Genomic DNA, 118,064 nt, shown 5'->3' with positions numbered 1-118,064 from the left:
TTTCACATTCCAATTCTTAAGTTCAATTGGATTTGGAATTGCTCAAATTTCATTCAAGTCTATCTCTCTGTCTGCTTGTAATGTAGACCATTACTGTAGCATTGTATTTAAAAGTGAGTAACATAATCGCACCTTATGGGTGTGGCAATTAGGTGTTAAAGAGAGCATTGCCCAACTCACCCCCCACCACACTTCCCTTTTATGTTATGTTGACTGGCCACACTTCCAGCTCATGTAAAAGACAAAAAGCCAGTTTCATCATTACATAAGCAACATCAACATCCCAAGACGAGCAGGGTACTGTCTTTTCTCTTCCCCTGAAAACAATTAATCTACAGAGAAGAGAAAAGAGGAAAAGAGAAATGGTTGATAGTATTACTACATATAATAACTATATTTTGGTAGCTTTTGAGTCCAGATGAGGCATAGTTTGTGTCCATGAACAACATTGTAACATGAAGCTTCAAGTGCCTTCACATCTTGCCCTTCTCACGTTCTCTTGAACCCAATCAACCCTGTCTAGGGCAGTGGGGTGGTAAAATGCAGCAGTTAGACATCTCTGACACACTGATGTTTTTGATAGGCTGACAGGAGCCAGCAGCCACTGATTCCACTTGTTGATGTCACTTCTCACTGTAAGACGACGTCAACCCCTCATTCCAGCTCCTCTTGTATCACAGCAATCAATATTATTGTTGTCAGAAACCTAAACAGATATTTAGTGATGTGACTGATGTGTACTTAGATGGCCAGTTCATGATGTGACAGCATGATGCATGGTCCAGGTGTGTGGGGTTTTATTTGCATGAGGGAAATGTCCATACAGCTGGACCACAAAAGCCCTGTGTCAGTATTTGACATTGCAGTGACAGACTCCCTATCATTTGGAAAACCTACAGTATTTTATGTCGACAGAAAGTGTGATGAGTATGTTCTAATGTGACTAATTTTAACCTGTCTGTACATTTAAAAATAAATTAACAAAACAATGAAACAGTAAACTTGCCAATTTAAATGTTTACTGGTTGATTGATCTTCAATTCAGCCTTTTTATGAATGTATATGGATACATTTCAGTTCTCAGTTTTGATTATTAGTTATCTTAATTTAGTAACTTACTAACTTGGGAAACTAACAGGAAATAATGAAAGGTGTGCACTAATGTATATCATAGATTAGTGCAATCTCAAGTTGCCACCTCAAAGCATTACCACCAATAGGTCTTTTTTCACAGTAGCCATTTTAACATGTCATAGCAGGGAAAGCAAGGTGTAATTAATACCATTAACAAAGGCACAGTTCCACTGAAGTTTCCCAGTAAGTCATTACAGTGACATCTTACTGCTGTAGCTTGTATAGCCTACTAGCTTGAACTTAAAAATAACCCAGACAATTTAGAACACTGTGCTCAGTTTTTCACTTAGCAGCAAAAGTCCTGGACTTCATGCCATCACTCACATTGGCTGTTGCATGAAGCCTTTTCACTGGGTTTTAGTCCAGCATTGTGCTGCAGCCCATACATGTTGGAAAGATATGAAGCTGTTTGGTATTCCCTCCGGAAGCAAAGTATTTTAACTTGTTTTGGATTTCAACAAGTGGATGCTTTGCCATGCTTTCTCAGCAGTGTTTTGATGTCTTCATAGCATGGTGACAATGTTATTACTTTTAGCTCCTGACATTAGCTGATGCACAGTGAACAGTGATTTATGGTGAGCAAAGACAATTTGATTGCTGCCATCCCTACTAAGTACTATAAAATCCATGTAGTTTTCAAAATTTAGAGTAACCAATTAACGTGCATTTATTTGTACTGTGGCAGCACCTGGAGAAAACCCAGGCAGGCAAAGGGAGAACATGCAAACTCCACACAGAGGGGCCACACAGAGAGGCCCCAGACGGTCTTACTAACTAACACTATCATCCGATGGAGAGAGGCCCCAGGTGAACTGGGGTTTGAGGCCAGAACCTTCTCGCTGCAAGGCGACAGTGCTAACCACTGCACCACCGTGCTACCTGGTAATAAGTCAAATTCCTCTAAATGTAGAAACTTGGCCATGCAGGATTATCTCTTCAGCCTTTGGTCACATGAGCTAACAAGGAAAACTTTTCACTTGATGGTAGGATGCAGAACACTTTTGCAACAGCTGCTGCATCACTGTGGAATTTACAGATCTCTGGCTATGCTGTGTTGTCAGCAAGCTGTTTAGGCAAAAGGGATATACAAAGAAGAAAAAGAGGACATAGGGTCTCATGAAATATCGCTTATCTAACTCTCCTAGCGCCAACTTCAAGCACATGAATACATCATGAGAACCTATTAATTGATTAATTGATTAATTGATTAATTGATTGTTCAAATTTAACTACATGAAAGACCCAAAATGCAAACAAGACACATCTGACAGAACTCCTTGTCTGTAATCTATCTTCAGTATTAGGATACAGCTGTTGTACTGTACAGGCATCTAGACAAGTGCAGTTTGGAGATGCTAACCAACAGCGCAGGCCAGATCAACCCAGCCCAGCTGCAGAATTGGTTCAGGAGAACAGGCTTCCACCAAAGACCAGCAGGCCTGGCTTTCAGCCAAAGCCAACAGCAGAGAAATGAAGAGGTTACATGGGGGTTTTTTTGCTGTAGGTTTTCTCTCTATCTCCCTGTTTTCCCCCACACTCCAAAGGGTCAGGTGAATTGGAAACTCTAAATTAGCCCTCTTTTGTTTTGCATCCTTCCATATATTTTCCACTGCCTATCCACAGGTCACAACAGGCCTATTTAGGTTGTCCTTCTGCCACTCCAGGGGGATCCTGGGAAGTTACAAGGCCATGAGAAATATATAATCCATTATGTTATTTCCCTGGGTATCCTCCTATTTGAATGTCCCTGAAATAACTCCACATTAACACATCCAGAGGAATCCTTATCAGATGCTTCCTCAGTGCCAGATATGAAGAACCCATGTCTACCACTTATTTCCACAACTGTGATTTACGTGTTGTCATTTGTGCTCCTCAGAGATCATGAACATAGATCCAGTGCCTTCAGGGTCATCTCTCTTCACCATGATAATCACATATCATGTCCATATTACCGCACACCACAGTGATCTGCCTGTCAGTCTCAGGTTCCATTTTACTCTCACTTATGAAAAAGACCAACAGATAACTCCTTCATTTGGGGCAGCAACTCACTCCCAAGAGGTTATTTGTTGATTTGTTCTAGTTGTTGAAATGTCTTTGCTCAAAATCCTCTTTGTTCTGTTAGCAGCAGCTCCTAAGGATGATAGTGGTGGTTAGTTAGACCATCTGGCCATCCAACACTTTGGTCCAGGTCAACATATATATAACAGATCCTGAAACTACTTTCCAGAATGTCCTGATATTTAGTATACATATTTGTGGTCCCCAGAGAGAGATTCCTCCTCATTTTTGTGTTCTTCTTTTGTGACATTTCTTTGCTGCCAACTTCAGGTCACATTTATTTCTGGGATCAGCTCTGTTCCAAGACAAGATACCTTGAAATATTCAGATTTCCATAGATTTTGCTGTGGATATTCATGATTCACAGAGGATAAATCCTAACACTTATAAATATAGGCTACATCATTTCTGTCTGTGCTCCCACAAAGCATGTGATATAGAAATGGGACATGGCTTAAGTTAAAATATCTCGCACAACACAACACAGAATCAGCACTTCATTTTGTAAAGTGACGCAGAGATCTGAGGCATTGTAACCCGATCTTATTTATATGTGTCTCTGTGGCAGGCTGAGCAGGCAGTCAGGCTGTAATAGGAAGACCTAGATGATGACAGAAATGCCGGCAGAACAGGTGAGGTTTTTAGCCATGCTAGCAACATGGCTCAAGGGATGGTAATGTCTCTCACCCAGTCCACCATTTTCAAAAATAAATAAAATATCTGGACATCTATTGGATGGATTGGCATGAGATTTGGTGCAGATATCCATGGTGTACACATGATGAATCCTAATGACTTTGGTGATACCCTTACTTTATATGTAGTGTCACAGTGAGGTTGATATTTTTAGGTTTCAGTGAAATGTCTGGACAATTATTGTATCGATTGCCATGAAATTTGGTTCAGATATTTGTGTTCTCCTGGAGATGAATTTTTAAAACTTTTGTGACTTTTCATCTGGCACCATCATTAGGTCAAATTTCTAATTTGTCCAATACTTTGGTTTATGACCACATACCTATAAAACTAATGAGATTTTAATTAGCCTCAGCTGTACTTTATGTTTAGTGCTAATCAGCAAATATTAGCATGCTAAAATGCTAACATAAGAGGGTGAACAAGGTAAACATTGTATCTGCTAAACATCGGCATGTTAGCATAGTCATTGTGAGCATGTTAGCATGCTGATGTTAAAAATGAGCTCAAAACACCACTGCACTGAAGTACAGCCTTACAGAACTGCTAGCATGGCTGTAGACATCTTTTTTGTTTTTTTGTATTAAAAAAACAGAAATGTCTTGGATGTAAACAAATTATTGGACTGGTGCTTAATCAGATGTTATGTAATAAGATTTGGACAAGGTGAAGATAGTCTGTGACACTTAGACACATTGGGTACCCTTTTAGTGTCATTTTTCAATGTGCAGGGTAGTCCATTAGACTTACAATGTTGTCCGCTGCGTTGAAAGTTGACATGAGTCAAGTTGACCACAGCCCGTAGCCTATTGACATATATTAGGCATGACCACATTATGGTTTTGAAGTTACAGTGAACTTTTTCTGTATTTAACCACACCACAATCTTGACCTACGCTTAACCAAGTGCTGTGAAAGTCTAAACAGAACCATAAAAAAGTTTAATAATGCTGTAGTCTACCCTGGACATTGAAAAATGACGCTGAAGAGGTACCCGGTGTGCTAAAAAGTGATGGCAAGGGGTTCTGACCAAGCGTCTATCTGTAATGAGTAGGGACTGAGAATGTGTAGCAAAGACAGGAATGGATTACCAGGTGGTAAAACCTGGGGAACTGCTGCTTAAGGTCCAAGTTTTTCTATGGCTGTAACTTTATGGTAATTTGATTTATTGTAAATTACAGCTCATTTTTTCCCCAGGGCCTACTTGTGGATTAATCCAGTTGTTGACAGTACCATATATTTCTGAAACAACTTTCAGCTCTTTTCTTAAATCATCACTTTAAAGTCAGTTTTTTTGGATGAATTTCAGTTGATGTTCATTTGCAGGATGGGGTTTGGGGCAAATGCACCTAACATTTCTTTAACAACCCTTGTGAGAGGGATATAACGCTTGATTAAGTCATTTCTATGTTGACATTTATTCTAAGTAGAGACAATTTATGTTAAGATGTGAAACTCATTGATCTACATATTGGTGGTCATATTTGGTGATATCTAAAGTTATGATGGAAACAAATTGTATAGTATGTGGGCAATATTACCCCGTAATTTTAAATGATCATAATAAATATGCCTGTTTATTAAATTATTTTTTTGTGAATGATACAAACAAAATGTGTAGTCTTCTTAATACAGGGAGGAAAATATGCATTTGAGCAGTTGCCAAATTTTCCATGACTTCAAAACAGTGAAACCCATGTTCCATGCAGCTCGGGCCTTCCTCGGGGCTACTGTAGCTCCAGTGACAAGTGAAAGGAGAACTGGTGGTCTTCAAACGGCTCTGACCACATCGTAAAAATCTCCACCATAAAGAGCAACTGGCCACTCTTTCTGACCCTGCAAAAATAGAGGCAAGAGTTCAGAAAGTGGGTGGTCCCTTTTATGAATGATCAAAAGAAAAGAAAAGTAGAAAAGAAAAAAGACTGCAGGATTCATTTGAACAAGCAGTCTGCTGGTCATCAGCAGCAGTGGGGTTCTTCTTGTCTTTCACATCTACAATCAGGTCAGTCTTCACTGCTCTCAGTTGACTGATTCAGCAGCCTGGGAATGTTACACTCAAAATGTGAACGTAACAGTAATCTGTGAATGTACTTTTGGCACTTTTTTATGTAGTTGAACATTCAAGTTATACACTGAAAGGTGAAAATGTACAACTCTGTGCTTATTACAAAGGCTGTTGACCCTAAGGTATCGCCCTGCCATTTGCAAGCTGACCATTTGAGCTTGCCAAATTTGACACAGCTGACGCAGGCAATAAATTTGAACTAGTTTCCCCTCCCCCTTTATCCATAATGAGTGCTGCCCTGCAAAGCCTTTAAACACACACACACACACACACACACACAAACACACACACACAAACACACTCATGCACACACGCTAGCAATCCTAATGTGATAAGCATGGGATAAAGTTGTATTATATGATGAAAGGCACAAGCAATCTGCAATACTGTAAATTTGCAGTAGTGTGAAAATGTTTAATGATGACTAAAAATGTAACCTAGTAGGTCAAAGTGATGTATGTGAATAGCTAATGATGATATTTAAGAGCTAATAGGTGACAGACAACATTGTCAGTGTGACCAGACTGCAAATCCCTCTGAGTCCCTAGCGCTGGGATGTCCGACAGGTGAAACCCAAGTTGCTGATTCATGATTAACGCTTGCCAGTTGCAGACAGGCTCTGACTGCTTCATCTACAGGCCAAGAAGCTGGGAACATGTCAGACTTCCAAACTAATAAAGTAACTCACACAACTGCCCTTCTCCGGGCCGTAGACACAGAGAGAGTGGGAGGGTTGGATGGGGGGGGCACTGTCCAGCTACGCTGAGACTACAGAGTCAGACAGGGCCCAGCATCTGTGTTATTTTTAAGGAGCAAAATGTCACTGAGCAATGAACATGCTCAAGGCGCATATCTAATAGGGTTAGATGCAAGGTCATACCAAAGCCAGATCACTTTCTGAGTGACACAAATGCTACTGCTTTGAAGTCGTAAATGAAGCTCCTGAGAAATTCATTATTAGCTTTTAATTGATTGTACTGGTATGTGCATACATACACTCTCTCAGTTGTTTGCAGAAAACTGACAATTTCTCTCTTTCATATTTTCATGGATATTCAACAGACATTTATAGGCATTATAAGCCATTAGGAAATGCCTTCTTTTAGTTCACTTTATTTACTGCTTATAAGCTTAGTAAGTTTGGGAAATGTGGGATTTGGCAAGACAACCCTGTCTACTACAAATGACATTTCTATACAGCTAAACTGCATCAGCAAATACGTTTTGTAGGGAACGTAATTATGTCCAGATTATGTTTTCTATTAACATAATGAGGATGTTGTTAATATACTTATTTGGCAAGTCACAAATATGTTCATACTGAAGATATCAGTAACATGTTCACAGACAACGTATTTGATTTCTACCAAAATATCTGGTCTTGGAGTACAATATCCACTTGCAGTGACTCCAGCATTACTGAACTTTTTAATGGTTCTGTTTAGACTCTCACAGCACGTGGTCAAGGTTAGGGAGAGCTCTTGGTCTGTTTTAATACTAAAAAAGTTCACAATAACTTCAGGTGAGTAAAATATTGTTGAGGACTATTGTCATATTGGACAAAAGTATGATAATGAGTGCCAGGTTGATAAAGGTTGATAAATACTGCAATCTCCCTTTGAGGGCGTCTTACTGTTAAAGGACTATTCGGACATTCTGGAAAATTGCTGCCTAGTTTAATTTCTAGGTGGCAGTTAAAATTGACATTGGGCCTCATGCAAAAACATTTTTGCATTCTTATCCTAAACCTCTTGCTTTTTTCTGTGAGGTTTGTTCGCAAAAGTGTTCCAAGTTGGCCACCAAACTCTCCTAACTGCACAGAATATGTAAATCCCTCATTTCAGTCTGATGAATGTCTCCTCTTTATGAGAGATTTGTGAGATTTGATCATTAGCTTAATCAACCCCCATAAAATTGTAATATGAGGCTACCTGTTCCGCTCTGTGTGTGGGAAAATTTCCTTCACAAAAATGTTGCCAAAGAGTTAAAAAAAGGAACTTCACACTGCAGAGTTGCAAGTCATGCTGTTGGAAATAAAAAAGTTTAGCAGTGTTAGTAGAGGTATTAAAAGACCCAAAACGATTAAAAAATATTAATAGTATAGCTGTCAATGACTAATAAAAACATCTTTCTAAAGCCAAGTAGTCCATGACTAATATGAGAGGTGTTCAAGGGGATTAAACAGTCACAGAAATATTACAGGAGAGAATGTTATAGCCTACAGTAGGTGATGTTTCACTGTTAGGTGTTATAACAGAGTACGATACTGGACAGAAACCTACAGTACATAAAGACACTGAGGCAGCTGTCGAAGTGACAGAGTTTTCCTACAACTACTGAACTGTGGAAGCTGCTATGCCAAAATATGATAAAAATCTAAAAAAAAAAAAAATCCTCAGGAAATTGACAAGCCATAATGATTAATTCTGCATTTGTTTTAGTTCCATATTTTATTTCAGTTCATTTTGGTTTCATATTTGAACTCCTAATTCATTCAAAATAAGGCATTGTGATTTCAGGTAAAATTAGTGTTTTTTGCCATATGAAGAAAAACGGACTATCCGCACATGACTCATACAGCAGGTCTGGACCACTTGTGAATTTTACAAGAAAATTGGCCGATGCAACAAATACTCATAAATCATTCATTACACCATTTTTTGGGAAATCACCTTTCCTACAATTAAATCAACAGTTTTAAAGGTGTATGTACCTTTTGATGCCTTTCCATGTCATTAAATGTGTCTGAATATGTCCTTATTTATTATGGCACTGAGCACTGCACAAGACAGTATAAAGGTCAAATATTTAAACATGTTTTTATCGTGTTGATTATGACATATTAGTTGCAACCTACAACATCCTCACAAAAGCCAAAAAGTACTCTTGAGAATCTATGGACAGAGAAAAAAGCATGCAAACAATTTGACCTCTGAAAAACTAGCATTGGGCCATTTATTAGAAATTAGTTATGGATGGAAAAACATGTGACCTCCTGCTCCCAGAGGACACATCAGGCCATTATATTTGACTGGTTTGGGATTTCAATGACTCATTGATAGCCATTTTCAAGATTTATTCTGTCATCAGTTGACGGCAAGACTAGAGACATATGTCACTGATGTCAATGGGCCTTGCAGTCAAAACAAGTCTAAGACCCCCAAGGAATTCCTCAAAAGGAATCTTTTCAAAATAATAAAAAAAAGTAAGTGTCCAGCTACAGCCAGCAAGAAAGTTTTCCTTAACCCATAGGAGTAGTCAACAGCACAACAGTAATTGATAAAAATTTATGAAAGCCTACAAATGTGCAAATAACAAAACAGAAAATGTAGTACTGCTCAACTCTAATGGGAATGGTAATTCATTTCCAATATAAATTCTTTGCAATAATTGTCAGCAGATAGAGAAATAGAGGCATCAACATGAAGCCGACACCTAAAATTGTTGTTGGTTCCAATGATGTGAAGATAATGTGATATTATTCCATAATTTTGCCAATTTATGGTTATAGCTAAATGAGCAAGATCTTTGGTCCATGACTGTACAATGGCCAAAGATATGTGCAAACAGTTTTAGAATTCATTATAAATGCGGGCTACATGTCTCTTTGGTATTGCTTGTAATTATAATTGTAATTGTAAACACGTGGTTTATTTAATTTAAAAAGGTGTCCACCACACCAAAGAGAAGGAATACGGAAAAGGGGGTACTGGCATGCCACTTACAACCCAATTTGTATAATTTTTCAGTCTCAACCCAATATCTACAGAGGGTGCCAATTGGAGCAGTTTGCATTGTCTAATAGATAAATCTGTAAGTTATATCTGTGTCAAAGGGATTGGATGTACAATTCCCTTGTCTATTACAAGTCTTACAATATATGTTTAATCACTGAACCAGCTTAGTAAAGGATGCAAATGCAAAGCCATATAATTTTTAATCTGGAACAGCCAAAGACCCGGACATTTCCCTCTCTGCAAACGTTTTATTTATATTTTAGGACATCTCCCTTCCCATATGAACTGAGAAATCATTTAATGTAATTTTCTACAGTAATCGGGTTGAGGGGATACATGGTACGGTAAAAATGTATTTTATGTTGAACATTCATTTTAATAATTGAAATTCTGGATAATAAGAAAAGTGGTAGGCAGTACCACCTTTCCATATTTTTTAAAGAGATTTTGATATTTGAATTTAATTCTTCCCCACTGTTTTTTCCAACGTAGAATATACATTCAGCAAGCATTTGATTAGGAACACTTGCACACCTGCTTATTCATGCAATTATCCAATCAGCGAATCATGTCGCATCAGTGCAATAAAATCATGCAGATACAGGTAAGGAGCTTCAGTTAATGTTCACATCTAATATCAGAATTGGAAAAAATTTTATCTCTGACTTTGTGACTTTGACCATGGCATGATTGTTTGTGCCAGACAGGCTGGTTTAAGTATTTCTGAAACTGCTGTTCTCCTGGGATTTTCACACACAACAGTCTCTAGAGTTTACTCAGAATCTTGTGAAAAAAAAAAAATCCAGTGAGCTACAGTTGTGCAGTCAGAAATGCCTCGTTGATGAGAGAGGTCAGAGCAGAATGGCCAGACTGGTTGGAGCTGACAGAAAGGCTATAGTAACTCAGATAACCACTCTTTACACCTGTGCTGAGCAGATAAGCATCTCAGAATGCACAACAATGCTGATGGACTGTATCAGCAGAAGACCACATTGGGTTCCATTCCTGTCAGCCAAGAACAGAAATTTAAGTCTTAATGGCCCCACATGTGCATCCCTTTATGTCCACAATTGACCATCTTCTAATGGCCACTTCGAGCATTATAATGCTCCATGTCACAAACAAAAGTCGTCTCAAAAAGGTCTCATAAACATGACAATGAGTCCAGTTTACTTCCGTGGCCTCGCCAGTCACCTAATCTGAAGTCAGTAGAGAGATGTGGTAGAACGGGAGATTCGCAGCATGAATGTGCAGCAGACCAATCTGCAGAAATGATGTGATCCAATCATGTCAACATGGACCAGAATCTCAAAGGAATGTTTCCAACATCTTGTGGAATAAGTGCCACAAAGAACTGAGGCTGTTTTGAGAGCAAAAGGAGGCTCTACCCAGTTTTAGTGTTGTGTTCCTAATAAAGTTCTTGATGAGTGTGGTGCAAGATACATCTCCTTGATGCACTGGGATGCATCTTCAGTGATATTCCCGGGATCATTGCAGGTTTCGGGTCTTTCAACATTAGACTACCTTGCCCAGGTGACCCAGCTGGGGGTAATCAGACCCTGGCTTCTATCACATCAGAAACCACCCAAGGATCAGCTGATCTCTTGATAGGCACCTAGTGGCTCTCTCTATGGTTTCGGTTATGGATTTTAGGGTCTTTCTTTTTGCAGCCCCCGCGATGCCCAGAATGTTAGATTATTTGAGGACTGAGTATCCTACAAAGCCCTGAAAGCCCACTACAACCGGCTCACAGCAAGTCCTCCACCACCATCTCCGTTATTGCTCCACCAGTTCTTCGTACCTGCTGCACTTCCTTTCATTAGCTTCCTCCATGTGCTCCTCCCAGGGCACTGTGAGCACTACCATGATCACCTACATGGTGGAATCTGAAAAGATGATCATGTGTGGCCGGAGAGATGATGGTGCTATGTGCTCAGGAAATCTCAGGTGTCTAGCCAGGTCTCCTTTTAATTGCCAGTCAGAAGCTATGGGGAGAATGCCAGATGTTGCATTTGGCTGTTGGCTTGGTTAGGACTTTTCTCCAGCTTTGATTAACGACATGGACTTCTTCAGACGATGTTGGAATCTGTTTGCAATGATGGCTTTGGCAACACTCTGAGGAAGTGCCTTTAGAAGCTGGTCATGGTGCCACAGGAAAACAACCTTCACCCAGGGCCTTTGGGCAGCTGCTGACAATGTTCCAACGATCCTCTCCCACAGCAAAGCAGACAGGAAGGGGTGTTGCTCTTCCCCAAGTGGAGGTTTGTGGGGCTTGGTAGAATGTCATAGATGGCCTGAGCGAGGAACCAAATTTAGTGAAAATCTGCCTGTCTGATGTTAGACCAGGAGATTTTGTGCTGCAGAGTGTTCTCCCAACTGGTCCATCTTCCTCGGTGTCTAAGCCAAACCATCCTGCTCGTTCTTTCTTCTTCCACACCTGCTCGCACCTCCTCCTGTATCAGACGACTTCTCTCTTTGCCCTGGGCCTTGTCAACTTGGACTGGAAATACCCCAAGTCAGCTCATCCAGTTCCCACCATTCCCACTTAGGCCATCCGTCTAAGCCTAGCCTCTGTTGAAGCTGCTAGTCATCCTCTAAAGGGACTTGACCATTGTTAATGGGACCGCATACACCAGCAGTTGTCATAATACTCTTGGCAGGATGACATGTTGGTAGGTCCAGGCCTTGAACCTACCAGGGAGTCTGACTTGTCCACCTTGGTGAGCCATGCTTCCAAATCCTTGTTAGTCTTTTCAACAGTAGCAGAATCTTTATGGTGTGACTCGAACACCTTCACTAAACTCTTTACTGACTGTTCAGTGATTGAAAGGGATGTTAGTTCCAGCTAGTGAAGAGCAGAACCTCTCCTTAACTCTCTCTTTCTTTAGCACCAGGGACCTCGACCTCTCAGGTTTAAAATTCATCCTTTCCCAGGTGATGAGCTGTTGAAAGTGTTTGAGTATCCACTTGTATCCACTTTCATGACCAGAGTGAACAAGATAACAGAGATTGTACATCCTGTTATAATAACCTTCTCCAGACGATGCTAGTCAGATTGTTTTGACATAGAAGTGACCCTTAGACAGAACTTATTGTAGTAATTCAGAATTAGATCCTTGAAGTTACTGGGAACACGGTGGCAGAGTAAAGTGAGTTCAACCACTTTGTGTGGTATGGACCCATAAGCATTAGCCAGATCCAACCACAGAACGGCCAGATCTCCTTTGCCGTCACGGGCTTCTCTAATGAGTTGTGTAACTACACCGGTATTTTCTAGGACTCTGGATATACCTCCCTTCTGCACTGAGGTAGTCCACAAACAAGCAGGAGGTCAAAAACTAGCAGGCAAAATCTGGTAGGCAAAACACCAGGTACAAAAAGGCTGGAAAACAACAGCTGGGATGGCACAATAGAAAAAACCTGGCAGGATACAAGTGACAGTAGACCAGTATATATATTAGGGAGCTAATCAGGTAATGTTGAACAGGTGAGCAGATGAGCGTGGGGGAATCAAGTGACTGGAAAGGTGGGAAAGGCTGGGGTTGCTGCACGGCAGGTGGGAGTGGTAGGGTCTGAAATGACAAGACACTTAGAGAAAATGGTAAAGGCAGGCAGAGAATGAATAAATAACTGAATGAATTGTCGCAATTAATTCATGCAGTTCAAATTTAAATTGTTCACAAAAATCATTAACCTATAATAAATATAAATCAAATTACTTGAAGATATCCCTGTAAGATATATTGGCATACATAGCTGTGGTGGTCAGATATATACCTTAGATGTTGGGTTATACACTCTCCAGACATCCTTAACATTAAAGTCAGCAAGCAAGTGTCTTAGGGCCTTGGTTGCTTTCCCATTATAATTTATTTTATGTGATTTATCTAACCTGTTATTAATAATGCTAAATATATCTGTTCCAATAATTAGTTCAAAACCAGACAATTGTGCTATAGCTTATTAATATAATTGAAAAAAGTTAAATCAAAGGTGTTAGGTGCGTATATGCTAACGCATTTTACTCACTGAAACAGAAAAAGCTACGACTTTATGCAGTAGGTTCTCAATTCTTTAAACATCTTTCTCTAGTAAATGTGTTTCTTGGAGCATAGATACATCTACATAGTAGACTCTTAGAGTCTTGCAGGGATGCAGCATTGCAGTACAGCCATATGTCACTGACCCCCACGCCATCCATCCATCCATCCAAAATTTGTGTTTGCTTGCAAGACATTCTAGTTGTTCTGCTGTCATTGGCAAACAAGACATTTTGAATTTGTTATTCACAAGAAGCATCTGCTAATGTGAACCATGCCTTGCGGAAAAAAAAAAGATCTCAGCAGACTTATGATCAAGAACTGTTGATTTACATAAAGCTGGAACGGTTTACAAGTAATCTCAGTCTATAGTTACACAAATTACCTATAAATGGAGACAATTTAGTACTGTGACTACTCTCCTGAGAAGTGGGCACCCAGAGGATTCCAAAGGCACAATGCCAAATGCTCAAAAGGTAAAAAAGAAGCCCAGAGTAACAGCTAAAGACTTAAAGGAATCATTGGAGCAGGTTAACATCTGTGTTCAAGAGTCTGCTATATTCAAATCATGGTGCATAGAGCAGGACACCTAGGAGGAAGCCGGTGCTCTTAAAAAAACATCACTGTGCATCTGAAGTTTGCCTAAGAGCAGCTTGACACTCCACAACACTACTGGAAAGTATTGTGTAGACTGATGAAACTAAGGTTAAATTGTTGGGGAAAAACATGCAGCACTTCATATGGAGTAAAAAGGGCTCTGCGTACCAACATGAAAACCCAACAAACCCCAGCAGTGGAGTACAGTGGAGGGAGCATTCTGATTTGATCCTGCTTTGCTGCCGCTGTGCCTGGACAGCTCAGCAGGTCTGATCCTCAGCTACTGGAAGCGCTTTATTGAGGTTATTGCCACTAAAGGATGTTTGACCTGTTATTAAATCCAAGCTTTGACTTACTTTTTCCACCAGCACTGTAAATGTTTTTAATGGGTGTGCTCAATAGAGGCACGAAAGATTATTTAATTGTTTGTGTCTTATTAGCTTTAGTAAATTATGTTTGCCTATAACGTGACTTAGCTGAAGATCAGATCATATTTTATGAACAATTAATGCAGAAAACCTAAACCTATGGCTGCAGTTGGAGCTTGGCTCTACTGATTGCAGCAGCAAATACAACATAGCAAAGAAAAATAGAATTTATGAGTAATTAAATGTAGGTATTTAAGAATAAGAAATTACTGTATGCATGTAAATACACTAACAAGGTGAAAATTTGTGATTTAACAGCATATATTACCTGTATGCATACATTGTGTATACTGTGTGTGCATTAGCCATATACTATATGTGTACACTGTAAAGAAAGATGTATTCACTGTACTTAATAAAACAAACTGGATCACTGTTCCCAAAATGCAAAATGTATGAAATATGTCAAAGTGGGTGCTAATTGCTATAGTTCCCGGATTTGCATGTCTTCCCCTAAACAGCCTTCTCTCCACCACGGCATGGCTGTTCTGGTGAGAGTCAGGGCCCTTGGTAGCAAGCGCTGGGCCCCAGTCCCAGCTAGTGTGCTGTAGTTGAAGGGCTTGATCGGGGCTGCAGCAGCTGTCTGCTCCCTCCTCCCATTACTGCTCTGATCTCTGCTCTGCAGTTCACACCTGATCAACAATGACCGCACTTCACACAGGAATTTTCCATTTTCTATTTTCTGTCACCCGCCACAGCCCAGCCCCGCAACACCATGGGCCCCAGACCAATGGCAAGACAAGTGGTGCCCTACAACTGCAGCACGCCTGGTATGTCAGTCCTGCTTTCATGACTCTTGCTGTGGAGAAAATGGAGAGTTACTGGCCCTCCACTGTTAACAAAAGCCACCAATTTTAAGTGATGAAAGACAGTGAAAATGCTAACTACCACATCGGAACAAGGAGACAGGGTGCTGAAGAATACCATTAAAGGTGCTATGATTAGCATACTTCACTATACTATTGTATATTGAGCATTTCAAAAAGTTAGCTTCTGGGGCAGTTTTGACATAATCTTTTCACGTTGGCTTAAATGGTCAGAATGATTATTACCTGTTAACTGTTATCATCCATTATACTGCTTAACACCAAACACTACAAATAACATCTTTTAAAATGTGATTTTAAAATAGACCTTAAACATTATAACTTTTACATTCAAGGAAATTTTTTTTGTCCCAAGGCTACAATTTCGAGGAAAAGATTTTTTTATGCTTTTTGCATCCATATTCCACTGTTCTCACTAGAGATCAGCAGCATTGGTAATCTTTTTGAATGCTTGAAATGACCTGTTAGGATGTTAGGCTCAGATGTTTTTGTCAATGCACTCTGCATTAGCATCTCCACTGTGCCAGTGCAGTGGTCTTATTGAAATGAATGAACCTCAATAGTGTTATTTCATGCAGTACAAATGTCTATCTGACCACCACCTTACCACAATGACAGACTGTCACATTCAAAGTTGTGATGTTGCTGGCTTGAAAGGGGATTGTTCAATAATTTGTGATTTTCATACATCTCAAGCAAAGCATCAAAATAACTTTCAAAAATATTTTGTAAAAGTGGTAAAAGTAATTAGATCTTAATCAACAACTAAAAAAACTAATAAAAAAGCATACACATTTTGTTTGGCTTTTAAATAATATTGTTTACAACATGATATGAAGAACTGTATTGCAAAGTAATACAGTTGTTTCTCAGTGACTGTGTCAAGTGTTGTGGATATGCATTTGTCCCCAGTACCACGTTAGCAGTCCTGCTGAACCTAGGCCTTCATTGGCTGTGAGGGAGCCTTTGAGAGGAACAATGGACCGGTATAGGTGAGATTCAAGAGACTGACAACTGACAGGGGTCAATGGTAGCCCTTGTGGAGGTCACAGCTAGGTAAGAGGACAGCGCTGTGTTCAGAGTCATTCAGAAAGCCATCAGTCACATGTTCCACAGACATAATGACATAAAAAAAACGATGCCTGGTGTAACCTCAACTAAGATGAGGGAAAACTGCCATCAATTGTTGTTGGTGGTAATGAGCAAATGTCTATTATTATAGAGGATATTATATATTATTATTATATAGGATAAAAGCAGAATCCAGAGCAACAAATAAATGAATACATGAAACAATTAGGCTAAGTTACATTAGACATTTTCGGTTTTTATAAAGTAAAACCATCTAAAAATCTTCTCTATTAAATTATTTCTGAAATACTGAAAAGCCAACCGTATAGTTCTGCCTAGACCAAAGGGAATAATTGTCTTACCTGTGTGTGTGTGTGTGTGTGTGTGTGGGGTGGGGGTGGGGGTGGGATTTGGGGGGGGGGGGGGGGGGGCCAGGTGGCCATGAAGGGAGCAGTGTAACAGGACACTTTCAAAGACAGCACTTAAACACTTAAAAAACCCACAAGTGCGTCTCTTGTTTCTGCTTACCTGTGAAGCCCCAGCATCAAGCCCCAAGCAAGTTGGTACAGGACCCATTACTCTGACTGCAAGCAAAGAAGTGGGTCCATTAAGCTAGATTTATATTTCTTCTTTAAGGGTTACGCCGTAGCCAACATGCATAGGCACAGACGTTTTGGGGAAGGCTGCAGTGTGGCTGACGTGTGTATGGTCCAAAATGTAACTACACATTGGGGTAAAGTGTCAACAGACATACTACATAGGGACTGCAAGAACTGTGATTAGCTGCTTGTGTTTTTCCCTCCACTTTTCTGACGGTGGTAGAGCTTGTTGAGAGTAAAGACAACATTTAGAAAGACTTATTAAGAAAGACATAAAGAGACTCGATCTTTTCCTTTTCAGTAACATACATCTAACAAAGCGATTACACTCTGCGATCACCGCTCTGTATGAATAAATTAACATAAACACAGCAATTGCATGGTAGTAGTCTCAAATTCAGCATAGTGAAGTTATTTTTTACAATACCTGGATGTAACTCCTGTTCTGTAAGTCTATGTGTGTAGCTCACCATCGCTCTGTATCACATAGTCAGTTATAGAATGTAAATGTAGTTACTACGGGGAATATACACTCAAACATGATATGGCTGGATAATAGGCCACAGATGATATCAACAATTTAAAATGCAACACTCAACTACAAATCAAAATCTACGCTGTAGGCACCTATAAGGTATACCGTATGGGGGGGACTGGCGTTATCCAGCTTTAGGCCCTAACAGGACGGCATTAGTGCTGTCAGAAGGTTGGCTCTCACTTCTTGAGTAGCTGGTGGTCAAGTGGCCTCTATCTGAGGGTGCTCTGATAACAGTGTTTGATCTTGTTTGTTTGAGTGGAAAGCAAACACTGGTGGGAGTCAAAGACGTTTACAGTAATGCCATTAGCCGACTCATTTGGGTCACAAGTGCATGAACTAATTGGGTGATGGAAGTGCAGCTTCAAACAGGCGTTAGCACTATTATGCAGCGAATAATTGCTTTTTAATTACACTATAATTGAGTAAAGCTGTTTTTCATGGTAAACATGTCACCTACTGGTGTACTATATATCTGGCAAGAAAAAGGAGGTACTTCAAATGCTGATTTATGGTCTGTCAGAACTAGTTTGTAAGACATGCTATACAACCATGCCGGAAATAAAAAAATGTTTATACCTGATTGAACAGCCACACTCGAAGGTGGAGTGATGATGAGGGGAGAGATGTAATATTATTTAAAAACAGGGATAACTGCATACTTTTTCAGTCTCTCCCGGAAGTCATGCATAGAGTTGCACTTGGTTGGACACATGAAAAATGCCATAAATAGTTGTGTCACAAAAAAAAAGAGAGCTAGAGAGAGAGGTTCAGTCCTCAGCTCCTTTATCACCTCTGCGCAGCTGACCAATTATAGCGTGAAGTGGGTGTGAATATTGGAATGTCAGTTTTGGAAAGTTACAGAAATGGTCAGGCACAGAAGAGGCGATGTGCGTTGTCAGAAAAGAACATGTAATAAAAATGTCTGATTTGCATGAGTAAAAGCTGAGCAGCTATGAGTTTTGTCCTCTGATTGTATGATAGAAAAATGTCTGAACCAAAGTGTTTGGCAATCCATCCAGTGGTTGTCGAGACATCTCACAAAAAAACCATAGAAGTCAAAAGTCATTAGGATTCATCCTCTGGGAACCAGAAATGTCTATACAGAATTTCATGGCAATACATTCAATAATAGATCGAGATATCTCAGTCTGTACTAAAGCGGTGGATCAACTGATCGACATTGCCATCACCGCTGGCATGGCCAAAAAGGCCAAATGTTCTCTGATTCCAGCTTCTTAAATGTGGGGATTTTCTGCTTGAATCTATTTATATCATTGTAAATTGAATATCAAGCAAGCAATTTGAAGACATTATTTTGTGCTCTGGCAAATTGCGATGAGCATTTGTTTTTTTAAAATCATTTTCTGGCATGAGCAAGAGCAAGAGCCATTTTTACTATTTCTGAGATTTTCGAGACAATTAATTGGTTAATAGTTTAGAAACACAGTATTTAGATTCTTAGTGGGACCCCCTGAGAACACCTCAGTGTACCCCTGAATATAACCAGACCCTTAAGAGCCGCTGGTGTACACAATTGTAATGAAACCACAGGGGTTCTTACAAATGTTTATTCACCCAAATATCCTGATCGAAATGTTCCTGCAGGGATGCAGGTGGGAGGAGCAGCTCCCAGCAAGGCTCTCAGGTTCAGACAGGAGGTATCAGCAGACTGAAGAAACAGTCAACAGCAGAGCAGAGATAAAGCGTGAGATCTGACAGCGGATACGGTTACATGTCACTTCTGATAGCTCCCAGCATTCCTGAGAAAATGTCTGCCTATACCTCACTTCAGCACTCCAGCCCCCTCTCCCTCCTTCTCTCTCTCAATTTGACAGGCTAAGCAGCAGACACAGAGGTCCACAGCAGGGTGTGTATGTGTGGGGGCAGTGATAGACAAGCTTTACCCCGCTCCCCATAGCTCCCAGTATAGCTCCAGTCACACTCCAATTAAAACAGAAGCAACTCCCTGCTCTCAGGGCTGGCTGGGTGCAGACAGCAGGTCAGTAACAGAAAGAAAGAATCAGATGGCCCCTCCTGACAGCATCTGTCTTGAACACCAAAGAAGAAGAAGCTGTACAAGTAGAACCTCTATCATGGCTGTTTGGACTTGTTGGGAGAGAGTTGTTTCAAAATAGAGTAATGGCTTTTATTCTGGCAGTAATCATAGAATTTAAAAAAAAAATGTAACAGTGCTCTTTTAATTATCCCATACCATACACCGATATGAATAGAGATACACAAAGCATAAACGGGGGAGATTTCAAATTCCACTGTGATATAAAGCAACAAGCATTCCTCCCACTCTGACAAAGGAGTGGTGAGCATGTTACCTCCAGACAGCTCAACAAGTGAGTGTATTTATCCTGTAGAGCAGCATAGAAACATAGGTTATAGCTGAATGGCATTTCTGGGAACAAAACAGGGTTTTTGATCTTTTTAATGCTCAAACGGTGACTACGTTTATTTGTTTGAATTCATAATCATAATTAACTAAGTACACTTTTCCTGATAATTTCATACAGGTCAGGATGAATGGGCAATAGCACCACCACAATCCACTAAAACACTCAAATGAAATCCTGAGTAAACACTTTCAGGATTAGAAGCTCTTCAAGGAGCACAATCTTCACCCTTCACTATTATGTGATTGCAACAGGGGGTTCTGTTGCAGAGGGGAGCAGCAAAAAAAACAGTCGTTCTGACACTGTACAATAAATAGCCTGGAAACTCACTGCACTGGCCAATCAAATACTTGCATTCGAATTGGAACACCTGATATCAGATATTGTACAAAATATACTGAAGCATTGTGGAGCTTCATATCAAGTCTCATTGCATGTACCTTGTAGTAACTATCCCACACCAACATTTGTTGAGATCTGCAGCACTGGTAGTTAGTATCAGTGTTCGCATATACAAAACTATATGTATATTTCCATCAGTACATGTACAAAAAAAATTGTGAAGGCATGTGGGAATTTACATTAAAGTAAACAAATCCCTGACCATAACTTTAATCTACCCCAAAACAACAATTTTAAAGTTGCACTAACTAATACTTTCATATAAACAAACAATTTCAATCACTATGTGTAGTGTGAAGGAGTCGCTTGTATTGACATACCCACAGAGAATTATCACTAACTCTGCCATTTCTCTCAGCTCTCTGGCACATTTTAGGGTACTCTGGTTCACTGATTTGGTTTTATGGCACACAGCGTTTCTGTTTTGATTCAGCCCTCTCATCAAACCAGTAGCAGCAGGTATATTTTATTCATATTAACATAGACTTGCTAACTGTTATCCAGCATTCAATAAATGGTTAACACTAGACCATACTACTTGAGACAGCAAAAACAATGTGAATGTTGCCACTCCATCTTTACATACATCTGATCTCTTGACAGTTGTTTACGAACCCCACAGAAAAGTGCAGAAAAATGCAGGACAGTGATGAAATCACCACTCATACACACACACCATTTTTAACACATTCTGGAAGCCGCCGATGAATAACATCCTGTGCGGTACTATCCATCAGGCCAACCCACCCACTTCAAAGTCTGACTGTCTCAATACACAAGTGCACCTGAACTGTGAAAGGAAGGTGAAAATTAAGTGGGGGCATTAAAAACAGCCTGTGGCTTATCTCCCAGCTGGAACGATTCCCTTCCCTATCTGACACACAAAGAAGCAGGGAAGCTGCCTTGAATAGGGAACAACATGGCCCTTTACAAAGATCTGTTATAAACAATTAGTCTTGAGTGCCAGGGTTTTGATTTGACCATCTAATTGCCAGTTCAGGGTTGAGCGAGTGCGTGAGGTGGCTGTGAAGGCCGGGTTGCTGTGAGGGCCCTTGGGGAGAGCCACTGTCACACAATAGCATTCTTTATTTCACATTCAGCTTATACCAAGTAGGTGTGCTCAAAAGATTTAATCCCACATTCAGACCTGACAAGAAAAGTCATTTATATTGAAAAGGTAGGTACAACACTGTTTCAGGTGCTTCCCGTCTACCTCCTGGAAGGGGGGGGCACTATTATGGTGTATTATGGTTTTTTCTTCTACAGATGGACAAGGTAGCGAGGGAACCTGATGCTTATCAGGATCACCTCTGAATCTTTCACTGGCGCTCCTCTAAATGGGCTGGCTTTTTCACAGAGGCCTAATCGACGAGGATACCATTCCTGACTGCAGTATGTGTGAGTGATGAGTGGCTGACACAAATAAGAGTAGGCCATGCATGTAAAAGGATGGCACAGTGGTACAGGATTACAGGAGCCTCATCTGCAGTGGTTTGAGCCTCATAACTTCACCTCCTAACATGAATGTGATTTCTAAACCCCCCTCTATTTTCAAGAAGTCTGTTCTCACATACTTAATTTCTACCTACTCTTAAATATCTTCTGCTCTCTGCTCCTTTAATCACCTCAGTAGGCATTCCTTCATGCAGTTTATAGCACTTTGTTGTGCACAGGTAAACGGAAAAAAAAATCTTTCAAAAGAAAGGTAAAGCAATCTAGGCAAGCTGTAAAATATCTTTGATGTAGCAAGAAACATGAGCAGTCAGACGATCCTGCCAATTTCAAACAAACTTCTAGGTTAGATATATTTATTTGGAAGAGAAAACAAAGGCAAAAAGTAAAATGTCTATTCTTTCAGTTTTACCACCATATAAAGTACTAATAAACCATGGACTCATTACTTAATGGGCCTACAGGTAAAGGCCCAGGGGCCCTAGAGGTCAGTGGGCCCATGAGCCAGAGCCTCTGTATGGAGTGAGTTTTAATATTTCTTGCTTGAAAGTCATAGAGCTCAGCTAAAAGACACAAAATTATAAAAAAGGTGCAAAACAACCCAAAATAAACACAAAATGACCAAAAACAAACACAAACTAACCCAAAACAGATGCAAATATAGGAGGAGTGGGAGACCTTTTACTTGTCTGTTCCCAGGGGCCCATTTTCTCAAAACCTGCTCATGGGTAAAACCGAAAGTGTTCCAGGTATGTAGCAGCCAGAAATAGTGACCGTCAGAGCAAGAAAAGAAAAGATTTGTCGCTGTAAATAAGACTCAGAGAAATGCTGTTGCATCTCCTTTCTGCAAATTAACACAGAGAAAGGTGTTATGGACAACCCTATATTGTATAGGCTCACAGAGGAGCCAACGTACACACCTCCCAAATCTGAACTGCACATTGTGCGGACCTACATGTCATGCAAGCTGATGGGTTGATTTTACTCCTGTTGAGTAGCTGATTCAGAAACAGATAACAGAAAAAATATACCCAATTTGTAATAAAGTGGAGTGATCCTTAAATGTATCGTCCCAAGACAAGCTCCATACTAATCACTTGCCCTGTTAGTTGACTGGAATTACATTAATGTCACATTAACCCATAATTGTCTCTAAAGATAATCTCGTCCAGGTTTACACTCTGAGTTTCCAGCAGGCCATATGCACCTCAATGTGTGCTGTATTCACATTCATCAGAGAAAACCCTAAATTTCTCTATCACCTCAGTAGGCATTCCTTCATGCAGTTTATAGCACTTTGTTGTGCACAGGTAAACGGAAAAAAAAATCTTTCAAAAGAAAGGTAAAGCAATCTAGGCAAGCTGTAAAATATCTTTGATGTAGCAAGAAACATGAGCAGTCAGACGATCCTGCCAATTTCAAACAAACTTCTAGGTTAGATATATTTATTTGGAAGAAAACAAAGGCAAAAAATGAAAATATCTATTTTCAAGAAGTCTGTTCTCACATACTTAATTTCTACCTACTCTTAAATATCTTCTGCTCTCTGCTCCTTTAATCACCTCAGTAGGCATTCCTTCATGCAGTTTATAGCACTTTGTTGTGCACAGGTAAACGGAAAAAAAAATCTTTCAAAAGAAAGGTAAAGCAATCTAGGCAAGCTGTAAAATATCTTTGATGTAGCAAGAAACATGAGCAGTCAGACGATCCTGCCAATTTCAAACAAACTTCTAGGTTAGATATATTTATTTGGAAGAGAAAACAAAGGCAAAAAGTAAAATGTCTATTCTTTCAGTTTTACCACCATATAAAGTACTAATAAACCATGGACTCATTACTTAATGGGCCTACAGGTAAAGGCCCAGGGGCCCTAGAGGTCAGTGGGCCCATGAGCCAGAGCCTCTGTATGGAGTGAGTTTTAATATTTCTTGCTTGAAAGTCATAGAGCTCAGCTAAAAGACACAAAATTATAAAAAAAAGGTGCAAAACAACCCAAAATAAACACAAAATGACCAAAAACAAACACAAACTAACCCAAAACAGATGCAAATATAGGAGGAGTGGGAGACCTTTTACTTGTCTGTTCCCAGGGGCCCATTTTCTCAAAACCTGCTCATGGGTAAAACCGAAAGTGTTCCAGGTATGTAGCAGCCAGAAATAGTGACCGTCAGAGCAAGAAAAGAAAAGATTTGTCGCTGTAAATAAGACTCAGAGAAATGCTGTTGCATCTCCTTTCTGCAAATTAACACAGAGAAAGGTGTTATGGACAACCCTATATTGTATAGGCTCACAGAGGAGCCAACGTACACACCTCCCAAATCTGAACTGCACATTGTGCGGACCTACATGTCATGCAAGCTGATGGGTTGATTTTACTCCTGTTGAGTAGCTGATTCAGAAACAGATAACAGAAAAAATATAATTCAAGTTCTACGTACAAGTATAAAAAATCAGCCGCCCAAACAACCCCCGTGCCTGTTTGCCTAAATGCAGCATGTCTCATCCTTTAGTTTAGAGTTTTATAGACATGATTTCAGCTGCATGTGGGGACAGGGATAGCCATCATTGTCTGAGCTCGTATTCAATGTCCCATGACCACTCCCAGTATCATTTAGTGTGAGTTGGCTGTATCATCTTTGGAACACATGAAAAGCAAGACAAGGAATCGCTTGATAATAAAATCAAATCTTCAGAATATGCTCTCTTTGATCTCATCCCACATCAAGAGAGTGAACAGGCTTGAATATCCCATTAAAATTTTTCTACTTGTACGCATAATATGTAAGCTAATTTTTCTTTAAAAAGGAAATGAAGTAAACATGTTCAAACCAATTATGATACTTTGTTTTATCCACTGTTTATTCTAAGTCTAACATTGATCTGCAAATCTGTGTAGCATGAAAAAAGTAAATCAACAAAAATTACCGTGCCGTGAAAAAAAATACTCAGGATCCCTCTGAATTGGTGTCATGGTTTCAAGGATGTTGGGTCCACTGGTTTAGTTACAGTAATATCACTTAATCTGTTTATATCCCACCTAACTGTCTGACTGCTAACGTTTCTTGTGCCATCTAACTTTGTTGTAGTGATGTCACCGTATTCCCAGATCGTAGCAATTACTGTGGTGAGTACAGTGTTATTGTTACTGGTAGTAAAGAAGGCTACAGAAAGCTACAAAAATATGACCCAATTTGTAATAAAGTGGAGTGATCCTTAAATGTATCGTCCCAAGACAAGCTCCATACTAATCACTTGCCCTGTTAGTTGACTGGAATTACATTAATGTCACATTAACCCATAATTGTCTCTAAAGATAATCTCGTCCAGGTTTACACTCTGAGTTTCCAGCAGGCCATATGCACCTCAATGTGTGCTGTATTCACATTCATCAGAGAAAACCCTAAATTTCTCTATCACCTCAGTCGACGGAGATGGTCACTTCAAAGCAGGGACTGAGTCACAGGGGCAATAGAAGCCTGGGACCGACAAATGCACAAGTTGTAAAACTTAACAAGGTGTGAATGCCCTCTGTGTGCCCTGGCTCTCCAGTATGCAGGGGCAGCCTGTGGAAGTTCTTAGGGCCTGTGGTACACTGCAAAAAATGTTGATTCGGACAAGATGTTTAGTTTTCTTTTCAGTCTGAATATACTTCCTCTGACAATACAAGTAAATGATGCAGAAAGGGTGTGTTTACCCAACTGAGACAAGGAAGCCCAAGAGACAATCCAATTCACATTTGGATTCACACAATTTAAATCCATTAAGCCAAGCTTTTGATCTATCTGATGTATGCTCTGATGAAGGTCTGGTATATTGAAAGCTTGGTTAAATAGATGTTAACTGATCAGATAGAATGCTAAACTTAATAACACAATTAACACAGGACCTGAAGTCCATTGTTATCTTTACGTATATGATCAACTGGGGAAACTGACTATACTCATCTTCAAGAGAAAGCTTTCCACGGCTTCTTTTTCATGGTCATCAGCTGTCAAGAGTCAATCGCATTTCTGCGTATAGTTCAGCCTAACAACTGCAGAATGAATGACATGTTGAGCCACTACAGAAGCTCTCACAGTTAGATAACAGTAATAGATAATATTTATATTAAATTAGATAAGTCCAGTCTATAAATAGTCTAGTAAAACCACAGTTTTTTGTATAGCTGGCAAAAAGTGAAGGCCCTATAATTTGCAACAATACTATTTTTGTTGTATACCTTTTTTGTTAAGATTAGGAGTAGAGGGTTTTGTCTGGTTTCTTAGTGTGGAACAAGATTAAGAGTTTAAAGCCATGCTTACTACTCTGTGATGCTGCATTGGTAATTATAAAGATAAAACAAATAGCTAAATAGATTAAACAAAGTATTGGACACAGAAATTTCACCCTGATGATGGCGCTAGATGAAAAGTCAGGGGATAACCAAAGGACACAATTACCATGAATATCTGAATCAAACCTGGATGGTAATCCATCCAACAGCTGTCGAGATATTTCACACTGAACTACAAAGTCAAAGTCAAATCAAAATTTCCTAGCAATCCACCCCATAGTTTTTGAGATATTTCAATCTAGACAAAAGTGGTGGGCTGACAAAACTGACAGAATGGCATTGCCATCCCTATAGCTATACTGCTACGGTGGCTAAAACATCCTTGTTGAAACTAGGTCCACAAGTTGTTGCAAATGTAGAAATGAAAAGATTGGATTTATTTTTGTATAAACTTGGTGAGATCTTCAACCAATGTTGAAAACGGCATCACATGAAACAAGTGCTGTGATCTTTTTTCTTTAATATATCAAAGTTTGTAGCTCATGATTTAAAGCAAGACATAGCAAGATAGAAGCTATTGTGGCCACAAATAAAAATTGCAGAATAATAGTTAATGATAAAGCATAATATAACTGTCAAGTGAGTAAACTGACTCACTAATATCAGTTATACAGAAATACTCATCAAAAGTTGGGGGCCATTCAAACAGCTCATCGTTCTTTTTTCTTTTTGGCTAAGCGGAAACAGCCCTGTAAATGCAAAAGTCTGTCACTGACTGACTGACTGAGTGATGAAGTTATACCATTGGTCAACCGAGCTTTAGTTTCCCCAGTGGCTGTTGCTCTTTCAAAATGAATCATAGCAAGCAGAGTAGCTAATTCCAAATTTATCACATGCTGGACGGAATAATATGTAACACACTAAGCAAAATTTTGCACAACCATACATTGTTCAGCCATATACTAATTTTGCACCTAGTTCAAGGGGGCGGGGGTTACTAGGTTTATCTACAAAATAATCACCAGGGGGAGTGAAATTTGGGCACAACAATAAAAAGATTGGCTCTCACCAAGCACAACTCAGTTCCCTTCATTCACACCAAAGAGCCACTGAAAAGAATCAGATTGTTCACAGACATAACATCACTATTTCATTGCTGATGAATACAATATTTGGAAGAGGAAGAATGTGTTATTTCCCTTTCCAAAAGTTGCATACAGTAGTCTTCCTTCAACAAAATAGATAGATACGGGCTTAAATGACATGTTGAGGTGGACTTTTTTTTTACAGTGTAGCAGCTCTTGGGGGTAGGAGCGCGTGTTTAGAGAGGAAACATCAGGTGGCTGGTTGGACCACTGGGCATGGACACTTCTGATTTATCTGTGCATTTCAGAATTATGTTGCCGACCTCTTCACCTCACTGCCATTTGTGTCACCCCCAAAGTTCTGTTCAGGCAATCACCCCCACCCCCCAAAGCCTACCAACCACAGAGAATACCCCCCACTTCAAGCTGGAGTGTCATCTGTAGTTTGGTAGACATACATACACACTTGGTCAAAAATAAATACTAGTCAAACAGACAGTCAAGTTTTGATTCACTTCCATTATTGATCATAGCGTGCTGAGGAATGGGTCCGCTAGGTGGTCATTAAATGCAAAAAGGGCTTTCTCTACAGGCTCATTTTGTATTGTATTGTTTTGTGTTTTATTATTTATTAAAATAGTTTTTACTTAAATGATCTACATGATAATTGAGTTGAGGTCAGGGTTTATTAAGTTTTTATGCTCTAAAATTACAACTGCAGACATCTGCATATTTATCAAGTGTTTATTGTATGATGGGTAATAATGAATGTCTACAGTGTATAGAATGCCTATTTGCATACATTGTGTAATATATATGAAAATTGTTCATTTTGTGGAAGTGAATTCTGTCACTTTGTCTCAGCAAAAGTCCATAAGGTCATAAAAACAGCTTCCAGCATATTTACTGTAAATGACAATGAAATGTTTTTACATTGTAGTTTGAGTATAATTTCTCTGTTTCAGTCTTTTTTTTTTAAGTGGTGCAAGTGTATATTCTTCAGGCATGTGAATTCAAGGAAAAAAGGTGACTGTAGTATGTAGCTAAGGAAAATATGCTTATCATTGAAATCGTTTTAAACTCTATAGGGGGAACTAGAAAACAGTCAATTTTTTGTCATGTTGAAATTGCCATTCAGAAATTGGAGTATAGTACCCTCTAGTGGATGTAAAGCATTAAGACTACAAGGTCCACAAGACCACAAGGTCTATAAAATTATAATCGTTTACCAATGCTTATAGTTTTTGCAATTTTTTTCACATACACACATATATCATTCAACTAATTTGCATATTAGTTGCTTTGCAATGTTGTAAGGCCCCAAAGCATGGTGTGAGAAGATCGTAAGGGAGAAGAGTAAGAAAATCAAAAACAGCTGATTAAAATAACAAAGAATAGATAAATACAAAAAACATAACCGATTAAATTAGAAAAAAGGAATATGAAGAGTGAAAGTTGTAGTGTGCTTCAGAGACTTTATATATACACTAAATTCAATCCATTTCAATTTTGTTTATATAGTGCCAAATCATAACAGAACTTATCTCGGGGCACTTTTCATGTAGAGCAAGTCTAGACCAGACTCTTTATAGTTCTAGCAAAGTACACGTATAACATAAAGATGTGTAACAATAATGAGACTAATAACTGAAAACTAATGATTATAATAATAAGGTGAATAATAATACTAATAAAACTACATATAATAATAGTAATGATAATCATAATATTTGAAGCAGTGGGTGTTGAGCAGGATCATGGGGGCTTTAGGTGGTTTGCGGTCACAGATCCAGACTCTGCAGCACCAGGGACAGAAATACCTGCAGAAAGTGACAGGAGGAGAGAGGAGAGAGATGAGAAAGAACAAAAGTACGGGAGAGAGAAGAAGTCAAGTTAGTAATGAGCATTGATGCCATATGAATGTGTGCAGATGGAGAGGAAGAGGAGGACAAAGGAGCTCGGTGCATCATAGGAAGTCACCCGGCAGTCTAGGCCTATAGCAGCATAACTAGGGATGGTTCATGACAAGCCTGAGCCAGCCCTAACTGTAAGATTTATCAAAAAGGAAGGATTTAAATCTACTCTTAAACATGGAGAGGGTGTCTGCCTCCTTTACACAAACTGGAAGATGGTTCCACAGTAGAAGAGCCTGGTAACTGAAGGCTTTGCCTAATTTTTGCAATGTTACCTAGTTGAAAAAAGGCAGAGCTTGAAGTTTGTTTTATGTGGGAGTTAAAGGACATTTCCTGATCAACGAGAACTCCGAGATTCCTAACAGTGGAGCTGGTGGCCAGGGCAATGCCATCTAGAGAAACTATATCATCAGTAAATGTGTTTCTGAGGTGTTGGGGGCCAAGCACAATAACTTCAGTTTTGTCTGAGTTTAACAGCAGAAAGTTGCTGGTCATCCTTATGTCCTTAAGGCAAGCTTGAAGTGTAGCTAACTGATTCGTTTCACCAGGCTTTATTGACAAATACATTTGGGTATCATCAGAGTAGCAATGGAAGTTTATGGAGTGTTTCATAATAATATTGCCAAAAGGAAGCATATATAAGGTGAATAGAACTGGTCCAAGCACAGAACCTTGTGGAACTCTGTGACTAACTTTTGAGTATGTGGAGGATCGTTAACATGCACAAACTGAAAATGATCTGATAAATAGGACCTAAACCAGCTTATAACTGTTCCTTTAATGCTAATCAATAAAGTCATCACCAAGCACTTTATTAGGAACACTTGCATACTTGCTCATTCATGCAATTATACAATCAGCCATCTTGTCGCAGCAGTGCAATGCATAAAATTATGCAGATACAGGTCAGGAGCTCCAGTTAATGTTCACATCAAACACCAGTAACTTTGACCATGGCATGACTGTTGGTGCCAGACAGGCTGGTTTGAGTGTTTCTGAAACTGCTGATGTCCTGGGATTTTCACACATAACAGTCTCTGTTATGTGTGCTGTTCAATCCATTGAGCAGCAGTTCTGTGGACAGAAATACCTTGTTGATGAGGGAGGTCAGAGGAGAATGGCCAGACTGTTTGGAGCTGAAAGAAAGGCTACAGTAACTCAGATAAACGACTCTTTACAACTGTGGTGAGCAGAGAAGCATCTCAGAATGAAGAACACGTGCAACCTTGAGGCAGATGGACTACAACAGCAGAAAACCACGTCGGGTAGGGTCACAATTTAGCATCAGCAGCATGGATCCATGGACCCAGCCTGCCTTGTGCCAACAGTCCAGGCTGCTGCTGCTGGCGTAATTGGTGTGGTACGTGTTTTCTTGGCACACTTTGGGCCCCTTAATACCAATCAAGCATGGTTTGAAGGCCACAGCCTATCTGAGTATGGTTGCTGACCATGTGCAACCCTTTATAGCCACAATTTACCATCTTCTAATGGCTACTTCCAGCAAGATAATGCTCCATGTCACAAAGCGAAAGTTGTCTCAGACTGATTTCATGAACATGACAGTGAGTTCAGTGTACTTTGGATTTCATGAACATTTTCTTTCATGAACATAACAATGAGTTCAGTGTACTTCAGTGGCCTCCCCAGGGACCAGATCTGAACCCAACAGAACACCTGAGCAGATTCTCAAAGGAAACTTTCCAACATCTTGTGGAAGAACTGTGCCATGAAGAACTGAAGCTGCTTTGAGAGCAAAGGGAGGCCCTGCACTGTATTAGTATGGTGCTCGCTGAGTGAGTGTGAGTGAGTGTGAGTGTGTGTGTGCATGTGTGTATGTGTGTGCATATATATATATATATATATATGTTTACATACACACACAAAAACGTATAGCAATTTGGCTGCACTGCAAAACAAGACCATGACTAATCTGCACATTATTTCAATAAGACAGTCGATCATATCATGTCAAAAAGCAGCAAAAAACTGCTTTTCAGAACTCCTCAAACTCAAAGCTTAAACCGGCCGTCTTGTTCAACTAAAAGTCCACATTTTCTTGAGACTAGACAAATAAAAGCTGCAAATGTTCACTTCTGAGAAGCTGGAACCAGGAAGTGCCTGACAACCTTGCTAGAGAAAAATCACAAATAAATAATTGTCAATCAGAGAAGCTGTGGATTAATTATCTGCTGATTGATCAACTCATCAGCTGACTATGCTCAACACTACACAGCATAGACATGCATGTATGTACATACATTCATATAAACACATACATAAACATACATATACATACCCATAAAATGACATACACTTACTCATATCCATATACACACATATATGCCCATATATGCTTGGATACATACACCTGTACTGTACATACAGAAATGCACAAAAGTTGTGGTTATTTTTGCATATCTAATGTCTCATAATGTTGACTCAGCTACTGTTACTATTATCAATTCGCCTTCATCAACAGAAACCTTTTTGTCATTCAACTTCACTTACTATTTATGGATGTTAAGTTTGTGATAAGACACTGAGTTTGAGATGACTGGAAACTGAGAACTTTTTTTAAAAGAATATGCATTATTATTCTGTTTGCATTGTTTTGGGGGTTTTAAATCTATCTTCATTGTTTTACAGATAACATTAATTGTGGATTTATTGTCTCTGAAGTGTTATTAACAAATAAAGCTAGGTTTCAATCTATATCACCACTTAAAAGTACAAGAGAATCATTTACTTTGATTAAAATTACCTCCAGTCAAACAAGACCACTGTAACCTGCTACTCTACACTGCACTTAACAGTATGTGAAACTGAGCTGGATAAGGAGGGATTGCTTTTACTGCATTTGGAAAGTAGATTGTGGAAATGATGCCAGTGATTCTGGAAAGAGTACATAGAGGATGGAGAAACAGATCAACAGAAATTTCTCTTCAAGCTTTTTTTTCCTGCTCAGTAAAAAAAGGTGAAATAGATAGAGGACAGGATGTCACAAGCTTTATGGGAAACATAGTCTTAATTTGAGGAAATTCTATTTTTAATGGAGTCAAAGTAAAACTTTAAAGGGGATCAGTAGAAACCAGAAATAGTGCATTTCTCAGTCTATACACAAGGTAAACGGACCATCACTGTACTATAAGTCTAATGGCTTTTGAAATAAAACCAAACCTCCTTCTTTGCTGAGATTATCATTTTTTAAATTTTTGGATAAATTAAATCTAGAAAAAAGCCATCACACCAGTCCACAAATTCTTGCCTTATGAGTCCATGGAATTTATCTGACCAACTAGGAATGGACTTACCAGCACTGTTGTCAACTAATTTTATATTATGTTTATATTTACTACAATGGGTTTCTGTATATGAGATAAAAATTCACTAGAAAAGACACAACCCTGCAATGAGCCAGTGTAAGTGCAAATTTATTCAGATGCTCTACCTTTTTACAACCACTTTCCCACTGATAATCCATCTGATGAGCTGATGATCTAAGAGGAAGTAGGATATGAGATTTTTTTACTGGTATGTGAGGTTGCATTGTATTATAGGGTGACAACAACTCAGCAAAAAGTAATCGTGCATAATTGCTTGTTTGTTCAAAGTGTTAATGCACAGAGCTCAAAACAAATAATTTTGCACCATCAACACCTCTCCCAGGGTTATATGCAAACAACAGGGGGTCAAGGAATGATCCAATTACATCCACAATTTCTGATTTTACATTTCATCCAAAGTTTTCATTACTAGTGATGTTGAAGAGAACAACGAAACCTATGTACACCTGTGTCTTTAACATTGTGCAAGCAGCCAGAGGAGGATGAGCTGTCGTACCATCTTCAGCCACAGCAAAAAGTCAATGAGCTGTTGGTGCATTTCCTAGCAAGGGCAACTGTACAGTACAACTTTACTGTGTGGAAATAGTGTCCTGTGTGTTGTATATCAAGTTAAGTGGGACTGATATCAGGAGGGTTGGTGGCCCTGACAAACTTTCATTTCGTCTTTCAGTTCTTTGAATTCCCGCTGGCTTATTCTTGCTGTTCCACTATGATTTCAGGGCCCTGACATCAAGTGGTTGATGTTTTTTATTATTACAGCTGAGATGTCAATCATGTGAAAGTCCCTGTGTAGGATGGATGTGTTTGGGCTTAATCCTATTTCTCTCAGGTGCACTTTTAATGTATACTGACACATTAACTGTGAGAATAATTGGAAAATAACTTTTTCTGCTTTAAAATCCCGTGTGATTTTTTTTTTAAATCTCCTAATGAACATCAGTGGTTGTTGAGTTTGTAATCACTGTGGTGTATCAGATAGAATACACTAAAAAACCTTTCAAACGTTTCTAGTCCTTTACTTCATCATCATATCTAGAATAACAGAAAATTCACAGTAAGGGTACTTCTTTACTTTAACTTCTCCTATTTAGCACTTATAAGCAGTATATACAGTAGACATTGAATAATTGGTTTTGGTTGGGCACACTATAATTATTTTAGTATTTGTAAGCAGACATGTTATATTAATACATTTGTCAACAACTATAACTCCTCCTGAGGACACAAAAATGGAGGTTGCTGTACAAACAGATAACATACAGTATCTCAAACATATCCCTCAAACTCTGTGGCATGAACTAGTGTAAAAAAATTAAATGGAGCAATATACCAATTAACCACTCCAAGGAGCTGACTGGTTCCTGACATGCTTGTATGCAGGCTCCCCAATGAACTACTTGATTGCTGCTGTGTCTGAAATGTATGAACTGGAAGCCTTTTTCACATGCCTTAATAATGCATACAGAGCTCTGTGTTTGCACAGTAGTTCATCACACTAGGTACAGTGACTTCAGAAAGTATTCAGACCACTTCTTGCACACTTTACTGTGTTTTACATTTAATTTTAACTTGATCAAATTGCATTTTGGCCAGTCAACCGACAATCAGTAACCTATAATGACAAAGTGGAAACATTTTTTGAGAATTTTTTTTGCAAATGTATAAAGAAATCAAAAGCTGAAATCTGTTTGAGCCAGCTTTGAATCGTCTTGGGTTAAGTCTCTCCCAGCTTTAAACACCGGGATTTGGGCAGTTTATCCAATTCTTTCTGGCAGATCCTCTCAAGCTCTGTCAGACTGGATGGGAAGCATCTATTAACTGCCATCATCAGGTCTCTCCACAGATGTTCTAGGGGGTTTAAGTCTGGGCTTTCGCTAAGCCACTTAAGAACAGTCAGAGACTTGTCCCCAAGCCAATCCAGCATGTTCTTGGCTGTATGCTTCAGGTCAGGTCGTGTTGCCCCAGTCTTAGGTTGCATGCACTATGGAGCAAGTTTATTTTAAGAACCTGTCTGTATTTGGCTGCATTCATCCTTCCCTCAATTCTGACCAGTCTCCCTGCCCCTCCTGCTGACAAGCCCCCCCCATGGTATGATGCTGCTACTACCATGCAGTACCATAGGGATGGTAACAGCTGTTTGGCAAAACCAAAGTGGGCTGTCATTTGCCTTTTAGCATCTTCTAGCCTCTCTACCATAGAGACCTGATTGATGGAGCGCTACTGTGATGGTCATCCCTCCGGCAGGTTCTCCCATATCTGCAAAGTGACCATTGGGTTCTTGGTCACCTCCCTGACCAAGATCTTTCTTGCCCAGTTACTCAGTTTGGTTGGTCAGTCAACTGTAGGAAAAGTCCTGGTGGTTCCACACTTCTTCCATTTCACAGTTATTAAGGCCACTGTGCTCCTGGGAACAGCAGCTTTAAAAATGGTTTTAAACCCTTGCTCTCAGCCTTGCCATAATTTTAATTTTGGCGAGTTCTTTGGACTTCGTGGCTTGGTTTTTGTCCTGACATGCTGTGCGAATTGTGGGACCTTATATACACAGGTGTGTGCCTTTCTAAACTACCTTTCAGTGTTTGATTTTTAATAAAACTGTTAAACTTCCTAAGAACATTTTTTCATTTTGTCGTTAAGGTATGCTATATAGTGTAGATTGATGGACAAATAAAAATGGCAATTTTTTCCATTTACAATTACATCTAGTAGTAAAAGCGTTAAAAAGTGAAGGCGTTAAAAAGTGAAGGGGTCTGAATACATTCTGAAGCCACTGCCAATCTGGACTAGATGTACTGTAAAACTCCTGATGGTTCATTTCCTATAAGAAACTACCTTGTCTGCTGCATGACGTGAACTTGGGCGTCCCATGAATGAGGTCTGCGCGTGTGCGGGTGCGATGAGTGGAAACCTAACACCATACCATGAAAATAATACGTCAAAAACGTAGACCAAAGCCCCAGCCGTCAGCTAGTTCACGCAGGCCCTTAATTTCTCTGGGTATTCCATAGCGGACATTAAATGCTCAGGCGCATTTATGCAGAGCATCCACGCGCACTGAACCAGCATCCGGTATGGGTCTCCGATGCTCCCAGACCATCCCTGCGGTTGTGCTGCTGATAGTGTCAATAGTCGGAGTTCTGCTGGTGGTCCTCCCGGCTAAAGAGGTGGAGACGCCTCCTGAAAACATGGTAATTAAAATAATTCTTATAGAGCACTGCACATTGTTCACTTTTGTATAACTAGATATGCGATGATGATGATGATTATTATTGTTATTATTAGCAGTAATAGTAATATGGACACACCTGTTGACTCCAAACAATACACTCATAATATTTTCACATGTGCCGAGGTATTTTTCCTTTTTGACAGTCTGCACAAGGTTTTTAGCTGATTGGCTTTTGAGTTTGTCCTACTTTATTCGTAACAGTGCGAAAATTATTAGGGCGGGAGAGGGGGTCAAAAAGGGGTGATACACGTTTTCCTTTGGCTGGAGGTGGGACAATCTGACTTTCTTTGGCGAGAAGGAGAAGCTCTTTGAATGAATTCCTTAACTGAGGGTAACACATTGAATATTTCTACTCACAAACAGTCTATATTAAAATATAATGTAAATATATTAAAAAATATTTACAAGAAGTTTGTCAGCTCAGAACAGGTATTCATGCATACATTGGCATGACAAAGTTTGGCCACCTCTGGTCAAAATTTCTGTTACTGTGAATAGCTAAGCGAGTAAAAGTTGACCTGATTTCCAAAAGGCATCAAGTTAAAGAGGAAGCATTTGTTTAATATTCTAAGCAAGATTATTTTTTTTATTTCCATCTATTACAGTTTCAAAATAACAAAAAAGGAAAAGGGCCCAGAGCAAAATTTGGGCATACTGCATGGTCAGTACTTTGTAACAATCCCTTTGGCAAGTATCAGAGCTTGTAAACACTTTTTGTAGTGGCTAAGAGTCTTTCAGTTCTTGTTTAGAGGATTTTCGCCCATTCTTCCTGCAAAAGGCTTCTAGTTCTGTAAGATTCTTGGGCTGTCTTGCAGACACAGCTCCTTTGCGGTCTACCCACAGATTTTACATGATGTTTATCATTCATTATCGCTCATCAGTCGACAGGACTTGTTTCCAAAATGCATCAGTCTTGTTTAAATGTTCCTTTGCAACCTCCTGACGCTGAATTTTGTGGTGAGGATGCGTGAAGAGTTTTCTTTTGATGACTCTTCCATGAAGGTCATATTTGTGCAGGTGTCGCTGCACTGTAGAACGGTGCACCACCACTCCAGAGTCTGCTAAATCTTCCTGAAGGCCTTTTGCAGTCAAACAGGGGTTTTGATTTGACTTTCTCACAATCATACGAGCAGTTCACTTAAAAAGTTTTCTTGGTCTCCCAGACCTCAACTTCACCTCCTCTGTTCCTGTTAACTGGCATTTCTTAATTACATTACGAACTGAGGAAATGCTTACCTGAAAACGCTCTGCTATCTTCTTATAAGCTTGTCCTGCTTCATGGGCATCAGTTATTTTCATTTTCAGGGTGCTAGGCAACTGAGTATTTATAAAGCTTTGAAATTTGTATCACTTGTCCTTTCCTAACAGTGACTGTGAACAAGCCGCAGCCCTAACAAGCTAATTAAGGTCTGAGACCTTGGTAAAGTTATCTGAGAGCTCAAATATCTTTGGGCGCCCAAACCTTTGCATGGTGTTCCTTTCCTGTTTTTTCACTCTTAACTTGTACAAACAAAAATAATACAGCCATCTTGCTTAAAATGTTGAAAGGAATGTTTAACCTTTAACTTTATGCCTTTTGGAGATCAGTTCCTCTTCTAGTCCCTTAACTATTCACAGTATCAGAAATTTTGACCAGGGGTGCCCAGACTTTTTCATGCCACTGTAAGTATCTTAGTTGTTACTGTTGCTGAAAAATCTCTCTGTTGTTGGGTCATCATAGAAGGATGGATTGCCCTGTACAGAATAAAATGGTCAAAATGTTCAGCCTCATATGTCATGATCTGAACTTGCTCAGTCATAAGCCCTCAGGCTTATGTCAGCTAAATGCTCAAAATGAAACACACAGCTCTTTCCAGGTTGTGTGTTTTATTCATTATTCATGTGCTCTTCCGTTTATTGTTAATCTCAAAGACACTTTGAAAATGTTTTAAAATGTACATAAATAGATCTTATTCTGCCATATACTGCCTTTATCCTTTGCCTTCATAATAATGCTTGAATAGAACTTAGTGCTTTGAAGTTATCATTGCAAAAGACCACACAAAGGGAAACAAAGTCAACATTGCTGAATGAGTTAAAAAGAAACCATAATGCATAACAACAAAGCCCTTTCTGTTAAATCAGTACATCTGTGCTTATTAGTCTCATGATGGGAAATTTGTTTGCAGTAAAAATTGGTTTAATCATAAAAGGCAATAATCAAGATGTACGACAGTTGCAATACTTTTCACAAAAAATGAATGTGAAAATTTACAGGGGTTATATGCTGTAGCCACATCCTGTCAATACCACATTGAAGTGCAAACTCAGTGGAACAAGCCTTCGCAAGTTGGAAAACATAGAGAAGAAGCACACAGAAAAAAACGTTTCGCACAAGTCTTCTTTTACAGGTGTAGTAAGTGAACCTGTGTTAACAGACGTGCACGAGACAGAGATATTCCATATGTAATATTAGGCCTGTATGATACACCAGGAAAAAAATACTGGGGTAGCCTTTTATTTCATGTTTTGAGCAGCAATATCAATAGCTAAAATGAGGTACTGGAGGCATTCTGTATGGTCTGGTACCATATTGTATGTTTCTAACATTTAATGCTGTCTGTTTCAGTATGGAATCATTATGGATGCAGGCTCATCCCACACCTCCATGTACATCTACAAATGGCCAGCTGACAAGCAAAATGGCACTGGTATTGTTACCCAGCATAGCAAGTGTCATGCAAAAGGTGAGCTTCTTGCTGATGGTGGTGGAGAGCGCTGTCTAACACATCACTCCAAAATCTCCAATATGTGTTCAATTGGGTTGAGATCTGGTGACTGTTAAGGCCATAGCATATGATTCACATCATTGTCATCCTGTTTTTCTACTGAGTTTTCAGGTTTTCCTTTTAATTTGTCACCCATCTGTAGTTTTAGATTAATTGCCCAAGTTTTTAGATTTCCAACTCTGTAACTTTACAATCACAATATCGTGCAGTTGAATTTATGATGCTCACAGCATTGAAATATTACATTTATACATTTTTTAAAAATTCACCTTCATTACAAATCTCAATGATAGATTATCAAAATATAGTTAATTAAACCAAAACAATTTACAGGGGCAAGAAAAGCTTGTGAACCCTTTGAAATGATCTGGTTTTCTGTGTTATTTGGTCATAAAATGTGATCTGATCTTCATCTAAATCACAAATACAGACAGACATAATCTATTTTAATTAACAACACAATCTTCCATGTCTTTATTGAACACACCCATTGCACATTCACAGTGCTTATGGAAAAAGAACCCTTGGATTTAATAACCAGTCAAACCTCCTTTGGCAATAATAACTGCAAATTAGTACTTCTGTAGCTGAGGATCAGACCTTCACAACGTTCAGGAGGAATTCTGGACCATTCTTCCTGACAGCGCTGCTTCAGCACAGACATATTCTTAGGATGTCTGGTGTGAATGGCTTGCTGAGCTCACTCCACAGCATCACTCTTGGGTTAAGGTCAGGGCTCTGACTGGGCCACTCCAGAAGGTGGATTTTCTTTTTTTGAAATCATTCTGTAGTAGATTTACTTTGATGTTTAGGGTCATTGTCCTGCTGCATCACCCAACTTCTACTAAGCTTCAGCTGGCAGACAGCCCCCCTGACATTGCCCTGTAAGATGCCTTGATAAACCTGGGAATTCAATTTCCTTTCAACGATGTACTGTGTGTTCTTCATAAAGAACTCCACTTTACTTTCATCAGTCCACAAGACATTTTCCCAACTGTGGAGTGTGTAGTGATGTTTTGCCTTTTTTTCAATGGACACCATGCTCGATGCAACCGTGCACCATTACTTGTGTATGGTAGGCTCTTCAACAGAGATGTTTCTTTATTACCTCACTGATCATTCTGCGTTGTGCCTTTGGAGTCATTTTATTTATTAAGTTTAGACCCCTATTAGCCACTGTGTTGTAAGTGGCTACTCTTCCTGGGGTCCCCACAAGTTTTTTAAACAATACTTCAATAACAGAAGATACATCAATATACATCCATATCTTACAGACTCATAATAAGACTCACAATACACAACACAACCCCTAGGACACATAACAACCAACCCCACCTCTAAACCTAATCTAATACATAAGATAGGTCTGTATCATAATTTCATTTCTTAAATAACTAAGAAAAGAAATATCTTCACAAGTCAATCCGCTAAGTCACAAATAAAAGTGGGATGGATAGCTCCCTACATCCATATCACATCATCAAGAACAGAACAGTAAACAATTAAATCATATAAACAAGAAAATCATATAGTGTTCCACACTATTCCTTTGTGAACAAATACAATCTCAACTTTTTTTAAAAACATGTTCTATTACTTTCTTATGTCAAGAAACTTGGTCATAACGTCCATGCCACTATTGCTCAATAATGAACTGTTCTCTGTGTAAAACTAGTTCTACATGGAGGCAACAGAAATGAGCCTCTGAGGCCTGCCAGGTAGAATAATGATGTCGGTCTGAAAAAAAAAAGATAGGTTACTATAAAGTGTTTGTCGAGGTTTAGTTATGATAATATTTCTAATAAACCACATTAGAGAATGCTTTTCAGCTAACCAAAACAAAAGATCATTCATTGTACTTACTCTTGTTTGAAATGGGCAGTGAAGAGCAAAAGACGTAGTACTAACTCATCCCCATTTATAGACAGTTTGTCTCACTGTGGACTAATGAATATCTAAACTCTTTCAGATTATTCTGTAACCCTTTCCAGCTTTATGCAAATCAACAATTCATGATCATAAGTTTTCTGAGGCCTCTTATTCTTGAGACAAAGTTCACTTCAGCAGACGCTTTTTGAGATAACAAACTCAAAATGTTTGAAAGTTTTTTTTAAAAGTAGTTCTAACCCACACCTCCAATGTAGTTTCATTGACTGGACTGAAGGTTTGCTAACTCGGAACTCCACTCAGTTTTTGTGTTTTTTCAAAACTGTAACTTAGATGAAGATCTGAAGATATTTTAGGACAAACTTGCACATAAAGGCAGGTAATTCCAAAGGGTTCACTTACTTTCTTGCCACCGTATATAAATACCACTAGAGATAAGTTTTTTTGTAATTTGCCTGAACCAACCTTTTAACCCCAGAGTGTCATAATGGAAAAGATACTCGCTTTCACTTCCACAATGTCATCCTATAAAAGCTTATCCAATGACCTTATCAGAATATTACATGCCATATCTTGTGAAATACTTTTGTACCTAAATGGCACACTTCCTCACCAGAACTTAGTCAGTGTCAGTTGTTCTTCTTCTTGCTTTGGTTTGTTTTCAGAGTTTCCTTGGAAACACCAACGAGTGCCTTTATTTCAGTGGGTCACTCATCCTTTAAGACAAGGAAGTCCAGTTTTTGAGAAGGTCAGGTTGAGTTTTTTGTATGCATAACTACTTTCTCTGTCTGTCAAGGTCGAGGGATATCCAGCTATATAGGTGTCCATGGTGGTGCAGCAGAAAGTCTGAAGGCATGTCTGGAGCAAGCTGTGAAGGATATCCCCAAATCCAGACACTACCAAACTCCACTATATCTGGGAGCTACTGCAGGCATGAGGCTCTTGAAGTCAGTAGACTTTCCCATTAGCACAGGATATTACAACAATATTACTACCACACACCTCATTAATCATGAATTTAAGCATTAAAATGGATCTTGGAGGAATTTAATATTGTTCCATTCCCCATTTAACTCTCACCATTCTTGAACAGAATAGTCAATGCCACAGAGTCAGATCGGATACTGAAGGAAGTGGAAAACAAACTGAGGTCCTACCCTTTCAAATTCAAAGAGGCAGCCATCCTGAGTGGACAGCAGGAGGGGGCATATGGCTGGGTCACAGTCAATTACTTACATGAAAACTTTGCCAAGGTAAACTCTCAATTTTCTGGTTTCAAACACTGTCCCTTCTGTTCAACACAGGAAGTCACAGAGGAAAAAAATTCACGAACTTTAAAACTTACAATACACTCCATGTATTGTAAACACTGTTGGACTAGTACTAGTACTAGGTTACACGTAGTGGTACTATCAAAACAGACCGAAAGATGCTATAGTGATTTACCAAGACTAAAATGCAACACGTGTCATAACGACAGAAAAAGTAGTCCAGGTGCAGTAGTTAGTGTGTGTTGATCCAGGGAGGTTTAAAATAAAATTTCTGCACTGACACATCAGTGCTGGGAAATACTGTAGGACAGTAGTGTATCCTAACACATCAACGAGCGTCATCCCATGACGCACATGGGCTCTCAAAGAAAACAATAGGTGTGAATGTGTTGATGCGAGTCATATGCGGCTGGTGTGATTTGCCCTTAATGATGGGGTATGCCTAAAAATGAATAGTTTGTATGATGTGTCATCCAATCACGTTTAAAGGCAAACGTGTTTATAGTTGTTCAAAACTTATATCTTTAGGGCCTGTCCCAATACCCACACTTGCATTTTTGCAAGTCGTCAGGTGTCATGTGTGGCATATTTCATATCACTACCACATGCCCGAGTGTCTGTTAGGACCGCAAGCATGTGGAAATTTATTAAGCAGCACACGGGGACATTTTTGTTTAATGAGACCACTCTACTACTCATGAAAGTGTGCTAAGTCAATCTCAGTTGATTTGATTTTTTAAAATTCTCAATTTATGAAAAAAACAATCATTACTGTTACAATCAGATGACAGTAAAAAGCACACATTCAGGAGGAGAGTACTACAGGAAATTACATTTAATAAGGCAATTACATTTTATCAAAAGTATTGCAACAACTATAATGTTGTCAATGTCATATAAGCAATATTATTCTTATCAGTCTCATTGAGAATAACTAATTGATAGTATCAAGTTAGTGGAGATTCTGTCTTAATTGTGTATTGTTGGGACCTGAGTACACAGTGAATCCAGCATGTCACAAACTTTTTAATGCCTGTTAGTTATTGTTCATCCTGAAACCAATTAATAGGTACAGTACAATACCACCATCAAGAGAACCCTTGTTTCACAGTAAACTGTGATGAATTGTGGGATAAACTTACCCCTGAATACCCCTTTGAAAAGGTATTAGGGAAGTCTGCATCAAGTTGGCTGTTGGTGTTTTTCTGACATTGGACATACTTGCCTACTACATGGCAGTGTGTGAACGGGCACCTAAGTGCTCAAGACCACAGCTGTGGGTATTGGGATGGGCCATTCATACATACAGATTCAAAAAGCTTGGACAGCGACAGCTGCTGTTCATTGTGATTGAGACCTGGCTTTGCAGCCCTGCAGCCCTTACTGAGCTTGACAGACTGAAAAAGGTACACTAAAACTACACTACTGGGGAAAGTTGAGAAAGGCTGAACTTCATGCAAATATTTGGTGATGCAGTACAAGTGACAGCCAGGCAAGAGCCAATCACGATCATCTTGATTCCAGTGGAAACGGAAGCCGTAGTTATTTCTACTCCACTCCACTATGCAAAGGAACTTCAAACTTTTTTAACTTTAAATAGCAAACCTTCATTTAGTGTGTTAGGATGCTGACATGCAAATTAGCTCTAAACACAAAGTACAACTGAGGCTGATGGGAATGGGATTTTTTTTACAATAGGAGCCACCAAAATTATTAGGATTCATGGTCTGGGAACCATGAATTTCTATACCAAACTTTTTGCCATTCCATCCAGTAGCTGTCAAGATACTTCACTGGAAGAGTGAATACTTTGAACTGCTCGTGGTGCTAAATGAAAAGTTCAAGGATGAACGACGCCATTAGGATTCATTTTGTGGGAACATGGGCATCAATATAAAATTTCACTGCAATCCATTTAATAGTTCACTCTGAACCTACGTGATGGACCAACTGACAGACTATGACCGACTAACACTGCCGTAATTGGTTGCGTGGCAAAAACAATTCCACAGATAGGTCTTTGAAAGTGTAAGTACTGATTGCTGGATGTTTTTCTCTGAGTAACCTCTGTTTAGTGTTTGAATATTTCTATTGTCCTACATCAATTGAAATTCTTGACATGCCCTTTCTTGCCAATCAGTATGGTTTCATCGGGCGTTGGCTGAATCCAGGCAGAGAGACTACTGGAGCTTTGGATTTAGGTGGAGCTTCCACTCAGATTACCTTTGAGACCTCGGAGAAGGTGGAGGACAGTGTTAATCTGATGGAGATGAAGCTTTATGGCCAAATTTACAGACTATACACCCATAGCTTCCTGTGCTATGGCCAAGACCAGTTCCTCAGGAAACTGATGGCTCATCTTATCACGGTATTGTTAAAGAAAATATAAAGGCTTTTGCTGTTGAGAAACATCAAAATTCATTTCATGATTTCTGTTTTACGATAGGTTCATAGTTTTTGAAGTCTGTCTTAAAAAAATAGTCAGGTGCCCATATGAACACTGCAACAGGATATGTTTGTGGTTATCATTCCTCCTGTTCATACTGGCCATTAAAAGACTCCTTCCCAATGCACTTTCAGTGTAATTGATGGGGCACAAAATCTACAGTCCTCATTCTGTTCAGAAATACATTTCAGTTTATCTGAAGTAATTATGAGGCTTATGAGGCTAACAGTCTGACTTAAACAAATCAAGTTACAGTTTACACTGGAATTGATTTAGGGACAGATCTCTTTAGGGCCAGTATATCAGGAGGAATTATTACAGCAAGCAAAACCTGTTGCAACGTTCATATGAGCACCTGACCTTTGGTTCAAGAGATAGTTTAAAAATGATGTAGCTGTCCTTTAAGAATTGTCATTCTTCCTCTATTCTTGACCACCTGACAGGTCAAAGGTCAGGATCAGCTAAATAACAGCACTCAGCACCTCATTGAAATTCACTGTCTTGCTGCAGCACACTTGTACTTCTTAAGTGCTTCAAGCTGTAGTTTATTATTTGAAACTGAATAACTATCAATCCAAAGGTAATCCTATTTTTTTAGTAACTCTCAAAAAGTTGAAGATAAAGCTGGCAACAAAAAAGTGTACATACTGTATAATTGTAGACAGGGAGTATAAATATTATCAGCTGCTGTAAAGTGTTGGTAAATTGTGAGTCATTACTAGTTTCAGACGGTGCCCAGAGGCCTTTTTTACAGCAGACATTTTGACCGATAGTAGGAAAAGCACAGGTGTTACTAATAGCATTAACTATGGCTCTGTTCTGTTCTAGTGTCCCAGTAAGCCATGATAGTGTGGTAGTGAGCCAGCATGAATAATACCAGCCCGCTGAAACTGAAGCAGTTACATAGAATCCAGCCATTGTTCATTTTATTATTTACAACTGTGTGTCACATGTTAAAATGTCCTCTGTGAAAAAAAACTATTGTCTGAGACATGTTATAATATACATTTTGTCACTCTTTTTGCCTCTTTCAGACTCAAGGTGTGAAGCCCCAAGTCTCCCACCCCTGCTATCCACAACAGTTCAAAATATCTATCAAGCTGGGGGAGGATGTGTTTGATTCTCCATGTACTAAGAACTACAGACCAACCCAGTTTGACCCCCACATGCCTGTAACAGTAGTGGGCACAGGAGATTACCAGAACTGCCTGGGCAATGTAAAAAAGATGTTCTCCTTCGACAACTGCTCTTACTCCAAGTGCTCCTTTGATGGAGTCTTCCAGCCCAGCGTGAGAGGAAACTTCATGGTAAGGGAGCCTTTTAGACACAGACAGACAGACACAGACTCCGTTCACTACACTGGCTCCCTGATGCAGCTCACATACACTTTAAGATTCTGATGCCAGATTACATGAGAGTGAAAGAAAATGCTCCTTCCTACATCCAAGCTATGGGTCATACCCTACACCTGGGCTCTCAAACACAGATCTCTAACACATGTCCAATTTTTGATGACATCTAGCTATTGTTCCTTTTGAGTTTGAATGCACTTATTGTAAGTCACTTTGAACAAAAGCATCAACAAAATGGAATGGGAACGAGCATGTGACTCTGGACTAACTCTGTGTCCCCTCATATCCACAGGCATTTTCAGCCTTCTCCTTCACTCACAGATACATCAACAGCCTCACCAACATCACCATGACATCCCCCAGTAAAATGGAGGCGGCGATCCGACTTGTCTGCAATATGACCATCTCTGAGGTACTCTCAAGCATACAGCTCTCTGAGCCTAGCCCCTAATAAACACGAATTCTCAAATTCTTCATGTTTAAAACTACCAAATAGGCCATTAGACCCTAATTTTGGCCCAAAAAACCCATGTTATTTGCTATTGTTTATTGTAGAAATTTCTATTTTTACAGATTGTAAACAAGATCAAAAGGCTTAAGATTTCAATTAAAAAAAATAAAAATATTAACCCACTGCATTATCTCTCACAGATCACTGAAAAAACCAAGCAGTCAGAGAAATACATGAAGAATGTCTGCGCTGTCTCCAACTTCATTCAGGTCCTCTTAACACAGGGCTACAGTTTCAATGAGCTCTCCTTTCCTTCCATCTCTTTTCAGGAGAAGGTGAGGAGTGAAGGAAATAAACTGAACTTTTTTGTTCATCATATGTTGGGATTTCAGTTTATGTGTTGAAACTATTGGCCCCTATCAGCAACAGTGTCTGCTGCAGTGAAATCAGGTTGGTGTGCTGTGGTTTCAGTGAGCCTACTCTTGTGTTTTTGCAGTTAGGAGGCGCATCCGTAGGCTGGGCTTTGGGATACATGCTCAATCTGAGCAACATGGTACCAGCAGATAGCTTTGGACCGATGAAGGCTCTTCCCCTAGTGCCCTGGGCTGGCATCCTCTTCCTCTTCATTCTCATCCTCCTCACTGCAGTGGGATACCTTCTGTTAATCTACAGAAGAACAGTAACTAAAGAAGGCATGGTTTAAGAGCAAAGGTGATACACCTCTCAGTCCAATTCATGTTCCTCTTAAAGTATGCACATGTCCATCCAAAACTGTCGGTCACATTTGAAAGAAAATTTGCCACAACATTTTAGATTTTTTCTTGCAGTTTGTTGTCTGCCTGTGTATGTAAGGGAAATTGCCAGTAGTAAAGTACTGATAAATATGTCCTACACAATTTTCTTTGCAAATCCACAAACTTTCTGCTTGCTTGCAGAGACTCAGTGTGTGTAAAATGAACCTAAAGAATAAACCATATTTTCTGTAAATGTTCCAGTTTCATTATGTAATACTACATCCACCTACAAAAACCACATTAGGGCATTTCTTTCTCTGTTTTCTCCTTGTGACAAACAGCCCACATGTGCTTCAGAAGATAAAGTAGGCACAACAGACAGAATTTCATACAACTTATGAAAGATAAATTAAATAAATTACATTGTAACAAAACCCAAATCATTTACATTCCACTAACTGGACTAGTTAGGTGCAGATTAGTTTTGGGCTTTCACTTTCTGACATCTCATAAGTATTCATTGGAGCTGGCTAAGACAACAGATTCTATAGATTCTGTGTCTTTATTTTTGTTCCTTTGTGGCGAATTGACTCATTAGTCACCAGTAAAATCAATGACTACCTGGTCTCCAAATTCTTGAAGTCATTTGAGCCACCAAACAACGATTCAACTTGTCTGTGGAATCCTGTTGTGATCATTATCATTTATAAACACATTTATAGTTGTCATTCATAATCACAAATTTTCAGAGTGACACATTTACAATTCAGAATTTATCCAATACAACAACAATAATAAAAAAAAATGTCACCACTAAAAAAAAAATCGAGTAAGTAGTGCCTTATAATATGTACTCCGTTACGGGACTTTTTCGTAGTTGGTGTTTCTGACGGACTGTTTACAAAGTTGCAATACAGGAAGTTTGCCTTGACAGCGAAAACCATAATGTGTTGGAGTGTTATGTAGGAAACGGTTATCTGTACGTCTGCAAATTCACGAGTAGAATTCTTAATTCATACATAATTCCTTACATTGATGATTAAACCGAAACGAAAATGTTCGCGGGGCTTCCTGAGCTCGGAATATCCAACGGCGAGGATCTCAAAGAAACTCTCACCAACTGCACGGAGCCTCTGAAAGCCATCGATCAGTTTCAGGTAACGGTTCGTTAGAATAGGTTTGCGAAACTGCACAATGTTATAGCCGTTAATTATAAAGGCCTGTTTTCTAAACCATGGTGTGTATACATTTTGAAGTTACCTACATGTATACTATGTGCCGTTTTAGTAAGCTAACTGCCTCTGTTGTTTGTTATCTAATGTTGGCTCATTTAAGCACTGTTGGAATGAAATACTAATTTAAATGTGGATGTAGCCCTAATGTGCAACAAGTTTTCCACAGTCTGTAAAACACATTTTGTTACTGAGATTGGTAATATATTCCAAACTCGGTATCATTCAAAGTAGTAATGCAGCGTTAATACCAAACCGGCAACGTTAGCCAGCCACCTATTAAGTTTCCGGCAAATTTGATGCTAAACCTATGCAGATGTGCGAGACCGTGAGTGATGCTGTATTCATAGTGCCTCATGCGGACGAGGGCATGAAGAGGAAAAAATTCAAGCGGTATTACATCTGAGAGTTATGCGACCTGTGGATGGTATTGATTTGCTTGGTAAATAAAGTATTAACTTTAAAAATACCCAACCCCAACCAGCCGCACGAAAAAACGAAAATACTTAATTGCCGCTTGAATTATTCCTTTTCTTAAATCTTAAGAATGAAACTGGCTTCTGATTCGGTAAGGGGAAACTTCAGGGAAACTTAACTTAAAAAAAACTGGGCGACCGATTCTCCCTTTTTCACTTCCGCCAGGTAGGTTATGTTTTTGCCCTCGTCTGTTTATTTGTCAGCAGGATTATGCAAAAAGTACTGAACCGATTCGCACCGATCATGGTGGAGGGAGGGAGCATGGGCCTGGGAAGAACCCATTCGTTTTTGGAGCAGATTCGGAGCTTTTACTATGAATTTGATTTTATTTTCTGTGAAGTCTGGTGTATGTTATCGACATTGGCCTCGGCGGAGGTGTGAGCTCAACGGAGTGCATTCTAGTTGCACCGTGTATTGTTACGAAAACGTCTAAGACATCACGATTAAGACCTTAACGCTGTCTGAAACCCACTTTCCAATCTGAGAAAGCTCTATCTGATTTATGAAAAACCCCTTTATGACTACACAGCAAGTCAAGACGCTCTCTCGGATATAGGTGTACATGTTTCCATAACCGACCATAACCGCAGAGGATTGCTGATATTTAGTGGAATCCATTCTTCCCACAGTGCCACTGGTTGCCACACAACCGCTAAGTAGAATATTTCTATTTCCATGCTTACTGGGAACGTGTTCGCCGAACGACTCTTGATTATCCAGATGTTACTGTGCAGATTTCAGCGGTTGACTTTTGTCATGAGGTCGCAGGCAAGAATTCCTTCTGATGACTCCAACACATATCCGTTTTCATTATAAAAGTATACATTTAAAAAATGAACAAAAACAATACATGAAATAAAGCTTAGTTTCTGGTTTCTTTTGTGGGTTCTGCAGCTTCTTCAGATGCTGTTTGCCTCCTCCGAGTGATTAGGAGGCATTTGGTAATCTAGGATCATTTCTGTTGTGATGCTTTTGGGAAACACCTCTTAAGCTTAAGAATGTTCATAAAATGGATTTTACAGTCATCTTGCTCTTAAGATGCTTTTGGGAAACTATGCCCAGGTCTAGATAAAAAAGCACTAAATTTAGATTTGTCAAGTTTGACACCATTAACTCAGAGAAGCCAAAGACTGTTTCAAACTTAGTTTCAGATATGTGAAAGCTATATTCAATTTGTAAAAACACAGAAAGGGCAAATTTGATGTTTTTTTCCCATCCAGACCAAATCAGACTAAGTCTAAATCAAAACCACTAAACTTAGACTAATCAAACCTGGACTTCATTAACAAGTGGACCCAAGTAACTGCTGAAAACACAGTTTCAGATTCGTGAAACATTAATTTCAGACTAGACCACACTGGACCAGGTCTAGATCAAAAACCTATACCTAAACTATACATAGACCTGTCAAATGTGGACCACATGAAACAGACTTTACAAAGAAGGCTACTTCGCAAAATACGTTAAATATAAAAAAAGCATCAAAAGATCATTGACAGGGAAATAATGGCTTGAATGTGATTTAAAAAATTAATTCAAAAACTCAAACATTTATTTAAAATTAAGCTTATAAATGACACCTGGCCCCTTATTTATTTCTGTTTGGATGGAGAATACGCAGTAAAATGGTCATTTTTTGCTTTCATAAATAAGGTAGAGGTTTCACAAATTTGAAAGTAGGTTACAGACAGTGTTTGGGCTTTATTTAGGATGTCTTTAACACCTCATCACAAACAATACGTGGTGCAAAAAAATTGAGAATCTGCCGCTCCGTATTATAGTTGAAGTTTCCTTAAGTTGCTCCTTAAGTGTCAAACTGGAAGCTGTGAATCAGAACCAAACTTAAGCATGTTAAATCTTCTGATAAGTTAATGACAGAATATTACAGGTAGTTTAATTTCATTCATTTCACTTTGGGCTTTTTTGTCAGTAAACCATGAGGCATATTGATTTAAGAAATGGCAAGGGTATATAAGCCCATGGAGAGAGATGCAACCCCAGACATAGCTTTAACTATTGGTCTTGGAGTCTTGTATACAGTTAAAACTTTTTCAGTTTTGGATTGTACTGTTAAGAGGCTATATAAGCTTTTCTTATACACAGCTGCTCTTTGTTCGGGTTTTGTCTTCTGTCATCAGTTTTTGCGTTGTTTTTTTTTCTCTGCTGATGAGTAATATCCTTATTAATAGATCAACTAATAAAACACAAACTAGCCATGCAAAGATAAAACCTTAAGACAAAGTACCACCCCTCTATTCCCCTATGCACAGTGTACTGTTTTCTCTGGACAAGCTTCAAATAGTAAATAATAAATGTGTAATAATGTACTATTTCCTAGAGAAGTAAGTGTTGTCGGTATTATCCAAATTGTTTTTTGTCTCTAGGTAGCATTATTGTTGTTTTGATCTCTAAGGTGACTTGAAAAAATTAATAAAAGCTACAAACAAAAACTAATAAAATATGACATGACAGTTCACCAGATAGTCAAAAGAGAAGAATAGAGAAGAACACTGTTATTATATATATTAGGCCTCTCTATAGGCTTTATTAACACATTTCTTTATTTTTTCCTTATTTTTACTTTTTGTGTTGTCCAACAATTAATATCTGAAATATTATGTTTATTGGAATACAAGTGTTTTAACTGTAGTTACTTTTTCACAAGGGTGTATTGTTTTTAAGATGGTCTTGATTGTCTAATTTTCTGTATAAAGCCCAAATATTCAGTATAAACACATCTTATGGTATATTAATGGTTCAGCTGGTGCTTACCCTGATTGGCTCCATCCTTTCTCCTGTGGTGAGATTGTTTTAACAATTACAATTAAACATCTAATATTAAAATGTTTTTGTGTTTAGGCAGATATCCATCTCTGCATGTGAGCTATTAACCTACAAGCACTTTAAGTTTATTCGACTCTTAATTTTTATGTTTTGAAATAGGTTAACTTGTTATTTCTAGGAAAGAGTTCAGTCAAATAAGCCAAAGAAGCAGTTCTTGAATAAAGTGATGCTTGGTGGACTATGTATATGCCAAATGTCATAAAAGATTTCACTGGTCTTTAGTCATGTTTTATCAGATATCAGGGAAGGGATATCTGAGGGGGGCATTTCTTTAGCTGACTCTGAAAAGACCAGCCACCACTAGAACTAATCTCTGATGAGTTTTTGATGCATTACAAAACTGCAGATGGAAAATGGCATCCTGCTGCCGACTCTCCAGTCTGCTCTTCCCTTCCTCGACCTCCATGGAACACCTCGGCTGGAGTTCCACCAGTCTGTCTTTGACGAGCTTCGAGAAAAGCTGATGGAGCGAGTCGCCATCATTGCTGAGGGCAAGGATGAGGACAGGTGTGTTATCAGTTGTTTTTGACTTTGAGTAATATTTTCTGAAGGACCCAGCTTGGATGTTATTGTGCTTTTTTTTTTTTTTTTTTTTTTAATCTACTTACAGATACGGGAAACTTGAAGAGCTGCTGGAGAAGAGTTTTCCACTTGTCAAAATGCCATCCATTCAACCAGTGGTAATGCAGGTCCTGAAACATCTACCCAAGGCAAGTGTTTTTAGGGCTCTTTATTTCCTGTTGAAGACTGAAAAGCGACATATTTAACAAAAAAAACAATATTGAAATTTAATCAGTAGTGCTGGAGTCAGAGTCTTGTTTATTATAGCATGTTAATGTGTGCAGTCGCAGAGTCCCCCCACCACCACCACCAGGGTTAAACGAGGGCCACACATTCCTCTGCTTCTGTGAGCAGTTACCATATTCACAAAGGGTTTTATCTTACCACTATCAGTCCATTTGATTGAACAAATCTTTATCCACTGAGGGGGTCATTCTTTATACTGTGACAGTTTTACCTGATTATTCAGTGATGGCCATAAAATCACCTTTATTTACAGTTGCTTATTTACAGTTGGGTAGACATTGCTTACACATTGGTTTCTCTATGCTGAGTTCTCTTTTTCAAAACTCTTAGTACCAACCTGTACTTTGTGTATGGTTTGTGGTTGGGAAAAAAACCCACAAGGATGCAAGCCATTAACACTAAGGTATATAGGATACCAAAACGAAGAGCAGTATTAGTCCAGCAAGATTTTCAGAGCTATGTCTTCTTTCCCTAAGTTAGATTTTTACAAAGACATCACAGTGGCAGACTGACAAGTGGCTTACAGAAGACATGGCAGATGCATCAATACAGACTATGGAACAACTGAGAGGTTGCTTCCAGCCCACAGACAGACTGACAGTGACCTCAACCATGCTGCTTACAGTGACAGCATACGGTAATATGGTATCCTGGTTAATTTGCAAATAGCAATGGTGGCTTTTTCATTAACATAATGAAAGAAATTCTGCTGCGCAGTCTGCGCATATATATAATAAAGGCCTTAAGGGTGTTTTTCCAGCACCCATGTCTGTGTGGTTAAAGATGCTATGAAAAGTTTTGTAAACAATGTGATTTGTCAAATAAATAACCTGTCAAAAAAGATGACCTTTTTAGAAACAGCATACTCTCAGCATGACAGCTTTCCCTCAGAAGGAAGAATTGGAAAAAACAGATGGCAAGCGCAAGCGAGTTGGTACCCCAAAAAAATGCAACATTTGAGAAAACAACTAAGTACAAGAGACAGTGTGCAGTGGAAAACCTGTACTGATACTGATCTGATCTTTCCACACAGTGGAGAAAAAAGTTGTTTAAGGCCGTGATCAAAGCTCTAGACGCCCAGTTTGAGCTGCCTGGATGTAAATATTTTTCTAAAACAGCCATTCCAGACTTATGAAATAAAGTTAGACAAGGGGGCAGAAAGCTATACACTGACTACTGATTATGTCAGTTAACGTGACACCATACACATCTAAGTTCAGAGAATAAAACTGGAACATGTATCACATTTTTGTTGTGTGAAATTAATAATGATAATAATAACCTTTATTTACAGCTCAAAATACTTTACAACAAAGAAGTTACATGCACTAAGTGCTACACATAAAAATAGAACATAAAATGAACAACACAAAAACGTTAATGTAACATAAGATGGAAAATCACAGTTGAAGTGCACTGCAGTCACCTTATGGTGGGAAATAGTATAGCAGCAAGTGGCGGCCCCCTTAAAAACCTACAATGTGATTTTTTTTGTCAGCTGGTGAAACCTTATACCACGGGAAAATTTGGGGAAGGTTTAATAGTATCAAAAGGTTGATACTGCCCAACCTTAGCATTATCTTCACTATATTTACAAGTATTTAAAAATGGGCAATATATCATACATTTATCAAGCACTTTATTAGGAGCACCATACTAAAAGGAAGGGCATCACTTTGCTTTCAAAACAGCGTCAGTTCTTCCTGACCTGGATTCCACAAGATGTTGGGAACACTCCTTTGAGATTCTGCTCCATGTTGACATGATTGGATCACATTTTGGCAGATTTGTCAGCTGCACATTAATGCTGCCAATCTTCCATTCTACCACACCCCAAAGGTGTTCTACTGGATTCAGATCTGGTGACTAGGGAGGCCACTGAAGTACATTAAACTCATTGTCGTATTCATTAAACTAGTTAGTTTGCTTTTTGACATGGAGCATTATTGTGCTGGAAGTAGCCATTAGAAGATGGTAAATTGTGGCCATGAAGGGATGCATATGGTAAGCAACCATACTCAGATAGGCTGTGGCCTTCAAACCACAATTGATTGGTATTAAGGGGCCCAAAGTGTGCCAAGAAAACATGTCCCACACCGTTACGCCAGCAGAAGCCGCCTGGACTGTTGGCGAAAGGCAGGTTGGGTCCATGGAATTATGCTGCTGACGCCAAATTCTGACCCTACCCAATGTGTTCTTCTGCTGTTGTAGCCCATCCACCTCAAGGTTGGATGTGTTCTTCATTCTGAGATGATTGATTGGTATTAAGGGGCCCAAAGTGTGCCCAGAAAACTTTCCCCACACAATTACACTAAATTATCTGTTAAATTAATAACAGAAACAAAATAATCAACCAAAATAATCAATCATCAATCCAATCAACCCACAACCAAAAAGAAATGACAAAATTCTGGCATTTAATAGTTTTTGACCTAGTATGTAAATGTGCAAAATGGACTGTAAATACAGAGTTTGGGTGGTGGTTGAGTTTGACTGAGAAAACAATTCATGATTTTAAATGATGTGGTCTTGAATGCATTTAGTGTAAAAGGAATGAAAAGTGATTTACAGTTTAGTCCACATTGATTACTGTTGTGCTGACAGTGTGAAGAGTTTTTTTAAAACGTGAACTCAGTATTGCGAACTGAGAAAATGAACATAACACATTTTGTGCCTCTTTCATTTCTGCAGTAAAGACGTCGAGAGCAGCTAAGAACATGTTTTCAGTCGTCATGAATCTAGTTCCTCTGTGGCAGAAAAATGTTACACCAGCCTTGAGAAACTCCCGCAGGTTAAACTGGACTAACCAAAAACTTTTAAGGCTGATTAACTCTGAAAGTAAAACTATAGATGGAGTTGAAAACACTCACTAGCCTAGCAACATTAAAGCTACAAACAACCCAAAATGCAACACTAAACACACTGGTACTCCATTCGAAAGGAATATCTAATGTAATGAATGAACATGTTATTGTCCAGTCCTGAAAGATAATGTTGCATTCACGTGCTCCCATTTCCGGAGTTGGGAAGTCGTTCCTCTGACTTCAGTGTGTTCATGTCTTTTAAGTCGGAATGTGGAAATAACATGAACGCCACAAAGAAAATGTGTTGTATTTTATTGCTCAGAGCATCCCAGAGTTGTTTCTGCACCAGTACATTCCCTGAGACCTCTAAAATATTACTTTACAGGGGTAACTGCTAATAAATAACTTATTTAACTAATCTAGGTCACTCTATGTGGACAGCAACTAACGGTTACAATGTAATACAATATTGAAAATTAAATGTTAGCAAAACAAAAAGATTTTCATGTTTCTGTATATATGACGTCAAAAACTCAGCAAGTCAAGTACAAAATTTTTGCCAACTTTCCCAAGTTTATGTGCCAACCTTAGGGGACGTTCACGTGAATTTTGCCAGTCTGGAAAAAAAATTTCTGATTATTCCGACACCACATGAACGCACTATTAGACAACCCCCAATTTTTTAAACATAAGTTGCAGAAAAAAATATTGTCTTATATTAGAGCCAATAGGGTATCCTTTCTCTCCAGTAGAGGACTCTCAGCATAGTTTTTTCTGTTCATTCGGTTTAGGTGCTGTGCAAAAATGCTTAGGCACTGCACCAAAGTCTCATAATGTAAAACCCTGTGTCATCTGATAAGTATTCAGCAAGTACAGTAAAGAAATGTCATACTAGGTTTGAGGTTATTGAGAAACATTGCCCCCATTACATAGTTTGTTCACCACAGATGACTGACAAGTTGATTTTCATGCAAAAAAGAAAAAGGGAAGTGAGACAGGGAGAGAAATAGAAAGTGTGCACATCTGGGCAAGCAAGAGGTGAATCTGAAATTTAACTTTTCCTTCACTTTTGTAATTCTGAGGTTCTGTGGTGAAGTGTATGACCTACACTGAAGAATTGAGTCTCTGCTAAAAATGACAACCCAAATTTTGACCTGTGACAGCTGTCTCATCTCATGAAGTCATTTGGACAGTTTGTAGGATGCAGGCATCCAGCATCATTAATACCACATGACCCACATGACTGAAACAAATTCTAAAAACTGACATCAGGTCATGCTGCACATCTTACCTTTTGGGACACGAAGAGCTCACAAGAAATAATTGATTATCAAAACTAATAGTCCAGATTGCATCTGGATCTTGTACATCATAAATCATGACAAAAAACAGGAATAGAAACAGGACCAAAAAAGAGTAATTTTTTAGAGCTGCTAAAACACCAGCATTAGAGCTCAAGTTCAACACACCTGGTTCAATGGGGCTGACATGCATAGGTGTTACCATGTTTACAAAAAGTCCTTGTACAGATATAGGCTATGCCTGGTTCATAAAGATTGAGAGATTGCTTTCGCAATAATTCAATATCAGAAGACTGATTTTATAGTAGTTAATCTTTTGAATTCATGCTAAAATTACATATCTACTGTCACAAAAAAATGTGGTTGGTCTGCTTTGCATTCACACCACAAACAAACATGACGACAGTGCATTTGGTAGTGGACCAAGGCCCTCCTTTGGAGGCAGAACAAAACTTAACAAGCTAGATGTGAAAGCATCCTTAATTTTGAAGTATGAGTGAGGCTCATGGAAATTCAAACATTAAACCACTCAAGTACGATACAATTGAACTTTTAACGTTCCGTCAGCCTCTGTGAAATGTAGTAGGCCCAGCTGATTTTAGATCAAGTTGTTAAGGGGAAAAAAATTTGAAGTGCCTTTATCCCATGATGAAACATTCTTATACTGATGGCAGCGTTCTCTTCCAGAAGGACAATGCCCCCAGCCACAGTGTATCAGGGCTCCATTAATGGTTGATGAGTATAAAAATCATATGCTATGACCTTCACAGTCACTAGATGTGAGCCTAACTGAACGACTATTGGAGATTTTGGAACGACACGTTAGACAGTGCTCCCCACGACCATCATCGAAATACCACATGAAAAGTCAGGAAATCCCATCATGACCATGTCTGTACTGAATTTCATGGCAATTCATTGAGTAGTTGTTGAGTGAAAATCTAGAGCATATTGATGAATTGGAATCTCAAAATTGTCTTTCCAAAAGATAAGGTAAGGGCAAAAGATGTTGAAGAACTCACCTTGATCTGAACCATATGGTCCCTCATGCAGGTGCCAGAGAAGAAACTGAAGATGGTCATGGCTGACAAGGAACTATACAAAGTGTGTGCTGTGGAGGTGAAAAGGCAGATCTGGCAGGACAACCAGGCTCTGTTTGGAGATGAAGTCTCACCCCTCCTAAAGCAGTACATTGTGGAAAAGGAAGCAGCTCTGTTCAGCAGCGACCTCTCCATCCTGCACAATTTCTTCAGCCCTTCTCCCAAAACACGACGCCAAGGCGAGGTAAGTCACAGTCAACAAATTTCTAAGAAACACCAACCAGTGTGCATTACTGTTGTTGTTAACTCTTCAGTGCTCTGTACACTGTAGGTGGTCCTAAAGCTGACCCAGATGATTGGAAAGAATGTCAAGTTGTACGACATGGTGCTGCAGTTTTTACGAACACTCTTCCTGCGAACACGAAACGTCCACTACTGCACACTGAGAGCAGAGCTGCTGATGTCTCTTCATGACTTGGACATCAGTGAGATCTGTTCAGTAGACCCCTGCCATAAAGTAAGGACACAAACAGTGATGGTTGATCAGTTAACATCGTACTACTTAAGAGTCCCAAACCCTGTATTCCCGTGTTTTAGCTTTGTGTTACATGTTTTTCTCTTCTGTGTTTCTGTTGTTTGCTGTGACAGTTCACTTGGTGTTTAGATGCCTGCATCCGTGAGAAGTTTGTGGATGGTAAACGAGCCAGAGAGCTACAAGGTTTCCTGGATGGAGTGAAGAAAGGACAAGAGCAAGTCCTCGGGTAACATGAGGGGGTGGCTCAAATTTAGGAAAAGAGCTGTTAATTTCTGTTGAATGGATGAATTCATCTCTGTGTGTTCCAGGGACCTGTCCATGATCCTGTGTGACCCGTTTGCCTGCAACACCCTGGTCCTGAGTATCATGAGGAACCTGCAAGAGCTGTTAAGTCAGGAATCTTTACCCAGGGTGAGAATAGTGTGTATGAGGACGCAGACAAGATGATACAAAATCATGCCAGTGTTTATTTACAAGAAAACTCCACAGGCCACATTTAAATATTAAATATAACCAGGGATTAAATAATAGAATAGTGTCACTTTAAAGGCAACACTGTAGTGGATAATGAAGACTAGGCTGTGTGACCACGCAAAATAGTCTTCATTAACCCTCAACCGACTATTGCCTGTAATGGTTCAGCTATGTCACATGATTTATTGTGTTCTAAAACTGTGGCCTTTGGACTGATGGACCACTTTAAAGGCTATACTTACTGAAGTTATAAGAGGATTAGTGCTTTGCATTTATTAATTATTGATTCTATAAAATGTAAAAATGAAAAATATTTTTTTTTTTAAAAGAGTGAAAAATGCCCATTAGGATTTCCCAAAGATGAGGTGACATTTTAAGATTGCTTCTTTTTTTCCAAAGTCCAAAATCCAAAGATATTCAATTAATGATGATATAAAACAGAAGTCCTCTCATTCAAGAATCTGGAACCAGCAAATGTTCAACCAATTATTAAAAAAATCAGTTAAAAAATATTTTTTTGATCAATTAATTTATTAATCAACTTAATAGTGGTCACTTAAAAGTTCATGTCAGGCTGTTTTGTTCCAAAAAAACACCTTAAATCAAGATTACACAATAAACAGCTATGGTTTTGTAGTAAGCTTAATAATAACAAACATAACAAAATCTAACAGAGGATTAACTATAAATTATCATTTTCAAATAGTAAACAAATATTGAGTTGAATGTGGGCTTACAAACTTTAAACCAGTGTTTCTGCATCACAGCAGACTACTGATTGACTATTTTGCATAAATCAACTTCCCCACCAATCTAGTCTTAACACAGTTACAATATTTCAATTCTGCTTTTCAGTAGGCCAGCAAGTCCTCACAATCTATGTGACTGAATAGACGTTGTTCAATGTAATGGTTTACTTTCTGTTTTCATATTTTCATCTCAATCATTTACATGGTGTAGGCTCAGTCTAAAAGACAGTTGCATAACATCAAGGCCGTTCCAGTGTGCCCAATAGACTGCATTGTGTTACTGGATTATTTGTTTTTCAAATGACACCTACTTTTTAAAATGCAGAGCAAGCTTTTTGACATTCTATAAATGTGTTAGAGTTCCTTCACGCACTCCAATGTATCAACAGAATCTCAAGTCATTGCATCTGTGTTTGTGAACAGGACAGTTCAGACCTGATGCTGCTACTGAGGATGCTGTCACTGGGTCAAGGAGCATGGGACATGATTGACAGCCAGGTCTTTAAAGAGCCTCGTTTGGTACGTACAGCATGTTACCTTAGTTGCATCTGTGCATCAGTTCATAAAACCTCATCAAATTTTATAGTCACTGGTAAAAAAAAACAGTCTGTATGCAAATGTTTCACCCTTTTCTGGTTAGAAGCCAGATGAAGATCATTTCATTAAACCCCACTTTAATAAAAATGATCATATGTTGTTGATGCATTTGTCCTCCTTTGCACCCACCCTCAGGATTTGGAGGTAGTGACCCGCTTCCTGCCTGCCATGATGTCAGTGGTTGTTGATGATCACACCTACACTGTAGAACAGAAGCTTCCCAGTGAGGAGAAGAGCTCGCTGTCATACCCCACCACCCTGCCAGATGCCTTTAACAGGTAAAACATTGCAAGAGAAGACGGGGTGATATCATATTATCTGACTTCATTGAAGGTTGCTTTTGTCAGTACCAGCGTCTGAGAGTTTCCTTTGTTAGGGCCAGAGTCAGGAGGTGAGAAGAGTACAGTAGGTTAGTAAGTTAACCACAGGCCTAACTTTTACATGTTATTCTCTTGTCACTCACTACATTGTCAACAGGAAAAAACTTTTATCAGATTCAGTAAAATATACACAATAGTGCAAAAATACAAATGTTGTGACTTTTATATTGCGCACTTACTTCTCTCTAGAGTCGGTAAACAGAAACAGTGATGCTTGTATCTAATATAATGTTCTTTAAAGCTCCTTAACAGTATGTATTCATTAAAATAGTTTGTATTTTGAGAGAAAAACACAATCCGAACTTTTCCATGCTCACTTTTAAAGTCTAGGCTATTAAATAAGTTGAAAGTATAGTTGAGAGGCTATGTAATAATTTCTTAATTATTTATAGTTTTAGTATTTGATTTGTTTGGCGGTTTTACTGCTGTTTTCTCTTATTTCTTTGTATCTTTTTAATGATAGTTGTGTGTTACTGCATAATCTAGGGCCTACAGTTAGTAGGTAAATCTTGGTGTGAGTTGCACATTAAAGGAAGAGTAAGCGATTCTGGAGAAAGACTATTGATATTTGATCTCAACAGCCAAACAAATACACCCTTCCCTTCTGCGCTCCTTCAAAAGTGCCAATCCCAAATTCATGGACGTGCATGGACGTAATTCCAGAGCGTCCTATATGAGATGGAAGTGGATACTCTAAAACAAAACGAACCTTTAATATAAAACAAACGACATGCATCCACAAACACAGCATCCAAAACACAATGAAGCAAAAGCAAGTGAAAGTTAGCTGTTTAGGTTGTTTTTACAAAACTACAGTGACAGAAGATTGGACCCTAGGTTTATAACTAAGAACACAAGGAAGGTAACATTACCTGATACATCACTTTTAAAATTATGCATCAATCCAAATAATCCCATTGTGCTAGCAAATTTATGTTTTTAGGTATTCATGGCCATGAAACCCTTCACATGTTTACAGACAAATACCAGGTAAAGAGCAAACAACGAAACGGCAAACTGTCGCTGGAGTTGCTGCTGCAAAGCTAAACATGCAGAGAGGACCAGAGGGTTTCCCAGAGCCAGTACAACAGCTCCAGACAGCAATACTGACAACTCTCATGCTACTATAGCTAACCTCACTCCAACACCATAAGTAAGCTAAATGTCCATAGGCAAGAAATTTAACATTTCCTGACACACACATGTGACACCAGTACCTGCTTGCTAACTAACCAGTTGGGATTAGCTATCACAAACATTAGCAAACAGGACAAAACAATACCGACTTACTGACTATGTGAAACATAGGAAAACTAATGTTTAACACGCCTGTCAAGGAGAAACAGAGCAACCGCCACAATCGTCCTCATGCCTTTCATCTCTCAGAGGTTTCTCCACCATAGGTGGATTGGAAATCAGGACTAATGGGATAAATCCTGTTGGGATCAAGTGGCAGCAAGCAGACAATGAGGATATATTGAGTGAATTAGACAAAAAGTGTATCAGATTAGAATCACTTACTCTACCTTTAATTGATAACTATTTCGGTGATAGAAAAATATTTCAAGTAATTTATCAAAAAAAACCTAATCATCGTCTGGTTCCACCATCTGAAATATGAGGATTTGTTGCTTTTTTTTCTCTTTTATATCATGTACATTGAATATCTTGATTGAGTTTTGAGCTTTTGGTCAGTCATAACAAGCAATTAACCGATGTTACCTAGGGCTCTGGTAACTTGTGATGGGCATTTGTTTACTATTCTCACATTTTATATATAAAAAAAATGAATTTACTAATCCAATAACTAGTCAGCAGATTACCCCTTTCAGCTTCAGACCAAAAAAAAATAATTTATCTGTTTCTCTTATTTGCCTAAAATGTATGTGTTTGTATGTATGTATATATGTATTTCACGCTTTCTCTGCAATAAATAGAACTTTCTGATGATGAAGAAACAACATATATGTATATGATGGATTATATTAATGTAGAATTGAGGTTTGCCTAGAAAAATCCAAGTTATAAAATACGTTTATGCATTTATGTAATGTTCAGTGAAATCTGAGATCTTTTATGTGCAACTGGTAGCAACTACTGGCTTACAACTTCATCTTAACCAATAAATAACACAGGTGAAAATTTACAAAGGGCAACAACAAATCTTAATTTTTCCTAAACTCAAGCCATGTCGCTCATATTTATGACTTGATTGTGGTCAATTTATTTATAAAAGCATCATGGCCAAAAAATGTAGTACAATAGAGACTATGTACATTAGCAATAGTAAGGTCTGTACAGCCTGGGAAAGAGGAACACAGCCAAACATGATGCACATATGTTGTTTCGATCACCACAGCAACATGTTAGGAGGGGTTATAACCAAGCTCTATAGATCACTTTGTTCATAAGGAGCAGGGCTATTGATATGTTTATTGACAGTGAGATGCAGTTTGGTTCAGTTCATTGGGAAGCCTTACTTCAACCGTAAGTGGAATGTTGCTATTTGGCTGGGAGTGATTTGGGTTCATTTTCTTGGGACTAATGGGTTAATCTGTAGTAGAAGTAGTGGTTGGTTGAAGCCATGACATGTACTTGTTTATCCTTAGGTTATTTTTTTATCCCCAGCATACTTTCAGTTTCCATTGGAGATCAACCTCCTTATCTCATATTAAGTATATTGCTGTCTATGTGTTGATACTACAAGTGATTGGCTGTGTGTAACTGACTTCACATCCTTAATATGAACATGCTGATAGCCGGGTTGGACCATACAACAGGTCTGATGAGACTACTTATCTGGATCATAGTATGACATAGTAGTTATACCATGACTGTTAGACAGCACAGAGTAGTGAGATGAGAGGCTTTTATAAAATCTCTGGAGTGAAAACTCCCACGAACTGGAATTTCAAGGCAAAGTAATGCCCCTTGTCTGGTATGTCTGATGTGAATAATGAAAAATACCTTAGTTGATCAGTATTGTGATTGAAAATGTTGCTGTTCTTCCCCTCAGGTACCTGCAGGATAACAGAGTGGCCTGTGAAATGGGTCTCTACTATGTCCTCCACATTGCCAAACTGAGGAACAAGAATGCCTTACAGAGGTTACTGCCTGCCCTGGGTGAGTGTCACTCTTCCTCTGAGTTTTGTGTAAGATATGAGAAGTCCTAATGTCCTTTTATTATTTATTTGATTTCATGTTTCATCCTGGTTCCCTGTTAAAGTGATGTTTGTTTTGTCATGAAAACATGCAATTTATTTTTTTTAAAGGCATTTCATTTAGTGTGTACTAGGCAGAGGGAGGCACTAAGACTGTATGGGTCAGCAGTCTGAATCCTTGAGAAGGAAGTAAATGACAAATGTACTGCCAGAGAGAGTTAAATTTGGCACGTGATTTTGATTTATTTCAGGTCGTAGTCTTTTGAGGAAAATGTTTATTAGTTTTAGTGAAATTTTAGTCATTTGGTTTTAGTGTAGTTTTGGTCAGTGACATTATCATTTTTATGTATTTTACGCATTTTGAGGCTACAGTGTTCACAATCTTTGTTGTGTACAGTTACAATGGTTAAAGTTGTCATTTTTGTCTATCACGAGGTTAAAGGAAAAGGCTCTGTATACTTGTTGTCTGACACTGCCCATTTCACTCTGCTCTGCAGTAATACAACAGAGTGACTCTCCTCAGTAAATCAGTTAGCATTCTAAACTCTGTTAGAGCAGAACCACTTTCTCTCTGTCGCCCCTGCTCACCTAACATTATCACAGCTACCTGTTATCTCCACTGCAGGCCAGTGAATCATTCTCTCACTTGATCACTAAAATACTGTTCATTATCTGGGTTTAGTTTGAGAAGAGACTAAAACCATGGATAATATAATGATATTTCTTTAGCAAACAACTATAGAAAGATGACAAATGACTGCCAACATTAATCCTGGAACGTACTCATTCCTTCCGATGGCAAAATGAAAGCTCATCGACTGAAACATCCGCAGCAATTCATAATTTTTTGTTTTGTTTAAGCTGCCTTTGTATAATGTCAGTGTGCTGTCCTACATGTTTTTGTACACAAGACGCAAGATGCTTCTTATTAACGGTAGTGCCACAGGTCAAGTAGCTAAGTAAACTTCTGAACAAGAAATATTTTGGCCAGCAGAGGATACTTTTACTGATCAAGAGCAACAGGTTACAGTGTGTGATTCTGCAGATGCATGCAGGTCACTGAATATGAACTGCACTAAAAGAGTAGTTCATTTGAACATCTGTCTTTCACATTATTGTTTAGTTTTGTATATTTGAATATTTCTCGTTATCAAAGGTTACTTTTCATCTAGTTTTAGTCTTGTTTTCCTCATGACAAAAAAGGTTGTCACCAAATATTTTTTGTTATGGTTTTCATGGATGAAATTAAGACTGCTGCCAGAGCAAGTTTTATTTCTGCCAGGGCCTCCTGTGCTTGAACAGGTTCACTAATTTAGAAAAAATCCAGCAGAAGACATACATTTAAAGAAAGAAGTACAAGCCATGTCAAAATATGATTTCGATCTCTGCTGTTCCCCACAGTGGAGACTTACAATGATATGGCCTTTGGCGACATCTTCCTGCACCTGCTGACTGGACACCTCACCCTGCTCTCCGATGAGTTTGGTTCAGAAGAGTTTTGTTCAGTTGTCTTTGATGGCTTCCTCCTCACTTCTTTTTCCAGGTGGGTCGATTCTAACAGATTCTGTGATTACTTGCATGCCCATAGTCAGTGTAGCCTACTTTATAAAGTTCCACATAATTTTAGCATTATCAGCAAAACGTGTAGTGGACTGAAACAGACACAATTGCCAATAAATGAAACACAGAAGATTAAGCAGGCTGGAGCTGAATGGTAAACATGATGCTGCTAAATAGCATCAACACTCCCAGGTACCCTTCGGCATTATTCTTGTTATGAAGAACTCAAACATCTCCGCCATGTCTTTTTACAGTTGTTGTTTCTGTCTGAATATTTTAACAGTAAAGAGAACGTCCACAGACACACCCTTCGAATGTTGCTGCATCTACAGCACAAAGTGCTGCCATCATACCTGGAAACGTTGATGAAAAGTCTTGAACCCCCAAAACAGGTTGGCTTCTTTTCTACATTCTGCTTGTGCTTTAAAATGTACAGGAATTATAGTGATTGGTAGAAGCAAGAAGAAGTCTCCCTATGTCCCTGTCGGACATGGTGAGATTTCAATATTAACTTTGCTTCTTAATGATTTAAATCCTCTTTGAAATTCAGATGTCTTCTGTTTTTCACCTGACCTAATTAAAAAATGCAGCCCAAATAACCTACTGTTTTTGGAGAACTCACTGTTCTTCCAATGATTTAAGTCCAGTCCAGAGAGACACTTTGCATTTTAGGTGTAAATCTGAGTTTTTATACATAGAGTTGTATTTCCTGCTACTGACTTTTATCAGCTCTATGTGGCAGCTGAAGAAGTAGAAACAGATTTTACGATCCTGATATATCACTTATTAAAATCAATGAACTCATCTAGTGAAGGAAAAAGTAATTTTAAGAAATACCGTCAGACTGGATCTTTATACTGGGGAAACATTTGCCTTTGGCACCTACTTGAGTGACACGTTAAGTAATAGAGTGCGTACAATTAAACCTGTCCATTAACATCCCAGGTGAAGGGGAGCATAACAGCCATAATAAATTATTCATTTAACCTATCACAGTTATTTCCTATTTTTGTTATTTAGTCCAATAATTAAAGTTCACTTAGCATGTTATACACACTGTGGTACATATTTACAAGTATATTGGGCTGATAGATATGATTGAAAACATTATTATGATGTTGTTAAACTATACTTTCCGATATTGATACATATAATATGGCTAGTATTTTCAAAATCATATAGAAATGAATCCAACCACTGTTTCAAACAAAAAAACTGTGTTCCATTACAATGCATTACATTAAACTAAATGTAATGCATTACAATTCATATGTGTACAAAAAAAATTTCAATGACAAACTTTGTTAGTTATAAAATACAGCTTGATCAGATGCAATCAAGTAGACAAATTTTCAGATTCTGCTGAAAGTCAAGAATTCATAATATTGGATCGCTGTATTGCCCAGCCCTACATTCATACATTTTGAGCTCCATCAAAGAGAAAACATGCAACAAAACAACAAAAGGGATGAAAGATCTTACATAGAATTTGAATGCTTCTTTTGATATCACTGTTTGTGGATAAATCTGCATCCAGTTTATGGTTAGAACTGTTAAACACTACAGCATGCAGCTACTCTGCTATTTTGTCCATGCCTTTCCAAATCACCTCCAATCAATTGAATTTACCACAGGTGGACTCCTGTCAAGGTGTAGAAACATCTCAAAGATGGTCAGGAGAAATGGGAGGCACCTGAGCTGAATTTTAAGTGTCTCCGGGTCTGAATACTCATGTCAATGTGATATTTCAGTTTTTCCTTTTTAATAAACTTGCACAAATTTCTAAATATTCTGTTTTTGCTTTGTCATTTAGAGGTATTGACTGTAGATTTATGGGTGGGGGGGTTAATTGTTTTTTATTTTAGCATAAGGCTGCTGCAATAACAAAAAAGTGAAAAAAAGTGAAGGGGTCTGAAGACTTCCTGAATGCACTGTAAATAGATTCCAAATCTGAGATACGGTCTCTGAAATTTCGCCAGCAACATCTCTTTCTAGAAACAGTGCTGTAGTTACTCTGAACAATCTACATCAGCTACTATCTACTTAAGATATAGTCCCTATGGAAACTGTTGACAGTGTTTGGTGTGGAAAAAAGGTTAGAGTTTGAGTTCACAATGTAGGATATAGCCCACTGACAAAACTTGATTTTATGCTTTTTTTGTGAAACACTCAATAAGACGCTTCCAGCGAGTAAATCAACAACAATCCTGTCGTTTTCTCTCTTGTCAGTACAGCTCTGACAGCTGCTATCAAACACATGCTCGCAGGTTACTTGTTGCTAAACTAGTTAGCCACAAAGCTAGCTAAAGTCATGGCCTGTCAGTGGAAGACAGCTAATGAGCCGATAACATGTAATGTTACGGTCACTCTGCCTAAATGACGTGATGGTAAATATTTCCGAGACTCACATGTCAGTACTGTTACAGTCGGTGCATTGGAAACACATTCGATCTTCAGCGAACATATTATACCAGTAGTTTGGCTCAAAAGTGTAAGGCTGAGACAGCGCCACTAACTCTCTTAACTAATGTCTGACAATCACATTTCACAACAGCTTGCTAGAACTAGAACTGGATTCAGAGACTCCCCCCCCCCCCCCCCGTGACAAAGTTTAGGGGGTTTCAAAAATCTTTAGGTTGAGTGTTCTTTTTAAAAAATCAATAATGGCCAAGTTTTTTAAACCCCCAAATATCGAAATCGGCATCAGCCTTAAAAATCCTGTATCGGTCACGCTCTATATAATAACTAGCATCAAATTACAACATGCTTACAGAAAATGGTACGTGCATAAGTGTAAGAGACCCAGACATCAGTTAAAGTTCAGCCAATTTCCGGCATCAACAAACAGGGTCTCGGACTGACACAGACATATTTTATTTCAGTAAAAGTTTGGCATTGAAAATTTAAAACAGAGCAAATATGTACATGAGATAAAGCACTTGCCACAAATGTGGTTAGAGTGTGTAGTTTATTAGATGGTGTTGATGATGTGAAGAAGATGAAGGAGACTCCGCTGACACCGTCTTGATTGCATATAAAGGTTTACTACAAAGAAGTACAGCGTCAAATCAAGCATCTGCAGATCTGCTTTTGAGAGTGTGTGAATCCAATGAAGCACTCTGAAAATCAGCCATGACCACCGAGTCTTAAATAAGGCAGTTGTTTTTTCCTGAAAAATGTCACTAACCTATGGCTTTATGCTCAAAGCATTTCCTCCTATTCAAACTGCAAGGCACCCTCTGAGGACCTTTGACCTAGGGCCTCTATGTAAACAAATAAAATCAGTTCTACATATGTGACCATACACCTCAAATGTTTTCTGTATTGTATGTACTGACGCTGTGTGATGTTGTGCCTGGTAACCACAGTGCAGCGAGCCAGTGAAGGAGCTGTACACCCAGTTAATGGAGAAGCTGGAGGCCCAGAAGAAGAGTCCTCCACCTCCAGACGAAACTCCATCCCTGGATCTAGGGCTGCACCCGGTGACTGTCCCCACCACCGCCTCCACACCAACCATGCCTCTCTGAGACACAGCAGACATGGGAAAGAAAACAGAATTCCTCATCAGTGACTAACTGTAAAAAAAGCCACCAGATGGCTTATGCATCTTCAAAAGGACTGAATTATTGCTTGTTGTTTAATTTTTTTTTTTTTTTTTTTTTTATTCCTCCATGGACATTTAGTTTCTTTAGATGTTTGTCTCAGAGCTTTGACAATGTGATCCAGTGGCCAACTATTTTTCTTCAAGGGGGGGGGGGTCATTACTTTTCTAAACTTTGTGCTCTTGCATTATTGTCCAAATATACAGTATTTTCATATGTAACTGGGTTACCAGTATGTTACATTTGAATTGTGTCAGTGTTGCAAGAAAGGTGTAAATAAATGATTATTAGAATACAAAGTGGTGTGATTGTGTTCCAGGCACAATGACAAGATGCAGTGCCACATTTTATGCAACACTGCAACACATCTATACACATTCATTCACGTGATGAGAGGCACTTAGCTAAAACAGAAAAAGAGTCTGGTGTCTGTAGACCTCATTGTGCTACTCCCTTGGCAGCCACAGATTGGTAGTGTGAAAGACAAACATTGTTTTTTATGGGCTCAAGACACTGAGGATAACTTCAACTTTGGTAAGATCTTTTCAAATTACCTCTGCATGACCAAAAATTGCCCATAGATGAGGTTTAAAAACGTCTTTTTACCTGTCATATCATAAAGTAACGGTCTATATGTACAGTATACAGTTAGGCTCATAAGTATTTGGAGAGTGATACAATTTTTGTAATTTTGCCTCTTTACACCAACACGATGGATTTGAAACAAAGCCATCAAGATGTGATAGAAGTGTCAACTTTCAGCTTTAATTCAAGGGGGTTAACAAAAAAATCACATTAACCATTTGGAAATTGCAGCCATTTTTATACATAGTCCCTCATTTTCATAGGCGCAAAAGTAATAGGACAATTGACTGCCAATCCGTTTCATGGCCAGGTGTGGCCTGTTGGTTCATTATTTCATGAAAATTTAAGCAAATAAAAGGACTGGAGTTGATTCCAAGTGTTTTTTGAATTCGAATTTAGTAGCAGTTTATGGGAACTCAAGTATGCGGTAGAAAGAGGTATCCATCAAATGAAGGCCATCATTAGTCTGAAAAAACAACAAAAACCTATCAGACAGATCGCAGGAGCTTTAGGAATGGCCAAATCAACAATGTGGTTCATTCTTAAAAAGATGAAATGCACTGGCAAGCTCAGCAACACAAATACGCCTGGAAGACCGCGGTAAACAACTGAAGTGGATGATCACAGAATACTTTCCTTTGTTACGAAAAACCCTTTACAACATCTAAACAGGTCAAGACCACTGTTCTGGAGGTAGTCGTATCATTGTCAAAGTCGACAATCAAGAGACGCCTGCATGAATGTAAATACAGAGGGTTTACCACAAGGTGCAAACCACTGGTAACACTCAAGAACGTAAAAGCCAGATTAGACTATGCCAAAAACATCTAAAAAGCCTGCCCACTTCTGGAACAAGATTCTTTGGAAAGATGAAACCAAGATTAACTTGTACCAGAATGATGGGAAGAGAACAGTATGGAGAAGGAATTGAATTTGACAGGAAACCTCACTTGGGTTGGCATATGAGACCACTACTGCATCTCTTATTGGTTAATTTCTCAGTTCCTCAGTACCGTAGCCTTTCTGTCTGCTCCAACTAGTCTGGACATTCTCCTCTGATCTCCCTCATCAACAAAGCGTTCCGTCCTCAGAACTGCAGCTCACTTGATGTTTTTTTGTTTTTGGCACGATTCTGAGTAAACTCTAGAGACTGTTGCATATGTAAATCCCAGGTGATCAGCAGTTTCAGAATTACTCAAACCAGCCCATCTGGCACCAACAATAGTTCATGGTCAAATTCACTGAGATCACATTTTTTTTTCCCCATTCTGATGTTTGATGCGAACATTAACTGAAGCTCCTTACCTGTAATTGCAGGGTTTTATACACTGCACTGCTGCCACATGATTGGCTGATTGGATAATTGCATGAAAAAGAAGGTGTAAAGGTGTTCCTAATAAAGTGCTTGGTGAGTGTATGAATCATCTGGGAAATTGACCCTTGATGTTGTCATGACGGTTGTCCCAGTTTACCACTTTGAGGTGTGGAGTTTGACAGACACAGGCAAGGTACTAGCCAGGGTGGGTCTAATGAAGGACACTTATGATGGGCATTATGGTAAGAGTAGGCTCACGTGTGTATGACTTATGCTAGTACAAAAAAGTCAGGATATTTCTTAGAAGTTCCAAAAGTTTATGAAAGTACAATAATAAATACTAAATGAAATAAAATCGAAGAAGCAGATATCCAGAGTTTTCCCGAGTATGGGTCAAGCTCCAAAAATAATCATTAAAAACATCTCTTTCTTAGTTTTTTTTTCTTAGTTTGTTTGTTTGATGACATCATCAGGGTTATTTTCTCAGACTTGCCCTTCCAGAGCCACAGAAGACATTATACGAGTGCTTTGACAGGCTGAGTAGTACTCCTCATCACTAGTAAACTGAACCTTATCTGAAAAATTAGTGGAGTTCCCCTTTGATCATTGTGTTGACCTACTTAAGGTGGCAGCTGTAAAGCCACCAAAATGGTTGAACATGCAAAAAGATTATGCAGGTACTCTAAAAGACTACTGGCCAAAATCTCTGGTGGCCTCTAGAGGCTGTAATTTTCACTGCATCCTACATTTGGAAGTGATGGACAGAAGAAACACTGAGCCTAAAGACTTAGTGTGTTCTGAGGGCTGCAATAGAGAAAGATCATGGGGTGATTCAAATCAAAAGACAGGTGTTCCTAAATCACTCTAGAGAAAATTCAATTGCCTTTGAAGCTATACCGTCAACTGTCATTTGCTTTGAGCTGCCACCGGGCATAGGGAATTCCAATCCTTTTCGTAGAACAAAATGAATAATAAATGTAAGGGAGATAATCCAGAAGGCTATCTGAATTTTTTGCAATAATTTGTTTATTGGTATATAGACTGGAAAAACATGGCTATTACCCAGAAACATTTTAGTTTCAAATATGGTGCAAAGGCTTTATATTATGTAGTAGTCTACGTATGACCTACTGTACCAAGCAACAACCTTGCACTTGGGAGGAACTCAGAACTTAGGTACCTATTGGGCACTCATTCCAATCTTACAGGATACAGGATCATCGTTACTGAGCAACAAAGCACGAAATTTGGGGAGGATGGTGTAGTGAATATATGAGCAGCGAATAACATTGATTATCTGTTACCATCAGTGCAAGGCCTGGGACATATTAGACTGTAGTGACAGTTGGTTCTTGTGTCGGATGCGGGAGATGTGGACAGGTGTAAAGACCTGAGTGACTTTGACATACCAAACCAATATGGCCAGACACCTGGATGGGAGCATCTTCGAAACAGCAAGGTCTGTGGGGTGCTCCCAGACAGTAGCTGCTGCACGTCGCACCTTACAGGACTTAAAGGGTCTTCTACTAACATTTTGGTGCCATATACCACAGGGCACCTGCAGAGCTCTTGTAGAGTCCATGCCTAGGCAGGTCGAGCTGTTTCCTTTGGCATGCGCTGTTCCAACCGCATATTAGGCTGGGGTGGTCATAATCTTTGCACTCATCAGTGTATTATTATTCTTGTTTTGTATTTTTACTGCTGAAATGTTTTTTATGAGAATATATGTCATTATTCTTCTTTCTTTTTTAAAAAAAACAACCCGTATACACTCCAAATTTTCAATACAGAGACCCAACTTTGCCGCCCTTATGTACCCCTTAAAATCCTACTTGGACACACTGAAGCACTGCACAAACTGTAAAGCTCGAAAAGAACAGAGCTTTGTCTAATGAACTTGATATTTAAGTTATTATTATTTTTTTCTATTTTATTTCATTTATTTTTGCCATATATCTTTATTAATGTATTATTATTTGTGGACCACCTCAAGCATATGATGCATTGTTACTTTCATTGATCTAATATGAAAAAAAGTGCATTTGTAATACAGCATATGATACTGAAGCACGATTCTGTTATTTTCCCACAGGTGTAGGAAACAACAAGATCTTCAGGAAGATGAAACCTCTTTTGCTTTCCTCACAGCTTGGGAACAGCAGCAATGACTCTGGATCTTGCCTGGGGGAGACCCAGCATGTGTCCATGACTGTCTTCCTGTGCCTTGTCTTCTTCCTGGGCTTCCTCCTCAATATCTTCAGCTTTTGGGTCTTCTGCTGCTGGTTGCCCTGCTGGACCTCTGGAACTACATTACAGTTCCACCTGGCTCTCAGCGATGCCATTGTGACCCCAGTCACATGATGGCGGTATACTTTGCCATGGGCAACAACTGGCCCTTTAGTTGGTTCCTGTGCCAGGTCAAGATCCCCCTCCTTAGTTCACATTTCTACGGCAGCACCATATTCCTCACTCTCATCAGCATCCATCGGTACACAGCTGTCATGCACTTCAACAAAAGGTCTTGTATGAAACGGAAGGAGTTTGTTAAGAAGCTGTGTGCAGGAGTTTGGTCTCTGCTATTGATCCAGGGTCTAAGCTATGCGTTCATGTTTCCTCCCAGTAAAGAAGGTAGTAACAGTCAATGCCTCTCCATCCATCAGAAGAACCTGACAGACACCTACTTTGTCATTAACTTTATCCTGTTCATCTTTGGGTTCCTACTTCCTTTCCCTCTGGCTGCTTTTTACTATAGCTGTCTGGCGAACACCTTAACTCACCTCAACATCAGCACAGCTAAAGGTCTGAAAGTCAAGGTAAAATCTAAAAGGATGAAAGGCAAGTGTCTGGTGATATTTGGGCTGTGTTTCCTGCCTCTGAACGTGGTACGAACTGTGGAAGTGGTACTAAAAAGTACTACCTGCAAAACTGCCATGTTCTTCTTCAAATCGAGACGGCATATTATGCATCTTGGTTTTTAGCAGGAGTGAACAGCTGCCTGGATCCATTGTTGTACTGTTTTGGTTCGCAAAATTTTCAAGACGCATTCCAGTCTCTCAGTATTGGGCAGGGAGATGTTCCAAACAGAACTGATTCAGAAATGACTGCAAATCAGTAAAGTGGAATTGGGTGTGACACATCAGTTGGATGAGTCCAGCATATTGTACTATTACCTCCATTATACACTTGTCTTTTATTTATTTGCCCTGTATTTCTCAACTGTAAAAGAACATATTAGGGACAAAATATACTGTATCTCTTTTCTGAATAAATGTTTCTTTGACACCTGATTTCATACAAGAGTTCTCCACAGGGCTAAAGCTGATACCTGAACACAGCCTGTACCCATTTATTTAAAAAAATAGTTTGAAAATATGGGAAATACATTTTCTTGCCAAGAATTAGATGTAAAAATTGATACCACCCTCATGTTTGTATGGTAATTGCAAGAAATAACTAAATCCCTACCTACAAGCACCTCTAAAGCTCACCAATTAACACATCATATCTTGTTTATTTAATCCGTACAAAAACGGCTTCATATTTTCTGAACAGACATGAGATTGTCTCATCTTACTCTTGGCAACAAAGCAAATAAATACATTTTCCAAAATGTCAAATTATTCCTTTAAGACCCGAACCAGCTAAAAAAAGTTGTTTAGCAGAACTCTAATTCCTACAGTTTTTTCTCATAACATTAAATAACTGAAGGTAGTTCTATCTACTATTGCCGTAGATGAATCATCCCCACAGTCATTTACCCATGTAGATATCACTTGAATAATAAAACTGCAAATTGAACATTAGAAACTGCTGCAATTAATGTACTGAAGCAAGTAAAAGTCATGTATTTAGAGTGGCCTGTTGTCTGAAGTGATCTCGGCTACTTAAAATTTAAATTAAGCACAGTTATTTTCAGTACTGTGGGTAAAGCCTAAAAGCAAAATGTTCATAATATAAGTCAGTCCACTTTATACTGCATTAACAGTCAGTTTTTTTTTAAGTCAGTGTCTTATCACTGATCCTTTTCATCAGTATCTTCACCTTGCACTGGGTGCCCCTAGCCTCATGCACAGCTTGTTGCTCTTCAGCTTTCATTATCGCCAATGGGAGCACGTTGGTTGAAGACACAGGGGATGATGATGGGAAGCAGACAGATAATTATGAGAAGCAAGGTTGTTATAAAGTCGCTTTTTTAACTCTACCTTAGCCAAAGCACTTTTACTAGAGAACTGTATGAAACAATGAAAATGGAAACTTTTAAAACTGTTAATACATGTTAACATATTAAATGAGGGATGTGTGTATGGTCATGGGGGGATGCAGCCTATACTATTTCATAATGGGCAAGAGGTGGGGTGACTCCTGGACAGTTTGCCAGTCTATCCGACTGACGACATCTCCCTCTGATAAGCAATTTAGAGTTGCCAGTTATCCTAGACTGTTTAACAGACGGCCAGAAAGGTTCTAGCCGGCCAGTGAGTTAAAAACCCAGGACCTTCTTGCTGTAAGGCGACAGTGCTAACCACTGAAACATGTTGCTGAGCACATGCGTTCATACTAAATAATAATGACAAAACTCAAGTCTACATTATATTTCACAAACACAAACACACACCAGACATAAACCTATTTACAGTGGGACATGGGGTGAGACAGTCCTAAGGAGAAACTGCTCTTTTATGACCTGTTTCAGCTTCAGATGACCTCAGTGTTTCATTCATTCATTTCAATCATATCAGTGGAGGAAAGTAACTAAGCACATTTTCTCAAGTACTGTACTTCAGTACAATTAAGAGGTACTTGTATTTCCATTTAGGCTACTTTATACTCCTACTACACTTTATTTCAGAGGGAAATATTGCAGGCATTTTTTTACCCCACTAGATTTATTTGAAAGCTCCAGTAAGATTTTACATATGAAACATATGATTCGTAAAATTTGTAGAAAATCTGTCATATACAATTCATTGTCATAGATGAACTACTCAACTGTATAAAGTAGTTAAAATTAGCTGTGCTTCAGCCAGGTACAACATTAAAATGTTGCATAATAACAACATAAACAATAATAATACTAATATTAATAATAATATTAGTAATAAAAATAATAACAATAAAAACTGACAAAACTTTAAGTAAAATCTCTCATCATTTATCCCACTAGTAACTTATTACCAGTGGTGAAAAAGAAGGAAAGACAAAAAATCTTACAAGCTTGCTGAGTTTTACATATTTAAAATGCATTTAAAAGACAAGACAAAGGCAGATGACATTTTATGTTGGTTTGTTGGTAACATTCGTGCCGCATCACATCAGTATCACTGCGCTGATGAGGGGGCATAAATGTGAATCATCCCTGCAATCTTACTGGCGCCCAAACTACAAGGAGAGAAGATTTGTTTTAATAAACAGTCATGATCACAGCATCAGCTTGGAAAAAAGGAGTTATATGTTTTCACAACTGTTTTTGTTAGTACATTCAGCCGTAGATGAAATATATTGTTTGACCTAGAGAATCAGCTCTGAAAAGTTTGGCTTCTGCTTTTAAATTTTGATTTATGAACAAGGGCGATGTAATGAGGGGAATAGTGGAACTAAGTTACTGTGGCCCTATGATGGGGAGGGTCTTCACAAAGCCTGGAATTAAACCATTGTTTTTATCTGTAATTGTGATTTGAAATTTTACATTATTAGCATGATGTCTAAACTATAACTGTTGGCTTCACCCCTCTTCATAGATGCTAATGGTTAAGTCCTCTCCTGCAGGAAGGTGGACAAAAGTACTTTGTCTCCAAACCCTATAACTGCATTTATGCTTGCGAACTTCAGGTGAACTTTGAAGAAATCATGTGATTTTTTTAAAAGGGAAATTATCAAAAGAGAATAAAAGGAAAAATATTATGGGGAAAGCAGCTGTGACAAAAGCTTGCTAGTGTTTTGGAATGCTTTAATGTTTGTATGTGAGGTGCCTAGTTAGTCAATATTATGATAGTTATCATGCTGATAAATTAAGCCATATTGTGCTCACTTTGAAAAACAGCCACAGAGATAGAATGAGCTGCAAGTTCATCATCACCGTCTTCTCATGTTACTGACGATGTCAGACAAGCTGAGCTCAGACGGGTGTTCCTAAAAGTCATTTTCAGCAGTTCACACTGAAAGGAGATTTGCAACTATACGTTTTATTGTACAATATTATTTAAATTAATATCATTTTAAGATCCTTGAAATACACAGTGTTTCTAAAGGAATAACTTGTGAAACATGATTAGTTTACTAAAGTGTTTTGATGAGTTTTATTGATGAAAATTAACCTTCAGTAGAAAATAAGAAAAGTTTAATCAGTCAGACTGATCTATTATTTAACACGACACCTGTATAAAGATCAGTCAGTCTGAGAGTGACAGCAGGGTCTACTCACTTTTAATAGTCAGGCTACCTGTTTTGTGTATCTATTAATTAAGTCTTATTTGATTGTCGTTCATTATGAAATACAGTAATACAGTAATCTTTTCTCAGTATGGGGGCCACAGTAAGATGTACGATTTATTAAATTAGTTTAAAACCCTTCTTTACCTATTACCATGATAACCACAGCAGATGAATGTGTCATGCTGATTGCTCATTGCTGATTTAGTTATTCCTCCAGGTGTGGTGGATTGTAGTGAATCCAAACAATACATTTCTCTCCCGAGTAAGGTATACCTGATAGGCTCGATTTTTTTTTTTTTTTTTTACCTGAGCGGTCAGTGACATCATATGAAGGGGCGGGAATTGAGAGTCGTAAATGTGGGTGTTATTGTTTTTGCACGCAGGTGAGCTTCAGTGTCGCTGTGGATCGGTGAGAACATGGGGAAACTTCAAGAGTTTGAGATCACGTTTGACAAAAACAAAGTGGTGTACAGTCCGGGCGAGTCTATCTTTGGAACCGTGACAGTCAAAGTAGGCCAGGCGCTGCCGTGCAAAGGTAAGACTCCGATCATTTTAGCATTATTCCGGCAACAGATGCGAACCAGGTGGGAAAACTTCGTCGTCGTCGTCGCCGAACAAGGAAGTGACAGATTTAGCCAAGATTTTCTGATATTTAACTGAGGCCCCTCACATTCATTTCACTTAAAAATCACCATCAAGTTGTCTGTTTTTGATAGTCTGGAACCCTGTGTGCCTGTGGTTGTAATAAGATGAAACTTGACTTTTTAAGGCCATGGCGGTCATTTCCTACAGCACTACATAATTGTAATGGTGCTGTAATGTTCTTAATTCTGGCTCTCAGTGAGAGATTTTAATGGGAAATTTGGGCTGTTTCTCTTTCTTCTATTACCATAGTCCTCAAGACAGGGACATAGCTGCGATTGTTGGAATACTGTGGTCATGACTCCAAGTCCCCCATGTCCCAGAAATATTTTACCACACACCAAAAATGTTAAAGCCACCTGACTTGAAATTATTTAGCTTTTTAACCATTATATTCTTTCAGTTAAGTAATGGAGTCTTTTAATTTTCTCTCCATTTCTCTTTTTTTGTTGTTAATTGTTCGGTCTATAAAACACGAAGGAACACTGAAAATACTGATTGCAATTTTTTATAGCCCAAAGTGATCTCATACTGTATGTCTGGTTCTATCCAACCAACAGCCCAAAATCAAAAGAGAATAAATTAACCGTAAGGAAAGACATGCAAAAGTAGCAAGCTCTCACATCTGAAAACCTGGAACCATAGACTGCTTTGCAAAGAACGGCAATAATAGTTTAGATTTTACAAAATATTGACTGCCTAATTGGAAAAATTTAAAATAAATCAAGTATTCAGTGGTAGTTAAATTTCACCAGTAGGTGTTCCATTGTTTATATATACAGAACACGTAGACACAGACAAATTGCCTAACGATGGAGAATGCATTTGAATGCAAACCAGTGTCAGGAAAAGGCAGAGCGAGCAATTTACAAATGCACTCTTTTCCACATTGTTTCCATCACAGTATCAAAATATCTTTTTTGGGCTTGAAAGCAACATTGGGGCCAGCCCTAAACACCTTAATGTCTGTGACTGACTGACTGACTGAGTGATTGACTGACTGACTCACTGACTGATGAAGTTTCACCATTGGTCAGCTGTCTGCCGCATGACTAAGTGCTGAAGTTACACAATTGGTCGTTGCTCTTCCAAGATGAATGGGTAGTTTAGCCCTTTAGTGGCTGTTCTTCACAAAAGCACCTAGCAACAAATCTAGTGACTCTTTGGACAAACCGTAGCTACTTACTGTAGAAGAAAGTTGCCAGTATTGCCCCGCGAGCGCGAGGTCGGGCTTTCCATCTCATTCAACTGACCACATGGCAGCTGCAAAGACGTGAATGAGCCTCTAACATTCTCTCTGAGTGATCATTTTGGAAGCAAATATACCTGAAATCACAGCACAGCCATTGCCTTTAACTGATGTGTGTGTGGTGATTTTATCAGATGACGTGTTATAAATTCAGGATTCAAGCAGTGCAGATGCCAATTTTTCATAGGCCATAGAGACTTTTTCGTACAGTTTTTTTTGCCATAATTATTAAGTGAGACTTTCTTTAGATCATTCTAACATGTTCTCTCTGTACATCTGCCTACTTACTGAGAGCAGCTTTTATTTGTTCGAGAGTTTCTGTTCGAATGCTTGTGGGGCTCCAGTCTGTTTACATTCCTCCTCGGGTAGAGCAGGTTAGACTGTCAGCTTCGCAGTGCCGCCTCCCAGGAAACAAACTCTCTCTCCATTCAACAGTTTGAATCACTGATGGATTATGAAGTGGGTTGGGCTTTGAGATAAGAGACTTATTACTTGGCCAATATTCACACTGTATTAAAAATCAGATGTGTTTTTTAAGTCATCACGGTTCACCTCAGGTATGATACATATGATAAGGTTACTAAAGGAGTGTTGCAAAGGTGTACAATTGAAAAATATTCTGCACCAATAAGTCTTTTGCTCTTATAGTGTTTTTGGCTGAAAATAGTTACATTTTATTAAATATATACAGTAATGTCAAATGTGGTCATATACTGTTGTTAGTCAGTTTTTCCTGGTTTGGGCCTATTTTTTCCAATGAAGGGAAATCTTCATGCTACAACACACAATGGTATTTTAGACAACAGTGTGTTTTTAACTTTGGCAACAGTTTGTGTTTGCCCCTTTCCTGTTTCAACTGTTTTTAACAACCCCCTCCTGTGCACAAAGCCATGTCCATAATGAAATGGTTTTCATTTTGATATGAAAGAAGTTGAATGGCCTGCACAGAGACCTGACCTTAACCCCATCCGACATCAGGGTTGGACCTCATTAATGCTCTTGTGTCTGAATGGGAGTTCAGACAGAAGAGCTGTTGTAGCAGCAGTCCCATGGCTTGTGGTGTAATGTCAGCTGTCCACATTATTTTGATCATGTAGTGTAAATGTGTTTTGACTTTTGGTAGCCTCAGCTCCAAAATAGCGGGCTTAAAAACTAATCCAAAATTAATCTATGTCTCCCAGTTCTATCCCAAATCCTTAACTCTCACCTTCATTTTTCATTCTGAAATGATTCATGATTAAGCTAATTTTTTTAATACAGAATTGAAAAACATATTGTTCAGGGTACTGTTATGTTTAAAATCATTAAACTACTGCATTAAACTATAGTAATCATTTGTAGATGATCTCGTATGTTGTTTATTTGCTCATAACCATAGCAGAACCGTAGAAAAATTTAACAGAGTTGCCTCTTTATGTAGGCCAATTGAACATCGAGTGAAATTCATTGTCCCAGAAATCGTAGGGAAAACGGTGTTGAAGTAGTAATGGAATCCATATTTCCAAATGATTTGCACCACTGAGCAGATAAAGAAAGTGACTGGGCAGTGGTATACGCATTACAGACAATATTGTCAACAAAAATCCTCAACCTTAATGGTTCATCATTAGCTAAACATCTTGCCTGCATGACAGAGACATATAAAGGTATAAAATACATTAAAATGGATCAAAGCAATGTATACATTTTGGTCATCTTTAAAAGACTGGCTGCTGACTCACCCATTGAGTCACGATCACAATGCAGAGTTTCTTTCTTGCAATCAGGACAAAAAAACATTGATCCAAAAGTCAAGTGAATTTTGATAAGTTGTTTTAGTTATGTAACAACTTAACAAAAGTTGTTGGAGCAGGGCGCAGCAGACTTTGAAGCTCAGTGATGACAGGAAGCTTCAAACTGTAATGCTCCCTGGAACTCGTAGTTTATTTCTGTCCTTATGTTATGTACACAGTATCGTACATCAGACCTTTTTCCCACATTGTTATATATTGTTTGCACTGATAATGATTCACCCGCAACAGTTTCATGTTCGATCAACAGTTGGAAATGTTCCAACAGTCAGTCATCTGATATTTAATGTTTGAAAAATTTTACTTGTGCCTACTTTACTACTCTGTAGTATAGGCATTTTAAACATGGCGGGTTGGTGAGAACAAGCTCACCTGGGTAACCTAGTGTAACCTAATGTTTAGACAGTACTTTTCTTCAGTAATATACTGTAACTGCAAGAGTGCAAGGTTTCATATAATTTCTTCTCATCCTTCTCTCTTACTCTGGTCTAATTATATAATTTGCTTATGAAAAGTGTGTCATGCTGCAGCTGCTGAAAAATGTCTCAGTGGTTAAAAATCACACTGTCTGTGTATTCCTATTTGCAGCCATCAAAGTGAACTGCAATGGTTTCTGCGGCGTCACTAATAAAGTAAATGACACGGCGTGGACGGTGGAGGAACAGTACTTCAACAGCACCGTCTCTGTTGCAGACAAAGGTCAGCAGTCACACCACTGAAATTCTAACTACAAAACTGATCCAAAGAAATTGATTTATCCTGCAGTTAGTATGAGACAGATAGTCACGGATTAGAGAACTTAACTGGCCTTAAATACTTACTTGTGAGTTGGTTTACCACAGGGAATGTGACAATACACAAAATGAAAAAACTAGCAACACCCTCAAAAAATTAAGACAAATTTTGCAATTAAGACAAATTTTGCAACAAGGAAACAATATTTTTTCCATTTGTACATCAAGGAAAATATAACTATTGCGGATAAAAATAACCGATAGGTAAAGACTGTAGTAGTGAAGGTTCCCATTTTCCACTGTGGATACTGCATGCAGCCTGGAGGAATATCTGTGTGTTGGGAAACAGCAGACTGACTGTTAGTCTTTCCACTAATGAATGTTATCTGTGCTTTCTGCCTCCTATACAGGAACCCTGAAACAGGGAGAACACACTTTTCCCTTCAAGTTTCTCATACCAGGTAGGATCTTGAGGTTACGGGATGAACACTTGTCACTGCACATTCTTTCCCATGTTTGTGTGTGTGCTTTGCCTTCATGTTGACCATTTGACAGTGGAGATAAACTGATTCCGATTCTGTTTTTTTTTTTTTTTTTTTTTTTTGATTCCAACCTGCCAATTCCGATTTTGGCCAATTTAAATTTTCTTTCTTTCTAAAAACTATAATTAAAAAAATACACAAACTTTTTTAAAAACTTTTCTTTATCTAGTGCAGTGCCTATTCAAAATGTGCTTGTTATCTTGGTAATAGTTCAATATTTTATTCAATCATGTAGTAATCATTTAATTTCCACATCACTGCTGTGTTATGATATCAATAATAATAATAGATCCTATTTGTCGGACACCTGATCAGAAAATACTGGACCGCAAATTCAAAAAGATTGCTGTGACATATTCAGTCAGTTGCCAATTTATTAAGAACACCTAGATAAAACTAATTTTAGTATGATACAACAGGTCTTCAATAAATCCTCCCTTCATGAGGATTATAATGTTCAGTTTTTATTGAATCTGTTTAAAAGAAGTGTTGATTTATTTTAATGGTCATTTTGGAGGCTGTAATCTGTGGTGCTGTAGAACTGTACTTGGTAATACTGAGAGGTGTCCTAATATTTTTTCCATCCCTTTTATATGAATTAAGGTTGACACCATTTTATCTAGGTGTACCTACTAAACTGGCAAGTGAGTGTAGATGAATTTAATCACTGTGTGTCATAGCAACCTGTTCCCTGAACTGGATAATCAGTATTTTTACTTTAGAACTTGACTTAAAACTTAAAATGGGTATGACATGGATTTATTTCATCACTGGAGTAATGTGCAGTGCATATATTTTTGCATCAGCAAGGAAAATGTTTCAAACAAACTACAAACTAACAACAGTCCGTAACGTTAGTTTAAACCATTTTCTCACTTATACATGGCCGTTACAGCAAAGAGAAAATATACATGAGCCAAATAACAACATTAGATGACACATGGCGTAACGCTACGTTACCAACAGCAGCAGAGCATAAATTACTTGTTTTGCTTGGTAATAATCCTAATATATTATGCTTGGGTGGCGGCAAAAAGTAAAAAAAACGGTGATGTCACTGTGTCTTAATCAAAGAGCTCCGGGATCCTTTTGCTTTAAGTGACCGTGCATAGCTGTCATATAGCCATTTCCAAATTGCTGAGCTTGGGTCTCTGTCTAAAATACTCCCACACTTTAAATGATCTTGTGCCAGGTTTTCTAGCTCCAGCCTGTTTTCAGGGGAATACATGCTTTTACTGAGTGCAGCCAAATTGTTGTAATCGATGATGTTGGTGACATCGATGAGTCTCCCCAGCAGTAACTGACTGTCGTTTAATGTTTTCCTTTTCATGTTTCTTCAGAACTGCTAATCCAAAAACACTTCCCAATTCACTATGCAGTTCCTTGGGTCCTCAACATTAAACATGTGAAGATTGAAGTCGATCAGATGAGCGGTTGTCGAGAAAATAGAAGGATAGACAGAAAGAGAGACTCTCGGACAGAGAGTCATTTATGGTTAGATGGACAGTTCAATTGCATGTTTATAATAAAACATGGACTATTAAAAAACTTTACATTTTCCCCAAAACTGCTCTAGGACTTCTTTGGTGTGTTTAGCATGGAGCCTATTTTCCATGTGTGAAGCACACGGTTCTCAGCAAAAATAGTGAAAAGATCTGCTGATGGTCATATTGACATCATACTAGCAAAAGTGACACCTTTCACTGTAGTTTCAATGAAAAAGAAAATCTAATACCATTTTTTTTTTTTTTTTTTTTAACCATGTTAACAATTGCATGTTATTAAAGGAGACAATATAGGCTCCATGTGTACTAAATAGTAATAGCAGAAACCCAATGTAGACTGTAATCATATGTTGATAAATTAACAGCAGGGCAATAGTATTTGCTGTTAGCGTGCTCTCTCGGGATAAATGATTATTATTACTGATGGCCATTATCAAAGGCAAACTCAATGTAGAAAGAAAGGAATGGCAGTAGGAGTGCCACAGCAGCAACATTGGCAGTGTGGACACACACAGGCATGTGAGCCACAGCAGTTCAGTGAGGTAGCCGTGACGCACAGGTGAGATAAGCCATGTGGTGTTTTAGCCACTTTGCCTTTGCTAGCTTCTTGAAATTGGGCATGTTCAGCGGGGTGATGGTGTTTTAACTCTCTGATTTAGTTTATTCTTTCGAACTTTTTTGTGGTTGTTCCTCCACCGTTTACTCTGGCCTTACAGGTTTTACAAATTGCAAGCTTTGTGTTTTCTTCACTCATGGTGAAGAACTCCCACACTGACTGTGTGTGTGTGTGTGTGTGTGTGTGTGTGTGTGTGTGTGTGTGTGTGTGTGTGTGTGTGTGTGTGTGTGTGTGTGTGTGTGTGTGTGTGTGTGTGTGTGTGTGTGTGTGTGTGTGTGTGTGTGTGTGTGACGTGGGTCATTGTGCCGTGCATGACTGTAAAATTGACCGGCACAGAATCAGATATATCTGAGACTGATCGGCAGGTCACCATTCATGGCCAATCAAGTTGAAAACCAGCCGTTTCCGTCACTGGTCAATCGATCTGTGCAACTCTGCCTGACAGACATGTCCTGGCATGATGATATTTACCCTAAATCTGTTATGGTTCAACAGCACTGAAGATGTGACTCTTATCCCAACATTCACAGGAGCTTATGAGTTCTGCACTGATTCCCAGTATTTGTATGAACCAGCTCAACCTGTTATACCAAGGATTTACTTTTAAATTTGACGATTTTAGATTAACATGTAAATTGGCACAATTTAAAGCTGCTGTAATGAAAATGTTTATATTAAAAATGGATCCAATGTGTGTAATGTAAAAGGGCTTTCTCATCTTAAAGATTCCATAGAGAATCATCATCAACTCTTCAGTTGCCCTTTTGGGTCGTTGTTTTGGTTTTACAGCCAATAGCAACTTTTATGAGGTGACAACGTGTCAGAAGTTGTGTTTACATATTATTCCACTGCACCCAAGTGGCAAAAGATCAATAAATGCAGGTTCATTCATGTACTTGTTAATACAATGGTTATATTAACCCAACTGTGTTAATAGTCTGTTTTAAAATAATGGAAACACAAGCATAATTCTGGTTTATTACAACTTGGCTCTTATTTTCATAGTTTTGGCCATCATCCCTATCAGTATACTGTCCCCACCAAGTTAATTGCTGAGATTTGGGAACATGGTGGCATCACAAAAAAAGACTGATGGGCAAGAAAACTAGAGCTGAATCCAATTATTTGACTATTTTAGAAATTCATTCGTTGGGTAGGTATTGGCTACCAATTAAGGCGAACTTCAAAATGCATTTTGTCAGCACTTTCTTCTACTATATTGTAGGGCTGACCCGCATACCTCAAAGCTTTGAAGCTTCTTCCATTACCATTTTAATCTACGTCCAAACCAGTATTTAAATGCGTTTGTTTTTTGTTTTTTTTAAATTATTATTATAATACATGCAGCCCAAAAAAAATCCCAAATAGCCCATGAAGTAAGAAATAGTAATCCAACATTAATCAATATACATCATCATTAATTATTATTATTCTCAGACAAGGACATTTAATCTTAGCGATAGTTTTGTGCGTCAGTCACAGCTCTCATCTAACGTTACCAGCACTGACAGTGACACATGACCACATGGACAGGCTTACAAGTTACAACTATGCTAGCAAGATGTCGAAAAAGTCAAGCTTCTGGAATAACTTCCAAATATTTGGTCAAACTCTCTGTTTGGGTCATAAACCCATCAGAGTTAAAAGACTCACATTCTACTTCAACTTTGACTTACCATAGTCACACCCATACAATTTTCCATTACAGTGGTGGTTATTACCAACATTTTGGAATTCTTAGTTATAGTTTGACCTCCAAATAAAGTGGTTAGATAATGTGGATAAAATGTTGTCTTGTTCACAACCTATCTGATTGTCTGACTGCTTGTGTTTCTTAAACTTCTGACTTTGTTATATTGATGCTAGATCTCTGGATCTCAGCAACTACTTAAGTGAATACAATGTTATCATAACAGAAAGAAATAATCTAAAACTTACGTAAATAAAACCCAACTTGTATCAAGCCTGAAACTGTTCCACTTAATTTTATTACATTATGTTGTATTTGTAATATTTTTTTTTTCTTCCATTTGATGTTCAACAAAGCTGAAATTGTTTTTCTATCTAAGTCCACTGGTAAAAATTTGTCATGGTCTCATTGTGTCAAACTCCTTTTTTTTTTCTTTTTTTTTTTTAATAAACATGAAAGAATCCCCCTAAAAACACTTGTTCAGTTCTAGTAATAGCTATTGTTAGCGTGTCAAGTGCTCCTTCCTGTGGAAGTGCTTGATGGCTGAACTTGGTATCAATTTTACAGACTGGATCTTTGATATTTTAGTGATACAGAATGAGAACAGTTACTTAAAATGTTCTGAAATACAGCACCTGAATGGAAGAAGAGAGGGGTGTGTCTAATATGCCAGGGATTCTTCTTCAAGATTGCTATCTGCTGCTACCGCTACTTATCACATGATGTCCAGAGAATGATGTCGGCAGCTGTCAGTATGTTCCACTTACACGGTGTTAGTGTACTCTCTGATGACATCAGCAGACTTTTTGATGGACTCTTAAACAACAATAATATTTCTAATACTTTGTTTTAAAAGAAAAAAATCATAAGAACCGAAATGTGTTATCTGTAGATAATGAGACAGTTAAGTCAGATTAAGAGAAAACATGTGGATGTTTTATGGTAAAGAGATTTTTGGTATATTCCTGATTCTCAGAGAAGAGTTAGTCTTGTAAAGCCTTCTCCACAGTGTGAGAAGGACCACCACAGAAACCGGAAACCAACCCAACCGGTCTTTTTCCTGTTGTGAATCTAAATCTGTCACTTGAAACGTGTGTGTGCTTTCACCACTAGAGTTCCTGCAAGTGTATCAGGGCACTCTCTGGAGTCTTGTTTTCATGTTTACATTAAAAGTCAGGAAAATAACTGGTCACTTGTCAGATTTTGAAAGGTTATGGAATAGGACATTTTTTTTTGACTGTTGAGCCTTGTCATCTTACATACTGTTTGCAGTAAGTCTATGATGCAACGTGGTCAAATTATCTGCCATATTGCTGTAGCAGAACAAAAGCCACACTTTAGATTTAAATTTAAATTTGCACTCATTGTAGGGCACCAACTCATATTTTATATGAGAGAAATTGCTTAAGCCAATTAATCAAGTATTTAGTCAGAAGTAGTTGATCTCTCATTTCAGGGATCTCGTGTTTCTGCCTTAAAAGAACACACCAGACAAGACGTGACAATTACTGAGGATATTTACTATAACTAAATGTCTATAAGCAGCATAATTAATCAGCATTAATAACAAACTCAGAGAAATGAGGTCAGAATCAAACAGATGAATAAAAATGATCTTTTAAAGATAAAATGAACTGGTCACTTAGTTTACAATAGTGAACTAAAGTGTGTAGGATTATCAGAGAACAGAATGGTAGGTGAATGAAAAACTTCTCTAGGGCATAAAAAAATTAATAATTCAGAGCACTATCTGAAATCAACGCTTATCCATCTCCAGGTTGAGGATGGTAGTACCAGGTCTGGCGTAGGTTACTTTTATACCTTTCTCATAGGGTGAGAATTTCATCTTAAAAGTCCTTAGCATTCTGAAGAGTTTATTATAAAAAGTTGATAAGGTCACTTAGTTGATCCAGAAAGTCTGTAAAACTTTAATCAAAACCCAACGTTTGTCTCCTAGTGGTAGTTGTGATGAAAAGGAGGGGGTATCCTCACTACATTGCTGTTTCATAATTATCACACTTCTAAGTGGGCAGCGACCGAAGTGTTAAAATCCATTCAAAAAGAGAGCGAGGAAAGTAGAAACTGTGCACTCTCCCTGTTAAAACAAATAAAATCTATTATTCTGTATTTGCTATTATGTGATCAAACTAAAACATATTTGACCTCTTTCCCACAGCCTCTGCTCCGACATCTTTTGAAGGCAACTATGGTAGGATCATTTACAGAGTGAGGGCTTTTATTGACACGCCACGATTTGCCAAGGACTACAACACAGAGAAAGCTTTCTACCTCCTAAGCCTTCTAAACCTGAATGAAGTGCCAGACATATGGGTGAGACATGATTGGATGTGTGTATATATATATATATATATATATATATATATAAGGTCAATCCATGACAGGGTAGATGAAGGTCGTGTTGGTCTTAAGAGTTCAAAAACACATCCACCAACAATGTTTTTGGTTCATTTCATTTAAGAATTGGCGGTTTTAGGGGTAGTTTTGTGTTGGAACTATTTCTTGACAAACAACAGTTTATCCAATTGCCCAGCACTTCTGTGCAGTGTCTTTATCTATAGTGTGGATTGTCAGATACATTTGGTGCGTACGGATTTTGGTTTTAATCTCTGTAAAGACACAGTCATACAAAATCTTGTACGGTAGGGCAAAGTCATTGTTTGCATATCACAAGTAAGTGTCCTGAGTCAACTCCCCAAGTAAGGACCAACAAGTCCCAAATCAAGTCTAATTCTTAGATGTTGTGTTTCGCGACCTAAATAAACCATTATGCACCCCTCACAAAACTGAAAGCCATTTTAAAAAACATTTTATGGGTAGTTTTTAGTCAAGTAAATTAAGAAATTATAAATGCTTTTATAAAATTTGTATTAATACTTTTACATAAATGTTATAACAATTAAAAATCAAATACTTAGGTGTAGCTTTGTATAATTCATGGGAATAGGGTTGGATTTTGACTATTTTATCAAATCTTAATGTAGTGTTAAATCCCTTATTGAATCCATCTGACTACAACTTTGAATATTTGTAACAAAACCCAAAACCAAAGATTTAATTTAGATCTGTACTTTTTACTGGCAGAGAAGGTGGAAGCACTATGGTGCTAAGTAACAGCATAATTTTTGATTGTAACTAGAAAATAAGATTTCTGCAGAAGATGATGATGATGAAATTCTGAGTCAATATATACTTGCCCAATTGAAATAACAGCTGTAGACTTCTGATTTAATTTTTAATGAGCTATTGAGTCTAAATACTTATGGTCCTGATTCAGAAACAGTCATGTGGAGCAACTCATTAAGTTTAACTGGGATTTTAAAGTTAAACATTATAATGTCCGAATGTGATGTGCTGGTGTACTCTGTCAGTCAGTGTCAGTCTTAATAAATCAATGATGTTTTGCCACTGCCCTTCTCCATGCAGGGAACCTGTTCATCTGCAGTGACCCAGCATTTCACCTACATGCTGGTGAAAACGGGCACAGTGGTCCTGAAGGCCCAGACCGACATGAGGGGTTACACACCGGGCCAGATCATCCAGGTGACAGCCAACATCCACAACCAGTCTGGGAAGACCACAGGCAACATGGCGGCCAGCCTGATGCAGGTAAACACTTTCTACAGCTCCAACCAAACCTGCAAAGAACAGTTCGTGGTCAGGCTTACAAACCAAAATAAAGTGTACTAAAGACCTACCTCCAAATCTTAATCATCCATTAAATTTCCCAGTATAAGGTACTTAAAGCTAATACAATATTTTTACACTAATATATAATGTTTTGATTTTATTATTTGATTACTTTATTATTTTCTTTTATTTCCGTTGCTGATTTCTCTATTTTAATGTTGTGGTTTTACCTTTGTGAAAGGTATGTGTCTTTTCCAGCAGTAATCAACAATTTTGTTATTCTCCCACCTTAAATCATCTGTTAACATTGAAGTGTTAACACTACATGTTGACATTGAAGTTTGTTAAAAACCCTGTCTTTCATAGCTGGATAGGTAAACCTACCAAGCCAAACAAGGTAGCTAAAACTAGCCATTAGAGAGGCGGAGTCTGGCTGATATGAGCACATGGTTAAATGCAACAGATTCAGTGTTACAAGATACCACTGGAATTATTCTATAAATTTCATATTGTCAACATATTCTATGAAAAGACCAAAATCAACAATGCATTAGTCTGTCGCCTACTCCTACTGAAGATTTAAATCTATAAAAAACCGATCACAAATACAGTGGCAAGAAACAATTAGTGCACCCTTTGGATTGACCTGGTTTTCTGCATTAATAGTCATAAAATATGATCTAATCTTCATCTACGTCACAGCAGCTTCCTCATCCTTTCCTGCCATGGACACCATGCTCTGTGCAAACATGCACCAGGATTTGGTATACTCATGAACACAGATGTTAACCTGCTCCAATCATTCCTTTAAGCCTAAAGCTGTTACGCTGGGGGTTTTTCTTTTTTACCTCATTGGTCATTCTGTGTTGTGCCTTTGGAGTCATCTTAGCAGGGCACCAACTTCTACAGAGAGTAGCCACAGACCTAAATTGTCTCCATTTATAGACAGTTTTTTTGACTGTGGACTGATGAATATCTAAACTCTCTGAGACTACTCTGTAACCCTCTCCAGCTTTATTCAAATCAACAATTCTTGATCCTAAGTCTTCTGAGATCTTTTTTTTTTTTGTGAAGCATGGTTCATATCAGCAGACGCTTCTTGCGTATAGTAAAGTCAAAATGTTTGAGTGTTTTGTATAAATCAAAGTAGCTCTAACACACACTGCCATCTGGTTTCATTGCCTGGACTCTAGCTTTGCTAACTCCTTACTCCAGTTAGCTTTAATTGATGTCATTAGCCTAGGGGTTCACATACTTTTTCCAGCCTACTCTGTGTGTGTTTGAATGATGTATTCAGAATGGACAAGAACAACACAATTATTTGTGTGGTATTAGTTAAAATAAATCGTGTTTGTGAGTAATTTTAATTTAGATGAAGATCTGTACATATTTTAAGACAAATTTATAAATAAATTCACGTAATTCCAAAGGGTTCACTTACTTTTTCTTGCCACTGTCTATCGTCTAATTTTCAGCCAGTGCAACAGTGTGTATCACTGATGTGTTTTTAATGCAATGGAGCTCTTTGGCACAAAGGAATAAAGTGTATCAGGCTTTTGATACACACACAATACTTGGTTGTTGCTTTCGGTATTTTAATGGGAATTGTTGACAATAAGAAAAATATAGAGGCCAGCCTTATTATTTAATATAAATTTATTGCTAATGCCGATTTTAAGAATCAGGTTAATTTTTTTCATGTAACCATATTTGTTCAATCTCATGGGATGTAATGTCACCAAAAGTATTTATGCCACATGTTATTATATCTATCCATCCATTTTTCTTCTGCTTATCTGGAGTTGGGTCATGGTGGCAGCTGGCTAAGCAGGTTATTCCAGATGTCCCTCTCCCCAGTAACATTTTCCACCTCCTCCTCCTGGGGTATCTCAAGGCGTTCCCAGGCCAAATGGGATATGTAATCCCTCCAGCTAGTTCTGGGTCTACCTTGGGGTCTCCTCCCAGTTGGACGTGCCCAGAAAACCTCCAAAGGAACGCGCCCAGGAGGCATCCTAATCAGATGCCAAAACCACCTCAACTGGCTCCGTTCAAATCAAGGTGCAGCGGGCACTAGCCAAAGCTCATGACCTTGGGTGAGGGTAGGAACGTAGAGTGGCTGGTAAATTGAAGGCTTTGCCTTCTGGCTCAGCTCCCTCTTCACCCCAACGGTCCAGTACAATGTCCGCATTACTGCTGATGCCGCACCAGTCTGCCTGTCAATCTCATGCTTCATTGTACTGTCACTCGTGAACAAGATCCCAAAATACTTAAACTCCTTTGCTTGGGGCAGCATCTCACCCCCAACCCATACAGAGCAATCCACCGTTTTCCGGTGGAGAATTATGACTTGGAGGTGCTGACTCTCATCCTAGCCGCTTCACACACCCAATGCATGCGCAAGGTCTGGGTCTGATGAAGCCAACAGAACCACATAAGCTGCAAAAAGCAGAGATGCAATTCTGAGGTTCCCAAACTGGACACTCTCCTCACCCTAGCTGCGCCTTGAGATCCTGTCCATGAATATCAAAAACAGGATGGGTGACAAGGCGCCACCTTGGTGGAGTCCAGTACCCACTGAAAACATGTTTGACTTTGTGCCGAGAATACGAACACAGCTCTCACTTTGGTTATACAAGGAACGGATGACTCATAGCAGTACCCCATACTCTCACAGTCCATGGGGGGGCACGGTTGTAAGCCTTCTCCAAGTCCACAAAACAAATGTAGACTTGATGATCAATCTCCACATTGCTCCCCCTGAATCTGAGGTTCGACAGTCGATCGGAGCCTCCCTTCCTGCACCCTGGAATAAACTTTCCCAGGGAGGTTGAGCAGTACGATACCCCGATAATTGGAGCACACCTTCCAGTCCCATTTTTTTGAAAATGAGAACCACCACCCCGATCTGCCACTTCACAGTTACTGTTCCCGACCTCCACACGACACTGAAGAGGCGTGTCAGCCAAGACAACCCAACAATGTCCGGAGCCTTCCACACCTCAGGTTAAATCTCACCAACACCTGGCGATTTGCCGCCAAGGAGCTTCTGTTATGTTATTATAAGAAGGATATAATGTTACTTTAACTACACTTCCACTCAACCCTTGAATATCATAACTCAGCAGACAGTAAGGCCTTTCCTGCTATTGCAAGTCAAAATGTTTGCTGAGAAGGCTCCTCTTCATTTCTCCTCTTGAGAGGATGACTCACTGTATCATTCCATAACTACCATGATAACTGTATCTTGGTGCTCCTTTCATGTAGTTAATTTGTTTATTTGGATTTCAAACATTACAAGTGCTTAAAACAAGCTTTTTCATATTGCATTGTTAATGTAAGCTACTGTGAGATATCAAGATTCAAGCTGCAAACAAACAAAGTTAGCAACAAGGTGGTGAACAAAGTAGAGCACTCAGCCCTTAAAAGTCAGATATTATTCTCTGGAGTTGGTGAAGACCAAAAATAGAGCTAAAATGCAAGTGAATATTAGACTTACATTACTAAGGTAATCAGAGACATGACTCCAAATAAATGCTAATGTTTCTCTGTGTCTCCTGGATGTGTAAATAGGCAACTTTTTGCTAATACATTAGCCAGTTCATTTTTATAATATGATAATATGACAATGTTTTATTTACAGCTTGGCCAAAACATTTAATAAGATTAAGTACAAATGCAGAAATACTTCAATAAATGAGACCGCAGATAACAACTGATTTCCTGTTCCTATTTGTAAAAGGCACAGTAATAAATCATTGTTTTTATATTCACTGCCTTTGGGGAATATACAGTACTTTCTTAAGAGTCTCCACAGTCACCATGTACTGAGTCCAGTTTATGAATCTGCATGTTCATGTGTTTTCAGAGAGTTAGCTATGACACGAAGAGGCCCACCCACGATGTAAGAACCATATCTGAGGTGGAGGGAGGTGTGGTGAAGGCCGGCAAAGAAGTGGAGTGGAAGGAGCAGATCATCATTCCTTCTCTTCCACAGTCCTCCCTTGCTGGCTGTGATCTTATAAAGATTGAATATTATGTTAAAGTAAGATATGCTCATCCCCTTGGTCACCATTGGCAATATTTTCTGGTAAAGGGATCAAGTTTGTTGTGTTTTCGATTGACAACTTTTGAGGGACATCTATTATTCTGTTACCTTTCAGTCATGCACCTCCTTATGTTATGTTAATGTGATGGAAATTTTATATGTTGGCCTCATGTCTGAATAAGCGCTTTTGTTTTTGTTTTTTTCTAATTAAAAGTGCAGTAATTAATTTCTTATGTCAAATCTTACTATTAAGAAAACAAAATCATTTTTAAATAAATCAAAACACATTACACTTTGAAGTGGCCAATTTGAAGTTGTTGGGATTTCTTGTGTCAAAAATCAGACTAGTCTAAAATAAAATTATTAATAATAATTATAATAATTAATAATAATAATAATACTAATTATTATTATTATTATTATTATTATTATTATTATTATTAACAACAATAAATAATTTTTTCCCCATCACATCATATGGCAAAAGAGGTTAAAAAACATTGTACAAACACATAAATAATCAGACCACCACTCTCCTATATTTTATGTTTTTATTCATGCCAACTGCATGTATGAATGACTATCCAGCAAAACGCTCACATATTTGTATAGAAAGTAACATACCATCTTGTCATTCAGTGCTTTTCGAACTTTATAAAACAGGCAGTAGAATTCTTTAATAAATAAGAAACTGTGAGGCTTCAAAGGCAAATTAAGTTTTAATATCTGTCACCAGTGCAGCCTGTGAAAGAACAGAGAACGACCTTCTTCCTTCATATTATCAAACTTTTTAACTCAGTGCTGTTTTTGGCAGTGCCACCATTCCATCTCAGACACTAGCTGCAAAATATCACACATGAATTGTGGCGCTCTCAGCAACAATTATGTGTGGAAAAGCCATACCGAACAATTGTGTACTAGACACCTGTGAATGATAAAAAGCCATAATTTTAACTATGGATGTTCCTAACAACAAATTTCTCTGTTGATTAAACAGTAATTTCAATTTAGATTAGTAGACTAGTCTAAAAGTAAGAAAACACTCAGAAAACAGTCAAAATTGAGCAAAATTTAATCAGGAATTAAGAGGGATCTCAGCGTCCAGAGGTAAATGATGCCATTGGTTAGATGAGAGTGGCTAACGTTAGCAGTGCTAGCACCGGCAGCCTTTGGTCCTTGCAGGTTAAGTCTACATGCCTGTGCGGAATGTGGTCACACATTTCTCCTGCCGAGTGGTTATACACCAGGTTATTCTGACACAGCCTACATACAACCTTATTTTCATTTTTTAGTTCGAAATTCTGCCAAACTCTGGCTGGTTTTACGAGATGTCTTCTGTCCCACTTTCCACCTTGCTTGGTTACAATATCTGGGCACTAGAGTGGGAGACGGGGCCTGCTGCCTGTAGCGGGCTGCTGCTTAACATCTTAGACGTAACAGTGAACCGGCATTGTACATTAATAAAATATTAACAATTCGTTTAACAGACTAGTATTTCTGGTGACAACTAGGGAGGGTAGCAACATTTAATTGTTTAGTCGACTAGTAGTAATTTTAACAGATAGATGAAGCCAGCATTGTTACAGATACCATGCCTGAAAAGGGCTTAAGTTTGACATTTTATAGGCATAGTTGGCTGCACTAAAACATACTATATTTTTCTTCATTATGAGTTTTGCATTCTGAAAACAGTATTGACTAGAAAGCAAATCAAAGAGAATCAAACACAGGATTAAGTTGTGGGTATAAAGTCTGTATTCCTTCAAAGAATGTAACTAACATTCTCCTCTCCTCTGATTAACAGGTCAGTATAAAGTCTCCAGATGTCATGTTGACATTACCCATTCACATTGGGAACATCTCACTAGACAAAAAACTGCACCCTTCCAAAAAATTAGCTCCTTCTTCCTCTGCTGCAGCTGAGGATACACCAACCTCTGCCTCAACCTCTGACACCTCCGCCTCTGCCACCATTCCCACACCAACACCTCGCCCTGCCCCCAAACCCGCTCCCCGTCCCATCCCTCGCTCCAGGATGTCTTCCCATAATTCACCCAGCGCTCCTCCAGCTGAGTACTGCCAGGTAGCAGAGGGTGGGACTCAGGTGAACGATGCCTTCCCCAACAAGCGTCAGTCTCAGCTGGTTTCACCCAACGCTTTCAGCTATGCTCCCGGACTTTTTTTCCCCCAGAACCAGCAGCACAGTGGGCCTGGCACTGTACCCAGTGGGCCTATGTTCAGTGGGTCCACAGGGGCCACAGCACCTTACCCCTCTGAGAACAGCACTAGCTCAGTACCAATACCACTCATCCTGCCTCCAAACTATGGCACCTCAGCTTATCCACAAGGTGAGTTGGCACACTCATTCTGTACTATACAGGCTCTGGTCATGTATGTAGAGGGGAGAAGGATGGATGTAGAGAAGAAGAAAGCTGTAATTTAGGACTGATTTTGAAACGTATTCAAAAGTTATTACCAAATTGCAATAAACTCCAGATCAAGACTGTAACTTGTGCTTTGAAACAGCTTTGGTTCCCAGTTACCTCTGACAAGGAGGTTATGTTTTTCACCCATGTCTGTTTATTACCTCCACCAAGACGGGCCAGGGAAGAACCCATTAATTTTTATTGCAGATCCAGTTAAAGGGGCGGATCCAGGAATTTTGTTTATCACTTTCCTTAAAATTGCAAGATATGGCATTTTTCAACACTTTCATCAGTATTTGGCTTAGGTGGAGGTATGCGCTTTACTGAGTGCCATTATAGTATGTAAATAAGGTGGAAAAAACATCAGAAAAACTTTTCAATATGTTACAGTCCAGTACAGTCAAGTACACCACCACCCCTACCTCCGACCTCAATAATAACTATACAGAGTTGAATTAACCTTTCTATAAAAATTAAATAAATTTCAATAAAAATTGAACATTGTAATCAGTGTTCGATCCCTGGGTCCTCCTGTCATCATGAAAGGTCCTTGAGCAAGACAGTAAACCCCAAGTCCCGCCCAGTGGTTAGGCCATTGATATTGTATATGCTTGTCTGAGTTGCCTACTGTAAGCTCAAAGTAATAAGCTGAAGGAGCAGGAGAATGTGGTGCAGCAAGTGATTTGAGGATTTAATTTGTTCTGGCTTTTTGACGGCCAGGCTACATACTGGCTGCCTTGCCTGATTGATGAGACTGTTGAGGCTATATGCAGTCTGAAAGGAGTACCGCAGACATTACTCTGGGCTGAAAGGGGTACTGCCAATTTATCTTTTCAGGTAACAAATAGTTAAATAAATAAACACATCATTTAATATGTCTGTTTACAGTTATAGATAGGCAGGCAAAGATAAAGATCGTGAAGCACAGAGTTAGGTCTTTGTAGTAAAGACATACAACATTATCTGTCAGAAAGTATCAGGCACATATAAAGGATACCTTTTTTTAACTTCACTGACAACTCAACCTTTTAAAATACAGTGAAGTTTATAATACATTGTAGGGTTCCCCTATGGTACTAAGACCTTCCAAAAAATAATAAACTTGATGCCCACGATCCAAGATCAGCAATGTTAGGCTGAGTGAAGCTGGGTAGTCCAAAGAGAGCAAGATTAAGAGATAGAAGATGATACAGCTCTATGAGACATTACCTATGATCACCACTGTTGGGTTTAATCAAGACAGCAGACAGCTTGACTATGATGCACTTATTTCATGATACTGCACCTTTGTCTGCTGTAGGTTAGTTAGGTTTGGTTTGTTTTCTCTTGTCATTAACAGTTATAAGAGTCCGAAGTCTTTGAACAGTTTGTGTGTGTGTGTGTGTGTGTGTGTCTGAGTTTATTATGCATTTTTCACAGCCTGAAATGTGAAAGTTGCTGCTCACCAGGCTCATACGTCTGTGGTTGTCTAATGCTCTTGCTGATGACATGATATTTAAGTGTGTAAATTTGATATAAGGGTTGTGTACTAACAATATGGTCTGATGGTGTCTGTCTGTTACAGAGGCTCCTCCCTCTTACGATGAGAGCTGCAGCACATGAAGTGGACAAATACCTAGGAACATCCCACTAGGATGACACTCAATTCAATCTGATATAAAACAAAATATTGAACTTAAACTGCAATTCATCGACCATGTTGATGAATTTCCAAAATAAAAGTCCTGTCAAATCTAGTGTAACCTAGTATGATAAGGTTATTTTAGGCCTTAACCCCCAGATTTTATGTAAATTTTAAGTTTTTCTAAATGTACGAGAATCAGCATTTTGAATTGAAATGACTGTGAATTGGACTCTACTGCCTAGTGAACAAGTACCTTTACTTACCGAATGGGGATTATTCTCTCCTGCAAAGCCACAGCCAATCAACACTGTTGTTTTAAAATCAATGTTTTTTGTTTGTTTTGTTTAAGCACTTTGAATGAAAGGAAAGAGAAAAGGAATATGCAGAATTTTATTTTCTGTTCCTTGTACAGTAACAGGAGTTAAGTTTTTAGTTGTGGGTTATTTAGCAGAAGATGGCATCTGTGATGTCAAGTTTGAAAGTTTCATGTATGAAAACCATTGCAAAACAAACCGTCTCATCTCGTATTTAGTCTAATATCCTTCTTATTTTTTCAAAAGCCAAATAAGAAATTAACGTGGGATTTGTGAAAGGTGAAATCATCTATATTCATTGAATATTTAAGACTGGGTGAAAGATGCTGTTTGGAAAGATCTTTTTATATTTGCCTTTGATCAGGAGTTCTCAAATTGACATTGCACAATCCAGATATTGCTGTTGCAAGTTGTCTATATATTACTTTCTAAGGATATAGTGCAGGATCCAATTTAGCATTTTCAGATTTATGCCATGTTTGATCATTTGTTTCTTTCATGTACTCGAACTGTGTTGTAATGACTGTAGACTTCCCTCTAGAAATTAGAAATGGTGTATATTCTTCTTCCTGTGCTGGATGTGTCTTGGTTCTGTTCATGCCAGACATCCCTTCTGATTTCTTTTAATAGTTGAACAATAATGCAACATCACTGTTATTTGAGGTTTTACTTGGCCATTCTTGATGTAGTTCACATCAACTATTTAAATCATAGTTTTGCAAATACATTTTAATATTTCTTGATCAAGTTCAATCAATTAAACATGCAGAAAAACACGTATTTATTGCTTTAAGTGTTTTTCAGTTGCTTTCTGGATTCCAATAAATCTGTTTAAACAACTTGTGTAAGACAGTTTTATTTCTGACTCTGGAAGTGTTTCTATTCTTATTTCATAATCCCTCAAATCTGCTTTCTGATGCTGTTAAAGCAGACAGATAATATTTTTAAAGGGGACAAACTTTAATAATTCATATGTATATGTTAGTAGCATGTTGTTACTTTTTGAAATAGTAGTGGTCGTGTTGTCAGGAATGTTTTTAGAATTGGGCCAATCACAGCTTGGTCACTTTGTAATGTAAAAAAGTGGACTTTATAGAGTTGACCAGTCATCTTATATTCAGAGGACAGAGATGAAGCTGTAATGCTTCCAGTGTCTCTTTCTAGCTGATAGAAACACTTCAAAAACAGACTGTATTATCACAGGTGGGATTCATACAAATAATGTAGCCATAATCAGAATCAACTTTATTTACGAAGTATATTGACAAATACGCAATGTACTTCCACAGATCAATAAAAGTATGGTAAAATACAAATATGCACATACAACTAAATAAACGCAACAGAGCTTAACAAAGATAAGTGCACTAAAGTGTAGCCAATAGGTACAGGTGGGAGGGTCCTGCAGATGTAGGTGGACTGCCTAAGTCCTGACCTGAGGAACTGGCTCTCCTGTGTTGTGCCATGCGCTCTGGAAGCAGTTGTTTTGTTTCCCCAATGTACACATCAGTGCAGTCTTTTCTGCATCGAACAGCATACACTACATTGCTCTGCTAATGTCTGGGTGTTTTGTCCTTTGGGTGGACAAGCATCTGCCTAAGACTGTTACTGAGCTGGAAGTTCACAGGGATGTAGTGTTTATTGGAAGTCCTCCTGAGCTTTTCAGATACTCCTGCAACATAAGGAATGACAATGTTGTTCCACTTATTGTTCTTTTCCTCTCTGTTCTGGATCTTTTTGTGGTTTTCACAAAGGCCCAGTTTGGGTAACAACACGTTTTAAGTGCTTCCCTGATGTGCTTTTTCTCCTTCTCCTTCCTCCTTCAGCGACTCAAATGTGACCTTAACGGCTCTCAAGGGGTTAATGACCCCACAAGAGGTTGAATGCCTGGGTCCCCCACCAGTAAGTTTAGAACTGAAGAAGCCTGTCAGACGAGAGGTGAAATGGCTTCTAGAACCTAATGCAAGTCCAGTTGCCTTTGTATAGCACTTAGAAATACCATGACCTGGACAAACGAGAATATTCACAGACATACTTGGACTCCTTATCATGTTTCAGATGAGTTGTTAGCAGTTCCACCAATGTGACAAAGACAAATTATTAAACATTTTTTTCCAAATGGCTAAAATGATCCAATGTTTAACAAAAATTCAAAGATTAAAGTAAGTAAGTAAAAAAAAAGTAAGAAAAAGAAAAAATACAAATGTGTGTGCAGAACTTATTTTTTTGTCTTCTGTTCCACTCCATTAATCATCTCACAAACTTTCAGATTTATCTTGTAACCCTTTAAAGGGGCTTGACCCCTAGGTTGGGAACCACTGGACTAAACTGCCGTATTATATATAAAGTAGTTAAAATAGCTCCACCTCAACCAGCTACAACAATAAAACACTGCTTACACACCGATGCATCAGTACTGACAATCTCATGATGTCATATAATGTATATCAGTAAAAGAGTGCAATTACTGCAGAACCAGTACTTTTACTTTTTTACATTTTGCTGATAATACTACACTACTTTTGCTTATGTAGGATTTTGAATGATGGATTTTTTTAATTTGTTTTTGAGTGTTTTACATCAATGTAAAAAAAACAAAAAAACATCCTTTGCTCCCAATCATCAGCTGACAGTAAGAGGATTCACTTTTACTTCCATTTTTGCTTTAATCCCATTAATTAATTAGTTTAACCAATCTTCGTGTTCAAATTGTTATTAAAAAAGTGAACTTGGATACCTTTTCCTTAAAGAGCAACTTGCAGGTTGGCAACCTAAGTGAATCATTGTGTTGGAAAATGATTTAGAAATTAGATTTAATATATAAAAAATATAAATATATCCTTCTATATACACTATAGTAACATTTGGAATCAGTTTTTTAATGCCTGTACTTGCCTGTCTCAAAAAAGACTACTTCCAGCAGGATAATGCTCCATGTCACAAAGCAAAAGTCATCTCAAACTGGTTTCATGAACATGACAATGAGTTCAGTGTACTTCAGTGGCCTCCCCAGTCACCAAATCTGAAACCAGTATAACACCTTTGGGATGTGGTATAAAAGGGAGATTGGCAGCATAAATGTGCAGCTGACAAATCTTCAGAAATGATGTGATGCAGTCATGTCAACATGGAGCAGAATCTCAAAGGAATGTTTCCAACATCTTAAGACACAAAAACGGAGGCTTTTCTGAGAGCAAAAGGACGCCCTACACTGTATTAGTATGGAGTTCCTTATGAGGTGCTCGGTGAGTGTAGTCCCCAATATATCAGGCTAGTTAAAATTAATGCAGTCTAATACAAAAGCCATGCAATAAATTCTTCTAATCTTTTCTGTTAATACTGTTTTAGGGAGGTGTTTGATTTAATTTTATGGTCATTTTTGAGTCTGCAGTTTGTTGCTCTGTTGAATGTTATTCTGTAAAACTGTGAGGTGTTTCTGTTTTTGCCACCCCGTTTATTTCAATGATGTTTGGGTTGCTGTTTTAGACAGCATTTGTATTAGCTGTATTCATTCTTTCCCAATCACATAATATTTACCCACTATATATCCTATATCCAAAGTTTTTTGGTGCAAAATGAAGGATGAAGGAGGGAAATACCTCCAGTGAGAAGGTCTGATGCTGTGGTAACAGCTGCAGAACATCTTTCACCACTGCTGTTCTAGCAGCTGCACTCTACTGTAACTGTTATTGTTGATCCGGCATCAGCGCATATTTTGTTCTGCTGTTACTAAAACTGTCTACATATGCATTTACCATGTACACTGATAAGACATGTTTGTATGATTACTATCAGGTGTGATTTTATTACGCCTTGTTCATGTGGTTTTACTCTTTATACTGAAAACGGCTTTTCGGCTAAATACCAGTTATAAATTATTATTCATAAATTCCATTCATGATGGAGCTGGGGAATTTAACATGTTCTTTAATTTTTCCCCTGCAGCATTGCCTGTGAATTACTTCATTACAAATTTTGCTGTGTCTCTTCTCATTTTTAAAATAACATAAGCAATTATTAGAACACTCTGGGTTGTATACTGACGAGCATGAATTTTTATCATGAGAATATTTGATGGATGGAGTTCACTGGAACTAAAATAAACCAAGCACCAACAAGCATGCTTAAGATTGGACAACTAATATGTTCAGCCACATACTGTACACAGTATATTGTACCTGGTTCCAAGCACTCCTTGTTCAATGCTTCTCCCTCCAGAGAGGGATGTGCACCCCTGGGACATGCAGGAGTGCCATGTTCACAGGTTTCCTGAACATGGTTCACCATGCTTTGCTAAATGCCCTCTATCACATCTCAATCTAGATTCATAATGGTACATAATGTCTGGCCTCTATATTTTCAGGTCGTCAAACTCCTCTCCTTTTCAGCATCCAAAGCATTCCCTAGAGCTGTTTCAGAACAGAAACAAAATGTTTAAATTGAAAATAACAACAACCAACCTTAACAAAACTACACACATCAGGATACATACTTTTACTAACATGCTAGATGTCAAAGAAATGGTTTGAAAATGAGAATATTTATGAGAACATTGTGGGCAGAGATTTACTATGTGTAGATTTGTTCTTGTGTGTCTTTACCTGCTGATTTTTGTAAGTGATAAAGGCTGACACTTGCATGTGTTGCCCCTCAAGAAACGTGATGCACCACTTTAGGCCCTCTACCTCACACCGAGGGGGGCTGTGGCTCAGGCGGTAGAGTGGGTCGTCCACTAACTGGAAGGTTCGATCCAGTCCACATTTCAAAGTGTCCTTGGGCAAGATACTGAACCCCAATTTGCCCCCGATGTGTCATCAGTGTGTGAGTGTGTGTGTAGAAAGCGAAGTTTGTATAGAAATGAGCACTGTATGAATGTGTGTGAATGGCAGTGGTGTAAAGCACTTTGCATGGTTGATGAGACTAGAAAAGGGCAATATAAGTGCAATGCATTTACCAGTCCAGTTACCAAGTGCTGCTTGGGACCTCTGAGCTCTGTAAAAACTTTATTCATTATCCTGGACAGCTAGGGCAAAAAGAGGTTGAGCCCCCTTAGGTACACCTTTACAATCTAGTCCTCACTGCCTGGCCGTAAGACATTATACTGAGAGATGTATCTAATATTTGGCCATACATTATGGAATTTGAGTTGCCATATGTATTTGCTGCAGAAATATATACACAGCTAATGCTAGATATGAGAATAAATTTACACTACCTGATGGACAATGGAAAGGTCTGAGGTTGCACTGTGAGCCACAAATGTACAGCACAGATGTTGGTTGAGGAGCCAGTGGAGAGAATAGCAGTGCAAACAATTGAACAAGCTATATAACTAGACTTCAGGGTTCTAATGTTAGCAAACTGAGGTTACCTCATCAAATGGTATGTTTGACAAAATAGAATGCTAATAATAACAATAACTATGTGAAACAAAACTCTAACAAGTGGGAAACAGTATTCAATTGCGGAACGGGCTTCGATACAACACCAGCAGCAGTACCAGAAGCAGCTGCTGACAGTGACACTGAAGCCTATGGCAGAGGATAAGGGACAAAATTAAGACCACAGAGAAGTCGATGACCTATTGACCTGGCCAATGATTAGCCGGCACTTCCGACTTCTTAGTGGTCTTAATTTTGTCCCCTATCCTGTGCCATGGGGGGTAACCTTATGTAAACAAAATAATTCACTATAATGACAAATGGTGATATACAAAGTAAAACCAGCAAAAAAGACCATTTCACTAAATTACAACCGCTCAGACTAATTACCACCTCCTACTGGCCAGTGCACTGAGGCAAAGACGACTCCTTTCCGTGGAGTTTGACACGTTGTGAGGGAAAAACAAGCGTTTTTAAGAGCAGTGCTCAAAACACCCACTTTCCCTCAGAATTTCTGCCCTCATGTCTCTTAAAACAAAAACAAAACAATAAAACAATTACTTTTAAAATGAACATTTAAAAAAAAAACTTAAACCTGTAAGTTGCTCTTTAATATAGGCAGTAGCTACAACTAACTAACTTGGGAAGTCTTTCCGAAACCTTCATTACGCGGTATTTTTTTTACACCCTAGATGCAAAAAAACCCGCCCCCACCCTGCCTCTGGTTGGCTCTGACACTGGCATTTTCTCCTAACCCTAACCACCTCACCACTCATCTCACCACTCATTACAACCAAGCCAATCAGAGGCATAGTATGGCGGGTCCTCGTCAACCTCCGGTGGAAAAAAAACCCATCGCCGTCAGAACATGAACGCAGCGCACACAGCTCGTCACGTGACGTGAGGGTGGGGGCGGAAATGGAAACTATTGTCTTCCTGTCCGTCCTCCCCATCTTCGTTCGGAAAAAGCCGCACCGACTGGAGCTGGCAGGAGTAAACTCTACTGCCTCAAGTTTCTACCACGGCCTCCTTTTAATTTTGGGTAATGTATGTAACGTGTTTTCGCTCGCTGTTTGTCTCATATGACTCCCTGCTTAGACTGCTGGTCCATCAGGCTGAATTTTGCTTTGCCTTTTCTTCCAATTTTTAAAACTCAAAGTAAGGTAAAGATGTGATAACTTTAGTTTTGGTGCACTATTCAATGTTTTGCATGTTGAATGCTGCAAAAATGCACATGCTGTAGGTACTGTGAGTAAGACAGAGTTCTTCATAGGGTTATTTAATTGTGTTTTTTTGTGGTCTGACTTGATGTTTTAAATACTGGAGTAAAAGTTGTTTCAACTCCTCAGGTGCTACTGAGGCCCCCACAGTCAGAGTGGCTTCAACAGTCAGGCCCTCAGGATAGCAATGGATCACAGTGGAACAAGTGAAGGGCCTGGGCCAGGCAGAAGACCCCCCATTCCCTCTGCTGGTACACCCATGGGTGCCAAGGGGCAAGTAGCACAGAGTGGTCAAAGGCCCAAAGTAAAGATAACTCCCTTCCACAGCTCACCTATAGTCAGCAGTGACAGAGCTCTCTGCAGCAAACAACCAGGAGCAGCTTCTGGGAAGCTGCTGGCATCTCCTGGCAGCCTGTTTCTGGATACATCTGGACGTCTGACTGCTCCACCTGTCAGAGAGAGACCCACTGCTGCTGCTGCTGGGAGCTCAGAGCAACAAACTCCCAGTTCAAGCTCAGTACAGGCTACAACAGCAGAAAAAGCACTTGTTGTCAAGGTAAACAGATATACAGATGTGCCTTTGAAGGGTGTTAAGCAATTTTATGTAAAATATTTCCGTAAATGATTCAGATCATTTCTAACCAAAGGTTAGGTGTCTTCTCATATTCACCAGTAATTCTCAGTGATAATATGAGTTATGAGGAATGTGTGCATGGACTAATACACTCTAAAATTAAAAAAAAATACTCGGAAGTGTAATTAATACCTAAAGACTATGGACATAGACCTTAAAAATGAAAGGGGTCGGTAAGTAGATATTGTTAAGGTAATAATAATTTGTTATTTAACCTTTATCTATATCAGAAAAATTTGAATGTTACAGCATCTGTTCAGTATGTTGCTCATAATAGAATGACTGTCAGTGAACTAGAGCTGTGGATGAATTAGATACTATGCAAGCCTTGTTTGTCCATTAATGCATCATTTATATGAGTACTAAGACATAACTCGTGCTTCAGCAATGAAAGAGGAACTGAATAATGGCTAATATGCTGTAATTACACATTTATTAGTCTGTGCCACCATTTAGCTTGTTTGACAATTAATTACTGCATTATCTAATTTCCATGCTTTTATTCAGAAGGATGCATACTCCAGAATATACAATATCAACAACAACGCCCCTAGACTGTGCACACAGTTTTATTAATTTGAGTTCTTGGGTTGCTAATCTAAATAATAACTTAATAACTTTTATGTGTGTAGCACTCTTCTTAAAACAGTTAAAATGCGCTTTAACAAAGGACATGAGATACAGTAATAGAATTAAACAGTAAAAAATAAACCCTGACAAATGATTTAAAGATAATACTTTATAAAATCATACTAGTCAGTTGAAAGGTAGTTTAAAAAGAATTAGCTGATGTTTAAAAGAAAATACAGATGTAGCAGTGTGAATTGTGAATTCATTACACAGTTTGACATGACAGCAAATGCATAGTCACCCTTAGTAGCAAATCTAGATTTAGAAATTGTGAGAAAAACTTTTTCTGCTGAACTAAGTTTGTGAGCTTGTACATATGATCGTAGCAGGCCAGGGATATAGCTTGAAACTAATCAATTTTGTGCTTTGTAAGTGATTAATAGAATATTGAACTGCAATCTGGAAGCATTGGGAAGCCAATGAAATGATGCTAAAGTTGGGGTAATGAGTTAAAGTCAGTTAAAGGCTGATCAGCTGCATTTTGGATGAATTGATGATGATTTAGTGCATTTTTTTACTAAGTGCAGAACATAGAGAGTTACAGTAATCCAGACGAGATGAAATAAAGGCATGAATATTTTTCTCCAGGCCAATGGGAGTCAGAAATTGTTTGATTTTTGAGATGGATACAAACAGGACTGAATAGCCTCTTGTACTTGGGTTTCAAAGTTCAGATCTTTATCAAAAATAACTCCCATATTTCTGACAGACAGCTTGGTTTTGGTTGGCATGAGTTCAAGTTTTCCATTAATTTTAGCCATCAGGATATTTGGGGCAAATATAATTATCGCTGTCTTATCCTTGGTAAGTGGGAAAGTAGCAAAGTTACAAGACATCAAGACTCAATATCATCAAAACAGTCTTTAAGCACAACCAAACTACAAGAATCAGTAGTGTGGACAGGAAGATATAGTTGTGCATCATCAGCATAAAAATGAAATAATGTGTTGTGTCTACCAATTATATGATCTAGGGGAGGCATATAGATTGATAAAAGAATGGGTCCCAGAATTGAGGTATACCGCAAGAATGTGTCAAAGACGGGGAAATGAAGCCACCAAGTTCAACAGAAACATTCCTGTCAGAGGTAGGACTTGAACCACTTGAGCCAAGCTGCTATCTAAAGACAGGCTCCTAAGGAAGTGCTGAATTTGAGAAAAAGTTGAAATCATACTTCTCACTAGAGGTAGACTGGTTATTAGGTGATATGCAGAAGATAGACAGAGGACTGTTTATATTAAAATAGTCAGTGTTGGCCCCATATAATAAGGTAACTCTCCATAATAATATACGTATGCTACATATATGAACTTAAATGTGTTTTGTTCTTGTCTTACGTATTTACTGAGTAAATAAAGTATGTTGTCTTCTCTCCAAAGCCTGAAAGCAGAAAGGCACCTCCACTTACCACAGAGCTTTGTCACAGCCAGAAAGGCAAAGGCAAAGAGAGGAGAGCTGCCTCCACCCCCGTCAAACCTCAGTCAGGTTAGCGGATCCTTTGTTTTGCTAACTCTATTAGTTTGGATCAAACTTTTAATGATCCCAGGTGGAAAACAGGTTGCAGCAGCAGCAGAGAGAACAATATGTACACTTAAGTAACAAGCAGCAGCATAACGTAACAGATTGCACTGAACTATAATGTGAGGCATTCATATTTAAGAATTATCACTGGATGCAACTTGTGTGCAAAAATACAATATCTCCAGAAGTTCTATTGTGTATTTTAAGTGATTCATATTAACATACTGTAATCTGTTTACTTCTTACAATCAGATTTAATGTTATTAAACTTTGTTTACATTTGTTTTCTTTCTTTTTGGATGAACTTTTCACACCATACTGTGTGACTATAATTTCCTGTTAGCTTGGGAATCTCCTTATTTGAAACTGCAGTGATGAAAATTTCTTACTGACATCAAGAAGTTTAAATGTTTCAGTGCATCTTCCTCCTATTTGTTAATGAAAGGTGTACTTAAAAGACAAAAATATGTTTAATATTGACAGTGTTTATTCATTAAAACCACGAGGCTCAGCCTAAATGTTAAATAATCTTTTGATTTTCTGAATACATGTGCTCTATTTAAAAAAACAAACAAACTCATTGTTTTAATGATAATAACAGTATTGTTGAAAGTTACAGCCCATTTATGTCAGCATTACATTGATTTATTAAATAATACTGTGTAATAACAGTGTTTCCATGTGCTAGTAATCAGTTTCTTGAGTACAAATTTTAGCCTTTATGTAACCTGTAGTCTCAGGTGATTAGAATTTTAGGCATACTTTTCAGGTGATGAATTTTGGCCGCCATCTTACCTCACTCTGTGTGCTCTTCCTAGCTGTGAAGAGGAAAAAGAGGAAGATGGGAATGTACAACCTGGTCCCAAAAAAGAAAACCAAGGCCCTTAAACAGCAGGAGAAGGCAGGTGCATTTATTTATTTATTCTTTTGTCAGACCTCCTAGCAGCCCACTGTCAGTAACTCAGAGAATCGCGTTAACTTTTATACAATGTTCATTTTACAGATTATGTTTATATCCTTCAGAGAGTGACAGGAAACATGGGGAAAGAAACTTCAGTCTTGGGTCAGAGATCAGTAATAGCATTTATCTGTTACTAGCAGCTAGCATATTCCGCTGTTCCTACCAGCCATGTCACTCCGAAGCAACTAAAAAAACAAAGCCTGCAGTGCATATGTGGACCCACTTAATGGAGTTATAATATCTGTATCTTGCTGTCACACTAATGCTTTAGTTCAAATAGAGCGACTATCTGTAGCCACTAAGTGTAGCCACTATGTGGGTGTATAAGCTACATGGTACCTGCCTGGTGAACCTGATATCTGGCATAGGAAGGCTGGTGACATGCTGTTTATAGGTGGCACATGCTGCGAGTTATGGCATCACTAAGCAGGCAAATATCTGATACAGGTTTGGGCTAAAAGCAGCATAAAAAAACACTGCAACAGTTCTTGTAATTGTAAAAAAGCACCAGCAGAAAAAATAATGTGAGAAAGCAACAAAAGTTTAGCTTATTACCAGTAAGCAAGCTATTTGTCTATGACAACTCCCATACTTGTCTTTATTCCCTGTCAAAAACCTGAATGTCCTGTTAGCCATATTCTGTTTCTGATGTTAAAATGAATTAAATGCGTGTTTTCTTGTTCCACTTGTTCCTTATACGTTGAGCAAAGGTTTGCTCGGAGATGGCAAACTAATTCATACAAATGTCACTCCTTTCTTCAACCAGAAAGAGGAGCCAGGAGCCAGTGCGGAGAAGAACCGAGCTGCAGCAGATGAAAAAGCAGTGATTCTACCAGAAGCTCTGAAGGTCAGAGAACAGACGGCTATCAGAAATGAATCGCTGATGGAAGCAGAATCAGGAGAAGGCAGCCATGTTGAATACACAGAGTTGGCTTTGGACTGTCTAGACCTGAAAGCTCAGGAAGAGCTGTTCTCCCCTCCTTTGTCAGGTGATTACAGCATATCAGTCAGTGATTTGACTTGATAAGATTCATCTAAGATCACTTAAATTCATTATGTCCCCTTTTTCTTCTGCAGAATGAATTGTTATAGGTCCCACAGGTTATTCTCTTGTCCTCATGTGTAGTGAAATAAAAGGATGTGTTTGTGCAGGTGTTGCAGTGGATGCTGAGGTGACAGAAACAGACCTGGCTGAGGAGTTACCTCTATGCTGTTGTCGTATGGAGACTCCTCACTGTGGAGGCAGCTTGTCTACATTGGATCAGACCTGCATGGCCATGGAGAGCACAGATGGAATGGTAAAGATCACCCGAATTAATAAAAAACACTACAATGTATCACTTTGATATTAGAGTTTCATTAAATATCAGATAAAATTCCCATCCAGTCACCAGAGACCTTTTCAACCAGAGAAAAATGTTACTGCAGTTTCTACTGGTCACCACTAGAGGTCTATAACAGACATACGCATGGACTTTCATATCAGTGGGGGGTGGGAGGATATCAGTGGAACACTGGAGCAGTTAAAGTGTCCCATGAACTAAAGCTGAATTTCATCCTCAAATCCAAGAATAGCTCTGGAAGGAAAACAATGAATACTTATAAGATATGATCAAACTGAAAAATATATAAAATCTGATGCTGGGTGAGGTTATTTGGAGTTCAAATGTATCAATGATTTTGGAACCCTACTGGTTTTAATGTTATAACAGTATGGTAGGTTATTTTGTGAATGCCTACTTGAGTATCTCTCCACAGCTGAGTCGTTGCCAGAGGCGAGTGATGAAGCAGGAAATGATGAGACCCTCTAACACAGTCCATCTGCTGGTTCTGTGTGAGGACCACCGGGCCGGCATGGTCAAGCATCAGTGCTGCCCCGGCTGTGGACTCTTCTGCAGGGCGGTGAGGGGAAACAGAGCACACTGGGAATGTAGAAACATCCAGGCTGGACATTAATACTAAACTATACATTCTTTATGTTAATGTATTAATATTAGAAATTATCGGGATTGCACTGGTTATCTGAGGGCAGATTTCAAGTAGAATCCATTGCTAAGAAACATTTTGGTCAGATTTCACACAGTCATGGATCAATATGGTTATATCATCATCCTTTATTTACTCCTCTTTTTTCCTGTGCCTTTTGTGGCTTTTTATTCATTTTCATTGTCTCTTTCTCCTCCTGGTCTTTCTTCTCCTTTGCCTACTTTTTGTTCTTTGTCTCCTTCTTTTAAACCCTCCTGTTTATCTAATCTTTCAATTTCTCTTCATTTTTACGTATTTCCGTGTCCTTCTCCCTCTCATCTCCTTTTTTTAATCTACAACAACAATATTGAATAATAATAATAATAATAATAATAATAATACTAAAGTAAAATAGATAGCTAAAAGTATTGGATCACTTGTTACAAAAGAAAGTTTTAAGTCACGGATAAACAGTAGAAATAGTCTGGTAGAAATAATTGATAAAATGTTGAAATAGATAGCTAAGAGTAGAGGATAAATGGTTGAAAATACTGCCGCTCCAAGTGGTGGTAGTGGGAATGCAAACTTTACCAAACCAACCTAAACACTGACAGTTCAACTGAAATTTTTTTTTTTAAACAATATCCATATTATATATAATTGATAGTGATAAATAATATAAGTTTAAAATCAATTCAAATAAACACAATTGGAACATAACAGTGGTGTCAATGAAGGAGTACTTGGTTGTATCCCACATGGTTGTGGGATACATCAGACAAAAAACGTTGGGAACAACTGCTTTCATTGTCTCAGGTGTTTGTTTCACCCTGACAAGAAGAACATTAAATTTGAAATGACTATTTGAATACTTTGAACATTTACATACTGAACTTCTTGATCTTAATGCCACATTTTCTTGGTCTGTTCCACAGGGCACCTTCATGGAGTGCAGGCCATATGGCAGCATCTCCCACCGCTTTCATCGTGACTGTGCTTCCATCTTGAAGGATTGCAGGTTTTGCCCCCACTGTGGAGAGGATGCCAGTGGGGCGAAGGAAGTCACGGTGCCAAAGACTGATCAGTCGCCCTCTGTACCCAGATCGAACCCCAGGCTGTCACTTCCAACTGTGCCCACTGTGGCCACCCTGCCATCAGGACCAACCACGCCTGCTGTTCCACAGATACTCAGAGCGAAGAAGACCAGCGAGCCTCAGAGGAACAGAGACGAGAGCCCAAGCAGGTAACACAGGAGTGATGCAGCTTATGTCATCATATCTGACATAGAAAAGATGGAGATACCACTTCTTTTTTGAAATCACTAAACTCAAACTTATTATAGGATAATTCCAGTTTATTACAACTGGAGTCAAAACTCTCACTGCTTGCTTTCTCTTTCCAGGTTAAAAGGCGAGGCTGTGTGTGCTGCAGATAGACAACCTAAAGAGTCATTGGAGAGCATCCTGATGGCACTGGATGATGAGAAGTAAGATTAATCCTGAAATATTTTGACATGAGATTGTAAAAAGTGTAGCATGGCACCACATTTTGCACTTGGATATAAATGATTTCTTAAGACCTTTATTCTTTTTAGCCTGAAACCAAAGAAAGTGAAATACCCCACCAGACAGCTGTACATCTCTTCAAAACAAGGAGACCTCCAGAAGGTCATTCATCTCTTAGGTAACTTAAATATGTTATTTGACATAAATAACAATAACTTAATGTACACTCACCGAGCACTTTAATAGGGACACCATACTACGAATGGGTTGGGCCTCCCTCTGCTTTCAAAACAGCCTCCGTTCTTCGTGGCCTGGATTCCACAAGATGTTGGAAACTTTCCTTTGAGATTCTGCTCCATGTTGAAACAACTGCAACTTATCCTTTCTACAGATTTGTCAGCTGCACATTCAGGTTGCCAATCTCCTGTTCTACCACATCCCAAAGGTGTTCTGTTGGATTCAGATCTGGTGACTGGGGAGGCCACTGAAGTACACTGAACTCATGTTCATGTTCATGAAACCAGTTTTCCTTGAAGTAGCCATTAGTAGATGGTAAATTGTGGCCATAAAGAGATGCACATGTGGGGCCATTAAGCCTCAGATTTCTGTTCTTAGCTGACAGAGTGGAACCCGGCGTGGTCTTCTGCTGTTGTAGCCCATCCACATGACCAAACAGTTGTAAAGAGTGGTTATCTGAGTTACTGTAGCCTTTCTGTCAGCTCCAACCAGTATGGCCATTCTCCTCTGACCTCTCTCATCAACAAGGCGTTTCCATCCTCAGGACTGCCACTCACTGGATGTTTTTTCTTAGTTTTGTTACACCATTCTGAGTAAACTCTAGAGACTACTGTGTGTGAAAATCCCAACAGTTTCAGAAACACTCCAACCAGCCCGTCTGGCACAAACAGTCATGCCACGGTCAAAGTCACTGACATCACATTTTTCCCCCATACTGATGTTTGATGTGAACAGTAATTGAAGCTCCCGACCTGTATCTTCAGGATTTTATACACTGCACTGCTGCCACATGATTGGCTGATTAGATAATTGCATGAATAAGGTGTTCCTAATAAAGTGCTTGGTGAGTGTATGTTTTTTTAATATGTGTATTATCACAGTTGTGTACCGAACTTTGTACATTACAGTTGATGGGAAGGACCCCAACTTTTTGATGGAGGGCCAAAGCAAACAAACGCCTCTTCATGCAGCAGCTGCTGAGGGTCACCAGGAGATCTGCCATATGCTGGTACAGGTGAGTAGACTGGGGCTTCAACACAGGTACTGCAAGGGGTATTTCTCAATAGAAAGTCAGTTCTCACTGGCCACAAATTCTAAGACTGATGCATATTTGGTCCTACCTCTGGGCCTTGGATTAAAAGCAGTTTATCAACTTTCTTAACTTAGGATATCACTTGTATCTCTGCGTGTATTTAGGAGAGCTCCAGACATGTCAACAGGAGGTGGCTTTCAGGCAGAGATGTGCATGCACATTCTGTGGGAGTAGAGAGATTTATGAATGAAAGTGAGGTTATTAAAAGATACCAATTAGGTTAAAAAATAAAATGATATGACAGGCGGTGCGTGGGATTCAAAAGAGAGCACATCCTCTCCAAGAAAAAACGAAAGGTCATTGCAATGTCACAGCAACAGGCAAATGTAGCTTTGAAACCGTGTTGATTTGGGTCTGTATCAGTAACAGGTTCAGCAGTAAGGAACCAAGATGCATTAATTCAAATTGTGGTTTCATTTATTTATTCATTGATTTATGTATCTGTTAAAAATTACAGATGGTAGAATGACATTTAAGAGAAATATTCCTGTTGTTGAGATGCATTTCCTAACCGTGGGTTTCTGTATGGAAATAAATGTTTGCCACACCTATAAGCACAGTGAGTTAACAGATGTAGTTAAAATGTGAATGAAACAGTGGAAGAGAAGATAAATTGCATGTTCGCCACGGAGAGGTGCACCACTGAATGTATGCTGACTTGAATCCTTACTTGAACTAAATTGATACCAGTTTAAAATTTTAATGCCTTTGTGGCCAGAGGCATTATTTTTTTGGGTTGTCTGTCCGTCCTTCCGTATGTGCGTCCTTCCATCTGTCTGTCCCATTCTCGTGAATGTGACAACTCAGGAATGCCTTGAGGGAATTTCTTCAAAATGGCACAAATATCCACTTGGACTCAAAGATGAACTGATTAGAATTTGTGGAATTCATACACTCATTATGATAAAGTACACTTAATACCTTTTTATGAAATTCCTTCAAAGTCTTTACTACATATATTATATGAGTCTGGACAGACATGGATGTAAACTGCAACTTAGCTGCAGAGGCATACAACCGTGAGACGGCAATTATAGTTTGCTATAGTCTATAGCAAGAGAAATTAGTTTAATGTTTTAAAGCTGTAGCAGACAGTGCTACATTTTGGCTAATAGCTATAATTAACTGTAACCAAAATGTTCGCTGCCCTACCCAGAAACCCTTCTGTTGATGTCAGTGTTTTACAGTAATTAGTGATGTTTGAGCACTGTGTGTATGTGTGTGTTCACATAGGCCGGAGCCAACCTGGACATGTTTGATGAGGAGCAGAGAACACCACTGATGGTGGCCTGTGAAAACAACCGTCTGGACACAGTGAAGTACCTGCTCAGAGCTGGAGCAGCCATTGGCCACAAGGTGAGTCAGCACACAGTCAGTCTGTTTTCCTATCAGCCTGATGTGCGCTCATGTCAAATTCATCTTCTTCATCCATCACTCCGTCCAATCTCGCTCTATCAACTGCTGCCACTGCTCAGTCCTTTTGTAGTACTAATTTTAAAGTTACAAATTACTATTATTATTTTTACCACCTGAAAAACATTGTCAGTGTTTGATTGATGATGTAGCAGCACACATACTGAAATAATCAAAACTAGTTTACATTGACAGATTTTTGAACCTTAGATGGTCGGAGAAGACAAAAGTATTTTATTAAGATATCTGACAGTTCAATAGGTTAAAGGGCAACACAAGAACAGAAGTGGCATTGATGAGAAATTGGAAATGAAAAAAAAAAAATTACACAATTAAGCAATTCATATACTTTGGTAGTGTTGGATAATAAATGAAGATAAATCAACTGAAAATAATTAATTAGATTAATTTGATTCACATTGTTTGGTCTGCAGATGTGGGACAGACACCCCAAAGCACTGGAAAAGAAGGCAGTGTCACTGACAACCTCAGTAAAAGCCATTTGTGTGTTACAGTGAGAGACATCTCCTTTGCATAGAGTTGATAAGGTTGTTGATTGTACTTTGTGGGTTGTTTACCCACTTCTCTTCAATGGCTTTGCAAAGTTTTTGGATATTGACCGACAAATGTGGCCGCACGCGGCAGTCCAGGACATCCTGAAAATTCTGAAATGATTTCAGAGGCGGTGTATAGTGGAGAAATGGATGTCCAATACTTGGCTGGCAGCTCTAGTGGGCATTCCTGCAATGACCATGCTGAATGCATGATATCTCAGAATTTGTGGCATCTGAGACATGATGTGCTGCAAACAGGTCTTTTGTAGACATCTTTCATATGCCACACCTGTCAGATATTTGGATTACACAAATCTGCAAAGTGTACGAAACTTTATCTTGTACAGTGCTTTGATATGAGTAATTGTTGACAAAAAATATGAAACCAGAAGCAAAAGTGTTTTGTTCAGTATAGGGGCACCCTGATAGTCGAATATTTAAGGCACATACCACATGATGTCACATCAATTCCGGCTGGAGATCTTTATTGCATGTTATATTTCTCTTTCTCTCTTTTCATGTTGCCTATTTCTCTACACTGCTGACTTTCAAATAAAAGAAAAGTGCCAAAAAAAATGATCCTTTCAAATTTCACACAGTAGCATACATTCACTGAGTACTTTATTGGGAACTTGCAAACCTCCCTCTTCATGCAGTTATCCAAACAACCAATCATGTGGCAGCAGTGCAATGCATAAAATCATGCAGATACACGTAAGGAGCTTCAGTTGATGTTCACATCAAACATCAGAATGGGGAAAAATGTGATGTCAGTGACTGTGACCATGGCATGACTGTTGGTGCCAGACGGGCTGGTTGGAATGTTTCTGAAACTGCTGATCACCTGGGATTTTCACACATAACAGTCTATAGAGTTTACTCATCCAGTCAGCTGCAGTTCTGTGGACAGAAACGCCTTGTTGATGAGGGAGGTCAGAAGAGAATGGCCAGACTGGTTGGAGCCGACAAAAAGGCTACAGTAACTCAGATAACTACTATTTATAACTGAGGTGAGCAGAAAAACATCTCCGAATGAAAAACAATGCAGATGGACTGTAACAGCAGAAGACCACGTTGAGTTCCACTCCTGTCAGTCAAGAACAGAAGTCTGAGGCTGCAGTGGGCACAGGCCCACTGAAACCGGTCAGCTGAAGACTGGAAAAACGCATCCTGGTCTGCTGAATCTTGATTCCTGCTGAGGCATGCAGACGGTAGGGTCAGAATTTGGCATCAACAGCATGAATCCATAGACTCAACCTGCCTTGGTTGGTGTTGGTGGTGTAATAATTTGGGACATGTTTTCTTGGCACACTTTTGGCCCCTTAATACCAATCAATCATGGTTTGAAGGCCACAGCCTATCTGAGTATTGTTTCTGGCTATGTGCCACTTTATGGCCACAATTTACCATCTTCTAATGGCTACTTCCAGCAAGACAATGCTCCATGTCAAAAGCAAAAGTTGTCTCAAACTGGCTTCATGAACATGAACATGAGTTCAGTGAACTTCAGTGGCCTCCCCAGTTACCATCTCTGAATCCAATAGAACACCTTTGGGATGTGTTATAACAGGAGATTGGCTGCATGAATGTGCAGCTGACAAATCTGCAGAATGATCATGTCAACACGGAGCAGAATCTCAAAGGAAAGTTTCCAACATCTTGTGGAGTCCAGGCCACAAAGAACGGAGGCTGTTTCGAAAACAAAGGTGTTCCTAATAAAGTGCTCGGTGAGTGGAGTAACACAATGAGGCAGAGAAACATAAATTCAACCAGTTAGGCTAGCATGTCCACAGAAGCCAGTGCAGCAACCACATCCACTTCAGTCCAGTTTGGTCCCACACAGACTAGAGACACATTTTGCAATGATTTGATCACACTTTAGTCTAGTCTGAGGCTAGTATGCAAAACTGGGCTTTGCTGTATTTTTTTCCATTGTTAAAAAAAATGGAAGCAAATTTGCACCAGCTCTTGTAGAAAAATAAATTGAGGAGAGACAGAATATTTCCAAAATGACATGCTGTATTAAATTTTGGGCTAAAATCATACGGTGAGCAAACAAACTACAGTATATCAATTAATAATTATTGCTTTTCAGACTTTACAACCTCTTCCAACACTAATTTGGTCACACTGGAGATGCTACTTTGCAAAATAAGGCCTGTCGTACAAGTCACGAACAGAACTGATAATATAATGCCTTAATTTGAATGAATTTGGGTCTTAAATATGATATTGAAATAAACTAAAATAAAATCTGTAACAAAAACTTAATGCAAAACGAATAATCTGTTCACCGCATCATCATCATGGCTCATCAATTTACTGAGATTTTTTTAGATTATAAGATTTTATTTGCATATTCTAGCACAGAATCTTCGGATGTGTAGTTTATTAGCTTTTAGGAAAATTCTCTCATTTACAGAGTTGACTCAGGGTGTTGAATCAGGTGTCTGTACATTATCATCCTCTTTTGTACATGACAGTGTAACATTACCTACTGTAGACTATAACATTCTCATCTAATATCTCAGACTCACATCCCCTCATCTGCCTCACATATTCGTCATGGACTGCTTTGTTACAGTACAGCGCTGGTCTGATGACATGTCATTGATAGTTATACTAGTGTGTATACAAAGTTTTTTTTAAACTGGTCATTTTGTGTGCTGATTTTCAACTTGAAGTTGAAGCTTTGCAGTGTGAAGTTTTTCTTTATATTATTTTGCAATATTTTTGTGAATCAAATTTCCAACAAACAGTGGGAACAGGTACACACATATGGTAATTCTAGGGCCATCGACATGCTAATTATGAAATCTCAAATAAAAACTCTTAACTGGAGGCTTGTCCACTTAAGAGAGGGGAGCTGTGGAGTCGGGTGATGATTCTTTGTGGGCTTGTCCCTAGGAGCAACAACATTAACATGGGTAACCATTTGATCCATTGTTTATATAAAAAAATTGAATAGTAAAGCTTTAAATATGATTTTGTCAGTGCAATATATGTCAGAGGTAAACTTTCATGGTAGAATATAGAGTATAATTATATAGAGTCCTCATAAGCACGTGATTGCTCTGGGGAAAGGAAGACTCTCTAAGTGATCGTCTTGTGAAAAGTACAACATTTTAATTAGGCTCTAATTTAGGCTCTAAGCCTAAATAGGCTCTACAGGGTGGGAGAGGATTAGGTACAGTTGATTTCGAAACTGTTAGACACAGTTCTCATCATTACATTTTATAATATTTTCCAATGTCCTATTTTATCCACAAGTTTTAACTCATGGAGTCCAGATGCCAATGAAATGCCCTTTCTTTTGAATTTTAACAGTGGTGGCAGCAGTGCAGTGTTGTTCAATGTGAATCATGTTGTCATCCCAGGATATCATGGGTTTCACCTGTCTTCATCTGGCAGCTAAACTGGGACATTAT

General features: G+C 38.7%; 5 protein-coding genes across 7 annotated transcripts in view; all 5 read left to right on the top strand.

Moving 5' to 3' along the window:
* The first annotated feature begins 35,596 nt into the window (after positions 1 to 35,596).
* Positions 35,597 to 47,034, top strand: LOC120805245 (ectonucleoside triphosphate diphosphohydrolase 2-like). The gene is made up of 9 exons (XM_040155299.1): positions 35,597 to 35,852; positions 38,502 to 38,619; positions 41,345 to 41,495; positions 41,642 to 41,801; positions 43,960 to 44,187; positions 45,300 to 45,572; positions 45,910 to 46,029; positions 46,269 to 46,403; positions 46,565 to 47,034. The coding sequence occupies exons 1-9, from the start codon at positions 35,736 to 35,738 to the stop codon at positions 46,769 to 46,771; spliced, it is 1,509 nt and encodes a 502-aa protein (XP_040011233.1). The 5' UTR covers positions 35,597 to 35,735; the 3' UTR covers positions 46,772 to 47,034.
* A 656-nt stretch (positions 47,035 to 47,690) lies between these two features.
* nelfb (negative elongation factor complex member B) lies at positions 47,691 to 68,678 on the top strand. Of its 2 annotated transcripts, none has more exons than XM_040155297.1 (13): positions 47,691 to 47,959; positions 51,702 to 51,862; positions 51,966 to 52,065; positions 57,321 to 57,551; positions 57,639 to 57,824; positions 57,956 to 58,068; positions 58,151 to 58,253; positions 59,489 to 59,584; positions 59,798 to 59,940; positions 63,059 to 63,165; positions 64,605 to 64,746; positions 65,047 to 65,155; positions 68,132 to 68,678. In XM_040155297.1, the coding sequence occupies exons 1-13, from the start codon at positions 47,858 to 47,860 to the stop codon at positions 68,288 to 68,290; spliced, it is 1,752 nt and encodes a 583-aa protein (XP_040011231.1). In that variant the 5' UTR covers positions 47,691 to 47,857; the 3' UTR covers positions 68,291 to 68,678. The 2 variants fall into 2 exon arrangements, with proteins under 2 accessions (XP_040011231.1, XP_040011232.1); XM_040155298.1 differs by lacking the exon at positions 68,132 to 68,678 and adding an exon at positions 66,398 to 66,529.
* A 1,723-nt stretch (positions 68,679 to 70,401) lies between these two features.
* LOC120805026 (P2Y purinoceptor 2) lies at positions 70,402 to 73,380 on the top strand. Its single transcript, XM_040154843.1, is given in 4 exon segments — positions 70,402 to 70,507; positions 72,358 to 72,618; positions 72,621 to 73,166; positions 73,169 to 73,380. Coding segments are annotated over 4 exon segments (1,125 nt in total).
* A 3,655-nt stretch (positions 73,381 to 77,035) lies between these two features.
* arrdc1a (arrestin domain containing 1a) lies at positions 77,036 to 98,359 on the top strand. The gene is made up of 8 exons (XM_040154151.1): positions 77,036 to 77,232; positions 80,967 to 81,077; positions 81,523 to 81,573; positions 87,642 to 87,796; positions 88,910 to 89,092; positions 92,979 to 93,155; positions 94,963 to 95,506; positions 97,149 to 98,359. The coding sequence occupies exons 1-8, from the start codon at positions 77,115 to 77,117 to the stop codon at positions 97,184 to 97,186; spliced, it is 1,377 nt and encodes a 458-aa protein (XP_040010085.1). The 5' UTR covers positions 77,036 to 77,114; the 3' UTR covers positions 97,187 to 98,359.
* Positions 98,360 to 103,793: 5,434 nt separating this feature from the next.
* The window catches only part of ehmt1a (euchromatic histone-lysine N-methyltransferase 1a), a 36,056-nt gene continuing 21,785 nt past the window's right edge, over positions 103,794 to 118,064 (top strand). The window contains exons 1-13 of one of the 2 annotated variants that reach the window (XM_040155556.1): positions 103,794 to 103,945; positions 104,253 to 104,679; positions 106,767 to 106,872; positions 107,727 to 107,809; positions 108,636 to 108,858; positions 109,022 to 109,167; positions 109,628 to 109,771; positions 110,770 to 111,077; positions 111,237 to 111,320; positions 111,429 to 111,517; positions 112,485 to 112,591; positions 113,903 to 114,025; positions 118,014 to 118,064. The exon at positions 118,014 to 118,064 is cut by the window's right edge and continues 51 nt beyond it. In XM_040155556.1, the coding sequence (XP_040011490.1) occupies positions 104,311 to 104,679; positions 106,767 to 106,872; positions 107,727 to 107,809; positions 108,636 to 108,858; positions 109,022 to 109,167; positions 109,628 to 109,771; positions 110,770 to 111,077; positions 111,237 to 111,320; positions 111,429 to 111,517; positions 112,485 to 112,591; positions 113,903 to 114,025; positions 118,014 to 118,064 (1,833 nt within the window). In that variant the 5' untranslated portion in view covers positions 103,794 to 103,945; positions 104,253 to 104,310. Of the gene's footprint in view, positions 103,951 to 104,252; positions 104,680 to 106,766; positions 106,873 to 107,726; positions 107,810 to 108,635; positions 108,859 to 109,021; positions 109,168 to 109,627; positions 109,772 to 110,769; positions 111,078 to 111,236; positions 111,321 to 111,428; positions 111,518 to 112,484; positions 112,592 to 113,902; positions 114,026 to 118,013 lie in introns of both variants that reach the window. The other variant, XM_040155558.1, reaches the window with a different exon arrangement.

The sequence above is a fragment of the Xiphias gladius genome, chromosome 19, assembly GCF_016859285.1.
Source record: "Xiphias gladius isolate SHS-SW01 ecotype Sanya breed wild chromosome 19, ASM1685928v1, whole genome shotgun sequence".
NCBI classification, from domain to species: Eukaryota; Metazoa; Chordata; class Actinopteri; order Istiophoriformes; family Xiphiidae; genus Xiphias; species Xiphias gladius.
This window is presented reverse-complemented; position numbering and strand designations above follow the sequence as displayed.

Bases quoted from the DNA above. Each gene is read 5' to 3' on its own strand.
- LOC120805245 (XM_040155299.1), top strand. From the start codon at position 35,736: ATGGGTCTCCGATGCTCCCAGACCATCCCTGCGGTTGTGCTGCTGATA. The intron at 35,853-38,501 runs GTAATTAAAATA...TGTCTGTTTCAG, and splicing joins AGACGCCTCCTGAAAACATG to TATGGAATCATTATGGATGC. The intron at 46,030-46,268 runs GTACTCTCAAGC...TATCTCTCACAG, and splicing joins GCAATATGACCATCTCTGAG to ATCACTGAAAAAACCAAGCA.
- nelfb (XM_040155297.1), top strand. From the start codon at position 47,858: ATGTTCGCGGGGCTTCCTGAGCTCGGAATATCCAACGGCGAGGATCTC. The intron at 51,863-51,965 runs GTGTGTTATCAG...ATCTACTTACAG, and splicing joins GAGGGCAAGGATGAGGACAG to ATACGGGAAACTTGAAGAGC. The intron at 65,156-68,131 runs GTTGGCTTCTTT...TGGTAACCACAG, and splicing joins GTCTTGAACCCCCAAAACAG to TGCAGCGAGCCAGTGAAGGA.
- arrdc1a (XM_040154151.1), top strand. From the start codon at position 77,115: ATGGGGAAACTTCAAGAGTTTGAGATCACGTTTGACAAAAACAAAGTG. The intron at 89,093-92,978 runs GTAAACACTTTC...ATGTGTTTTCAG, and splicing joins TGGCGGCCAGCCTGATGCAG to AGAGTTAGCTATGACACGAA. The intron at 95,507-97,148 runs GTGAGTTGGCAC...TGTCTGTTACAG, and splicing joins CACCTCAGCTTATCCACAAG to AGGCTCCTCCCTCTTACGAT.